This window comes from Ursus americanus, chromosome 30, assembly GCF_024610735.1.
Source record: "Ursus americanus isolate L20-20 chromosome 30, mUrsAme1.1.p, whole genome shotgun sequence".
Lineage (NCBI taxonomy): Eukaryota > Metazoa > Chordata > Mammalia > Carnivora > Ursidae > Ursus > Ursus americanus.
The window spans coordinates 3,605,250-3,738,825 of NC_142156.1; the positions used below are offsets into that span (position 1 = coordinate 3,605,250).

General features: G+C 44.1%; 1 protein-coding gene across 1 annotated transcript; it reads right to left on the reverse strand.

Moving 5' to 3' along the window:
- Nucleotides 1–40,319: 40,319 nt before the first annotated feature.
- Nucleotides 40,320–102,212, reverse strand: PITPNB (phosphatidylinositol transfer protein beta). The gene is made up of 11 exons (XM_045791227.2): nt 102,079–102,212; nt 97,091–97,121; nt 93,916–94,061; nt 82,319–82,410; nt 81,674–81,681; nt 81,091–81,165; nt 79,415–79,498; nt 60,397–60,474; nt 48,956–49,066; nt 47,187–47,309; nt 40,320–42,363 (listed from the first exon to the last, which is right to left on the reverse strand). The coding sequence occupies exons 1-11, from the start codon at nt 102,096–102,098 to the stop codon at nt 42,313–42,315; spliced, it is 819 nt and encodes a 272-aa protein (XP_045647183.1). The 5' UTR covers nt 102,099–102,212; the 3' UTR covers nt 40,320–42,312.
- Between the last annotated feature and the right edge of the window lie 31,364 nt (nt 102,213–133,576).

Here is a 133,576-nt window from a genome sequence, read left to right on the forward strand (position 1 = left end):
CCCTCGGTTCTTCACCGCTGTCTGCCTACTAGTGGCACCCAAGTTAGCCGGCCCTCGGATTTTTCTGGAGGTGGAAGCAGACCGGGAACCCCGAAGTTAGGGTTCTGCTCGAAAGACCCGGGCGCTTGCTCACTCCTCCTCACTGGGGCTCGCACAATTGTTCCCAGTCCGCACACTCTGGGGTTCCCCGTTCTCAGTCGCCGGCTTGCGTCCGCCCAGAGGAGCCATGACCACTCGGCTACTTGTGGGGGAGTGGGGGTGCACATCGGTTGAACGCAGAGCCGCAGCCGCGAGGCAGCTGGGAGCTACGAGAAGACCCGCGCGCAGAGGGCGCACCCACTCGCCCGCCCGCTGGAGCGCCCTACTCTGGACACCCGGGCCAAGGCCCAGGCCCTCTGCGGGAGCGAGGTTGGCCTCCTTAAGAGATCAATTAAACTGAAGAGGCCAAGAAACGGAATTGGGTTGTGATACCAAAATCAATAGGAGTAATTTAATATCTGCCCTGCTCTTTATGAAATATTTATCCCAATAATCTTAGTTAAAATGTTTAGATCTTCCGGATCCCCACTGAGGCTGAAATCTATCTTGCAATTAGAAGTTGGGAGTTAGAGGGGATGGAGGGTAGGGAAGGTGTTTATTCTGTGTGCCTGCGTGTGTATTTTCCTCCCTAAAGTGCGTGTAAGGGAGGAAGGGGGAGAAGGCCTGTAATTTCCCTTGCCATAAAATAGCACGAGGCGATTTTGCTAGCAGACCAGCATTCTTCGGAGAAGGGGAGAAAAAAAAAGAAAAAAAGAACTTTCTTTGAAGAGCCCCTGATATCGCTATTAAATCTAAATAAAATTAAGCATGGTGTATAAAAATGCCTTTTCCCCCCACAAAAGAAAGTGTTTATCACCCAAGTCTGTCTAGCGTTTGCTAAATTGCGCATGAAATCTGAAATGAAATAAACGTTATAATAAAACCAACCCCTGAGCCCTTTTTAAATTTAAAAACCTCAGATGAAGCACTCCACCGTCGCAGGCTGGAGTTAAAAAGTTACCACGTTGTACGCACACCGATTCATTGCTCTCGGGAGTCGCTGCTGGGAAAGCAGACTCTGGGTGTTCCTGAGCCAAAATGCCAGGAAAATGGGCTTCACTTTGGGGGAGGGGAGGCGGGAAACAGGGTCTCTTGAGGGACTCCCGAAGAAAATAACACCCCTCCCAAAAAGAATACAAATGAAAACAGGCAATAAAAACCTGCAACTCTGAAACTCAGAGAGCAGAAGCGAGCTCAGATCCAAGGTCCTTCCTGGGACCTTCCTGTTGTGGATGTCTACGGATATTTTTTCTTTTTGAAATTAAAAATGAAAATTACCCCCACCAAAAATGGGGTCCATAAATAAGCATCGGGAAGAAGTATTTGTACAGGGCGGTGGAGTTTTAAAAGGATTTTTCTGCAGGATCAGGTTGTTGGTCTGTGATTAAATATTGATTTTGTGTAATTAGTTTTCATGTGAACTATCCTCTTGCTGATAGCTTAGAGGTTTCAGAACTAGAAAGAAATGGAATCGGACATGGAAATTATTACTTAGCAAAGTGACAGGGAAGTGAGAGCCGGAAAAGACTGGGGCTTGGCTGATTTAGGCACAAAGAAATAAAGGTACTGGGTAGGCCTCCAGTGACCCACCACCACCACCCAGGGCCCCAAGCCAGAGACGGGGAGACTCTGAAACTCCTGATCAGGAAGGGGACCAGTAGGGGGAATGGTCGCCAGGAGGAGAACCCCGCACGGGCAAAGGCCTACGCAAAGCCCTTGTCTAGAGTCATCCGTGCTGGGAGATGGGTGTCTCCGGAGCCCTATGTGAGGAGCATTATGTCTCATGTGTGTGTCTGGAGGGAATAGGGGAAGTTGGGACCTGTCTGGAGGCCTGGGTGGGCCAGGCCGGTGGGAAGAATGGCCCACAGACCTGCAGTCTGGGGAGACCCTGGTTGGGGTGTGCTCTCGGCTGAAGTATGACTTCACACGGGGGTGGGGGTCCCCTGAACACCTGGGCAGGTTTCCTGTGGAATAATTCTGTGTGCTCCGGGGAAGGGGGGGGTGTGGGAGTATTTTTCTGGGGCTGTTTCCAAGAGTTCAGTCTACAAGGTGTGTGAGTGTCTGAAAGGAGGGTGTGTTTGGGCCTGGCTGGGTTTCTGTTCAGGATGTGTCTGGGTCACCTTTCCTTCACACTACGAATGTTGTGCGGGTGTGTGGCGGGGGGCCTGCATTTGTGTCTTCGCCCGCGGGGCGAGCGGGGCAGCCACGTGTGTTTGTGTACGTGCCTTCACGTGCCTCTGGGTGTCTCGCTGAGTGTCCCTGGGGGAGGCGCTGTCGACCCCCCAGCCCTGTTTCTCTCCGTGGGTCTATGCCTGTGTCTGTCCCCAGGCCTGCGGCAGCCTCACACCTTGTGTGCAGGGGAGGGGGGGGTCTCTGCTCGAGTGCGTCTGTTTCCTCTGTGAGTGGGAGAGTGGGTGCCCGCCTGTGTCCATCTGTGCCCGTGAACACGCGGGCGAGTGTGCCTGCATGGTGTGGGCGCCCCGCGAGTGCCGGGAGGTGCACTCAGCCTACGAGGGCTCGCGGTTTCTTTGGAACAGACACATTGCCCCCTAGCGCTCAGATGATTCAAAGTCCCCACCCGCCGGCACAGAGCCGGGAGCTGCGGGAGCCTCAGGGCCCACCCCCAGGCCGTTCCTTCTCCTTCCTGTTTCCCTTCCTTCAGCCAGGCCCTCGAGGGGGGCTGAAAGTGCTGGCATTCAGAGGGGGCCTCAAGGCTGGAGAAAGGGGACAGCTGGACTGGGGCCCCAGAGCTGAAGAGGGATGCTCCCAGCTGGTAGCAAGCAGGGGGCTGCCTGGAATGGCCCCCGGGGGGCTACCAGAACTCTCCCTCCTGGGGCTGAAAGCCTGGCATATTCGAAACAGCCCAGGAGCTCCAATTTAAAAGGGGGTCCCCAGTGAACCAGTGAACACCCCACTCAACAAAAACACAGAACAACCGACACTGAACACCCTTCACCTAGCAGACACACGGCCCTACACCTGCCCCCCAGGTCCCCAGCACCAAGATAGGCACACTTGCCCACACACCCCACCATAAAGGACATGTCTGAACACCGGCTCCCAGGTGTGGAAGGCTCAGTGCTAATCGCTTTTTATCTGGGGTCCCACTGCAGCCTCATAGGAGCCCCAGGAGGTTGGGGCTCTGAACCCATTTTACAGATGAGGACGTGAAACCTCGCACTGGCCAAGTGCCTTTCCCAGAGTCCAACGGTGGCAGAGCTGGGATTCCAAACCAACCCACCTGCCCCTGAGACCTGGCTCTTCACCACTGCCTGCTCCCCCTGACAGGGATCCCACAGTGCAGGGAGCGCGGAGTGCCAAGAAATGGTGGCTGCCTTCGTCACTACTGCCACCATTATCACTATGAGTATGACTGTGGCTATGACGAGTATTATGAGTCTAAGTGCGTTTCCCTCTCCCACACATGCGAGAGAGCGAGGCGCACATGCGCACGTATGCATACACATACCTATATCCTCAGCCTTTTCTCCCTGAACCCCCTGCCCTTTAGAGCTTGGGAGCTCACAGGAACCACAGCAGCCCTGAGTCTCTATGCAGGCGGGCTCCTAGGGGCCCCCACGGGACTGCTTCCCCTGATGCCAAGCGTAGAGCATCCGCGCCATGGCTCCCTCTCCTGAGTCAGTGGTGGGAAGGGCATGAGTTCTGGCATTACGAAGCCAGAGTCCAATCTTGTCTTCACCGCTTTTGAGCTGTGCAACCTTGTACAAAATACTTTCCTCCTCCTGGCCTCAGTTTCCCCCGTTGCCAAGGGGAATCACAGCCAGTGCATAGGGGGCAAAACGATTGGAGACAATGCTTAAAAAGTGGCCCAGAGCGTGAGAGATAGCCTCTCGTTACTATTATTATCATTATTATTTCTTCTAATCCAGGGAGGTGGAGAGCAAAATAATGATCCCAGAGAAACTGGATTGATTTGACAAATCAGCCTTGCCTCACCAGGCAGTCTTCGAGAAAGAATGATTGTGTTAGGTGGTCACTGCGACCTCCCCGACTTCACACTGTGCTGGTGTGAATGGGTGCACGCCCAGCACCGGTCCAGGGAGGACCCAGGCCTGAAGCCTCCTGGAGGGCCCAGGTATGGCCAGGGCAGCGGACAGGGGCTGGCTAGAGGTTGCAAGGGATGAGACCCTCCAGTAGCCACAGGCTGCCAGTCGCTAAGCAACCGCATCTCCTCCCTCTCTCTAAGCATGATGCCTGATATTTTGGGAGGTCTGTCCTCCATCTGTCCGTTGAGTGCCTAGTATGTGCCGCCGGGCTCAGGCTGGCAACTCAGGAAAAAGGGGACGCTCCGGTCCCAGCTCTCAAGCTGGATCAAAGACGCTGCCTCATATCACATACTGCATTACACACTGTAAGGAGTAAAAAGAACTGCGCTGGGAAGGAGGGCTAATAGAGGGGTCTCCAGAGGTGGGTTTTGAAGGTAGAATAAGAGTTTAACAGCGAGAGCAGGGTCAAGTGGAGAAACCAGGTTAGAGGGCATGGGGAAGGGCTGGGCAGCACTTGTCTAGAGCTGGAGGCGGGAGAGGCAGGTCTATAGCTGAAGAGGTCTGGAGGACCTGGATTGGGAGGACCCACAAGGCAGGTGGGAAAATTTGGACATCGTTCTGGCGAGCCAGGAAAGGATTTTAAGCAAAGCCAAGTGACATTGTCGGAGGCGGGTTTTAAAAGATCCTTGGAGACCTGAGGGTCTCTGGTTTCTTTGCCTCTCAAGGTGGACCCAAAAGCCGTCTTCACTGGTTTCCCTGGAAACAGAGCCTGGGATGGGGGAGAGCCCCGGGCTTTGCATCCAGGCAGGCAGCACAGAGCGAGGTAGGACCGCTGGCTTTCCCATCTCAGGGTCGTTTGCACAGACAAGGGTCCCCTCACCTCAATAACTGCAGATGCTACACCCTGTTGAGTAGAACTTCCCACCGGGCCCCCAGCTAGAGGAGGCCGAGGGACATGGACAAGATGTTCCAAGCCCAGTTCCGCTGCCTGCTGACCACATGACCGTGGGCCAGACCTGGACTGGAGCTCGTTTCCAGCTCTATGTTAATACCAGTTTCTGAGGGTGTCAGGGAGGATGAAGGCATGGGAAAGCACCCAGCCCCTACAGTATCATGTATATCATATTTACATCTTATTTATTACATCCTATAATATATTAAATAGCTACCTAGTGAATTAAGTACTATTATTTTCCCTATTTTGTGCAGGAGGAAACTGAGGCACAGAGAGGCAAAAGGATTTGCCCCAGGTCATCCAGCGCGTGAGAGGCAGAGCAGGACTCACACCAGGCCTGGCTTGACCCTACGATCAGCCCCGCACCTGTCCACAATCTGCTCAGCTTGGGCCCGGGTCTGAGCTACCCCTCCCCACAGGAGGAAGGGGAACTGGCCTCACCAGAAAAACTCCTCCTTCCCTTGCCCCCGGAGACCCCCAGCCTGGCTTGGGGGTCCCCCTGCTTCTCTGCTTCTTCCTGCACATCCCCTGTTCCCAGAGGCCTCTGGGGCCCAACCGTAGCATTTCAATATGAGAGAGCCAGTGAATTTGCCCTCGAGCCACACTTGAAACAAGACCGGGCCACTTCACAGCTCACCTGGCTGCAGAGGGCTCCCTGTACAGGAAAGGACCTCTTGCTACCATAGAACATTCCAGCTTCCCAGAGACCCGGACGCACAGGGGCCCAGTCTGTAACCTGCTTCCAGCATCGAGCCGTCCTTGAACCCGGCCTTCCCTGGAGCACACTCCTCTTTTCAAGAGCCTAGCTCATACCCAGTACCCACATGCTCAGCTGTGACCCCGGGGCGGGGTGGGGAGGGGACCCGAAGTGGGACCACTGCTTGAAAGTATGAATAGTAATGTTCACAAGAGATGCCTCTTTTCTGAGCTCAGAAACTCCCCTAGACTTCATTCCATCTTGAAAAAGATCCTAGGAGGTAGGTAGGTGTCTCCATCATCCCTGGGAACTTGCTGGAGCCCACATGGCTTGTCCATGGCCGGGCCTGGTCTCACGCTCTGGGCTATAGGGTCCTCAAGTTGTTCGGCCAACCCCTCCATCCACGAGGTTTTCTCTTCCCCAGACGGCATCCGGCTCTGAGCTTCTATTTTCCATTCTCTAAGCGGAGTGTGCTGAACTCAGGCCCCAGTCCCAAAATAACTCAAACCAGCTCCATGGGCTGGAACTGAAGGCCCAGCGACTCCATCGCCTGAAAAAGTTCTCGTTCAGCAAAGTAACAGGCACCCCACATGATGCATCACGCCGCACACAATGAGTCAGAAAATGCAAAAGTTCGGCGGGGTTCATAATTATTCAACAAACCTATTTAGCGTGATACATCCCACCCCCCACCCCTTCATTCTCTCCCTGCGGCCACCAGCAGTGCGAGCTCATTACCACCGAGAATGGAGCTGGCAAACCAGCTTCATAAACGGAACCAAACAAGCGTATATGAGGGGGAGACTTTGGACCAGCCAGTCGTTAGCCAAAGCCTTCCCAGTGGCTTTGTCTGTTGTTCCCTCGTCCCTCCCTCCCACCCCACCCCCCACCCCCCGCCACTGGGGAGGCTGCAGTATAGTGGTGTCTCCAGTGAGGCTGGGAGGGGGGCCAAGGCAAGGGGAAGGTCACCCAGACTTGATCCAGCAGCCCCTGAGGCTGAGGACTCGTCTCCCAGGGAGGATTCCGCAAGGACCTGGGGTCCGCAGGCTGGCTCGGTGGGTCAGCGGCCGTGACAGCCGCAGGGGGCTGCCGGCTAGGACCCCCTTAGCTTTCCACTGCAGCGGGAAGGTGCGGCTGGTGTGGCTCCAAGCATCCCTCAGATGCGAGATCTATGGCCAGGTCATTCCTGTCTCTGTGCCTCAGTTTCCTCATCTGTAAAAGCAGATCCCAGCATACCTATGTCAAAGGATGTTTGTGAGGGGGGCACCTGGGTGGCTCGGTCGGTTAAGTGTCTGCCTTTGCTCCTTTGGCTCAGGTCATGATCTCAGGGTCCTGGGGTCAAGTCCTGGAGCCCCGCATCCAGCTCCCAGCTCAGCAGGGAGTCTTCTTCCCCCTCTGCCCCCTCCACCCCCCACCCCCCGCTCATGCACGTACATGCTCTCTCGCTCTCTCTCTCTCAAATAAAGAAATAAAATCTTTTTTAAAAAGGGGGTGTTTGTGCGAATACCATGAAATGATATGGGTTGAGTATCACAGTCTCGAACCCCCCCGCCCAAGAGGTAAGTGGAAGCCAGTGTAGGAAAAGGGGGGGTGGGGGGGCCTGGCAACCCACCATAGCAGGAACACATTCTGTTCTGAGCGCTCACTGTGCCAGCCTCCGTGCTGAGTCCGCTCCTTCGAGTATTTCTAACTCCTAAGGCAACAGTACCCGGGGTTATGCATGCACCCATTTTATAGATGGGAACTTAGAGGAAGGTAAGCCACTTTGGGAAGGAGTGTGGGGAGATTTCCTTCGAAATAAGAGCCTTTGCCTGTGGCCCAAAAGCCCCCCGGGGGGGGGAACAAACAGAACTCCCCGGGGAAGGGTCGGACTCAGGCACCCCACCCCCGCCGCTCAGGCTTGTGGAGTGGCCCCCAGGGCTGGTGGGCTCCGAGGGCCTTTCCCGCTCCGGTGAGGCCACGGAGCCCAGGCAGAGTCAGTAATGTGCTGATTGGAGTCAGATCCTTGGAAACGTTCACAAATTATCACTGTTTGGCCCGTGACAGTTCGAACAGCGTTTCCTCCACGAGTTGTTCTGCGAGGAAGCGGGGGGCCCGGACAGTCCGCAGGTCAGCAGGATTGGCCTCCAGTGCGGCCACTCGCAGTCACTTTACCTCTCGGAGCCTCGGTGTCCCCATCTGTCAAATGGGGAGAATGATTGTCCCTTGGGTCGTCTGCTGGGGAGGGGGGGGACCCAGCACGGTACTTAGCACGTAGTTAACACTCCATAAACGGCCATCCTGCAGCTCCTGCAGGGCGGGCCTGGCTCCCACAGGGCGGCCCCGAGGAGGATTGATGAGGTGCCTGGAGCACACTTTTGCTCCCTCCCAGCCCCTGGCTGGGCCGTTCGAGGCCCCCAGCTTGTATCCAGAGGCCTGGCAAGGCCAAACACAGGGCCAGCTCTGAGGAGGGGCGACGGGCCGGCGTCCCCAGCCCGGGTTCTCTGGGCCAGGCCCCAGCTGTGCGGGACCCACCCTCGCCTGGCTTCCCTCACCCCCCCTCCAGCTGAGGCTGCCTCTGACATTTGCCACCAGGCCACCTGGGGAGTTCTGGGCAGGCTCCCTGCGCCAGCTGCCCCCACCTCTGGCTCGGATGAGCTCATCTGGGTTTGGTAACTTCCAAAGCAGCCAGGAATGTTTGCTCAAATGTTCCAGGCCCAGGGAGCAGAGAGAGCAGAACGGTGCCCTCCGCCCCGCTTGTGCGTGCGGAAAGCAATCCGCTGTAACTCAGACAGGCTGGCTTCCCCAGGCCAAGGAGATGGATGCAGTGTTCTGGAATCTATATCACCCAAAAGGAAAATGCCTCTTAAATCACAGGGATGGGGGGGAGGGGGGGAGCAGGGACTTGATGTCACTCCAAAGGCGGTGCCCTGAGGGAGGGGCCACGTCCAGGCACTGGACCTCCTCCTGTCACCGTTGTCAGGCCTGCTCCCTTGGAGGGATCTCAGGTGCAGGAAGGGAGGTCTGGAGGGGCTCCCCCAACTTGGACCCACACCATGGGGCACATGCACGTGCACGAGTGTGCACACACGCATGCATCCTTAGGTCTGTCAAAATCTCTCCTGGTCCCTTCCCTTTCCTGGTTCTAGCCACCACCCTCCCCACCCGGACGGTACATCCCTCCTCCTGCCCCACTCCCCCCCTACCTACATCCTTACAATGTACAGTGGGTCCCAATGTTTGGGAATAAAGATCCAGTTCCTTGACACAGTGTGCCAGGCCCTAGAGACCCGGCTATGCCCACCCCCATCTCTCCCCAGCCACACCTCACAGGCCCTCATCCATCCTCCACCCAGAACTTCCCAGGTGCAGTGCCCACAGCTGGGGGGCTCTTTCCTGCCCTTGTCCCCCTTCCCCCAGGTGAGGCACAGTCAACCCTCAGCTCAGCTACCACACCCTTAGGGAAGTCGTCCCCAGCCAGTCCTACTTGGAAAGCTGACTTGGGGATGCTCTCCTCACCCCAGGACTGGGTAGTGTCACTTCATTACTATGGACATTCAGCCAGCATTATTAGCCCGTGGGATCCTTTAATGAATCTCTGTCCACCCCACTCAGCAGTGAGTGCCAGGCAGGCAGGGACTCTCCCTGTTTCTGGGTTCCTCTTGTTGCGGGCATCAGGTAGGTGCTTAATCTACATTTAATGAATGAATGAAGACATGGTGCCATCCAGAGAAAGGGGCAAGGTTGGGCATCCAGACCATTTCTAAAACCTATTAGATTAAGCCCAACGGTTAAGGGTCCTTGTAGTTCAGTGTTCCCTGTTCAGTCCCTCCCGGTCTGGGGCCCTCCTCTGGGCTCATTGTTGCTTGCCTCTCTGGGCTCGGTAAACTCCTATTCATCCTGCAAGGTCCCACTTAGTGCTTTTCAAACTGGAGGCTGTGACCGATTAATAGATTAAAAATCCATTTAGGGAGCATGGTGTCTCCGTACAATGGAATATTAGTCAGCCAGAAACAGGAATGAAATTCTGATACATGGTACAACATGGGGGGGACCCTGAAAACATCGTGTTAAGTGAACTAAGCCAGATGGAAAGGAACAAATTGTGTAGGATTCCACCTACATGAAGTGCCTAGAATACGCAGAGTTAGACACAGAAAGTGGGTTGGAGATCACCAGGGGCTGCAGTAGAGGGCAGTGGGAAGTTGTCATTTAATGGGTACAGAGTTTCCCTTTGGGGTGATGAGAAAGTTCTAGAAATGACCCGTGGTGATGGTTGCACAACATGTGAATATACTTAATGTCGCTGAACCCATACATTTGAAAACGGTTAGCACGGTCAATGTACGTGGTGTATATTTATAATAAACAGTAACAAAAGCCTTCAACGATCTGGGTAAGTATCCAAGTAGGAATTACCCAGTGAAACTTGTGTTTCATGTGTGTTTTCCTTAGGGTGTTTGTGTAAAGTATGTCTCTGACTTTGTGTCAAGGTCAAGTAATTTTGGAAAACACTGTCCTCAGGGGTCACGGATGCCCCGAAGCCTGCCCCGACCTGGGGGCGAGTGAGGTGCTCCCCACCCTCTGTTCTCAGGCCCCTTATGGAGACGCTCAGTGCTCAGCAAGCATCCCCTGTGGTCTGACCTCACGTTTATCTGTCAGTCGCCAGAACCGGACCACAAGCTCACGAGGGTCCAGGGCCGTGTCACACTCTCTCTGTGCCCTCAAGATGCCAAGCGGGGTGCTGGCCCGTGACCAAGATAACAGGTGAATCCAACAGTCCCAGATCTGGATTCTCCCAGATTTCAAGTCCCAGCTTTGCCACCAGTATGCTGTGTGAGCTCGGGAAAAGTCATTGCCTCTCTGGGTTTCCATTTCTCATTAATTATAATAACAAAACACTGTAATTTATTGAGCACTGACTATCTGGGAGGTTAAGTGATTTATAAACATCGACTCGTTCAGCAAATGTCTCAGCAACTACCATATGCAGCCTTTAAGAGGAGATTAAAAGGAGAGCAGGACAAGTGGGTCCTGGATCTTTATCTCATCAAATCCTCCTGGCACCCATTGTACAGACAAGAAGACTGAGGCCTGAAAGTTCTGACTCTGACCCTGGCCTCTTTGCTGCATCCCATCACCCTATGCGGGTCCCATGGCAGCAGAGCCCAGGACTCAGGAGGAGTCAAACTCTCATCCCACAGACTTCAGCAGCCCTGCTGTGCACCAGACGAGCTCTGGCTCCGCCCTGGCTGGGGACAGAAACCAGGAACAGTCTGCTGAAGGCCTGGATGAGGGAGGCTCTAGATCCGCAGGAGCAATGAGGAGACGCTGATGGAGAAAGGGAATCAGGGTGGGCCTCCTGGAGAAGGTGACGTCTGAGCAGGGTACAGCAGGAGAAGCAGGGAAGGGCATTCCAGGCCGTGGAAGCAGGGGAGAGCCCCAGAGAGCCCCCAGTTTTCTGTTTGGAGGGCTGGCTGGGAAGGCTGGTCCTCTCTACTTTGTATAAAAGAAGGTCACATGTGCGTTCGTGCGTGTGTGCGTGTGTCCCAGAAGCCCCGGCTGGAGGGGAGGCAAGAAAAGGCAGAGGAGAGGCAAGTGGAGGGACGAGGACAACAGCTTGGGGTCCGGGGGACCCTCTGTTGCTGGAGGAGAGGCAGGAAGGCATAAGCCCTACCTGGCTTCAGGCAACCCAGCCTCTGCATTCAAGACGCCCACTGTCTGAATGAAAAAGCAGGAAAGATCCCTTCCATGCCCATGACCTCTTCCCCCTGAGAGCGCGTTACAGCCCTAACTACACATTGAGACCACTCCCCCCAGGCCAGACGTGGCGTGGCTCCCACGCACCATGCAAACTGGGTTGTAGTGGGCCCTGCTCTTGGGGAAACTGAGGCAATAGAGGGGAAGAGACAAGAGTAGGACTCCTAGGAAAGACAGTTCACTTCAACAGACTTTAAGTGAGCACCTACTATGTGCTGCATACAAGGATTGTGATGATGAGTTAAAACAGAGGTGGTCCCAGCCTTCAAGGGCCGCACAGTCCAGAGGGAGATGGGGTATGAATGCAACAGTGATGGGAACAGCATTGGATTCCAAAGAGATCGGGGTCCCAAAGGCTTTGAAGGGGAAGAAGACAGTAAGAGCCCTGCAGCAATAGACTCTGAATGAACTGCGGCCCACGGAGAACAGATGGGAGCTAACTAGGTGAGAGAGAGAGAGACAAACGGTTGCCCAGGCAGACGGAATGGCACAGGCAAAGGCCCTGAAGGAGGAAGTGCTGCCGGAAGCTCAAGAAATGAGGCAGAGAAACTGGAGGCAGCGACAGGGGCCAGGCTGGCAAGGCTCATTGACCAAAGGAAGCCTTTGAAGAGTAAGGGGCAGTGAAATTCATTTATCCATTCAATTAATCAGCACGCGTTTAACATCTATTGCGTGCCTGTCTTTGCACGGCTCTGTTCTAGGGCCTGGAGAAACCATACTGAGTAAGACTGACGAGGTCCCACCCCTCACAGAGCTGACCCTCTTGAGATCTGATTGGTCATATTTCATAAACCATCCTCTCCCGCCCTCCTTCCTTCCTTTCTTCCTTTCCCTTCCCTTCCTTTCCCTTCCCTTCTCCTAACTTAAGCCATTCCTCCCCAAGAGTCTCAACTCATCTTTAAGCAGCTAAAACGAGACAGGTAGTGACCCCACATCTTAGCGCCCTAGGGCTCCCATAACAAAACCCCACAAACTGGGTGGCTTCAAACAACAGGAATGTACTCTCTCACAGTCCTGGAGGATAGAAGTCCAAAGTCAAGGTCTTGGAGGCCCGCACCCACTCCAAAGGCTCTAGCGGGGGGGAGGGGGGTCCTTCCTTGCCTTTTCCAGCATCTGCAGCCTCCAGCCATGCTTGGGCTTCCCAGGCTTGTGGACACACCCCTCCACTCTCTGCCTCCATCCCCATGTGGCCTCCTCCTGTGTGTCTCTGTATTCAATCTCCCTTTCCTTATAAGGACCCGGGTCCTACTGAATGGAGGGCCCACCCTAACCCGGGAAGGTCCCAACCGCAAGCTCTGGGTGGACCTGAATTTTGGGGGTACACTATTCAACTCAGTACATTCTGGTTCTTCTCAATCAACTAGAATGTTTCCCAGGGACTTTTCCAAGATACACTGGATAAAACCCATGGATAAGAATGTTCCAGATTCATGGGGCGCCTGGGTGGCTCAGTCATTAAGCGTCTGCCTTCGGCTCAGGGCGTGATCCCGGCATTCTGGGATCGAGCCCCACATCAGGCTCCTCCACTGGGAGCCTGCTTCTTCCTCTCCCATTCCCCCTGCTTGTGTTCCCTCTCTCGCTGGCTGTCTCTCTCTGTCAAATTAAAAAAAAAAAAAAAAAAGAATGTTCCAGATTCAGCAGGTGGAACTCAACTAGGCACTAAAATATATTTTATTGGGGAATATCACAAAGCATTCCAATTACAGTCAATCTGAAGTTCATCTCACACATTTCATAGGTTCAACCAATAATTAACAACAAAAATAATTTTTTTTAAAGACGCTAACTGCAGACCAATTAAGTGTGAGCAACGTACACATTTATCTTTCACTGAAGGCAGAGGAAAATCTTGTTCGTGATTCACGTCATTATGGGATACACTCCCCCAAACACTTAATAATAATTATTTCATAAAATAGAGTTGTTTTTTAATTATATTATGATGACAAATATTTTGTAATAATTATGTTATTATAATATTTTATTTTATAATTTCATAATTGTATAAAAAGGTATAATCTATATCTGTTTCTTTGATCAACTTTATGCCAATGATAACGATAACTCAAGCCAGAAAAAAAATAGCTCCTTAGAGTTTTATAGTCACAGAAAGTGAGACAAATACTTAAAAATCAAAATATTTAAAAATTTTTAAATATTTAAATATTTTAAAATTAAATATTTAACTTATTTTAAAATTTAAAAATTAAATAAATATTTAAAATTAAAAATAAAATCTGTGTGTGATAATTTGGCCTGAAGCCGATGAGCAGTGAGTCTGGGTGGTGAGAATAATAGTTCTTTTTTTTTTTTTTAAGATTTATTTATTTTAGAGAGAGAAAGAGAGCACAAGTGGAAGGGGCAGAGGGAGAGGAAGAGAGAATCCTCAAGCGGACTCGGTGCTGAGCCCCTGACGCGGGGCTCAATCTCACGACCCTGAGATCATGACCTGAGCTGAAACCAAGAGTAGGATGCTTTAACCGACTGAGCCACCCAGGCGCCCTGAGAATAAGATTTCTATAGCATGGCGCATGGGCTAAAAGAACCTATTTGAATCCTACTCATGTTTCTGGATCCTTCTCATGCTCTTCCAAGACTTGGCACAGTGAGGAAGACACGGTGTCGAGTCCAGGGGAACCTCCAGGGATCACCCAGCAAGTCAGAAACCACTCCCCACCTGGGCTAGAACCAGCTCTCCTGACTGCCCCCCCCCCCGTGTGGAATTCTTTGGACCCAGGAAATCGGAACTCCCTTCCTGTACCCCCCAAAGGATAGATGTAAGCACAACTCCTTCAACCAAAGACAACGACTTGAGAAGCCCTGACGTTCTCCAGAGTCTAACTGTGCCCTGGAGAACGACCAGGGCACGGAGGCTCTTTCTACACTCCGGTGGAGAACCAGGCTTTGGACCGCGAGAAGGGGCTCTGTGTTTTTGTATGTCTCGTGGCCACCAGGCCTCCACCACACCCCAGGAGAAACGTCAGGCCCCCAGGCACGGACATTTGGGTGTCTCCTGGCAGTTGCAGGGGTGTGTGAAGGCGAGCTAGTGAGGAACACACTGCATGGAAATACGTTTCAGTGACCACAGGCCCTTCAGCTTGGTTTGACGAGCTCCCCCCAGAGCTCTCTGGGGTCTGCGTTGCAAAGACAAGCTCCCAACAGCACCCTACACCCACTCTGACCTTGGGCCATTTGGGAAATCACACAGAGGGCTTGACCCTAGCACTCGGGGAAGGCAATGCAAAACCCCTTTCCAAGGCCACTCTGCAGGGGTATGTGGAAGACAGGCCTGTGCCACCAGAAGGCCACGGGCCAGCTCCCCTGCCCCCAGCAAGCCCGGCGCCCTCCCGGAGCCTCTACTTCTTCATCTGTAAAACGGGGCTGTCAAAATCCCACCTTTACGGAGTTGCTGGGAACGCCACTTTTTTTTTTTTTAATGGCGGTGAAATTCACATCATCGTAAATTAACCATTTTCGAGTAAACAACTCCACAGCCACTAGCACATTCACAATGTTGTGCAACCACCGTTTCTCTCAAGTTCCAAACCTTGTCGTCCCCTCAGAAGGAAATCCCATTCCTGTTAAGCAGTCATGCCCCGTGCCTTCTTCTCCCAGCCTCTGGTAACCACCGGTCCTTGCGTTCTGTCTGTCCGGATTTGCCTCTCCTGGCTATTTCATAGAAATGGAACCATACAACGTGTGACCTCCGTGCCAGGCTTGTTTTCACTTCCAATAATGCCTTCAAGGCTCAGCCACGTCTAAGGTTCATCCACACATCGGCACTTTATTCCTCTTGCGGCTGAATAATATGCCACTATGTGGGTACACCTTTTGTGTGTTCATTCACCCACGGGTGGACACTTGGATTATTTCAGCCTTTGGGTTATTGTGGATGGCGCTGTTGCAAACGTGTGTGTTCATAACGTTGCTTCTTGTTGCAACAGGGAAAAGGCTAGGAACATGGTTGCTCCCTTGAGCTCTGGGTCTACACAGCACGGCAGGAAAGGAGGTATGTGAGTTATAAAGTGGATTATATATATAAAGTGGATTATATGCTGTCCTGCTGGACAGTTCCTCTTTTGGTTCTCCACCTCCTGGCACATAGTAGGAGCTCAATAAATATTAGTTGCGTGAATGAATGAATGAATGAATGAACGAATGAAGCACTGTCTTTGTCTAACTCATTGCTGGATCCCCAGTGCCCGGAATGGTGGGCTTCATGTAAGTATTCAGCATACATTTGCTGAACGAGTGGACCTAAAACCCGATGCCTGGTCCCACAGAGGAGTGCAGGGCTTGTGCTCAGATCCTAGTCCAAATCCCAGCTGTGCCATTCGCATGTCGGGTGACCTTGGCCAAGTCCCTCGACAGGGCCTCCTCTGGAAAGCAGGGGTGGAGCTGGCACCCCTCCTGGGGCTGCTGTGATAGATCCCCAAGGTCGGGCGACTTCAGGGGAGAGGTTGCTGGCCCCTGCGAGGTGAAAGCCCTGCTGGGTCACATGGCCGGTGGCCCTTCCCGCCCCGACAAAAGGCCCAATTTAACCCAGCCACAGCCACCGCCCCTGCGGCTGGAGCACAATACAGCAGGCTTGCGGCCAGCATCTGCCGATCAGATTTCGAGTAATATCTCCGCCAGGCTGCCCAGGCCAGCAGACAAAGGCCTCTTTGTTGCAAATATATTTTTTAAATCCCTAAAGATATTAGCGGTGAAGGGGAGATCACACTGCAAAACGGTTCAGAAATTGGGTGAGGAGCCTGTTTCAAACGTGAGGGTGAGCCCTGAAACGGAATCTGCCTTGTGCCTTTTTTAGGAACAAGATTAGCTCAGGGCAGACTTGGGCCTTGGACCCGGGCTGGGAAGTCTCTAAGGTGAAATAATCCTGACAGCCATCATTATAGCAGTGCCAACTGTGTGATTCACTGAGCCCCCGACAGGTGCCGGCCCGCCCACGCACAGGCCTGCTGAGCCTCAGCCCTTGGGGAGATTCAGGCTGGTAGTACCGTTCCACGGATGGGTAAACTGAGGTGTAGGGACGTGTGGGTCCACGTGACAGAGCCAGGCTTAACCTGGGTCTCTTGGATCTTCTGAACTGTTTCCTATGTACCCTCTCCATCCTGTTGATGGTCACAGACGTGGAATACATGCCCACCTCTGAGCTCTAACTCACCGGTCACCCGAGAGGACATCCGACAGCCACTCAATCCCTTACACACCCTATTCCTTCAAGTTCATACATGAGCACGTCCCCCGGAAACTCTCCGGCCGACTGGCCTCACCTCCTCTGAAGGAACCCCATCGACTCCAGACCATGCCTTCATTGAGTTCCTAATAAATGACAGTGACCGTTCTTCAGGGCTGTGTAGTGCCCCAAAGCACACAGGCACTTCCGTGGCCCTCAGCATGAGGCCGGCACAGTGGGGGAGAACTTGGACTTGAATCAGAAACACCGGCTCCACCTGGATGTTCACAGCTGCGTGACGGAGGGGGCGTTCAAAGTAGATTCACGTTCCTCAAGAAGTGAAACTGTAGGGTTACCAGATGACCCAGCAATTCCACTGCTAGGTATATACCCAAGAAAATTAAAAACAGATGTTTGTTCCAACAAAAACCTAGCCATGAATGTACATAGCAACGTTATTCATAACAGCCGAGAAAGGTGGAAAAAACCCAATGTCCATCAACGGATGAATGCATGAGCAAAATGTCATGAGTTCCTATGACGGAATATTATTCAGCAAAGAAAAAAACAGTGAACGACTGATCTATGCTACGACGCAGAGGATCCTTGAAAACATTATGCCAAGGGAACGAGTCAGACAGGAAAGTCACATATTGTGGCGATTCCATTTCTAGGAAGCATCCAGAATAGGCTGATTCGCGGACACAGAAAGCAGGTTAGTGGTTGCCCGGTGCTCAGAGGAGAGGGGGATGGGGAGTTAGAGCTCATGGATTCAGGGTCTTCTTTTGGGGTGACGAAAACATTTTGGAACTATGTGGTGATGGTGGGTGTACAACCTTGGGAATGTACTAAACGCCGAGGAATGAGACCCTGTATTTACAATGGTTAAAATGGTGAATTGTATGTTATGCAAATTTCACAATAAAAAAATTCATGTAATCGCCCTGTGCCTCAGTTTCCCTGAACTTCACACAGCTATCTTGAGAACACAACAAAAGGAGCTCGACACCCCATGAACAACAGCAGCCACTCTTTATTTTATTTTATTTTATTTTATTTTAGTCTAGTCTATTTTATTTTATTTCATTTCATTTCATTTCATTTCATTTTAGTTCTCAAAACCACTCTCCTGACTCTTTGCCAAGACGCAGAGGTGAAGTGACTCGGCCAAAGTCACACAATGAGGCAGGGGCCGTGGCAGCCCTCTAGCCCAGCTGGGTCTGGACCTCGGCTTATTGAGGTAACTGCACCCTGGTTACCTCCTTGAGAGAAGGGACATCTCCGGAAAAGAGGATGTTCAAATGAAAAGTGGCCACCAACTCCCCACCCTTTGCTGGGTGCACGAGCAAGAGCTTTGCACCTGCCAGCCACCAAATGAGCCCACATGGGGCTCGATCCCACGACCCTGAGATCATGACCTGAGCCAAAACCACGAGTTGGATAATTAACCCACTGAGTCACCCAGGCGTCCCCTCCCGCCCCCCCCTCCAAAATGATCTTTCTAGAATCAAACTGTATCTTGAGACCTTGGGCCCACTCTGGTCATGGCTTCTGACTTTTCTCATGGGACCAGGTCCTATGCATCGAGAGCAGCTGAAAACACTGCCGACGTTTTGTACTGAGAGCTCACTCTGTGCCAACGTCTGTCGGGGTCCAGCAGGAGCTCAGCGTTAGGGGATGTGATGGGGGGCTAATAAAGGGCCCTTCACATGAGCAAGGGCCAGGGATCAGGGCTGTGAGACAGGTGACAGATCTGCACCAAGCACGCCACCCATACGTGCACAGTCCCCAATGGGGACTCGGGACCACTCCTGCTCTCTTAAAACTGGCCAGTGCCCTCTGTCTCAGGCTGGGATCAGCAGCTGGTGTGGACACGGATCCTGATTTGGCCTTTAGCCATGGTAAGCTTTGGGCCAGTCCTTTCCCTTCCCGGGGCCTCAGTCTCTCCCTCTTTACAAAAGGGGAGTTTGGGTGACACCAAAAGCTCTCTCCAGCAGACGTGTCTTTGCAACACTGTCCCCTCTGCCTGAAATCCTCTCGCTGTCCCTCTTCTCCAGTGCATGGCTGCCTCACCCGTCGCAGATCACCTGTACGTCACTTCCTAGAGGAAGCCCCGGTGTTACCTATCGCAGTGGGCACACATCACATACCCTATCTCGGGGCACACATCACATTCCCAGATTGTCTATGTGGTTGGAGGCACTTTGCCTTGGCTGCTGCTGCCCCCCCCCCCCGCCCCCAGCCCCAGCAGCAGCGCGAGGACAGCCTGCAGCTAACGAGCAGGTGGAGACGTCCGCACAGGTCTACGGACCTTCCCCGCTGCCCCAGGTTCTGTGCTGACACAACCAAACCTGCAGTTCAGTTAAATACAGAGTCATGCCCATGACCCCGCAGGTCCACTCCGCGGTAATGCCCCCAAAGAATCGAAAGCCGGGGTTCCAACCAAAACTTGCACAGGAGCACGCCTAGCAGCCAGAAAGAGGAAGCAACCCGGGGTCCAGCAACAGCTGAATGGATCAGCAAAACCTGGTCTCTCCGTACAACGGAGTACTAGCCAGCCTTACGCAGGCGTGGAGTCCAGATGCTCGCGACCGCGCGCATGCGCGCGGACGTCGTCGTGCTCACGGGAAAGAAGCCAGTCACAAGACCACGTATCGCGTGATTCCATTTATGTGAAGTGGTCTAGAACAGGGACACCTACAGACACAGGAAGTAGATCGGGGGTGGCCAGGAGCTGGGGGGAGGTGGGCATGAGGGGTGACTGTGGTAATGGGTACAGGGTTTCCTTTGGGTGTGAGAATAGTCTGAAACTAGGTAGAAGGGATGGTTGCACCACTTTGTAAACGTACTCAATGCCGCCGAATCACTCACTTTATTTTTTTTTAAGGTGTATTGATTCATTTGAGAGAGAGAGTGGGGGGGGCGGAGGCAGAGGGAGAGAGCGGACTCCCTGCTGAGCACGGAGCCGGGACGCAGGGCTCGATCTCAGAACGCTGCGATCACGACCTGACCCGAAATCCAGAGCTGGCGGCTTAACCAGCTGAGCCCCCCCAGGCGCCCCTGAATCATTCACTTAAAAATGGCCCAAATGATCACTTTGCATGTATTTTGCCCCAGTAAAAAAGTATGTGTACGTCACTCCTCTTTCAGGCAAGAGGCAGCATGGGGAACCGAAAAGAGCATCAGGGCGCACGGAGACGAGCTGAGCTCCGCCCCGCATGCTGGGCTCCCTTGGGTGGGTGAGGGAACCTCTCTGAGCATCTCCGTCCTCCTCCACATACCGGGTCTATCGCTCTTGGCCCTGCAGATGCTCACAGAGCTCAGGGGAAGCTCAGGCAGGAGACCCCATTGTTTCAAGAAATTGTATTATGGCCACGAAAGCAAACCGGGGACGGAACCTCGGGCTTCATGCAGACAGGTGACATCCCTTAGGTTGGCCCAGACTTCTTCCTTTTTCCAAAGGGCCCTATTTCACCTTGTTCTCACAAAAGCCTTGGAGAGAAGGCAGGCCAGAGAGGAAGGGTGTTCTCTGAGTGAGACCCGCCAGTGGGTCTGCCCCGTGAGCTGTGGATGCACCCCGGGGAGCCTTCAGGTGCCTGCCTGTGCGGCTAGGGGCCCGCCTGTGTCGCTGGCTGTCTATTGGTAAGTAAGGGCGAGGAGAGCAGCAGGCATACCGGCCTCAGGGCTCCCGTTGGCACAGCGTGTCCATCCTCACCCCCGGCCCTTTGCACGCACGCTGTTCCCCATACTGTCTTCGCTCCCTGTTGCTGCTGTAACAATCTACTATAAACCGAATGGCTTCCAACACCACGCATTTATTACTCTGCAGTTCTGGAGGCTGGGGTCTCTGAGGCTAGAATTAAGATGTTTCTTGCTGGAGGCTATAGGGGAGGTTGTGTTTTCTTGGCTCTTGCGGCTTCTCAAGGCTGCCCCCTGGCCAGGCTCGTGGGCCTTCTTCTCCCATCTTCAAAGCCAGCAACGCAGCATCTCTCCTGTCATTCTTCCACAGTCCCATCTCCCTCTGAACACTCAGGAAAAATGCTCTGTTTTGATGGGCTCCTATGATTACAGAGCCTCTACCCCAGATAAACCAGGGTAACGCCCCATCTCAAGATTCATCACCTTAATCACATCGGCAAAGTGCCTTTTGCCACACAAGGAAACATATTCACAGGCTCTAAGGCTTAGGACTTGGCCTCTTTGGGGGCCATTGTTCTTTCTGTGACGATCCATGCCTCCGACCTTGACCTCTCCCATTCATTCAGTGATCTAACGCCCACATTTTGGGCGTCTGAAATGTCCCAGGCACCGTACTGGGGAACACAGTGGTGGCCAGGACAAACTCATCCTCTGCTATGATGGGCCTCCCAGACTGGCAGGTCTCAATATAGATGATCACCGCCTCTAGGAAGCCCTCCCTGACCATCCAGGGGGCTCCTCCGAGCTCTCCTGGCCCCAGGTGCTAACCCCATCCCAATACTGTCATCTTGTGAAGTCAATGACCCATGTCTTCAACTAGATTTCTGAAGGTCAGGAAGTGTGTCTCATTCACCTCCATATTGCCAGGGACCCCGTCTAGCACAGAGTGGGTGCTCAGGACCCACCAGTGGAATGGGTGAAGCTGGGTCTCATCCCGGTTTTCCTGCTTCCCGGCTGTGTGACCTTGGGCCATCCCTTTTCCTCTCTGAGCCCAATTTTGCCATTTCTAACGTGGGTCTATACAGCAGCACCTGGCTTCAGACATTGTTGCAAAAATTAAACCAGGCAAGGTCCACCCTGCGCGTGGGAGGTGTTCAACAGGCTGGCAGTTTCTTTCTCTCTTTGGCCTGTTCCATGGAGGCAGATTCTGGGCTAAGTGCCCCTTTGGGGTTAACCCCAGGCCTCAGGTTTCTCCATCAAAGAAGTAGATTATAGGGGCATCCCTCACAGCCCCGTCTATATGAGCCGCACGGTGTAGCTAGAGGTGCCGCCCTCCTGAGCATAAGTCCCCCCTTGGAAGCACCAAATGCCGCTTTCAGAAGACAGGTTAGAAGCTTAAAAGCTACGTGTTAGCTGGATATTCAAGAAAGCCCCAGGAAAGATGAAACCATGTCTTTCTGCACACAGTAGGTGCTTCCATCCACGTTCCGTGCTGGTGAGAGTCTGCACGTCGGAGTCAGGTAGAACTGGATTCAAATCACCCCTCCCCCATAACCAATCCACTGACCTTGACCAGTGCACTTGGTTTCTCTCCTAAGCCAAATGGGATAAGAAGGGGACCTGCTCGGAAGGAAGAAGTAGGACGAGGGATAGAAGCGCCTGGCGCGTGGTCTGGTCTGGAAGGGACCAGATCCTTGCGAGAGCAACGATGATCAAAGAAAAACCTCATCACCGCCGTTGAGGCACGAGCCAGGAGACAGGGCCCCTGGAAATTACACAAGGTCAGCCTCTGATTTCCCGTAACTCGGCGACTCCTACTCGCTTCACAACTTTGGAAAATATTCTCTTAGCATTTGCGATTCTTGATCGGGGCCCAACACTGAAATTATTGCAGACTTTTTTTCTTCTTCTTCTTTTTGACAGCTTGAGCAAAAGGAGCTGTTTTTGAATTAGGGGAGAGGAAAAACACACGCGCACGCACGCACGCACACACACACACCCCAACCAAACAGCATCATTTTGCAGGACAGAATGTCCCCTGTGCTCCGGCGCGGGCAGCCCCAGCCCCGGTCCGGCTGGCCTCACATTTTGTGTCACCGTGGGTTATGTAAGCGTGGTTTGGGCCTGCGAGGCTGGATGTGGCCTTGGGTTTTAAAAGGAGGCAGAGGAGTTTGGGTGAGGAGCTGTTTGGCTCAGAATAAATCCAGGAACTCAATGCAGGGGAAGCAAAAAAAATCCTCAGGACGCTAATGGAGGGAATATTCAGAGGTAGAGCTTGGAGCATCAGGAACTCAGAAAATTCAGGCCAGAGTTTGGCCAACGCGGTTTTCTCTGCCCCATCCTCCGTGTGGGTGAGGCTGAGAGGCCAGGGAATGTAGGGTGGGGGTCGTAAGGTCATAATGTGACCCCTTCAGTGGGCCGAAGGGCAATACTCAGACCACACGACTCCAGGAAGGAAAATGCCAATTCTTAATATTTTCAAAAATGGTTTATGCCTTTGTTCACTGAGTTTACAGCCCATCTGTTGGGGCCCCAGATTTAGTGATTCCTACTGGCCGGGGAAGCCAGTAAGCAACATCTTTGATCTGGCACTGGGTGGGGGGGTGAGATAAGAGATATAGAGTACCCAATTCATCTTGATTTGCCTGAGACCTTCCCAGCATTAAAACTGAAAGCCTTACATTCAAGGAAACCCGTCAGTCCGTGGTAGACGGGGAGAGCTGTCACCCTACAAGAGAGAGTAATAACGATGACCATTATAGCCATTATAGACCATCTTCTAAGTGCCCCTTGTCATGCCAAGGCTTTATATAAATATTTTTGTACTTCATTCCCTCCGCCATCTTTTCAGGGAGATTATGCCCATTTTACAGACCAAGCAACTGAGATTCCGTGGAGGAAGTCAAACAGCAAGAGAGTGGAAAATCCTCAGGGGCTTTTACTAAAATCAGAGATTCCCGGGCCCCATCCCTAGAGAATCCAACTCAGTGGTTGAGGGACCTGAGTTTATAACACACCCTCCTACTGCTTCTATGAGCAAGTAATTTCAGTGTGCAAAGCTCTACCCAGCTGCACTGGGAATGGCCTTGGAACTGAACACAGAATGGAGGTTCAATGGAGACAAGCATTCAAGCTGAGGGAACAGCATGAGGCAGGGCATAAAGTTATGGGGACTGATCAGTGTATACCCGAATGTAATGCCCTTGAGGGACAGAGCAGGAAAGGAAGCTGCTGTTGACAGACCCAGGTCTAGAGGGCTTGAACACCAGGCTAAGGAATTTACACTTTATCCTGAAGGCACTGGGGAGCCATGGGAGGGTTTAAACAGTAGTGACAAGGTCAAATTTGAACTTTGGAAAGATGATTCCAGCTCCTATGCAGTAAGTATGCTTGAAGGGGCTGTGACTGGGGTCCACAAAACAGTTAGGAAGAAAGTGAAAGAAACCAAGCTTAAACTGGCTTAGAAATGCATTGACTTATGTAATTGCATTAGCTTCAGGCATGGCTGCATCCAGGTGCTCAGTTAAGAAACTGGCCTCTGTGTCTTGGCTCTGTTGTCTGGCGTCTTTCCAGATAGAGCCTCTCTCTTTGATGATAGGATTGCCCCCAGAAGCTCAAGGCTTGGCTCTGGCTTAGCAACCCCACCAGAAAGAGAATGCTTGGCACACAGTACTTTCAACCTAAGTCCTAGTGCTGCCACTTGCTGGCTCAGATAGACCCATTTCTCAGGCAATCACAGTGGTATTTCATTGGCCAGATCTACACCAAGACCCACACTTGGACTTAGGGAGTGGGATCAGCCCCACTCCAGAGCCACAGTCTGAGATGGGATGGGGGCTGGTTCCCAAAGGAAAATCTGGATTCTCTTTCTAGAAACCTTGATCATGGACCATGAAGGGGAAGGAGCAAAGTAGCCCAGCCTTGGGCTGGAACTGGATTCCACTGGATTACCATCCCCATTTCCCTGAAGTGGAAACATAGAGGTAAAGTGACTGGCAGGAGGTCACAACATAACTCCTTCAGACAACCGCAAAGGCCAACAGTTCGCAATGGGAGCTGTGCACGCTCCCTGGTAACAACGCACAGGCGCCACCCACCGACTCTCAAAAATTTAAGAAGTGACTCTAGAAGCTGCTTTCCCGCGAGCATCATCTCAATATCCACTAACTAAGGGGGGGGAAGCCTCGAGCAACCTCTGCTCTAGAGTCAGGACTGAACAGAGCCTGGAAGCCCCCAGAACACATTGCTTCACGTGGGAGACATGAAGAGGGGCCGCAGCTTGATGGCGCTTAGGTGCCGTGAAGCACGTGAGGCCCCAGGGACTCAGCGCCCAGGCACAGGCGCACACCGACGTGCAGAGACGCCGCTGCACACGGTGCTGCTGGGACAGCCTGGGCCGCTGACTCTGAGGGGGCACCTTGAGCCCCTGAGTGGTGCTGGGTGCCATCCCTGGCCTTCGCTAGCAACTTCTGCCGCCCTCCTGAGAGCTGAAGACAAAACTCTTGCCCCTGGGGCCTTCTTTTCCCCTTGCTGACCATTCCTGTGCCCTCGCTGTCCCCCCACCCTGCACCCCTGTCCTGGCACTCCCTCGTGCAGACCAGGAGGGAGCATGGCCGGAGGAGGCTCCACAACAGACGGGAATGGCCTGCAACATATCCGACTGCCGCAGCCTGACTTGTGCGTGAGTCTTGAGAACAAAGGCCCCCTCTGGGGCCGCACTGCCAGGCGAGCAAAGAGAGCGATGTGTCAGAGCCACCCGGGGTGGCCATCTGCTCCTTAGCATGCAATTAAATCTGACCCAGCAATGATGACTTTGAGGCACTCAATGGCCTCATAACCACAGTGCATCCCAAGGCCCCAGGTTCAGTGGAGAGTTCTAGAGTGTCACCTGCACAGGTAAAAAGGGACCCTTCTTCTAAGGGAAGTAGAAGAAGTAACTTCTGTCTGCAGACAGAGCTGGCTCTGCTAGGCTGTGGACTTACAGTCTCTTCTTTACAATCCTGACCCATGAAGCTATACGTCAGAAGACAAGGGGGGTACATGATGCCAAGAGAATGTGGGGCCACAGAGGGCTTCCCTGAAGGAGTGCCGCACGGGCTAAGAGCTAAAGGTCCGGGGATGTAACAAGGCAAAGAAAGGAGAGAACAGTATTCCAGCCAGTAGAAACTGCATGTGCAAAGGCACTGTGGTAGGACCCAAAAAGACCAGTGTGACGGGAGCATAGGAAGTGTCTGGGGAATAAAATAAATTTGATTAGCTCCTAACACCAATGGTCCCAGCTAGCATTTGCTGTGTGGCTGCTGCACACGGACCCTGAGCTTTCTGTATATAATCTCTTCAAGCCTTTACAATACCTCCATGGTGAGGGTATTCCCCCCACCCCCTGTTTTTCAGATAAGAGGAAATGGAAACACAGATGTTGCAAGTCCCCAAAGCTGGCATTCAGCGCCACCTGCAGACCCAGCCCCTGCAGTGAGGGGTTATTCTGTACTCAGCTCCGTGCGAGGCACTTTACGCACATTATTTCCATGCACCCTTTCAGCAAGCTGTGACACAGAGACCTTTATTACTCCCACTGTACAGATGAGAACAGTGAGGCTCAGACAGGGCATGTGACCTGTCCAAGGTCACAGAGCCGGGAAGCCACAGAGCTGGCAGCCAGACCCAGGTGAGCTTGGCTCCGAGCCCAGGGTAGTTTCCACAGTCTCGGGGCTGCTGCAGCGTCTAAGTGTGTGCCAGGGCCAGCACGGGCCTCACCTTGCAGTCAGCCCTATCCCTACGCACAGTGGCAAGTGACGGATTCACGTGTCATTCCTATTGTTTTTGGTTTTGTTTGCCACCGTCTGCAGCCTCAGCGGATCCTCGGGCTGAGCAGCCCCCAGCAGCAGAGTTGGGAGCTCCCTGCAGCCAGCGGCATCTTGCTGATGGTTATCTCAGGGCCTGGCCCCTCTTGTCCTCCTTGGGGGTCTCCTGGATTGTCACTGGATTCCTTTGACACCCCCATGCTGGCTGGGTTCCCCCCAGAGCAGACCCCGAGGCAAGGATTGGGAGGCAAGCAGCTTGTTTGGCAGGTGACCCAGGAAGTAGAGCTGGGAGTGGGGAAGTGAGAGGAGAGGAGGGCCCATAAGGACACATCAAGGACTGGGATAACACTGTGGGCACCAGGGCGGCATTCCTTTGGGGCCCTCTGGGAGGCTGTGCAGATTACACTAGCGGCGCCCCACCCGAGAGACGAGGGAGCTGAGGTTTGTATCCCCCCACGCCCATCCTGCTCTGACTAAGGCTGCTCCTGGGGTGGGGCTGGGGGGCGTTAACTCTCTGGCGTTTGCAGCCAGCCTGCTCGCTCACCTGGCCGGACAGCACAGCCGTGGTGCTGTGTGCACGTGACCTCCGGGGGTGGGCCGGGACACGACATCGTGCAAGGCATTGGTAACAGGAAGTTTGTTCGCCCACCTAGTCTGGCATGTAGCAAACAGATCTTGGACCTCCACGTGGCTGGCGGTGCTATGCTCTGAACAGAGGGCAGCTTGGAACGGTAGACACAATCAAACACCTACTATGCGGTCAGGCACCAAGCTGAACATTTAAATGTGCTAGCGTTCCAAGTTATATGTGCACATGGAAGCATCGAAAGACCATGGGCTTTGGAAACTAGGGCATATGAATCATCTTGAAACCTCAGTTTTTCCATCCGTAAAATGGGCATGAAATCAGTATTTGTTTCATAGGGTTGTTGAGAGGAGTAAACCGTAAATTTCCTGGAAACAGTGCCTGGCACCGAGTAAGCGTGCCATAAACTGTATGATTCTCCTGGTTTTTTCTTCTTAGCACCATATTTCACCAAATCTAGGACATTATCAGTTGTAAACCGCATCACAATTTTAGAGCTATTAAAATGCAGGGTGGGGAGGGACAGATTTTTTTAGAATTGATGGAACACAGCATTATTCCTGTTTTGCTGATCGGGGCACGGAGGCTCGAGGCAGGGATATAATATGCCTGTTTTCCCCTCCAGGTTCTCTGCTCCTGCCCCAGGACAGGGTCTTTTCCAGGTCATCCTGGTGTCAGGTCTGGGCAGATTTTGCTGTTAATGCCACGTTGCATGAGCAGACTCAACCCTTTTCAAGCCGTGGATTAACTTATTTTACTGCTGTGTCAAAGAGAAGCAGAAGTCTGGAGCAATTACGCTGATTGGGGACCCCACCCACCCAACACTCTCCTCCTGGCCTCTGCCAAGATGACTCAGCCCAAGTTATCCTCCTAATTGTCTCAACCTGTGTGGACTCCCAGCTGGGGCCCTCCTTCCCCCAAACTCACATTACTAGTCTTTGAGGGCTGCAGACAGGAGGAGAGATCCGCTGTCTCTGAAACGGAATGTGGACTTCCAGGCCCTTCCAGCATTCTTATAAACCCAGTTTCCACTTCCCTCTCCCTTCTGCCCACCCTCCTCTGCATACGTGCCTGGGTGTCAGTGGCCTTTATGAGAGTTCCTGCTTGGAACAGAGGACCTCTCCCTGTAGGCATCCCTGTTTCTCCACCCCTGGCCTTGCCTTACGTTTCTTGACCTGCCTAAGAAAGGGGGAGTATTAAATTCGAATCCCCCTTGAAGAGAGGAACAATCTTGCATTGACATTTGGTTCCCACCCAGTAGAGCTAATGGCACAGAGAACCTATTCAAGACACGTGGGTTGAATAAAGAGAAGGGAAAAAAAAAAAAAGAACCGAGGGAAAACTTGAGTCATGGGAAGAGAAAAGACCTCCAAGGCATGGGGAACTACCGCTGATCAGACTCCTGCGACAAGAGCAAGCAGCGAGAACAGCAAAAGCAACAGACAGACCAGGAAGAATAAGCAGGCACGGCAGTGTTCCATGCAAATCAAGGGATCAACGGACTGTCAAGGGGAGAGGGGAGGATGCACTAGGAGGTGGATTTTTATCTGCAGGATTCAGTAATCTTTTTTGGGGGGGGCAAGCACGCTCTTCTAGTATATTGGCTTTATGAATGCAGAAGTCGTATGAATTGAACAGGTATTTAATGAAAACCCACAGAAGAGGCAGATGGCGGCTCGGGGACCCAGGCCTGGACTGTGCCACCGTAGGCTGGGAGACACTGGGAGTCTGACTTACTTCTCTTGGGATATATTTTTTAAGTAATCTCTCTACCCAAGGTGGGGCTCGACTGATTGACTTATCTTTGATTGGCAGGTGCATAGGAATTAACGTATTCCCTCAAGGACACTCAGCCAGGAGAGCTCAGTTTTATCATCAGTCTGGCCAGACCTTCCCCACCAGTCTGTTCCGCTCCTTGCTACCGTGGACATGGGCCACCACGTTTTTCATGTAGCTTCATCCTTCCAGGACACCTGCCACCCCTTTAGGTACATACTTATGTATCTAAGAACAACAAATAACAATGCGTAGGCGGTTTTTAAATGAACGTAAGAGATATCATTTCTGTGGCTTGTTTGCAATTTTCTTTTCTTGTCAGCATTAATTTTCGAGATTCATCCTTGCTGGTACGTGTAGGGGTAGCCCCGTCCTTTCAACTACTGTATAATATTCCAGTGCATGACCATCCCCTATTTTATCGGTCCATTTCCCCATGGATGGAGATGCAAGTTATTTCTAATCCTGCCCTGCTAGACACACGTTCCTTCTTTAGTTATTTCTTCTATAAAAACGAGGTGCTGCAGATGACTTCCAACTTTCTATGCGCTGGCCACCTGCAGTGCAGACCTCACCTCCCCCACCTCCGGAAGTTCGCATCCAGTCGGAAAGACAGGACTTGGAGACTCGTACGCACAGGAAAGGGATTTCACCTCGTGGTTGAATAGGGTGGCAACGTGTTTCCTAATTCTCATCTCTGCCATCGGTCTCTCAACTCTTGCCTTCCCGAAAATGCTTTCCACAGTGCCCGGCACTCCTGGAAGAATGAGCAAGGCCAGTGAGGGGCCTGGCACTGGGGGGAAGGGGTGTGTGCAGCTCCACTGATTCCGTTGGGAGGCTCTGCCGGGTCCATCAATAACAGCCCAGGCTGGGCAGCTTCCTGCCCCAGATTAGCAGGACGCAGCTCACGTCACACAGCGGGAATCCTCTCGCTGTTATTTATGTTGGCTGCAAAATCCAGGAAATCGCCACTGGATATATAGCCCAATGTCTCAGGATTAAGTCCTGTTGGTATGAATCTCATTCCCTAGTATTCCCCTGTGATCCAGACCACGGGGCCTGCCCGATGGTGGATCCAGGTTTGTTGTTACAGGGGAAAAAAGAAACCAGAGCCCACGTCGAGGAAGCTCAGAATCAGATGTACGGCCTGGTGGAAACACTGCCATATGCTTAATTGTGCTCCAATTACACAGAATGCTCCAGAATCGCCGCTCTGGGGTACAGAGATGCTCATGGCCATCATTACATTTGGACAGCCCTGTTCGGTTATATTGTGATCTTTGCAACTACCGTGTGGTTCACCTAAGAGTCGCCAGCCGGGTCTGACATGGGAGAAACGTCAGAGTTGCTCATTTGCACGTGCTTTCTGAGCACCTAGTATGGACCACACCTGGCTCTGGGAATGGACGACAGGGGAAAATTGGCTCTCGTGGAACTTCCAGTCCAGCTGGGCGAGACCAGCAGTACACAGGCACGCCCACGCACACACACGCACACACATCGTGCACGTAGTGAGAAGTGCTGTGAAGGGTAAGGAACTATGACAGATAGGGGGACAGCCTGGGTTTATATGAGGTGGCCTGGGAAGGCCCCCTAGAAGAGGGAACCCTGGAGCATCTGTGTGGGACGAGGGCGGGCGCTGGGAGGGGCTCTGGTGGAAGAGTGTCCTGAGCCACAGGAATGGCCACTGCAAAGTCCCCGAGGCGAGCTGCCTGGAGTGTTGGAGAAACAGCCAGCAGGAGGCCAGCGCGGCTGGAGGGGAGTGAGGGAGAGGAGGCCTAGGAGGGGTTGGGCACAGAGAGGTGGTCCCAGTAGAGATCTATACTTCAGCTGGAGTTACATGGAGGGGCTTTGAGCAGAGGAGGGATGTGACTTGTCAGATACTTAAATGAAGCCCGCTGGCTCCTCTGTGGGAGGGGAAGGGGCCAGTTAGGAAGGTCTTGAGCAACCTACCCGGGAAGAAAGGATGGTAGCTAGACGGGGTGGGGGTCGTTGTGGTGGACACAGTCAGAAAGGTCGGATTCTGGACCTGCTCTGAAGGTGGAACCTACGCGATCACAAGCAGGGAGTGAAAGGCGCACCTGACCCAGTCAGAGAGTGGGGGCGTTGAGCCAGGTCTCCCACTTGGCTGTCCCGCCTTCCTTCCACCGTCTCACGGGGGCCTTAGATGATGTACTCGAACAAGCGTGCTGACGGCCACTAAATCCAGTGGGTTCAAACCGGCGGGTCCAATCCCTTAAGGCGGGCACCCGGCTCCTTTTGCAGTCGCAGACTCTGTTCCTTGCACCTGTTCCTTCTTGCCGACTCGATGATCGCGGGCAGGGTGTGCGACCAGGACCCTGAGCCAAGGGCAGTGTTTTTGCAGACATGCAATGCAAACCCATGCAAATAATCTTTTTTTGCACCACAATCCAGAGGAGCGTCTTTCCATCTTTATCATACAGATGAGGTGGCGAGATCTGATAATTTAGAATAAATTTGCTCAGGTGACGGGGGGGGGGGGAGTTGGGGGGGATCAGGGGATCACCTGGCTGAGCGCTGCCCGTTGAGAAGCGAAGGATCCTGGTGCTGAGATCCTGCCGGGGCCAGACACTGGTTCCCACTCCTTTACCCTTGGCTCGGCTTGTTTTCTGGGCTCCCTACCTGCCCCCCGCCCCCACCAGCCTGGAGACCTCACACTTGAGTCCGTCTTCATGCACAGCTCCGATTATTTGGGGAGCTGCAGACTTTCAACATTTGAAGGCACTAAGGGATGTTGAACTGTGATAATTAGGTACAAGGCATCTCACCTCCCCCCGTTCCTTCTGCCTGCAGAAGCTCCCGGGCCGATTAAGGAAGAGAGAACGATTCCATCTTAGAACAGTCACAGTTCCCGTCCACTCCATTTTAGAATTTCTTAGATCTAATTTCTTACTTGTTCCATCTTGGGGCTCCCAAGGTTTTCGTTCCCTTAAAAAATATCCTAGATCTCATTCCTGCCCTGACTAGAATTTCCTTGATCTAATTTCTAATCGAGTCCATCCCAGAACTTTGGAAAAGTACGTGGGAAACAGGTCTGGGTCACATTCCCTACCATGAATATTTGCTTGTATCTAATTATTCCTCCAGTGTGTTTGGAGCGTCGACTGCGGGCCAGGCACAGAGCTGGGAACTGAGAATTTAAAAGTGAACGGGGCAGAGCCTCTTCTCTCGAGGGTCTCGCGGTCGACGGGGAAGCAAATACTCTATCTAAGTAAACGATGATGGTATTTGGTTCTAAATTGATGCAAAAGCTGTGCCGGGCACATGAGCGAGAGAGCATGGGCTCTGCGGGCACTTGTGGCTTCCGGCTGCGGTTCCGGAGTTCAAGTGTGCACCAGCGTCCCTGCTGGAAACGGATCAAAATGCAGACCCCTAGGCCTGAGCCCTCATGGGTCCTCCTTCTGCAGGTCTGGAGGAGGACCCAGGTAGGGTGACCGACTGTCCCCACTTGCCCAGACCTTGGGGGTTCTCCAGGACGCAGGGCTCCAGTTCTAAATCCAGGGCAGTTCTGAGCAAATTGGAACGGTTGGTCTCCCATGACCCAGGAGTATGTGTTTTTAAAACACTCCCCAAGTGATTCGAACGCGGGCGAGGGAGCTGACAGGAGGCCCCGAGCCCCAGGCTTCCCCGGGGTAGGTGGGGTAACGTGGCCTACCTCTCAAGTCCCGAGCTAGAGTAGGTGGGGAGTTTACAAGGGCAAGGTTGGCTGGCCGGGGCTGGGGTGGGGAGACAGGTCATCAAGGCGGGGAGGGGGCAGTCAAGACTCCTGGGAGTAAAAGTGCCAGTGGGGTCTAAGCACCCCGAATCTGCTGACCTCGATCTCCTTCAGAGCACGCCCAGCGTGGCAGGCCTCATGCGGGGAGACGCAAAGATGCAAATGGATTGATTAGCCCAACTGGGCGGAGACGGCTGAGCTTGTCGATACCGCTGAGCCAAATTTCCCGGCGGCCCCGAGCTGGGCACAGCTGAGCTCCGGCTTCTGTGAGCCGCAGGATATTTGAAGGCAAGGCTCAACCTTGAAGAAGTATTAATGAAAATGTCACAGGCACTGAAGTCAAAGCAGATGCGAAGCCGGCTACACGGGCAGACCTAGCTGATAAGAAACAGCCCAGGAGAGAACAAAACCTCTTGAGATTAGGTCAAGGGCAGACCAAAAAAAAAAAAAAAAAAAAAAAAGACATCCGGGGGTCCCCCGTGGCAAGTCGGGGAAGGCCGTCGCTCCTATGAAACAGGCTGACATTTCTGTGCTGCTGTGTTATAGACTGACATCCCGACAGGGCAGCGTTCGGAGGCCTCCACATCAGCAAATAAATATTACGTCTCCACCTTCAGCTAAGCAGAGCTGTGGCGCGTTCCTATTACTTCATGTGGATCAACCATCTGGAAGTTGAATCAAGCCACGGAGTAAAGAATGGGATCCAATTTTGCATTCACCAAAATAAGCCGTACTAGTCTCAATTTATGGCAGATGGTTATGCGGTCTCAGCGGGCCAAAAAATCTCTCTGCAAAAGAATAAAGTTTATGCCAATTACTGTAATAGGAACCAGCACAACAACCGCGTGGGGTTGACTAAGATCGCAGATATCGCTGTACAGCTCATAAACCGCGGGGGGCCGGGGGAACGATGGGGACCCAGTTAATTCATTAAGATAACGCGCAAGAAATGAGGAGCAGAGTTAGTCATAAAACAGAAATATTTCCTCGCCAAGGATGGGAGGGGATCGAGGTGGAAGGGGTCTTACCGGGATTGCGACCTCAGCCGTGCTGCCGGCGGGGTCAGGGGAATGGTCGGCGGTTAATGGTTAAGAGAGATGGCCTGGCTGCTCCGTGGGAAAAGGCATGGGAGGTGAGGGCTTAAATGTGGGGCTTCTCTGCTCCATTCATTCAGAACAGATCTGCTCGGTGGGCAGGCCCCGAGCCTGCAGTGGTGGCCAGTGCTCCTGGCACCTGCCCTTGGAGCACCCGGGAGGGATGCTGGCCTGGTCAGGTCAGGGGAGGTACCTTCGAGGACCTGCACCCTGGGCTGAGGTCGAAGGATGAACGGGGGAGGGAAAGGGACTGTGGGCCTAGAGGACACGGTGGCCTTTGGTCATGAGATCCTGGATCCTGGAGGCGAGGGGCTAGGACGGAGAGGGTGGCCAGGCCCAACACGCAGGGCCTCTTAGGCACAGTGAGGAGGTTTGCCCCTGTCCTCAAAGCAACGATGGAAGGAGGTGATCAGCCCTCCTTTTGGAGAGCCCCGTGGCTGCGGGGAAACTCCGCCTCTTTTCAGCAGAGGGCAGCTTCTTGACCTGTGTGTGCCCTGGTTTCCTCAAGGATGGGGAAATGTGAGAACTCCCCGCTCCCCGGGGACCGTGGAGGGTGGAAGCGTGACCCGTAGCAGGGGATGCTCAGGTGGAGGAGGGATTCACGGACTCCCCCACGGAACAGCCCTGCCTGAGCAAAGCACCTCAGAGAGCACCTTCCACCCAACTGCACACCGTACCCTGAAACCTTCTGTGCCCTATGAATTGGAGAAAGGATCAGGCAGCTGGGTCGGGGGCACAGCAGGCTACAAAACAAGGGTGCTTGGCTCCCATACTACATTCATTCAGCTTTTGTATTTGTTTTTAAATGAATGCTGCTGGCTTAAAGAATGTGGACATTTGCGGCTGAAAATAAGGTGACCCGCTGTCCCCAGTTTGCCCGGGACTGTCCCGGTCCAGCCTCCCAGGAAACTCCCCGATCCTAGGTGAACTGGGATGGCTGGTCGCCCTCACTGATTAGGAGACCGACTGAGGGGCAAATCCAATCCTGGAGAGAGGTTCACCCATTACTTACACACTTCTTGTCTCAGGGCCACATTCTGTGTTGGTATTAGTACCCCAACCTTCACGGGCAGGACGCAGAGGCTCAGAGGGGCTGGGACTTACTCAATGGCCTGGTGCTTGGCAAGTGGACATGGCAAACTCGGAACGCAGGCGTCAGATGCCAAAAACCCTTTGTCCAGCGTGGCCTCTCGGGAGGAGAGACAGCAGCAGTGACCACTAGTAAAATCCAATGGCAGTGGTCATGGCTGCCAAGCTCCACATTCTCTGGGTACGCTGAGAAGGAAGGGAACAAGGTTCTTTGCAAGCAACAGTCATCCCACTGTTCCTCGCCTAGCCAGACGACTCCTCCCGACTCACACAAAGGCCTGAGCAAACACAGGGGCCAACATTGCATCCTGGTGGCCCAGAGCCAGGGCTGGGCCAGGCTGTCCTCAGTCACCGGTAGAACGCCCCCCGGATCCTGGGGGCCAGGCGGCACACAAACAGCCCTGGGATAGAGAGGACGGACGAGGGGGGTGAATTCCAGGACAAGTGGGAGAAGCCCCTGCCTGAGGCCTGGCGCTCGCATGTGCAGGGAGCCCGCCAGCCGGAATGCAGGCGCTGACCTCAATCGCACAAGTGGAAAATCTGAGCCTGTTGGGTTTGGAAGGGGCTGGGAGGAATCCTGAAATCCCCCCCCAGCCCCCGACGGCTTTCTGGCACGCGCCTACGAAGAGGAGTGAGCTCATGGGCCACCAGATGCAGAAGCAAAAGATCTTATCCCCAGTGATAAAAGGCATTGCCGGGCACTCGCGGCCGGGCAAGTGTTCTTAAGGCCTGGCACGGTACAGAGTTTTAAATAAGATTCTCTTGTAAAGTGAACCACTGAAGCCAGTTCGGGGGGTCGGGGGCGGTGGGGGAGAACTACCCACAATCCTGCCATGTTAACAAAACAACCCTGGTGGCTCCCTTCCAGATGTTCACAGGCCTCGAGATTTCCTGCAGCTGAGGAGTGATTGCGGCTCTGATTTCTCACCTCGACGTTGCAGACAATGTTTGTGTTTCCACACACATTTCAGAATTATCACTAAATCTCTTCCCCCAAGTACTCTGAGGTGACTTACACAGGAGGCACGGAGACAGGAGAACCACAGACCCTCCATTTTCACAGCACCATCACACAAACCAAGTGTGAGGGCTGGGGCAGGGGGGTGACTAGGTTTCTGAGGGGAGGCGACGGAGTTATGCCAGGAAGCCTGCCCAGAGAGGCTGCCTCAGTGGGACATAAAATGCAACATGGGAGCTGCCTGACACCAAAGACGGAGGGGGAAATTCGACACTGTCTAGGAAAAAATGTTTTCTTGGCTCTGGGCTCTGGGCAGAATCAGTCATGGAAGGTTGCTCCTAAGGGATGTTTAAGAACAAAGGGTCCTTGATAGAACTTTTATCATTAGGGCTGCTCCTTCCTTCGACCCTTAGTAATGCCATAGGCATGGACTTCAGCGGTCCTGAAAGACAGGCAGGCGGGATAGGCAGTGGTTAGGAGTGACTCTGGTGTGGCCCCCTGGGTTATAACCCTGGCTCCGTCGCTTGTTGGTGTAAATAAAGTTTTATTGGAACACCACCACATCTGTTCGCTTGTATTACGTATAAGGCTACGTTCATGCTACAAAGGCAGAGCTGAGTAGTTGCCACAGGGTCTACACGGCCCACAAAGCCCAAAATATTTACTACATGGCCCTTTACAGAGGAAGTTTGTGGACCCCGCATCGAAAGAAAGGAGTGAAGGGCTCGCGCGGTGTCTGTGCGTGGCTGTTCTGGGCCTGATTCTAAGCCTCCCTCCAGCCTCACTTGGGAGAAGTCTCTTGTCCTACACGGTGCCTCTCTGGCAATGACATTTTGGAGTGACGGCCACAAAACACTCACAGAACCTCTTGGTTGGCTGAGTTGTTTCAGGGCTTCCCAGGCCATGGGAAAATGGAGTCAGCTCTGAGAGAACATGCCATCAGTATTCCAGGCTGCAGGGAGCCAGCGTGCACCGGGATGCCCAGAGGCGAAGCTTTTGTTTAGCACATACATTAATAAACACTGTAAGCCACTCCTCCGTTCCACCTCGTGAACCTCCCTCAGTCTGGAGTGCAAGGCAATCCTGCTGTCGACTGATTAGCAGGTGGTGTCAGAACATACAAGGGATCCACGAGGCGGAGGCACGTCACGGTGCTTTACTGCTTCTCAGAAATACAAGGAGCAAACAGAGTCGACCCAGGGTTGAGTGTCACTGACTCTGGGAAACGGGGCTGATTTTCTAGGCAAAGGCCTGGCTTTACCGTGCCCCAGGAGGAGTCACGCCGCCAAGCTCGGGTTAACCTGTTAGCAGTGGTATCTAGACAGCCAAATTTCAATCGTGGAAAACATGCAGGGCATCTCAGAGCTTTTCCGTGAGTACACCATTCAGTTGAACAGCCACAGATGGTTATTTTCTGGACAACAAACGACAGACAGTGAAGTTAACACATGCCAGTTGAGAAGTTTCGCTACCAGCATTATCCTCATTGTATTTCAGACACCAACAGCTTTTGTTAGCACATCACAGCTCTACCCTTCAACTTCTGGTTGGTATTGGTCTGCAATCTGATGGCAAACAACAGCAACTGTCTTCCTATGCCGAGCGCTTTCTACGGGCCACATCCACGCTACACACAGCTGACATCAGCTCGGCCCCTTCCGCCCAGGCCTGACCACCCAGCGGCCATGAGGCGGACGAGCATCACTGGCTCCTTACACACAGCAGGAGGCGGCTCGCGCTGGTCCCCGCACTGCTCTTCTGGGCCTCAGGGAGCCATGCAGGTGTTCAAGCAGGGGTGCGGCACGATCAGGGGCGTTCTAGAAAGTCCCCTCTGGCACGGCCTGATTAAGGGTATCCACGCTCTAGACCAGAGCTTGGCAAACTATGGCCTCAGCAGCCATAGCCAGCCCACGACCTGTGTGTGTACATCAAGTTTTATCAGAACAGACACACTCACTTGTTTACATACCGTCCATGGTACGTTTTTGCATCACAAGGGCAGAGTTGAAGAGCTCGGATACAACATATGGCCCAAAAAGCCTAAAATATTTACTGTCTCGCCTTTTATGGAAAGTTGGCAGGCTCCTGCCCTAGATGAGAGGATGGCCTGGACCGGGCCATAGAGAGGAGTGGGATATGGTATCATAGGCATTTGCAGGCACTTTTAAGCCTCAGGTACCAGCTAGGCTTCCTGGCTCAGGCAGTGCAGCCAGCGGTGCAGGTAACTGATGGAAGAAAGACGATCTGGCTTAAGACTTCTTGAGTTGGAAGAGCGTACCAAAGCTCCGGTTAAGATGTCTGGAAAGAGAGGAGGAAATACGAACCTGGAGCTCCCTCCTCTGTCCTCTTACCGTACTTTGTACCGTCAGCTTCCAGAATTACTACATCCTGTCTGCAGCTCGTTGTCAAGCTTTAATTCTCTTAGGGCAGACATTTAGATCTTACTGATTTGGGGGATATAGCCCCCTCCCCTCTGATCCTAGGCCTCAAAAGGGGCCTTGTACAGGGCAGGCAGGTATGCACTGTGGGCGAACAGAGCCGATTCAGAGTCCAAGTTCCCATCAGGGGAAGCGACCAGGGTGTGTGGGGGGCAACAACTGTGGTTCTTGCCCACAAGGAGGTCCCAAGCTAACTTGGGATGCGAAACACACAGACACAGAGGATGACAGCATCGATTAATCTACTGAGGCGGCATGGAGCCACAGGTGCCACGAGAGGGGTGCGGACTGCTGCAGAGACACACCAGGTTAAGGCTGGCTGCGTGCAGCAAGTGGCACTTGGCTTTGTAAACGGGGTAGGAGCTTGACTGCTTGGAGACAAGGCGGTCTTCTCAGTGATCTCCAAGGAAGGGGGTGGGAATTCTCTGGGCTCTCTTTCCCTGTCCTTTGAAAACAGGGCATGCTGAACCCAAGCCATAGAAAAGGCAATGGTGGGCAGTTGATATTTTAAAGGCTCCCCCACGTGACTCTAGGGTGCTGCCAGGGCTGAGCACCTCTGGTTTATGTGCACTGAATTTTTTCAAACTAGTGGCCCTAGCAGGACAGAACAAACCCCCAAGAGATGGGAACCCCTCAGATGCCTGGGGAGAGAGTCATCCAGGGCCGGATTTTAATTGTGATTTAACTCGATGGAGGGGAAATGCATGAGGAAGTCAGGAAGCAGGGGTTCTCCACACAGCTCCCTCCGCCTCCCACCGCCCCCGGGGGAGTGCTGGAGATCTTGAGGGAGTTGGGGAAGCAAACCTAGTTCTGCATCCCTTTTAAACGATAAGCTGGCAACATGGCACTTCCTGAAGGAAAAAAGGGATGGGCATCAAAGCACGAGGTGCGCCCAACTGCCGAGCCTTGCTTCAAATGCCTAGCGTGGCCTTGGATGACATGGCCTCGTGAGAGGCAGCTTTGGGATATCTGCATTTCTACTTTTCCCGATCCAATCTGGTTGAAGAACTGGTTTTGAAGAGACCTGCTGTTGCTTAATATTTCCGAGTCGGAAGACATAACCTCAAGTGACCCTGGCAGGTTCCAAGCTCAGTGGGATCATCGTCAACCTGTCTCCTCACACTCACCCTCCCTCCCAACCCACTCCAAGTCCCAAACTCTGCAACTATCAGAGAGGGCGACTTGAAAAAAATCCCAAGTCTTAAAGCATCGTAACACTCAGTGGCTCTCCGGATGTTGGACTGGAGGGTCTACGAACAGGCAGGACGTTCCCCTTCTAAATGGTCAAGAACAGGGTATTCCACACTGACCCCCTGTCAATGCAGCGGCCGAGAGGAGATGAACAGAACAACTGTTAGTGTCTCTTCCTCAGAGACAAGATGGGAGGAGGGGGCGGGGCTGTGAAACTACACAGCTTAGTTGGAACTGGAAACGGGGGAGAGAGGTGAGCTTTATAAAAGCCAGGTGTTGGGTCCACTGTGATTTCAGATCAACCAGGAGGCAGTCTGGTAAAGGAACGGAACAGGAAGGGAGGGATCACACCGAAGACGGCGCACCATATGCTCGGGACACAATGTCCCCACTGACCCTGAACACTCTGCAGCTGGGTACTCCAGGACTCAAGAGGCCAGAAGGGCTGTGCCTGACCCCAGGTCCCCTGCTGGCAGTGTCCGTACAAGAGCGGCACCCTGGGCTCCTCGGGTCCCCACCGCCCCACCCAGTGGCCTTCGGCCTGAACGTTTGCTTTCGCATCTGTACGTTACGAATGACGTCGAAGCTATTACCCCACTGCACTCTAATTATCTGTGCATGTGTCTGTCCCCCTGCTGGACCATGGGCTGCTTTTATTCATTCTGGTGCCTTCGGTGAGACCCAAGCTTTAGCGCTCAGCACGTGGAATGACAGACTGGCCCCGTGAACTCAAACACGAACACGAACCGAGATAAAACACTAAGAAAATCACCTCAGGAAACGAACAAAGGACCACCTGAAATAGACCATTCTGTATGAATCCATCCGTGTAGCTGGCCACCTCTCCTAATGCTGAGCAGCTCTAGAATATAAGACAGGACCACGAGAAAATAGCTGTGAGGTGTCCCAAAACAAGGAGAGTGGAAACGACGACGTCTCAGGAGAGGTGAAACGTCGCCCCAAACCAAAAAGCCACCATCTTGAAACAATCAGAGGCTGATGACAAAATCCTTACTGAGTGCTTCTAGAAATACTACGGGTTTTCCCCTTGAAACATAATTTTTAAAAACCTCTGAGACTACTAAGAAATAACCCTTCTTTAGTTTTCTGCTTAGCTTTTAAAAGCAGAAAATATTCTAAGAAAGCAAATGTAAGAGGTTAATGTGGCGTAGGCACATTTCGAGAATAAGAGTTCGTAGCGAAAAATTTTTAAAAACCATGTTTTTCCTTTATTTTTCCCAGAGTGGCAGGGCCGCACAACAGAGACTTCTTGAGAAAGCGGCAGAGAAGTGGTCTGCAGTGTGCTGAACTAGACGTGGCACTGGGGAAACAACCACTCAAGCACACAAGTGGCATTTTGTGATCAAATTTATTTTTTGTTTCAATTTCATTTACTTTGTTTTACTGTAATTTACACAAGAGACTGCCAAGTAAACTAGATATTTTACATTCACCACGCATTCCCTCAAATCTCCACAGTTGTTAGGAAAACATTAGGATCCGTGCGCTGGGCATGGATTTCCATGTGCGCCCAAGCTCCCAACGATGCTACAGATGCCAGTGAGAGTTTAGTCCATTAAAAGGAGAGGGCGAGACTCCTGATTTCACAAAATTAGCAATAATCTTCCTTGCACCAACCACTTCGCAGACAATGATTATGCTTTGACAACACCTATCTTACAACAGTGCCCAGAGAGTAAACATCAGTCTTGATCCTGAGTACACGGAGGACGTATGCGACGTGGGTTCGGAGCCAAGGCTACCAGGGCATCGCGCTGTGGCAGTGATCCTGAACACCCTCGTCTGACTCACTGCCACCACCCTGGTGGGGACACAAGGCATGTGGGAGAACGAGGAGCAGGGCAGGCAGGACAGTCAGCACATCAGATTACAAACGTGATAGGACTACAGGGGCTGGCGTGTTGCAGGAGGGACGAGAGGTTAGAGAAGACAGCTTGTGACCGGAAGGCTTCAACAATATCATTCTAGTCAAGATTCCAGGAGTGACAGGAGAAAAACTGGATTCGGACAGAGAAAGGTGATAAAAATCTTACCTAGCTATGGTTCCTTTCTTAAAGAAGAAGGACAAGGTGGCAGCAGCTGCTACCCAGCACGTTCATGATGCTTACTCATGACAGGTTCCAAAGGCGTCCTACTAGACAGCACCTCCCCATGGGGGGCGGAGCACTGGCCCCTCAGCAGGGCCTCCCAGGCAAGGAGACCAGCTTGAGCTGCCTCGGAAAAATTCCGCTATCTCAAAGGCGGTGCCTCCCCTTCAGGGTATATTTCAATAGGAAAAGAGAAAAAAAAAAAAAAAAAAGGAAACAAACAAACAAAAAAAACCGGAAAACCGTCAGGACTATCTGTATTCTAGCGGGTCAGCTGTGAGGAATCTAGATCATTTGCATAGTTTCCAAGCTCTAATTGCAGAAAACAGTCATTTCAGAAACAAGACTCCACAGAAGTGCTCTACTTCCAAGTTTTCCTACACCTACGATGCTATTCATTTCTTCATCAATTTTGTTTGCCTAACAGGAGCCTGAAAATTGTATAGTGTTTATTATAAATCACAAACCGTCATCTCCATTCTTGCTAGGTTTGATGTAGAAAAATATTTGAAATTTAAAATACAAAAATCCAATAAAAACCAGATTTTTTTTTTTTAAGGATTTTTTTCCCTAAGGGCAAACAAGTAAAAATTGGCCGGTAACTATACTCCTTACTAATAGACAGTGTCCAATTTGAATTTAAGATAATAACCATCCAGAAATAAATCGTTATAAATGCATTCAGAGTTTACATTCCAGATTCATTGGAATACCAAAAGATTTTGAATAAATTTTTCTGTGGGAGTCTGTTGCTTATGGGACTAAAATAAAAATTTGTAAGAGACTGATTTAAAAGAACAGAAAAGTAATAAAAGGCTATATATATATATATATGTATATATATATATATATATATTGGTCCACAATTTGACATTTATGAAACATACCAGCTAGTATTACATTGCAGTCAATTTGTCCATTAATGGTATTACTCTGATAATTATTAAAATCTGTTCCAGGTATATATATTGAAAATATTTTCTTTTGCATTCTTGCTGAAGATAGGTACAGTACTTTGGAGAAATGGTACTAATCCTTTTAGTATGTTTGTATGTACATATATACACGAGTGTGTGTATCTCGACCTGTGGCTCTACATGCGTTTTACATACAGCCACAGACCTACACACACACAGACATATATACACACGTGGCTGGGAACCTGTGCATGTGAGTACATCATCACAAGCACACGTCTGGGAAACGTCAACACTGCAAGACACTGGTCAGATTCCTCTTCACTCATCACTGGCTGCACTTGTTCCCCTCACTTGACCTTGATTACGTAACTGGAAAAAAAGCGAAAGACAGGGCAATGTGTTAAAACACAGACACACACAAGAAAGGTTATTGTGTCACATACATTCTCCAGAAAAAGAAAATCCTCAACGTGGCAAAACTTTTGGCAGAAAATGTACCCTAACTACTACATTTAAAAAATTTAATTCTCTTGAAAATTTTGGTCTATGACATAACATTTTGTTTCATCAGGGAGAAAATAAATTGGAAGTGGAGATAAATCGCAGAACATAGAAGAACTTAACAAAAGTAACAATAATTTTAATTTTTTTAAATGAACACTGTATTAAAGACAGGGCTCTGGAGGAATCCTGGCAGAGTTCCTTCGTTGTTATTTGTACAACTACTTGTGTTCACAACTGAATACTTCATTTCTCCCCGTTCAATAATTCGATAATTAAAGAGCAGGGAGCACCAGTAAGGGGGCAGCAAAGAACCACAGCGAGTGAGGAGAGTGTTTTTTGTCTTGTTCTTTTTCTCAGTAAACACTGTGGCTCAACAGTAACGACTGGCGGCAGTGGACTGTCCCTTTGTGTATACTCCTGCTGGTTTTGGTATGTGGGGTAGACTCTGAGGCTCTTTTTTCCCCTCGAGGAAAATCTCTTACCTGAGCATATAAATGTGTGTTTAGGGAAATAAAGCCATAGAAATGTTTTATAGCATAGCGAAAACCGAAGTGTATTTATACATCTTAAAGCTAACTGTAAAAGTAACTGAAGGGTCAACGTGAAGGAAGACACTGAGATGTTCAGAATTCAACTACAATGAATCACGAAGGCTGGCCCTTCTGGTATGGCACAAAGGATCTCTGTTTGGTTTAAAATGCTTTTACGTATGTCCTTACTAACCACGTACGGCCCAATAGAGAAGCAGGTCAATCCACTGGGCATTGGTGACAAATCAGCTGGCTTCTGGAACAACACTACGTGATGAATGAGTACGCCTGGCAGCTGGTTTCTGGCCCTAACACTAAGAACTAACTGGAGATTACTAAATTCAACCTGCTCCACATATAAAACTCTTACAGAGTAATAACTTAAGTGTTCCATGTCAATCTCTAAAATATGTGTGTCTTTAAAATCTAAAAATTAAACCACATTTAATACTTAAGTCTCTGCTCAGCAAGTTAACTACCCATTACCAACAAGGTATTGGTTTTTAAACATTCTTTTTACCCGGGTCTTCACTTACACAGTTTGATATTGTCTCTGACCCTACAGGGGACTCATCTAGACATCAGCAGCCGACGTGCCTCGGACGGAACCCTTCTTACGCATCTAAACGTAAAATGAAATCATGAGCTGCTGGAATCACACTGTAAATTGGGTTAGTAAGCAAAGGCAGAAAGAAGACCCAGGAGAGATGGTGAGTGACCGCCGCCTGTTCCTAAGCACATCCCCACATCCACACTGAGAATGAGGTTCTGAGGCCCCTCTAGTAATGTCGGTCTAAGGAAAATCCTGCAAAAGGCTTTTCTTAGAACAGTACAAAAAATGTGTATCTACTCTTGAATCCAGGAAACAAAAGCCTGCAAACTGATGGTATGAAATTATCAAAGACAGCCAAGGGTAAATGGACTGTTGTTCACTAATACAATGTGAGAAAATACCCTGATGGTCTGATTCACATTTTCATAGTCCCTAGACCAGACAGGGAGACATGAGATGTGGCCACCTCTGCTACTTCTGAGACTACAGTCCCTGAGAGGAGTTCTTCATGGGAAATTTATTTAAGAGAGGGAGGACAAAAGGAAGAACAAGTGAGCATGGGACCAATGTACGAGAAACAACAAAGGACATAAGGATGCATCAGAAAGGACAGGCATTCATAACAGTAGACCACAGACAACTCCAAAAAACTCTATGAGAAAATCAGAAAAGAATGGACAGAAAAAAGAACAGATGTAACAAACACATTTCTAAACCTCAACACTTCTCCCCAACCCCCAGAAGTGCCAATTGTGAACGAACAGGCAGAAAGTTTACCCCTAGTACTACTCTAAGCAGCTGAGCCTAACCCTCTTTAGGATTCCAGGCAGGGGCATTCCTGTCATGCCTAAGCCCTCAAGATGCTGTTCCTTTTCTCCAGAGCCAAAACCCATATGAATGAAATCAAATCTTAAAATATTTGCAAATTAGGAAGAGAATTACAATGTATCACACTCTATCATCAGGTGTCAGGGAAACAGGACCTGAAGAAAAGGGGAAAAGCCCTGGGTGAAGACTTGGACGTGTTAAGCCTCGCGCTGAGGCAGATGCTCTCTGGGTAGGCGCTCTGGCCTGCAGGCACGCTACTGCCCAGGCCAGGCTGAAGATGCTCGCAAACCAGTGTCAAGGCTGCAGGCAGCAGCAACGTGATGCGGAGGAAGCATACCCCAATGACCCAGAGCAAAAGAACTTAAGTGGGATTTTACGTACAATTATCAGCATAGAATGCTGAAATTGCCTTAAAATGTTTTTGAGATATTTAACAAAGAAACTGCCATGTATCCCCAAACCCTGAACAAAAGAGTTCGTGTGGGAATCAGTCAGGCTAAGCCATGTAGGCACAACAACGATGGTATCTTCCAATAAACAGAGCTTCTGTTCTACCTTACAGACTTGCAATGGAGAAGCAAGGAGCTGAGCCTGCAGGCCCACGGCAAGAGATGGAAGTGAGCCGTCCCCACCTCCTCATCAGGGCACTCACTGTGTTTAGACTGGGAATGCTCTGTGTCTTGACACTGAGAACTTGGGAGGGAAATAAGGGCACTCCCCCGAGGGAAGAGGTCCCAGCCAAGTTCTGTTCAAGGGGTCCAGAGGTAGGCAGGGTTCACAGCTCCAACCAGGGAGGGCTCCATCCCTCACCCTCCAACCATGACCTCTTTTCCTCGTGTTATGGACAGTCGTCTCAGCATAAATATCAAAACCAGGGGTGCCTGGGTGGTTCGGTTGGTTAAGCGGCTGCCTTCAGCTCAGGTTATGGTCCCAGGGTCCTGGGATCGAGCCCCACATCAGGCTCCCTGCTCAGAGGGGATCTACTTCTCCCTCTCCCTCTGTGCTCACTCTCTCTTCTCTCTCAAGTAAATAAATAAAATCTTTAAAGAAATCAAAACCAAAAGCAAAACTCCTTACTGAGAGTTCAAACCAAGAAAAATAAGTATGTTTTGTTTTGGCTCAGCATTGGTGAATCCTTCTTGAAGATACCATGTGCTGTGAGCTTAGTGAGAAAGAGTGTCATCACGATGCTTTCTTTCCGGTGTTCAGCTGAGCCTAGCTGTTCAGAGGGGCTGGGGACAGCTGGCAGGTGTCTCTGGAGCGTGGAGCACCTAGAGGGAGCAGAATCAGGCAAGGCAGGGGAGAAGGGACTAAAACTAGGCAGGAGTAGGGGTGCTTCTTAGAGAAGGGCACTAGACTCTTGAGAAAGAGGAGACAGAAGTGGGAGAGGGGCCTGGGGAAAAAAGGTAGTACCCATGACTTACTCTTGCCGGTTTAAATATTAAGGGCCAGCCTAAAACTAAGGCGATGAGGGAGAGCTCTCCCTGCTTGCCATTCTATCACCCCACTTCCAAGATCCAGACCTCAGAGTCATACTATTAGTATGAGAAACAGAGGTCAAAGAGGCTTCTATTGTCTGGCCTAGAAACTGAACTCCAATTTATAAAGTTGTCTCCATGGTAAAACATGTCCCAAATTCCATAAAAACAACTTAAAAACTTTTGGAACAAAATCCATTCATAAGTTGGAGACTGCCGAAAGTTTACTTTCTGTGTAAGATAAGGTTAAAACATTTTATTGCCTTATAAAGAAAATACGTCCTAGTCCTCTCAGAAGGTTTGTATAAAGCTAATTAGAAGCAGATCTGCCGTAATCACCAAAAGTAAGCAATTTTAAACACAGATTCTTTATGATGCTGTGTGCCAGACAAATAGATTTCCTTCTGTGCCAAAGAACCTGATTTGCTGCCATTCTCCTGTGATTAAGTGGGGTTCCTGCCTCACACACACAGGCGTTTGTCAAACACTCCCGCCTGCAGGGCTTCCAAAACTGGGACTGCTGGCGGGACTCTGGATGACTGCATGGAAACCACTAGCCTCTCCCGGACATTCCTTGGGTTCACTTCCCCCCAGGAGGGCCTTACTTTCAACTGAAAAGCAGTGTAGCCCAGAGCAAAAGCAAAACCAGACACTTCTAAGAGGAAGTGGGAAGAATCCATCCCTGGCAGAAAGGAGGCGCTCACACAATGCAAGGCCTACCCTCTCATTCGTGGTGGGCGGGTGGGAGGATAGGCTTTAACTGTGAAAAAAGGCATGCTGAACTCTGGCCCAAGCATCACCTCAATTTCTGCCTAAAGCTTATGAAGAGCTAAGGATTCAGTGCTAGCTGTGGGAAGGAAGGAGGCATTTCTGGAATTTATGACAATATGGCTAGGCTTATTTTTTCTACAGAAGAGGGAAGTAGGACTTACTGTGCTAACATCAGTAACTTACAGTGATAACAAAATGAGCCAAAGGCAACTTGGTCTGATAAAGTGAACCAGGTACCATCAGAGAGAGCTAATGCATGACAAAGAATATAAAACCACTGGGCACCTTACAGGTAACCAACTCTAGATATATAAAGCTCTAGCCTACTTTCACAGAATATGCTCAAGAAAAAGAGAAATCAGAACATATGAGGGATGTTAGTGTCTAAGAAACCCGAATTTGATGAGGTAAGTATTAAAAAATGGCTTTTAATGACACTCTTCTTAATCCTAAGTCTACACTTACTCAGCACGCACACAGTTTTAGAAAGGGTAATGAGAGAATTTCCACAAACAGGGGAAGTCTTACTGTTTCTAGTTCTTTCTGGGTTTCATCCTCCATTCTCCTAATGTCTTCCATTGTCAGATCAATCCACTTGTCAATCCAACAAAAAAGCTGGCGATGAAAGTTTGTAAATATCCTTTTTTCTTGCTTTTAAAACAAAGAAGAAAAATAGTGTAAGACAGCAAAAATCTAAGATTAATAACATATTAACTTTCGATGTCCCAATTAACCCATGCAATCTCCATATACCTGGCTTGAAAAGACCAATTTGTTGATTAGTGGAAATCTAAGTTCGATGATCATTTTGTAAAACAAAAAAAAACAGAAAAATCTCCCTGTGAAATGCGAAACAATCTTTTCTTGCAAAGGTAGCACAATTTATCAGGAACTGAAAAAACTGTGGTGTGCACATTCTGATCCAACATCGACTCCTGCTAGACCTGATCTATTTTTACCTTTTTCTAAATCTCAGTGACCAAAGGTCAACTTGATTTCTTCTACTGTAAGACTATACGCGGCCATTCTTCTCTGCAATTCAAAGCAAAACTGTGAGGTTGAATACAATGTGTACTGAAACCAAAGAATTCTGGTCCTTTGGAATAAGATGTTTATTTAAAAACCAAAAATTATTACATACTCTCTATCAATTTTTATGCTCCCATGTTAACTGTCACTATATACACACACCTATATAACCCCGTATATAATGAGTGGTTTTAATTGCTGCATTATTTAAATTTTACTAAACTTTCCCAAGAAGAGAGAAAAGTCCACTGAACAGTGAGTACTTTAATACTTTTGGACAATTTTCAACTCTAAAATTTTTTCCACGAACAGAAGGGACTTCATCAATTACACGTGTGACGGACTAGATTGTTAATCTATTACTATGATCCAAGAGGAAGGAAGGAAGCCAACATTTACAGAGTGCCTACCGTGGGCCAGCTGTAAGCAGGCCCAAGAGTAATCACAGTTTCCAGCACATTAGGACCCTTTAAAAAAAAATGTCAGAGCAGTTCCAGCTTAACAGCAGAAAAGTTATGGTGGAACAGACACAAGAAGCTGTGGGTTCAGAGGTGTACCAGGGGTTTCTTAATAATGATAACAGAAGAAATAGTCACACTACAGGAAGAGTAGATGCCAAAGAAACTTTTCATATTCCCTATGTGTTTTCAACATGTGTACCTATTTACACAGCTCCAATTCTCCCCTCTTTCGAGATGAAACTGTCCATGTTACGTTCACTTTAATAAAGAAGACATAAAAAACAGGTGATCAGAATTCGGATCCTCAGATTCCGTGGCCCTAGGCTCAGAGTGTAACTATTCTCGGTAAGGACTCTAAAAAAAAAACATCCCACGAGAAAGTGCAAAGCATGTAAGAAAGTGTATGTTGACAGAGAGATGTGTGGAGGGGATGAGTGGGTGGCCAACTGAGCTGGGACAGAGGAACCCCTCAGCAGGGAAGGCCTGGCCTCTCCCTCCAGCCAATGCCAGGACACCAGCCCCCTTGGGGACATGCTGTCTATGGAAAGGGCTCTCTACAGAACAGCTGGACAAACCATCAGGAAAGCACTTGGAACAAAAAGACTCCTAGGCTCTTCCCCCAAGAAAGCCCCTTAAAACCTGCTGGCATGTCTTTGCTGTTTCTAGGGAGAAAAAAAGAAACACAGAGAGGCATTACACAGAGGCACTAATTTTTACCTCGTAAGTGAGAAAAAGCAGTGTTAACAGAAAATACCCCATTAACAGCTACCTAAATTTTCAGTCACTGCATTCTGAACAGCTCTTTACCTTCTGAATGAAGTTTTCTACTTTGCTTTGCAGTCCCCACCACTTGAATTTGATGGTCACCAGCTTATAGGCACACATCTGAGGACAGTCAGGGTTGTTTGCCAGCTCCTTCTAGATGAAGAAAATTGAAAAGGAGAAATCGTGACTTAAATATTGATGTTTTGATGAAAATTGACTGCTGTGTAACAACATCACAGACATACATGAAGAAAAGTACAATCCCATATGTGTTTAATTCGGGTATTTGGAAATTCAAAATCATTTTAGCAAAAGCAGCGGTATTCCCCTGCTGCAAACCCTCCTTCCACAGATGAAGTTACTTCCTGGCTCTGCAGTTTAATAGGTGCATTGTTCAGCCTCAAATTACACTGTTCAGATTCCATATTAAATACCAAATTCTATCCACATCACATCAACAGTGAGCTCGGATACGTCAGGGTTCTCCTAACGCCATTACTGAACTCCCGCCGTGGATGTGCTGAGGCACCATGAAGAACGATCGGGAAGCGTAGTCGTCTTCTAATGCTGGCAAGGGGAGTGGCACTGTTTGTTAACTGAGGTATTTTCCCTGCAAGGGGGATCTGAAAAGGGATGCGGCAAGCGGCAGAAATGATCTCCAATGACCAAGTGTTTCAAGACAGTCCCACGCATCCAGAATTGAGCTTCTACAAATGATCACACCTCAGAGTTTGAATGGCAGCGTCAGGGAATCAAACCAAGAGTTGTTATGGGTAAAAAAAAAAAAAAAAAAAGGGGGGGTGGTGGTGGAATATTAAAAAAAAAAAAGGAGCAAGGGAGAGAGGTGGGGGGGCTATCTGGATTATCTGGATTAAAAGAGACTAAAGAAGTAAAACAGAATGTCTATAGTGTACTTTCAGAAAACAACATTAAAAAGCAATTAGAATTTGGAACTTCAGATTAATGTCAACCTAGGTTCAGCCAAAAATCTTGTAAATATAACGCATTTGTGTAGAGAGAGGGGGAGAGGGAAGGAGGAAAGAGGAGAGGAGAGGGGACAGTGAAGTGCTAACAACTGGTGAATCTAGGGGGAGGTGCTCGTTGTTCTAGTCTTTCCAGGTTTTTTTGTTTTTTGGCTAATTTTGAAATTTTCATTGTAAAAACTGGGCAGGGGATTACAATCTATGTATTACTGCCCATTTCTGTGCAACTGAGTAAGGCTTCTGCCTTGGGAAGGTCAATGCACTAGCATGTTTATTTTGAGGGAAGGGTTAAGGAGGGGGTGAGCCAGAAGCTTTACGTGGGTCTTCCAAGGTGTGTGTGCAGGAGACCGAAACCCTCCCGAGCTGAGCCAGAAGAGTGGCTGGGACAGGCTCACGCCAGTGAAAAAAAGCAGACACGGTCCTGCCTCTGGAGCTCATGGTCTGCATGGAAAGGAGGTACCTATCAAAGAATCGCAGACTGCAGGAGCAGACTGCAGGTATGGTCTGGGGAAAGGGCCATTTGGTAAACTCTCAGCCCCAGGGCTGGTGTACTTACAAGATGAAAGCTACGTCTCAGGTCTCAGGACCCTTTTACGAGGACTCAGTAAACCAGTCTGAGCTCCGTGCATAGCTGGGGGAACTCAAAGGCTTAATACATACTACTGCTTGCTCTCCTTTATCCTTTCACAGAGTAGGAATTACCAGTTTGAGTTTGCAGAACAATCTCCCCAGAACAAGTCATGTGCAACACTACGGGGGCACTTTTTATAAACACTGAATTACTGAGTGAAGAGAAAGCAGTCTTTTTTACAAGGGTTCTTCCCCCTTCTTCACCACTGTTCCTAGCTTCACCCCACACTCGAGACACTGCGATGCCAGCATCGGTCACACTGTGTGTCATTGTCCCTTGTCAGCTGCAACCCATTCACACATCCCACTTTCAGGTTTAGTGTCTGTGGCAAATATTTGTTCCATTCAGCCATATGTACATACATTAAAAAAAAAAACACATGAATTCCTAGGTCATATTCTAAAACCTCAAAATTATTCTCCATTTATGCAATCACAGCACCAGACCACATTTCCCCCCAAATCCTCAATAATGTTCGTTTCAAGTGAATTCTAAAGACAGGATAGATGAAAAAATTCTTTCTTGGTATTATTATTAATATGACTCCACGTTCTATAGAATCCTGCATGATTGATCAACTTTTCTCAGAAAATCTCTTCTGTCGTAACATTTCATCCTATTAATGAGCTGGTACATGGGTTAAATCAGTGAGGAAGCACCATTAGCACTTAAATGAAAACATGATATAAACATCGAACTGTCCTTGTATAGGTGAGTTCTATGTCAACAGAAGAACTTGGTTAGCTGAGCTCTATTCTCCCTCATAAAAGAGCACTCATGTTAAAATTCAGCATGGATGTGTATATATACACCCACACATATATAATCCCATACACTTTATGAACAAGTTTAATTCAGCAAGTATTAAGAGGGTGTCATTTACAACCCCATCCGTGCTAGGTGTTGTAAGCAGACAGACACAAAAGTGGCCAGTAGTAAGGAGAGTAATTACATGTGCATAAATAACGACAAAACCACTATCCTTGCTGCTAATGAGCTCTACCAGAAGGGACACCCTTCTGTTGCTGTTGCTGTGGCCCTGGCCTGAAATATATTTGCAATTCCTCCTCCCCCTCCCTGACCTGGAGGCCCCACGCACTTCAGCTGGGCTCCTATGTGTGGAAGTAGACAGCCAGCCTTCCACAGGACACAGCTAACTTCTGCATGCCCAGCCTCACTGAAATTATCACAAGACTGGTCTTTTGCAGATCATTTTTTGAATAAGCCATGAGCCAGTCTTGAGGTACTCTCTAATCCAATGAGTGTCACTGAAAACCTTCATATGAAACGCCATTTTGGCATATGAAGAATACAGTACTTAAACGCCTGTTAAATAGTAGCGTTAGACTAGGAGTAAGGGGACATGGATTGCAGTTCCCATTATGCAGAGTAACTTCCTATGTAAGGTGGGTAGGATCCTTAACCTCTCTGGGCCTTACTTCTCTGTCAGTAAAAGGAAAGGCTCAACTTTTCATCCTCCACTGATGTGATACTAAAAGCAAGAATGAGTGAACTTAGTTTGTCCAGGGTCGGGGGTGGCCCAGTGCTGCAGGCAGCAAGCACAAGTCCTTGACATCTGATGGCCTGTCTTAAAATTTCCTTTAATTTTGCACTTTATTTTATAATGGGCTTAGTGCAATATCCTCCCATCCATGCACTTGAGCTAAATTTCCTCTATGGCTGAGAACCTCTGATGTACCACTGATTAGCGCTAAGATACCTTCCAGACTGAACATTCCAAGGCCCTATTAATTACAGGCTGCTGATTGCTTTGTTCCGAAACTCCAAATCATTGCACACCTTGTGCTAAACGAAAACCCTGGGTGTTTCCAGCAGAACACCGACTCCTCAAAATTCTCCTACCATTTTATAAAAACAGTGGGATGAAGCATGGTTCTAATTAAAGAGTAAGCTAAATTTAATACAAATATGCCCATACCACACTTGGGCTCTAAGAGCAGAGCATACACACAACTTCAACAATTACCTAAAGTCTGTTTCTCACATTGTTTCTAGTGACTCTGGCAGTCTGTTCGAATCAATTCAGGTAATACTGGTAATTTACAAACTAACACTGAACTATAAAATTTAGTTTAAGTGATGGGACAAAATGAACCTGTTCTCTGAACTATCTTCCCCAGATCTAAAATGTGTATCCAGTCTCACTGGCTTTTGTTTTCCATAAAACTTTTAAGTAATTATTAAAGAAAAGGAAAATTCAGGGAATATGTACCAATTAAAAAGCAAACAAGCAAACGAAAAGCCTGCTGCCTTCATTTCTTGGCCTAATTCTCTACAGTATCAACACCTTACAGCATGAGGCAGAGGTGAATTACAGAAACATAATCTCAAATAACCAGAGGAAAAAGCTGAGAACACAGAAGTTATGTACTTTTTTCTGTAACCATTAATATATATGTGATATTTAAGGTCTCATTCAGTTCTTAAAATGACTCATGCAACTCGCCTCTTAATTTGAGCTGTGTATGGCCTTAAGACTAATGGTTGAATTAAAAAATGGCTTAAAAAGTCTCCACACTTAGGGGCACCTGGTTGGCTCAGTCGGAAGAGCACATGACTCTTGGTCTTGGGGTCCTGAGTTCGAGCCCCATATTGGGTGTAGAGATCACTTAAATAATCGTAAAAAAAAAAAAAGTATCCATACTTAATGGTGAAACCAAAACTTTGGTTGCCGAGAGATTGCCTAGATGTGGTTAAGTAAAAGCGGAAATGATACCTTTGGCACCATCTTCTTGGGGTGGAATCTGAACCCCACATCATTACAGAGCCTTAAAGCTGTTCATTTCCTATGTATACCATACACCCTTTAACCTAGTAATTCCACTTTCAGAAATGTATTCCAGTTCATCAGGTAAGGAAATAACAACACTACAGATTTATTTACAATCACAAAAACCTGGACTTAATGGTGAAGTACTTCATAAGCCCTCCAAACAATGGGCTACTGTGCATATAGCCATTAAAAACCATCTTTTCAAAGAATGCTTAATAATGTGGGGGAAAAAAGGCATAATATGAACAGAATCAGGTATCTATGCATGGGATAAACGCTTATTAATAAAACACATAAATCAGGAAATATAACAAATAGCAATAATTAAATGGTGAGACTATAATTGATTTTTACTTTCTTCTGTGTACCATGCTCTATTTTCAAAACCTAATAAATATATATCATTTTGTAATCAGAAAAAAAACCAATATGCCTCAAAAATACACTACAGAAGTTTTTGCCCTAAGCTGAGTATTTTAGGACAAAGAATTATGTTGCCCTAAATTATCTGGGTACTATTTCAAATCTTCATTCTTCTTTGACTATAAACAATCTAAATGTTTTCCTGCTTCTTTTCTTTTTGATGTTTAATAAATAAAAGCCACACAAAATCAAGCTAAAAGCTAAATTAAGATTTAAATATCTAACTTCAGTCCATACTACATTTTTCCTAATCTTAAACTTCTAAAGTAAAAATGAGGCACACGTGCAGAGCAAAATATTATATACTCTTCAGAGTTACTAGAAATAGTCTTGTGAAAAAAATGTGTAACTTTAAAAATGTGAACAATCTCAATGGGGCAAATATTTGGGACACCATATTCAGAGGAATTGTTCTAGGATCCACAGAACCCAAAGGAGTTCCAGCTTGTCTGCCCAGATCTCAGGAGGCTCACTGGGGCACAGCAAAGCTTCCTCTCTAGCCTTAAACAATACAAATGTTTCCCAACTCTTTCCTCTTCCATCAGGTAAAACAATAACCCAAGGCATATAAAGCCAAAATCCAAATTCAGATCATTCACACATAATTGCAACACAACCCAAACTTAACATTTCCTAACCTAAAGCAAAACAAGATTCACTCTTTCCTAAATCTAGAATACTATTATTTTGCTGATAAATAGCAGTTGTATATAGATTAAAACATGAAAATTTAAAAGAACAATTGAAAATAAAAGATATAGACTGGTTGGTCACCAAAAGACAAGAACAGTCAGAAGTTTTAAATGAAAACCCTGAACTAATCGAAGAACCCCAAATTATGAGTCATCTCTACATAATTTAAATTTCATCTGTAAATCAGCAAGCACAAGCTAGTTGCGAAAACGTTTTCAAAATTGTATTTAGTTAGTGTATTTCACTGAATTCCTTACATTTCATGTTTCTAACCATAAATGAAACCCCCAAACTCAAATTGTGTTTTTAATTTAACGACGCATATTAGGTTACTCTGAGGTATGTGGACTGGGCCTGAGGGAGAGTAATGTATACTGGAGCCACGCAACAGAACTAAACAAAACGCAGCGTGTTTGACTGGAATGGTGAGCAATCAGGCCACGTTCTCCACAAGAACTAGTTTCTTGTATCCGTGACAAATATAAACAAATGTAGAAGACCATTAGAAAAAAAACAAAACAAAACAAACCCAAAGGCATTCTGGAAACTCATTTTCTGAAAATGTGGTCCTCTCATAGTTCTATGCTACATGGCAACTCCACATACACTTTTTCCGACTTAAAATGCGTTGGGATGAAGATGGAATTGCTATGTGCTACAGTTAATCAGAGTTAATACTTTGGAAGGACACAGCCGTTTCTAGTAGGCTCACACCGCCTTCATATTTTAATTTTTCAATTTTAGGCAATCTGAATGCTCAATTTCAGCTGCTGATTTCATAATAAAAGTTTCCAACCCAGATTTCACTAAGAAAGTTAAAAATAAATGCACTGCTGGGGCTGCTGCCAGTACACGCATCAGTAAATATCAACAGAAGATTACAGAATATATGTGAAGTATGTGTACTGAAATTTCAAGCAAAACCCAATTCCTTACTCAGCCATACCATTCCCTCAATTTTGTTTAGATTTTGGTAGCCATTTGGACAGACCTACAGTGGGCATTATATTCTTTCTAAATACACAGCAAGTCCAACATTTGGTTGCGTTTTATTTGGTCTAAAGCAGTTAACTTGAATCCAGCAAATACTTACTAAGCCTCTCCTAGGAGCAGACCTCTGTGCTAGGCGTGCCCCATATTAAGTAGGTCAGACACAGAGCCTATGGCTGAAAACTCAGTGTGTACCAGGAGATAAAGGAGGCGGGGAACGAAGACAGGGTGTGCGCATAAACCACTACCCTGACATGAGACACACAAAGTACCATGAGAAAGGTCACCGACGATGGACTTCAGTAGGGTTCAGAGGCAAAAGACTCCTACTATTTGGGTAATTGGGAAATGTTAAATGGAGTAAGCAAATGTGAAATCAAAGTTCAAAAGATTAAACTAATCACAGGTTAAACTAATTTCATGAAAATAAGCAAAATGAAAATAAGACAGGAAAGCTTCCTTCCTGTGGCAGGATAATCAGTCACATTTCCCATGTCTCCAAACTTAGTATTTTTGTAGCTCACACCCATTTTACTAATCAACCATGACGTGTGCTTCGTGCTTGTGTTCCAATTACTCAAGGAGTGACACTATGTACAAGTGAAACCACAGGTTCACCCTTCAGATAATACTCATGAAGAAAACATCGTCCCTGACAGTGTCAGTAAGAACTCTACAAGGGGCCCATCCTGTCAAATCACCTCTCGAACTCAAGCAAGACACTCCATCTGTCCATGCCTGAATCCTTTGGTGCTGCCTGAGAACAGAGGCATTCAGTATCCAAGGTAAGGTTAGAACTAATCAGGTATCACTCCTGGGGCACTCAGCTTCTTGAAGACATGGAACAGCTTTTTGGTGTCCTCTGTAGGTATTGTTGGGTATTCACACATACCAAGTGTTACTTATTGCTACGGGGCGTTAAAAACCTAGCTTCCAAACCAGATGCTCAACAAACAAACAAAACAGCCATGTTTTAAGGTCCGCTTTATTATCCATAATCCACAATGTGGTCTAACCAGAAACTAATAATGAAACCTCTTTATGCCACCCACTGTAGGTTTTTGAAAGTGAGGTTATAGGGAGGGGACACATTTTAAATGTCTTCACATCCTTCCTGGAACTCACAGCAATGTCTAGATGAAGGGAGGAGAGCACCCTCAAGTCTCTGTCTTTGGGGGACTATCGTGCTCACCAGCCTCTTGAGGACTCTCTGGGCTGTTTTCTTGCCAACCTCTATCTCAAAGAGCTTTCCACAACTGAGCTGTAACTTCTCCCTCACCCCCACTTCCATTCTTCATCCCTAGCCAACAGTACCTTGAGGTATCTTTACTTCAGGCCACTGACAAGCAAGGCTCTCACCTTCTTTCCACAGATGTGAGGCGGGAGGAGAAAGGAGTCTTGGTAGCAGGGCAGGAAACTAATTACCGTCCCTATAACCCACAAAGATGGCTGCCCTCCACTAGCTTGAAGGAACCAGAACAGCCTTTCTGGTAATTCTAAAATGAGTCTAAACCACGATTGAGCAGGTAAACAGCATGACATAATGTTGCGAAAGCTCCAACTGCCAGAGCTTTTACTCCAGAGTGGAATCAGAACATTAACAGGACATGCCTTTATGGTTAGAAAAAGCATATAATACACATATAAAGATAACATAAAAAAATCCCAGTTTCTAGGTCAACATCTTCATTTGACCTGATTCCCTGTACCCCAATGTTCAGACACTAGATGAATATTCTGAGACATGTCAAGCACTCTAAGAGCTAGATACTTTGGCAAAGCCTCCTACAAAGACCTTTACAGGCCTAATTATTAACTCTCTTATATATGTAGACACAGAAGCTTAAGTCTTCATGAGGCGTCTGGGTTAAATGAAGAAAGAAATGAGGCCTTGCCATAGGATAAAAATGACACCATAATCTTCAAAGACGGTGTTTCAATTTGTTAAAATGACAACTCTTCAGACGAGGTAAACTGGAAAGCTAAAGGAATCCACATGTACGTTGTTTTTGATAAACCATTAGAATAGGCAGTCATACCAACGTCATAATACACACAAAGCCCTCAAAACCAAAAGAAACCAAAGCGTCTACACACACACGAGAAATGTGCATGCAGTGCTATAAAGAAATAAACATTTAAATCCGTAAGAAATACACAAATCTACCTTGAAGCAAAAATCTTTATCAGGCTATAAATCACTCTATTAGTATGCACAGAATCACTTAAATATTGAACCCTACATAACAAAATAGAATTCATGTGCTCAGATTCTAAGAATTATCTTTTCAAAGGGCAAATGAGTACATAACTAAGGCCCACATCTCTGGGTCTGTAGTTTTCAAAAAAATTAAAGGTATGTATCATATCACAGGGGGAAAAAAAAGTCTGTACTCTAACCCAATTGGAAAATATGAAAATCATCCCCATGATCCCCTGCTAGCAAAGACTCCCTAGCCTTTATGTGGCCTCTGCTTTACAGCTGACTCAAGCCAAGCACTCATTAAACACACGTAACCACAAGGGGTAAGGACACGTGAGTCAAGATGAGTTTGATAACCCCCAGATACTAGAATGAGGAAAGCCCTGGATACTAGACAGAGACAAGGAATCACTGTGTCACAAATAGGGTAGCTCATGCATACATGTAATCAACCCCAAGATATGATGAGGCTTTTCATTCCCAAAGACCAAAGCTTCCTCTGCACTGAGAATGTGACATTCATTACTTCATTCCGTCCTGGCAACAACCTTCTGAGGCAGTTACAATGTCCCTCCCATTTTAGAGATGTGGAAACCCAGGCCCAGAGCAGGGATTAAGTTACTGAAGTCACAACTTGTGATACATGGGATAAGGGAATGGATTTCACCCACAGACTCCCTGACCATTGGAAATGTACAACTGATAGTAACAGGAATTAACAAATTCTGGCAAATACCACGAATAGAGAGAGCCACATAAGTGCCTTGAAGCAACAGGGCATAAAAGACGCGATGGTGACAGGGGAGTCACGGGCTTCTGAGTCAGAAACTGCTTTGTCTCCACGCATTACACATCTCTGTGCCGAGCACTGAATCAAGCACTATGGAAACGGGAGATGTCCTGCTGTTTCTCCTACAACTATTATCTGTGCTTCTCTGACCAAGTTTCTCATCTATATAATGAAGCAGTTGTACTTACCCCACAGGAAGGTCGTGAAGATTAAACATGACCTTGCATAGTGCCTGGCACCAAAGGAGAAGTTTCTTTTCCCCTCTCCAGTCTGGTGCAGACAAGCAGTAAATACTGCAATAGTTCAGAAGGAACACACCAGTGTGGGATAAGTAAGGAAAAGTTTCAAAGAGATCCCGGAGTTTGCACTTAGTGCTGAATACACTTTTGAATTTGTTCTTGTAAGGGGAGTTTCTCCTGAGGGCAATGGGAAGGAAGACTGAAGGGTGAGGGTGGGATGGCACATGGAAGGTTCTGGAGCAGCTGTGCAGCTACCAAGCAGCTCTGACACAGGAACATTCTGACATGCACTCTGAGGTAAGTGGGACCAGAACAGGATTTCTTCATCCTTTTTGCTCTAATTTCCAGGAATAAAGGAATAAAATAAAGGAATAAAAATCATATTCCAAGTTCCTAAAAGTTGGAAGTTAGTCTCAACCTCAGGCTCGCTCTCTATTCCCTGTAAAAGCATCATTAGTTAGCGTTAGGACTTAATGGAGCAAGATGGCCTTCTAGAAGATAGGGCTGCCTTTGCAGTGGCCACCCACCTACTGCTCCAACATGACACTCTTTTTTGGAAGGCCAGGTTAAATCTCAAAGGGGAAAGACTTCTCTTCTGACTCACTGTGAGTTCTAGTCCACAGTTAGAAATCTGCAAAAGGGTGGGGGAAATTCCTTAAAACCATTAAATGAAATTTAGATCACACATACTGAATCTGTTCCTTAATTCATAAGTGACATACATCACTTTCTGGGAATTAAAGTTAAAAGTCTCTGGTCAGGACCATTCAAATTAGAAGAATCTTGAACTGACCTCTACCCAGAGAATAAATGCGAAATTAAGATAATTATGAATCATTTCTTATAGAACAAAGTCAGACCCATTCTTCATTTTAGCTGATGGACAAGAGAGTCTGCAAAACAGTCCGACACCCACGGAGAACCACTCAATGGGTTATCTGTGGGGCTGTAATAGTAATCCTCTATCTTCAAGCAACAACTAACACCTAGATATCTTTTATCGATGACCCACAGGTGACTGGCTTCAGCATGAAGAGATTGATACCAAGTAAAACATGTTGCTGGAAATCTGCTTTGGGTATGTTTAGGTTTTAGTGTTCCCCAGCTCCTGTCAAATTAACTGTAATAACTTACCATCACCACATTAAGCCTTCTTTAAGGGTCCGTCATTTAGTTTAGTGGATATCTTTAAAATGCATTATATATCCCCAGCAATTTAAATGATTACCTTGACATTGCTTTTCCTACTCCCACGAATAAATTAAGGATGTGTTCTTTATTAGAAAACGACTACTTGCCATCAAAATTATTCTCTGATGTCCTGGTTTCCAGAATGTAACTATTAAAAGGCCAGGAACATGAGCTCAGGTGAAGGCAACTTGTTCAGTTTTTACTAAGACTAAATTTAAACTATAAACTTTCACTTAACATGGATTTTTACACTGCTTCAAGTCTCAAAAGAGAACATTACAATCCCCAAAGACTAAATCACTTGTCTCTTTTAAGAGTTATCAGAATAGCATTATGCCGAAAGTGACAGTCTGGCTGTGTTCTGTTTGTTAATACAGCACAGACTTGCTGGCCAACTGCAACTGGCTGTAAGTCCTTATCACAAATAAAACTATTTTTGTGCCATTTCTATTTTTCACTTAAACGTCACCAGCTCTTCCAGACTCGGGACCTGTCAAGTGGTCTGTTGCCAAGACTCTGCCTGTCAGAAAGGTCAGCATCCAGTACCTTCCAGTTGGGTCCCAAAGGGCCTCTCTTGGTCTTGACTGACTGGAATAATGCTGGGTCTTCATCAGCTTTGTAGTCCTGCAAAGCAAAACAAAGTCAGAGGCAGAGAAGAAACCCAGAGAAAATTCTTTAACCTTGCCAGAACAGCTCTTTGTAGCTACTAAAACACAGGACAAAAACTGATTAGACTTACTGTGCTTTTGCGTAAAAGTAGGAAAATGGTTCATTACAACATTAAGTTTTTGGTTTGGTTCTCTTTGTTTTACACTTTAATGTTAAGGCAGGACAACTACATGATATTTAGTTATAACAGTCTTGATGACCAAACCACTGGTTACTGAACAGCTATCTCCAAGAACAAATCTTCCCACATTTTTTTAATGGTTTCAACATTTTGGTACGTGTACAGTCATATTCGAGAAATACAAGGCACCTATCCCAGCCTTGACAATACCCAGAGGTGATGACCATGAGCGATTACTGCAGCTGGGAACGTAGATTGAACTACTGATCTTGCGACGCCCCCATCTCTTCCATGGCTGGGTCTGTGCCAGACGCCTCAATGACGACACCAGCCTCGCAAACCCTTGTGCAGAGACCCATAAAGTGCAAATCCCTTGGCCTGCTCATGGAAAAGGGACTGCACTCATGGCAGCTCCTCGTTGTCACAGAAGGCGAGGGAAGGGTTTATGACTCCATGATGGGACTACCTCAGTTATATCGTGTCCTAGGGGAATGGCCCTAAGACTTAGGTTTTAAGCAAAGTTGTACAGTGTGTGTCAATTCTATTTCCCTAACATCCTCTTCCGTATAGAATGGAGGAAATGAAAGAAGTAAATCTTTTTAAATCTGTCTGCTTTACAAAAGTTCTTTTGTCACTGCACACATATATACACACAATCCAGCGATAGGAAAAAAACTCCCTGTGAAGATCTGAAGTCCAGATTTAGAAAAATAAATGAGCTTTAATGGGACCAGTGAGCAGAGGCCAGTTGGTGAGTTGAAAATCCTACAAAGGGAGAGCCCCTGCCTTCTCAAGTAGAATTTCTGAGCCAGGGGTCCTTCACGCCATTCATGGAAGGACCACATACTTTGGGGGAAACGCCCAGACAAGTCAAATCTGAAAAATCATTGTTCTAGAGAAAACGGCAAGCACCGAACATACTCTGAAGTGTAAGACAAACTTTCACAAATCAAAGAAAACATGCTGAGAAGCAGCCACTCAAGATTCAACACTTAGGAAGTGCACGTGGCACGTCAATAATTACTGACAAAGTTACAGGTAAATTGTGTGAAGAAGGAAAAATGTGAGGTTCGAGTAGAAAACAAAACTTCCGAAAGGCCCCCCAACAGCGCACCATAATTACTCAACAAGCACACTTAGCTGGCTGCACTGGGTCTCGGCGCTTTAAAATACGCAGTGTGGTGCAGCCACCGGCATGAGGTCGGTCAGCATGACCCGGGGACAACCCAGAAGGAGCTGCCTGCAAGGAGCTGGAGAACTGGAGTTACTCACGTGTCCGGGCACACCAGCAGAAAGCTCAATTACTGTCAACTAACACAAATTCTTAAATTCCAATTTAGAGCCGCATCCTCAAAATGAACAACTTCACTGCTGAGAAAAGAACCAACTGGACAGGGGGGCTCGAGACCTGGGTTCACAGTGCGGAATCAGCCATCCTGTTAACGTAAATAATCATGTAGCGCCATAAAACACTTGCTCTAACTCTGAGGCTTAGAACTGAAACTTAGAGACAAGCTCATTTTTCTCCAAAACCGAAAATATTTAACATTCTAACAAAATGATCACTTTTGACACCATCTCCTTCCATCAAAGTCTATTTATTCTGTAGCCACCACACGTAGAAGGCAGCACCCAAGATGCTGTGAGGTAGTCCGGGGGGTCTGGGGACGTAAGAAGAACCAACACTCACGTGGTGCTAGCTCCTAGGAAGTCACGGTCGGGCTGGGAGAAAGAAAGAGCCGGACAAAGAAAAGATAACGGAATCCCCAGAGAGCACAGGTTAACTGCCAACAGACAATGGAGGGAACTGTACTCAGAATCGAAATCAACCAACACGAGCCAAGGAAATGTATTTTTAAAATGAGTTTTAACATCATGTTTAAAGGTAGAAAAACCTTAATGCTAAGGTGTATGTTAAAAATTTTTATGATTAAATTGTAATTGTCTCTATAATGCCCAGAGGCCTGGCGAGTGTTTAATATTTCATCCCGTTTAAAGGAAAAATACTTTTTTTTTTAAACCATCTCAGGTGTGACCTCACTGTGGATATGCCATTCAAAATTTTCTTTTTAATGCAAAATCTGAGATATTCCGGAGCCTGGCATGCACTGAACAGAAAATATCACATTTCCCAAATCTGAGAGGCTGTCAGTTAGAGGATGCCCCACAACTTTATGTGCCATTAAGCAGGAACACACTCAGCCAATAAAACACGCCACAACTGGAAGACAAACCCTAATTGCGAACGTATTAAAATGTGAGGAAAAGAGGGCAGGGGAACCTCAGAACTGATGAAATGGAGCCTGCAGAACTACCTCACGATTACGGCACCAGCGAGAGTGAAAACGAACAGATGGATCAGGCAGGCTTCATCATCACACTCCTTCAGGCCCTTCCCAACCCCGGCTCCATCCCAGGGTGACCACCTCAGGGCTTCGCAATGCCTATCTGACAGATTAATTAACTAAAGAACAAGGAGCGACGCTTCCAAACTGTACCCTGTACCCAACACACTGCTGCAGTCTACTTCCCAGCCTCCATCATAGTGCCAGTTACTCACTGCGGTATTTTCCTGAACTAAGAACTCACAGAATTATAAAGGAAAACCCAACCCTGAAGACCATCCGAGCTGCCTCTTTCTGCAGCTGAGGAAGCCATAGTCCCAACAAGGAAGTGGTATGGCTCTCTTACCCTACGGCTTCAACTCAAGCCTTCTTAGCCTCCGTCCTCGGCTCACTCTAGGACACCACACAGGAGGTGGCAGAAGAGCGTCCACAACTGCCAGATAAGCAAAACACATTTCAAAACACCAAGAAGCAGCAGCAGCAGCAGAGGTATCAAAGGAGATCTGCCTACAGGCAGGCGTGTGTGCATATAAAATACTATACGCACATACACAGATCTCCAAGGTAAGTCTTCCTGGCTTTTTTTCTCTTGACTAAAAAGCAACAAACATTAAAGGTATTATACACTGAAAACGTAACAGAACCCAATTATTAACAACAGCACCTTAACCCTGATGGATGAGGATAATGCATCTTGTCAGAACCTCAGAATTTTTGTGTTTTTTTTTTTACGTTGGCTTGAATACGTAAATGTTTAATCAGCTGAATTAAGTAGCAAGGTATTAAAAAGCAGGAAGCAGGTGTAGTTTTAACCACCTCAGTTTTGTACCTTTATAACACACATTTAATTTTTTTACAGAATCGCTACAATTTTATTGTTGGGTATCTAGTTTGGTCTTTCTGTATTTGAAAACTGGCCGATTTATATCCGTATCACAATGAACAAATATATTCCTTCATGTATGACAGTTTCAGCATACAGAATGCAACCTCAGCTACCAATTATAGCTGCAAATGAGCAATAGTGTGGAATGAGACAGCCTGCTGGCTTTGTTAGTATTCTGTCTCCTTTGGGATCCCATGGGGAAAGGGGAGGCTCTGATAAAGAGAAGCCCTTGGCTCATGGTTTATTGTGCTTGCCACCAGCTGCAGACTTCTCATCTCATTAGTTCTTTTAGAATACTGTGGGTGAAGACAGCTGTAGCCTACTTGAGTCTTCAGCTCCTGGGTATTCTGAAGGCTGAATTTGCTATGCACTTTCTGTAATCCTTGGGAAAAAAAGAAAGCAAATTCACTAGGCCAAGGAAATGTATTTTTAAAATGAGTTTTAAAATCACGTTTAAAAGTAGAAAAATCTTATTGCTAAGGTGCATTGTGTTTAAAAATTTTTATGATCAAATTTTAATTATCTGTATAATGCCCAGAGGCCTGGCCAGGATAAGGGCTTAGTAAAACCATCATTATCAAGTTAGGTGTAATGTCCCCAGACACTGCTCGCTCTACCAATACTAGTGCCCGAACAACAGAAAAACACAATGGTATTAGCACAAGGTAGATTCGGATTAGTGTTGATACAACTCTATTTAATTGAAAACTCTTATTTAAAAGTAAAAAAAAAAAAAAAAAAAAGGCAAGTCAAAGTCAAGACACCCTTTGGAGAACAAATAAAATATAATATGGTAAATAAATGGCTTACTGAGTCTCCATGCTGGAGCCACAGAATACATTCATTAAATTCTTATAAATAGCTGTTTTCTGTCACTGGAATACAAAAGTTGTGCTACCTCTTGGGTGTACATCTGTTACTCACTACAGCTCTCAATAGAAACTCTCAACAGAAACCAGATTCATTTTGAAGACAAAGAATATTAGTTTTATGAATCTTTTAGCACAGTGGCTGTCCCCCAAAATGCAAGAACAAAATCTGTGCTGAGCCAACCTAAACGTCCTTGAGCCCAGATTTAACTCATGATTATGAATGGGGACGTGAGTAGGAGGTGGGGGACTGGTAGGAGTTTTTTGACAGCTTGTGGAAAAATCGAGATGAGCTCCAGATACCAGAAACTGCTTAAAGAACCATGCATGGGTTACCACAGGTGAGGCTAAGTGTAAGCTGAGAAAAAGAGTGCCCAAACTGCAAGCATTAGCAACTCCTCCACACCTGCTTATAAAAGGGCACCCCCCCCCCCGCAAAAAGAAACAATTCTACAGGGTAAAAATAAAAACTTGAGAGAGATATTAGGATCCTGCAGCCTGCTGTAAAATGCTTTCCTTTAGCACAAGATGATTAATTAGGTGTCTATTCAAATAGCTCAAAGATAATCACGAAGTTTAGAATGCATGGGTACTGCTGCTCAACCTAGCAAAGCTTATTTCCTCTAATCACATCCTAAAAGTAAAGACCAGGATGAGGGGGAAAAGACCAAATTAAATATGAAGATAAGTAACAAACATCATCTATTAGCACTGCCCTTCATTCTTCAGTACATACTGTGGTACTTGGAATACAAGGAGTTCCTGGATCCTATCACCGCTGACCCCAGCACATAACTAATTGGAGCTGACAAAATTCAAGCCAGACTCCAGAGGGGAAGCCCATTAAAAAAAAAATGTTTGCATTAAATTTTGCAATAGCAAGTAAAAGAGGTGTAAAGACAAATAACATTTACGAACTTGTTTAAGAAACTCATTTCAACAGTTATTTTCAAATAAGCAGCTTTCTTTCCTATTTTTAATTACATCTCCCCAAGGACGACTCACCCTTTCAGGTTCCCACAGAGCACCATTAATATAGTATAAGTAAATCTCATTAATTCAGGTCCTACCACCTTGGAATTCATAATAATTCGGACAGGGGCTGGACTGAAGTTTATCTTTGCGTGATCTATGAAAAAAAGATTTGCTACACAAATTAATAGAGTAACAAGATCTCAGGAGGGCTGTTTAAACAGTTCAGAAGTGTTTTAGAGCAATTCAGAAGCATTCATTTGCATATAATTATTATGCTAATTACAAATCATTCTTATCTATTCATTAAAGCAGATTCCCAAAGGACCACTAATTGTCAATAACTTGTTGGCCTAGTTTCTGTTACTGAATGTACCTCAGAGGAACAAAACTGCATTAAAAAATATTCTCTAATTCAGCCCTCTCATTAATCCTTACCGGCTTCCCACCAATGAATCCTAAGAGGAGAATTTCTAAACAACTGCACTGAGAACAGAAATGCAGTCAAACCTAAAGGGCTGAAGAGAACACTTTTTTTGTGATCTTTTTAATCTCACAGAGACCCTGCATGGAGATCTGGGGTGGGGGTGAGGATGGCGTTGAGCATGGGAAGCAGGCAGAGGCTGTCAACACAGCTCTCTGTTAAGAGGTGGCCACAGCCCAGAACAGTCTGGCTAGAGCACAGCGAGGCTGGGGCACAGCGAGGCTGGGGCTCAGTCAGGCTAAATGCCTCTTCCATTTTTTCTCATCTTATCCATATCTTAGTCAGAGGGCCAACACTGTCATGCTTATGAAGGCAGACCCCCAAAGCCTCTGGAAAGTTACAAGTTAACAGAGAAATAGAAATCAGAATTCCAGCCCTGAAAAGAAGTTACAACCAAAAGCCTAATGTGACAGGGGCACCTGGCTGGCTCAGTTGCTAGAGCACCTGACTCTTGATCTAGGGGGTCATGAGTTCGAGCCCCACATTGAGCACGGAGCCTACTTGAAAAAATAAAAATCAAAGTTTAAAAAAAAAAAAAAAAGCATGATGTGACAAATCCATCTCCTACACCCCAACAGGGAAACCAAACAGTTGTGCTTTAGATGAGATGTGGGCAGGTGGGAAAGGGATAGCCCAGGGCTGGTAGGCTACTCCTCAGCCCTGCCCTCAGAGTAGGTGGGCTACCACTGGTTTGGGTAAGCTTGCATTGCATGCACAAATATACAATGTGTTTGTTACTACAACATATTTTTTATTATGTTTATATATTTACTAAAGCATTTTAAAATGAAGATATTTAAAACTTGTGACACCAATAAGCTTTAACACATTAACAAGTCAATTTTGTTAAAGGTGCTTGTTAAACATTACATATTTTAAGATTAAGTTGCAAATGTCTGAAATGTAATATGTTTAAGAAAGTCTTAACACAAATTATATTTATTTCCTTAAATGACAATAGATGATAAACCTATCATATCAAATTCCATAAACTAAAACAAGGGGGAAAGTCCTAATGAATATTCAGGCGAGCCCTTTCCAGCAAAATGTCCATGCTGGTCTATGAGCTGACCTTCAGACACAGCTGCTCCTAAGACACAGGACCCCAGTTAACCCATTAGGACTAATTTAACAAACATTAAGTAGAAAATAATTGCAGAAAAAAATTACGTTTTTTTTTTTAACAGCAAAAGCAAAATCCAATAAACAGCATCATTCTTGCTACTATTTTGGGGGAACTTACTAATGTGCCAGGCACATACATTCTCTCAGCTAACCTTCCCAATGTTGGAACAAAGGTAACACCACCACTTCTGGGGGTGGGGAAATGAAATCCTTCGCCCTTGTGGAGCAGAAAAACCAAGACTCAGATGCTGCTCTCTCAACACCCAGGCCAACCACCATACTTCAACTGCAAATATGATATGATTTACGTTTTATCATTTGATAAGACTCAAGTACCTGAAGGAATCTCTGCTCCCTCTCTGCCTGGAGAACTTTCCCTAAGACAGTAATACTGCTAAAAAAAAAAAAAAAAAAAGCCAGGGTGGGGGAGTGCTTTTATAAGGAATATACTTTACAAACAAGACTTGGAGCCACTTATGCTAATTTCTTTCAGCTGCTCAAAAATGCATTCCCCCCCCCCGAAACTGGAGCAACTCTACTTCACACCTCACCACCTCCACCACCCTCCGTACTTTTTTAAAATATGGAAGAGATAAAAAATAAACATTAATAGGTTCTAGTTGAAAAAGTATTTTGTGCAAAATATTTTAAGATTTATTTATTTGAGAGAGAAAGAGCACACAAGTGCTCTTAAGATTTAACCAAGCATGAAATAAGGTCATCTCAAGGGGGGAGAGGCAGAGGAAGACAGAATCTCAAGCAGACTCCAAGTGCTGAGCGGAGCCCGATGAGATTATGACCTGAGCAGAACCCAAGAGTCAGATGCTTAACCGACTGAGCCACCCAGGGGTCCTTCGTACATGCAGATTTTTAAGAGAAATTTAAAAATCCCTAAGATTTAACTAAGCATGAAATAAGCAATATGTTATTCTCCCACAAGAGGGCACTGCCATCCAACTCTGCCTTCAAACACACTAGCACATACTCAAAATCCATGACTGGATATAAATCTTGTTAAGAGTTCCAAAAGTTGACCATGTAAGGCAGCAGAATGAAGTGGGAAACATTTTTACATTTCTTATTAATAAAAACTATCCTTATGTTTATTTATATCCCCTTTAAGGGGGGGAACCTCTATAACTTACTACAAAAAGGATTTCGACAGCGGCTTGCTTCACAGCATAGAAAAGGTAAGCAAGACGAGCATTTGACAAGTGGAAATTTCGTAAGCAAATGCAAAAATCACTGCTACCTGAAAACCTATATTTGTTTTGTTTTGTTTTTCTTTTCTCCGAATTCAAGGGGCTACTATTACAATTAGGAGCTGGGTCACACGTCTCACCTCTTTCTTATGCACACACTTTAATAAAGAGCTTTTGGAGCTCTTGACATACATTAGAGATATGTTACAAACTTTGAAGATAGAAACGAATGTCTAGGTTCGTTTATGGCAAAAGGAAGAGGTACTCTACTAGATCGAGTGTGTGCTCACACCAAAGAGAACAACTGAAGCAGCGCTGGCAACCACAGGCTCTCCTTGGACTGGCTGGATCTCAGCCACGGACTTCTAATAAACAAAAGCTCTCTTCAGGGCTAAAGAATTAGGTAGCCACTGCACAGCTCTGAGAACCAGAAAGCCCTTCTTAGGAAGTAAGCAGCAATAGCTGGAACGAAAGTAACCTCTAAAACTGTAGAAAAAATGGCAGAAGCATTTTGAAAGCTGTGAGAGATGATGAACCAGTGTTGGCCACTAGAGTTATCATCTATCAAATATTAATTTGGAAGGTCTACTAGGTTGACCCCAAAAATGTCATATATGTGGCTCAAAAGCTGACAAATGTTAACAATTTCACAAAGTCTGACCTAATATTTAGCTTTTTCCAGCCGGATTTCATGCCAATTCTAAAGAAAAAAATTAATCTTAAGATTTAGAAAGCACATTTTATGATTCTTGCATTTCTTTAAAATTATGAAGTTTTTTCTAAAGACAGTACAGTAAAGCATACGTCGCCAAGACTATATACTCAAATGTGTAACATCTGGGCACTGTCTCATGGAATGTCTGATCAAAGGAAAAGAGATGCCCGAATCCTTCCTAGAGCACCAGTAACAAGCATTGCTGAAGGTGTGACCATAACTTGCATGCTTAAATAAATTAAACCAAGTTTCATCAGGCTTCCAAGACTGACATTCAAGAAGTCTCTTTTAAAAAGAGCAATAACTAAAAACAATATACACTCATGGTTTAAAACAATTAAAAAGTGTCAGACTGTTCAAAACTCAAACAAGGGAATGGTGTGTTCAAAGTAAAAATGGCTAAATGCAAAGAAAAGCAGACCTTTATATATTCATTTACAAAGGCAAATGGGATTTCAGAAAATCAGGTGTTGCTTAGCATTATTTCTGCTCTCAACTAAAATGGGGCATTGTTCTGCCTACCAAAACATACCAAACAAATGGTTCATAAACAAAGAACAAATGGGCAATGCTGGTAAGAGCAAACAAAAAGCACAAACTTTAAAAACCAAATCATTTGCTTTGACATCACAATCCTTAAAAAGATTACCAAGGGATTTCTACAAACGGCATCAGTGAGCAGTTTAGAAGAGCCCAACAATTCCATTATTATCTTCTGATGTACAATTAAAATGGGCCAGGGCTCTTCTTTTAGTAAAGTACAAAACTCCAAGTTTCTAGGTTCTAGTCAGCCTTCGAACTCCGACTTTGGCTGCAGCCTGGAGCCCAGCACTGGTTTGTATCCGTTGTGAGGGAAAAGAAAAAGCCCTTTGGTGCAGGGGAACTTAGCACGGCCACGGTACAAGAGCAATCAACTCCAAGTCACTCAGAAACACTTTAAAGTGTTCTCTGATTAAGAACCGTGCACTCCCTTCAGACAGATACAATTATTCCTTTATCTAGAAAAATATTTACCGTACCAGCACAGAGCAAATAGCAAGTTCCAATAGATGTTTGCTCAGTGAACATATGAGAAAACATACGAGCGGTGTTCTCTTAAGTGCCCAGACCAAAAGACATCTTAGGGGCTCCAATCCTTTTATTATTCTATTGCACATATGCAAATTTCAAAATATCCCAGAGTCTAGTGGTTATGGGAGGACGTGACCAAGGCCACTGATGAAACTGCTTTTTCGTGGAACCAGGGAAGATGGAAAGAAGAGCAGGTGATTGTTTTAAATAAATTAAGCATGCTCTTACTTAATACACTGTAAAGGAAGGAACACAACAGGGTGAGATGATGCTCTAGAAAGACAAAAATCAGTCAGCAGCCCTGCTTTTGAGTCCCCAACTTCCTTTTCCAGCGTTTATGTGGTTTAGAGAAGTTACAGCACTTCCCCTGGGCTCAAACTCCTTAACAGTAAAAACAAAGGTTGGGGTGAATGTTTTGGATCCTGGCCTACAACTGAGATTCCTTCCGCTTTTAAAATCTGCGAGGAGTGCCCACTGTGCAATCTTCACCATGTATAGTGTACTAGAGAAATTGCCCAGAGAGCTGGATGGAGCCCAGAGTACCATCCAGACACTGACCACGGAGGGAGCTAAAAATCTGCATTTCTAACAAGCTGTCCCTGGGCAGACCTAGCTTGAAAGGAAAGGGCCTCAAGCATTTTGGCTAGAGTCCTAGCTAAGGCTCTGAGAGGCAAACTTGGGAGTTGTCACAATGCTCCCTAGAGGGCCACAGGAACCCTAAAAAGAACCTCTTCACTTCTAAGCAATGTTCAGAGAACCGGACCTGTGGGCAGATTCAGCCACAACTGGGATTCCCACACGTACAGACCTGCCCTTCTAGACACAGTAGGGATGTTCTCCAAAGGAAAGCAAACAAGGGGGGGTGAGGCCGAGTGGGCTGGACCGAGGGAGGCAATTCCAGGTACTGCGAGGAAGGGTGAGCTTTATCAGCAGCCCACTCCCTCACCTGGGAGTGACTGGGTCACGTGAGGTATCAAGCAAAGAACTGTGACTAGGGAGTGGAGCCACATGGTACTCCAGGAGCTCATGCTGAAAACACTGCTCGGGAGAAGGGTTCTGCCGCCAAGAGATGGCACAGAGGGTGGTCCAGAGGGAAGGACCACAGCTCAGGAAGTCTGGCTCTGCAAGGCACGCATCAGGGCTGGAGGGTGGCTGTAGCACTCAGCGATCACACTGTGGGACACACCCTTCCCATCGCTCCCCAGGGCCGGTATTTGCAAAGGAGAGGGACTGGGAGAAAAGGATGGAGATTTGGGCTAAATATGACTGGGTAACAACAAGAGGGTAACAAGAGGGGTTATAAAGAACAAAAGAAGGAAGAGGTAGGAATGAAATCTGAGCTTTATCTTTAAGAACACAAGCTTACTGGGTCACTCACATTCAAAGGACCCCTTCAAGCTCTTCGGAGAAGTCCCCAGGAAGGACCCAATCAGTCAGAGCACTCTCCTGCACATCTTTTCTGTGACCCCCGAAACGAATGGCAGGAATACCATCTTCAGTGAAACACCAGTACAGCTTCACATCATTAGTATTTCTTTATTACTGATATTTAAAAAACAATTGGATGTGAAACTAACTGTATCACTTGTAGACTTGTAAGCCTTAAGAGCTTCAATTAAACATTATTCCTATGAAAACAAATTCTTGGAAATGATAAAGTCACACAGCACACACTGCAGAGGAAGCATACACTATAGAGGAAGACTGATTCAGTCCTTTCTGGCTACACACAAATACCTAAAAATGTGGTTCCAATTTCTTTCTTTTTTTCAAACCGTGCTCATTTTCTTTCAAATTACTTCCAAAAACGAAAGTCTCTCTCATGTTAATCGTGTGTACACTTCGGCTTACACTTTAAAGAGTCTTCCTCTCCTGGGAAGTGACTTTTGTATACAAATCATGAAAAGCTACTTAGACAAAGTGCTGGAGATGATTAAAAGGGGTCAGATTCACATTTATACCTTAAAAAAAAAAAAAGCAGAAGCAGATGTCAACTGACTCATTTGTGTATATTTTGGAAATGAGTTGAAGATATGCATGTGCATTTCATCAGGACATTTAAAGAATTCTCAACTTTTTTATTGCGGTTCTGTATCAACAATTGAGAAATTTAAAAAATCGATTCTGGTATCTTTTGTATGCTAGATAAAACCTTGACTCATTACAATTTGGTCTAACATAAACACTTTTTAATACGACAGAAAGACACTTGCTCGTTTAGAAATGAATTTTTAGAATTAAGGGCATATCACATATGCTTTATCACCTAGGATTAGTAAAGAAGGAACCATAGTAGCATTTTGTTCATTTAATATCTGAATGATAAAACTTCAATTCCTCCCAATGGTCTTCTCCCCACTCCACCTTTTTTTAAACACAACAAACGAAAGAAATGCAAATTCTTTTTGATTCACCAAACCTTTATTGAAAAGCTCACTTGATGTCATGCATTGAGCATCTTGCTAGGTCCTGTAAACACAGAGATGATGAGGTACAGTATAGTCTGGGCCCCCAAAGGGTACCCAATTTACTGAGGAAAAGAGAAAGGCTTTTCAGGAGCAATTCCTCGGTAAGATCTGAAACGGAGGAGGAGCCAGGAGGGTGTGGGGGCTCAGGGATGTGTTCTGCTGGAACGGCACACCTTCTGAAGGCAGAAGGAGCTTTCCTTCTTAAGGAATATACACCTTAACCTTTCACTACAAGGCCGCTTTCCTCCAAAATAGGAAACCTGTTTTGTATAGTGGCCAAAGGAAATTGAGTGGGGACATTTGCGTGGCAATCTTAGACTCCTCAGCTTGTTTCATTAGGCAATCATGCATCTTCTAGAAAATTACAGAGAATGGTGGCTACAGTAACAGTTCTATACAGACTTTCCAAAGCAACCAACAACAGAAATGAATAACCCATACCTTTAAATATATATATATGATTTCTGAAGCAAATTACTGTGACCCTGGGTCACACTGACAAATTTTTACAATAAATCCTTGTTCCTGGAGTTACTGTGACAAGTCACCCTTCGATTATGTAAATATGTCAAAGCACCCACTTAAATATTTAGTTACTCTGTGGGTCTAATCACATCCGTTCTATGCATGGTGAAGTTCAGTTCACAAGCACGACCAAAACACAGCACGTCTACAACGAGAGTGATATACGAGCTGTCTGAAACAAGCAACCCAGCAGAGAGAGTAAATCCTAAAAAGTAATCAATAGTCACTCTGAATTAAAATGTTTAGGGCTGTATTTGAATTAAATCCACCTGCAGTGACAGAAAACCCCCACCAGGTGGAGTTAAAAGATGCGAGCCTCAGTTCCAAATTCTTGGGTTTCTTCAACTCCCAAACTATTTCACGTTTCTCCTGATTGAGAAGGAGATTTGGCTATTTATCCTCTCAAAATTACTAATTAACTACTTTTTAAAAAAATATTTTACTTATTTATTCGACAGAGATAGAGACAGCCAGCGAGAGAGGGAACACAAGCAGGGGGAGTGGGACAGGAAGAAGCAGGCTCATAGCAGAGGAGCCTGATGTGGGGCTCGATCCCATAACGCCAGGATCACGCCCTGAGCCGAAGGCAGACGCTTAACCGCAGTGCCACTCAGGCGCCCCTACTAATTAACTACTTTTATCTCTTTTAAAGCAAGTAACAGGCAGGAAAGAAATTCAACCATTTAAGAAGTTTTGGGAAAAATGAGCTCATTCAAGAAAAACCAGAGTTCATTAACAACCCAATGAAAATCAATGGGTTCAGTCCGACTGAGACCAAAACCTCTGGGGGTTAAGGTGCCACAGTCTGAACTTTGAGAGATCACCACACCTTCACAAGGTCTCCCTACCAAAAACCACCTTGTTGGTCCAGTCAGAGTTACCAAGCTCTCAATTCTAGCGTTCCTTTAATCCCTGAACAGCAAGTTTTAGGTACTAAAAACTGACCAATGTCATGGCAGACATCCCCTAAGATGACTCCCACGGTGAGTAACACTCCTGTATAAGCTCCTCCCCTGAGCACAGGTGGAACCTGTGACTTGCTTCTCACCAAGACACTATGTATGGCAAAGGGCTGTCACTCCTTTGATTAGGCTGCATTACACAGCCACTAAGTTTGTCATCTGTCATGCAGCAATAGGAAACCAATACACTGAGAAGAGGACATTTCCAGTTCACTGAACACATTTCTGACAGACCTCAACTCTTCCGCCCCGTGCCCCAGACATCCAGCTCCCTCACCACCGTTCAGGAAGGAATCACTCTTCCTACTGTCTCACACATTCTTCTTGACCATCTACACATGAGCAATCAAGTACATGCATACAGATATATTTTCCCCCTTTTACAATATTATAAATGAAAGCATCCTGTAATACTTTTCTTTTCTTTCTCCAACCACATTACCTTGTGAAGGATTCCCAAACTCCCTTTTAATGATTGAACTGAACTCCCATCATACAGGTGACCCATAACATTTTTAGTCCTTGTTGATGGAGACGTTTAGACTCCAGAATGTTTCCAGTCTTACGTTTATATATTTGTCACTTCACACCGAGTAGATCAATTCTTAGAAACAGAATTCTGCTGGGTCAAAGGGCATGTACATTTTTTTAATTCCGCAAAACAGGCTATGCTGATTTACACTCCCATGGGCAATGTATATGAGTGTCTGTTTCCTCACCCCTTGCCAACCCAGGTATTACAAGTTGACATCAAATTAACTTTATACAAATTCTTGACTCAAGAAGGTTAGTTTCATCATATCCTCAGCTTATCAGGTTCACTCTACAAATACCGATGAAGTACTCACTCTGAAAAGGGGATGCATTTCTGAACATGAAGAACAAGACACACCAATGAAATGAGTAAGAGCAGAGGGGTAGATGATTCCAACATGGGCGAAATCTCCCTGGAGGAAATGGAATCTGACCTACAGGACACACAGGCCTCGGACAGAGAGGGAGTCCCAGAAGGCAGGCCAGAACGAACAGCGAGCACAGGAAGACAGCAGCTTGAAAAGCGACAAAGCAGGGCCTTAGCTCTGAAGGCACCAAGAGTCGGTAGAAAGAACACTGGATTGAAGAGTTAGAATTTCCACTTCTGGCACCGGTTAAACAACCTTTAGAGAAAGTAGTTTATCTAGGTTTCAGTTTCCTCACTTGTAAAACAGGGTGGTTAGCCCTGAAATCAAACTTTCTGTAGCTGCAGAACTGCGTTCGAAGTAAATTATATAGTGACGACTAATGTCAGACAGACAGAACCATGCTGGGACAGGGGGACAGAGGGGACTCCTCAGCTCCACGTTCTAGTCGCTCCAGCCTCACAGTCTGAGAAACTGGCAAGCTCCAAGAAATTCTTAGGACTATGCAAAGTGCAGTTCGAAAGCAATGAGAGCAATGAGTAGCTCAGGTCCCCTTCGACTCTAAAAAGGATTCCAACTTTCCCTTCAGTGTTAGATAACGCACCCGGCCCTCTGCTTGCCTACACTGCACTCATTCATGGAGTGCCTACTATATAGAGCTCAGGCACTCTTTCAGGAGCTGGAGAGACAACAGTTAAAAATACAAAGATTCGAAGAGTCCGACTCTTGATTTCAGCTCAGGTCATGATCTCAGAGTCATGAAATCGAGCCCCACATTCAGTCTCCGAGCTCAGCAAGGAATCTGCTTGAGTTTCTCTCTCTCTCTCCCTCTCAGTCTGCCCCTCCCCCTGCTCCTGAGCTCGCTCACGCTCAATCTTACAAATAAATACAACTTAAAAAAAAAAAAAAGAGCAGAATCAAATGAACAAATTAATGCAACAGAAATCCAAACGATCTAGAAAGAAGCAAGGATGGCCAGGTGGTCCAAGTGTTTGCATTAGATGTTAATTCCTAGGATAAACATTAACTACTCAAGGCCAAAAACAGATGGGGTGGAACCTAAAGGGAGTGAGTCAGGGTCAATGTCTGTGCCCAAAGTGTGGGAAGGAGAGGATGAGCAGAAGAAAAGGGCAGATCCAGAGTTCCTGCCCTACTATGTCTCTTCCCCACCTCCGCGCCAGAATGGGCGCTGTCCTACAAACTGCCATCCCCACGCCCCCTCAGCCTTCACCCAACCTCAGGCAGCTCAATGCTCTGTTCTTCATCCCCAGGCTTCAAAACTGCCCAGGGTACCCTCGCCTCCTAGGTTCCCTTTTTTCACCAGTCAGTGTGCATGTCAGGGTTCCGTTTCTACGTCCAAAGGTCTAAGAATCCCTACATGGTTATCGGTTTTACTTTCAGTATTCACAACTGAGAAAATATGTAAATAACTACTGTGACGCAGTTTTTCACAGCAGCACTAGTTACAATAGCCAAAAGGTAGAAACAACCCAAACCTCCCTCCCCAGATGAATTATACACAAAGGGTGGTATATTCATACACTGTACTGTTAGCAGCCATAAAGAGAAATGAAGTAATGACACACACCACAGGGGGGATGAAAGCAGGCTCAAGTACAAGAGGCCAACACCGAAGGTCACCTACTGCTATGATTCCACTTCTACGAATTATCCAGCATAGGTTAAGTCCACGAAAACAGCTTAGTGGTAGCCAAAGGCTGGGGTGAGGGAGGAGTAGACAGTGACGTTAATGGGTACAGGGTGTCCTTTTGGAGTGATGAAATGTTCTGGAACTGGACAGTGGTGATGGTATGAAGGTACTCATACTAAATGCCACTGAACTGTACACTTTAGTGGTTAAAATGGTAAATACTATGTGTATTTCATCACAATAAAATAAAGTACTGGGAATTCCGTCAACTTTAAAATAAGTTTGTATTTTACTAATCTCTACAATGTAACTGGCAAACAGGAGCTGCGAACACTGAAAAACAAAACCACACATACCTACTCATCTACTCCCCAAACAGTGCCTGGTGTGAAGAGAGTTCTCAGAGCTTCTGCACAACCGTGGCCAATCATGACGCCAATAACGGCGAACATTTAGTAAACTAGGCACTGCTCGAAGCGCTCACACTTAACGCTGTGAGATACTTGGCCCTATTTTACACAAGATAAAACAGGCATGGAGAGAGGAAACAACCCATACAAGACAGAATAGCCAGCAGGTGGCAGAATCGCAGAATCTGAATCGAAGTCAATCCAGTTTCAGAATGTATGTTTTTAGTCATGGCTCCACAGACTCAGAATACAGACACTTCTCATTCGGGCCCAATCCCTTCTCTTTCCCCACATATCCATCCCAGACAACGTTCCACACAGGGAAGCATCCGCTTGGCCTCTGCATGTTCAGTGCCTTCCATCCGGAGCACCGATCTTCCAGCCAGCAGCACCTTTTGTCCTCGCCGATCTAGGCTCGGGTGGAAGGAATGAGACCAGAGGCCTCCAGAGCTCTTACACAATCGGCCTTAACTGTTCTATCTACTTGCATTCATGCCTGCAAACACTGACTGAACACTCATTTTAGCCTGAGAACAAGAACAAAGAACTCTTATGACCCCAGCCAAACCAAAGGTGCCTTGTATTCTGCTGAAGAACCACCTGGAATGCAAACCCATGAACCACAAGATTGGATTGTTTTGTCTGGCTGGCACAACTCTTTCAAACACCAACAATATAACCTGAATGCAATATAACCTGCGGCACCCATACTGCTGCTCGGCATTATCTTGTGACCTGCTGGTCCAAGCACGTAGGCTACCCTGACCTAGCCCATTAACTGACTCACTTATTGCTCACTCCCGAGGATTTTTCCTCCTACCATCATTCTTTCATATGCAGTAAACATGGCTGGAAAAGATACAGAGAAATAAAAGGGCAAAACAGACATCTGAATAGTGTTTTTAAAACAGAACATACATTCACTTCTGAGGATTAAAAAAAGTCCTATATAATTTCAAAGGTGGAATTATCCTTAAAACTGAAATAATGTCAAATCACAGCACAACTAAAATTTAAGAAGTTCTATAACAAGCATCCCTCATTAGTGCTCACATTTCTAATCAGGGAGGGGGTCCTAGCAGAACAGGACCCAGCCTAGCAGAGGGTCAAAGCTGGCAGTCTCAAACCCAGTGATTTCAGAGAAAAGGTGGGGGACCTTTGTTTTAGAAGGTTTACCTTTATTTTTTTTTTTTAAAGATTTTATTTATTTATTTGAGAGAGAGTATGAGAGAGAGATCACAAGCAGGAGAGGGGCAGAGGGAAAAGGAGAAGCAGGCTCCCTGCTGAGCAGGGAGTCTGATGCAGGGCTCAATCCCAGGACCCCGGGATCATGACCTGAGCCGAAGTCAGACGTTTAACCGATTGAGCCGCCCAGGTGCCTCTAGAAGGTTTACCTTTAAATTTCAACAGCAAAACCAGACATTTCGTGTTTGGGTTATTTCTGTTCAACCTACAGCATTGCTCATGTTCAGACAATGAGCACTGAAAATGAAATGGAAAGGTCATGAAATAAAAATGCTAACTGAACACAATGGGCTTTACCATGACAGAAGAACTCTTGTTCCACAGCTTCTGCTCTCTACGCTAGCATAAAGAGGGTCAATGATTGTCTTAACACAGAAAAAGTCCACAACTGTGCTCTGCAAAAGGAAGCAGCACTAGCATACTCTAAGAACTGAGTTAATATTTTCAAACTGCAGCAAAGTAATACAATGTTCTTACTTCGGGAGAATACAGGTCTTCACTTCTGGTGGGAGGGTTTATTAAGTCAAAAGCCTAGAGTATGAATATTTACATCTAGTAAAAATCAAGATTAGAAAGCTACAAAACTGTTAAGCTTTCTTATAATCATACTTTAAAAGTATAAGGGACCCACATTATTTATAGAAGCCCAAAGGAGAATTCTTTTATAAAATAATGTTATTAGTCTTTTCCCCCCGCAACGAGAACAAACCTCTATATATCTCAGGTACATGGGGATTTCTCAAAGGGATCATTTGTACAAAGGTGAAATCCACACAAGAAAACAACCCTCTCTCCTACTCTCTGGTCTTTTTGCTGCACAGACCCGTACCCAAACTCCAGGCTCACTGCAGTGTAGAAATCCAGGCCATACGAGAGAGAAAAAGATCATTTTTAGATATAAGAGGCAACAGGTTAAAATGTCATTGAGGAGTATGCAGTACTTACTGCTGGTTCAACTTGACTTCGATCTGCAATATCTATGTGGACAATTTCAACAGTTTTCCACGTGTTCGGATCTAAACCGTGTACCTATAAATGACAGAGAGAAATGAAACACAACAATCTGTAGACTACTCTTACTAGGCAAACTATTATACTTACATACATAATCATTATCTGAGTCTTTTAGACCACATTACAAGGAATAAAAAAAATCCAAATTGCTACTTCATTAAATTAGTGGTCTGAAGTCTTAAGGGATCTAGAAATCTTCTGTTACCCTTGGATCCCTAAAAAATAAGTGTGTGTGGGGGGGAGGTGTGAGGATGCTGCCAAATTAACAGAAGTCTGCCACCACTATTTTCTGGTAGTCCTTAGGGATGAGTTATATAACAAAATGTACCTAACCTATGTTTAACCCAATGATACACGACCAAGTCCTTGTAAACTTTAAGTCCTAGACCAACATAAGGTGACACTGTAATTAGATTTCAAGAAGCTGCACTGTGAGGTTTAAAACCTATCCTGAACTTGATTATCCTAAAGCTTTTCAGTTTTGAAAGGACAGCAATTCCTCCATTCATCATGTTAATTAATCATTTATTTCTAAGACTCCCTCCATGAACCAATTAAGATCTGTTTACAAACTGCCAAAGTTTGTCCATTTGGAAGCTGGAAAAGGCAGATCAGCTCATACACAGACTAAAGCACACCCAATCATCTCATTTAGATTCTAAATTTTAGAATCACTGTGATAAAAACATGAAATGTCAAATGATCAAGAAAAACTCATGTCAAATACTACCAATTATAATTCAAAAGTTCTATTAATTGGCACCAATCACATAACAGTGGAATCTACCACATGAACTTACTCTCCTGTAACAGCGTATGGTGAGGCTGGGACAGTAGTTCTCAAACCAGGGCATGCACCACCACGCACAGCATACCGGGCCCCACCCCTAGGGATTTTAATTTAGTAAATATGGGGTGAGAGCTGAGAATGTGCACTTCTAACAAATTCCCAGATCCTGCTGCTGGTCCAGAGACCACACTTCCGACAGCCACTGGGCCAAGGCCATCGATCAATACCAGATGCCTTCCCAAATTCTCTGACACACCTTATCAAAAGTTAATGATTACACGGAGTCTTAAATGATTTTCTTGAAATTTACTTGAGGAATAAATGTGCTCCCAACTTGTAAAAATCAGAAGCTTATCAACATTCTTGTAAAATATTCAAAGTTGCTCCTCCCTCTTGCCTTTTTGCCACTTCTCTGACATCAACCCAGCAAAGCAGAGTGGTGGTGAAAATTAAAGCAGTCTATTTGGCTTTGTAGAGTAGCTCTGACAAACATACAGAGATGAAAAGATGAAAGAAATCTAAAGTTAATGACTAAAATCGGTTTGTGAATTTTATCTCTGCTCTCCCTGTCCCAGATAAAGACAGAGGATAAAAACAACAACTCTCCACACAGTCCACTCTCGCACCAAGGCAAGGGGGCTGCGAGGGAAAGCCCCGTTTGTTGCTGATTGCTGGCCTGCCTCACTGCAATCGGACATGCCCTGGTGTGTCAAGGTACCGGTCTCCTGTAGGTGGCATCAGTCTGGTGATGAAGGATGGACTACAGTGTTCCCATTTCCAGGGGCTTCTGCACTGAAAGCCCAGAGTTGAAACTTACATTTTCTAATGTTCCCAAGTCTGGTTTGTGCCATGTTTCAATTTTAATGAAGAAATCATCTTTCATATATTCATTCTGCAGAAAACACAACAGCAAAATGACAGTGATCTTTCACCGGTTCTTTGGGGCTTTTGTCTGCAGCCTTCCCCAGCATAAGCATCCGTGCTTTGACTCTATAAGACCGATCCTCAAGTGACAAAGAATCATTAGCTACCTGTTTTTATAGACTTGTCAGGCAAACCAAATGCTGCATGCTTTTAAATAATTTAAACAACTCTACTTGTCATGCAGCATACAGGGCTAATATTAAAGAAGCTCGGAGGTTTGGTGAGCAAATACGGCATTCAAAAGAAGTAGCAGAAGCAAAATAAAGTCAACAGGGAGATTCTGAGACAAGGCTGGAAAAAACCCACTAACACTGGGAACATGTGGTGGAGTGCAGGCTGGTGGAAAGAGCACAGAGGAGAAACCATGCAGTGGTGGGCAGTTTTAATTTAAAAAGTAAGGAATGACTGAAAATAATTACTACGTAAAGCAAAACTTAAAGATGAAGAGTATGTGACACAAAAATAGTTTTACTCACCGTTACAACTGAGGCATAATGGACAGATGGGCAATAAAAGGGGAAAAATTTAAGAATATTAATCAAGGTCAAAACAATCTGTCATATTTAATGTCACGATGATTAAACTACCTGAAAACACAGAGCATTTAATAGTTTATGCCTGCAAAAGTTTCTACACAAGTCACACTACAGTTTACCTTAGATTATGGAGTTAATAATCTAATTTTAAAACAATGGTAGAATAATATCACAAAAGCAATATATCACTTTAAGGCCAACTTAGCAAAGAACAGGAAACTGTTTCAGAAGTCTGCCATACTCCTACCCTACTGTATGGGGTAATATGAGAAAAACACTATTAAAACTACACCAAAGGACACTCTTGAGTGTGGATAACCTTTCAGGTCTCACCCCTGGAGCCAGTGCAGTCAGCAAGGGCCTCAAGGTGGCTCTCATCTGAGAATGAACCAATGCCCCTCACTAAGGTCTAGGGGGAGGAACCCAGAGAAATCTCTCCTCTGCCACAGCACCTGTCGTGACTACCCAAGAACCCACAGAGGACCTTCTTGGGCATCACCCTTCTCAAAGGCATTGGCAGCAAGAGTCCCTCTCCTTATCAGCAGTGGGGACAGGAGTGGAATGACTGCCAGAAACCAGGCTTACTTGTTCTACAGTAGGGGTATGCATTCCAGGCTTTCTCGTGAAACACCAAGGAGCCCTCCGGAGCAATCATCCTGACGAACGCAGGCACTTTGCTGTGAAGAGAGAAACACTGAATACATTTTCGGTAGTGCCATCACTTCTTTGTTGGCATCTACTGGGCTACCTCAAAGAGTACTGTCATCAAAGGTGATTATGTTCTAAGTTTCACCAACTCATGTTCAAGACTGTTAGCAACATGTTGCGTTTTCAAACCCAAAGTAATCAAGTAGAAAATTAATGTAAAAACAACATCATTAAGAACATTTAGCTGTATACAGGATTTCGGGGGGAAAAAAAGAAACACTTTTGTGTCAGGCTTCTGCTCTATTTCCCCGAGGTGAAATCTCAAAGTTAACTGAGGCTATTTAGGCTTCGCATAATACAACACAGAAGTTCTCTCCTGTGGTTAGACCACACTCACTGTTTAACATGAAAGAGTCCCTGGAATATGGGAGTATCTCTGAATAAAAGCCTTCAAATACATTTTACAGAATAAACTTAAAGAAAAGTGACAATGTGAGGAGCCCCAGTGGAAATGTGACCTTAAAACATATCCAAGTATAAAATTTTGTATGGTTGGACCATGAATATCATTTGTTGCCTCAAGTACGGTTAGAGACGGGTTAAGTATATAATATATGAGGAGTCTATGCTAAGGTAATCAACAAAGAGCCCAATAGGTAAGTGGGCAAAAGATATCCACAGACAGGTGACAAACAGAAAACACAACTGGTTAACAAACAAATGGAAAAATCAGGCTTTTCAGTCTTCGAAGAAATGCAAATGGAATGACCACTTCTAATGATTGTTAAGAAAGCAGTTTACATGCACAGGCTTTTCATACAGATCAGATTCAAATCCCAACATCAGCACTTAGAAGCTGTGTGACCCTGGACACATCACTTGGCTCTCTGAACTTCCCCATGAGTTGAACACAGTTCCTACCTACTCTGCAGGGTTATTGGGAGGATTCAATCAGATAATGTCTATAATGTGTTTATCAGCACATTGCATAACACAGTAAGAGCTCAATAAACAGTAGGTACTGCTCTTTAATTATAAGTTGACATGAAGCTGAGTACTTTCACATGCCTTTCTTCACTTACATCCTAAAACAGCACTGCAAGGTACATATTCATTCATTATTCCATACAACCAGCATTTAAGTGGCTAAATAACTACATGTCAAAATTATATACTCCAAGTTGAAGCCCTATATACTTTTTCTATATCAGAACTGCTTCTCTGAGAACTGTCAAACACAACCTAATTTCCTAAGCTAGGACAAAGAACAAACTAAGGAGACTTTGGACCCAGAAAGGACTTCTGCCTCCACACTAAGATGAAGCAGGTAGCCAGAGGCAACCCTAAGAATTCTGGAAGCTAAGCAAGGCGAATGTAAGGAACCCCCACCAGCCAGAGAGCCGTGCAGCTACAGACGAGGTAGGGTGGACAGCCCCTTCGTAGCCTCCAAAGTACACAAGAACGAGTGGATGTTTTGGAGCTTTCACGACTGTGGCAAATTAAACCACCGGGAAAGAAAAGCTGAAGCACTATTACATGTGACATTATAATCGAGATTCCAAGGGCATAAAAAGATTCACCTATGCCTTTACACCCTGAAAAGATAACAATAAAGGAGAACTAATTCTTTGCGCACCCATTCTTTTCAAATCCAGGGAAGATTAATGCAAAGGGGCTTAACCTCACAAAAATAAAGCCAAGATACCTGAAAATACTTTCACATTAAAAGTCAAAGAATATCTGAAGTCCAAATTATTTCTTCCATTGCTCAAGAACTGAAACCAAAATCCCTTTAACTGGGAGAGGTCTCATCAGGGTATAATGTAACACATATGGGTGATTTTTAAAGTACACCTACAGGGGCCCCTGGGTGGCACAGCGGTTAAGCGTCTGCCTTCGGCTCAGGGCGTGATCCCGGCGTTATGGGATCGAGCCCCACATCAGGCTCTTCTGCTATGAGCCTGCTTCTTCCTCTCCCACTCCCCCTGCTTGTGTTCCCTCTCTCGCTGGCTGTCTCTCTCTCTGTCGAATAAATAAATAAAATCTTTAAAAAATAAAATAAAATACACCTACAAGATTACCTATCCATCTGAGAGTATGACAAATCTATCACTGGTTCATGTGGTCAATGTAGAAAAAGGCAGGAAAGGGGTGCGTGTGTGGTTCAGTTGGTTAAATGTTGGACTCTTGGTTTCAGCTTATGTCATGCTCTTTGGGTCATGGGATCCTGGCTCTGCGCTCAGAGGGGAGTCTAATAAAGATTCTTTCCCCTCTCTCTCCCTCCCCCTCCGTCCCTCCTCCACAAGCACATGCGTGCTCTAAATTATATAAACAAATAAATTCTTTAAAAAAAACAAAAAGAGGGATGCCTAGGTGGCTCAGTCGGTTAAGCGTCTGCATGATCCCAGGGTCCTAAGACCCAGTCCCCACATCAGGCTCCTTGCTCAGCAGAGAGCCTGCTTCTCCCTGTGCCTGCTGCCCAACCTCCCCCCAACTTGTGCGCGTGCCTGCTCTCTCTCTCTCTCTCTCTGACAAATAAAACCTTATAACTTTTTTGAAAAGAAAAGGGCAGGAAAAAAACAGCTGCATACTAGCTCAGAGACGTATTTTAATTATCCTATTTATTCCCATAGTGCCCAATAGTCTAAAAACCTTAATCATTTATCAAAAGCTCTAAAATTTGCTGACCCAAACAGAAAATTGGCAGTCAGTCACTAAAGGCCAGCAAGAACCAAATCTACAAGAAAGTTTTTTTTTTTTTTTTTAAGATTTTATTTATTTATTTGATAGAGATAGAGACAGCCAGCGAGAGAGGGAACACAAGCAGGGGGAGTGGGAGAGGAAGAAGCAGGCTCCTAGCGGAGGAGCCTGATGTGGGGCTCGATCCCATAACGCTGGGATCATGCCCTGAGCCGAAGGCAGACGCGTAACCGCTGTGCCACCCAGGCGCCCCTACAAGAAAGTTTTAACGTGTCTTCATTTTGCTCCCAAATGCCTATTTTCTTATTTCCAGGATACTACTGCACTATGTGAATTCCAACAATTGACTTTTTGACTTAGTTAAGAATGACCAAACCTCTGAGCCAGTTATTTCGAATTGACTAATTTTACATTTAACATGAGAACACTAACAAACATCTCTCCTTAGTGAATCTAATTATGGACTAAACATAGAGAAAACGCATACATAGAGTAAATAAAACTAAATTTCAATTCTGCTTTAAAGAAGAGAAATTTTCATCAGTGGCAACTTTAAAATATTCCTAACAAGACAGCTTAAATGTGCCGTTTATATAACTGACAGCATACACATTGGTTTTCTACTTCAGTATCACCTACTTACCAAGTAAATTCTGTTCTGAAAGCTTAGAGTCTCAGAAAAAGAACAAATATTAACTGAATTAACAAAATGGAGGTAGGCCTTCAAAAACAAATGAACAAGGACATTCCTCCTCTTGTTCTCCCAACGATCGTGAAATGTTCTCTCGTGACAAATCGACACTCATGACAGTGCTTAACTCAAGGTAGACACTTCTAGATTTGTCTTTTTAAGAGTCAAGCATATGGGGCGCCTGGGTGGCACAGCAGTTAAGCGTCTGCCTTCAGCTCAGGGCATGATCCCGGCGTTATGGGATGGAGCCCCACATCTGGCTCCTCTGTTGTGAGCCTGCTTCTTCCTCTCCCACTCCCCCTGCTTGTGTTCCCTCTCTCACTAGCTGTCTGTATCTCTGTCAAATAAATAAATAAAATCTTTAAAAAAAAAATTTTTAAGAGTCAAGCATAAAACAATGTCCAAGAGCAGAAAAGGTTCTTTGCCATACACAGTCCTTTTCCCACCTCAACTCTGAATGCATATGAAGAACATTCAACTTCAGGGTAAAATTCAACCAAAATGTTCCATCAATTGTGTTGACAGAGATAATATTAAGATCTAACTTCTGTAACAATGGCTGTGAACCTGTCAAGTGGTAAGACAACTTTGTCACAGTGGTAGAGGAAAACAAAGGGCTTATACGGTTTAAAAGATATGTAATAAATGACCATAATGTACACTGAACTTCTGATCTAGGAGTATTTTTTTAAAAAAATCTATTCCTGAAATACATAACACCTTGGCAAATCACTTCAAACTGCACTTTTCCCATGAAAGTTTTAAATCCACTTGTAAACAAAATGAGCAAACTGTTGAGTTCTATTTTTCCATCCTACAACCTACTAAACATCAAAATGTAGAAAAACATATGGAAGAATCTGAAGATGAGATTAATTTGCCATAAATAATCTTTCATTTTATAATCAAATGAAATATACTTTAAATACACTGGGCACCTCACCCATTCATTCACTCAAGTATTTATTTACTGAGTGTCCACTGTGCCAGGGGCTACGTAAATGACAGTGTGCAAACGGACAATTCCTACTCTGAGCTCACCTTCCAGGGAAAGAAGCAGGAAACAGAGCAGTAAATAACAAAAGGCAGTGAATTACCTCTTCCGAAGTGCAGTGAAGTCAAGGAACAGAGCACTGGACAAGTGAGTACCTGGTTTAAGGGTGCCCAAGAAGGCCTCTCTGAGGAAGTGACAATATAATGGCGATCTGAGGATGAGGAGGGCCAGCCACATGAAGACACAGGCCCCAAAGTCCTAAAATAGCTAAAGACTTGGCCTGCTTGGGTCACTCTGACGCCTGCAGCATGGCTAGACTGTAGTGAAGAAGGAACAGAGGGACGGACACAAGATGAGGATGGTGAGGTGAGCGGGGGGCAGACAGATCACAATGAGGCCCATTTTATAAGCCGAAGAGCTTGGGTTTTATTCTATGTCTGATGAGAAGCTACTGAAGGCTTTAAGAAAGAGAATGACATGACCAGATTTAAGTTTTAAGAACATTCTGACTTTGTCAATTTAGTAGAGTCATGTTAGCAAATGAAAATTAACTGTAGTGGGCAAGAGTGGATGGAAGGAAAAATTAACTCAAAATGGATCAAAGATCTACATGTAAGAGCTTAAAATGTAAAATTCTTTTTTTTTTTTTTTTTTGAGAGAAAGCAAGTGAGCAAGCGCAAGTGGGAGGAAGGGCAAAGGGAGAGGGAGAGAGAGAATCTCAAGTAGACTCTCTGCTAAGCATGGAGCCCAATGCAGGGCTCGATCTCGTGACCCTGAGATCATGACCTCAGCTGAAATAAGAGTCAGATGCTTAACTGACTGAGCCACCCAGGCGCCCCTAAAACTATAAAATTCTTATAAGAAAATGTGGATGTAAATCTTTGGGACCTTGGACTGGACGATGGTTTCTCAGGACACCAGAAGCATAAATGACAAAAGAAAAATAAGTAAACTTGGCTTAATCAAAATCATAAACTTTTTAATGCCTCAAAGGACACTATCAAGAAAGTGAGCAGAAAACGCAGAATGCAAGAAAAACTGCAAATCACGTATCTGACAAGGGGCTAGTATCTAGAATACGTAAAGAACACTTAAAACAAAACAGACAACCCAATTAAAAAACAGTTAAAAGATTTAAATGGATATTTCTCTGAAGATCTACAAATTACCAGTGAACACATGAAAGCACGCTCAACATCATTAATCAGCAAAGATACGCAAATCCAAACCTTGAAATACTACCTCACACCCATTAAAATGGCTATTACAAAAATAAAACAAAACCTGGTAGTAATTAAGTGCCGGCAAGGATATGGAGACACTGGTTCCTACAGGGTTGGGGGAATATAAAATGGTGTGGTCACTTTGGAAACAGTCTGGCAGTTCAGAAAGTGAGGAGTTACCATATGACCCAATAATTCCAACTAGGAGAGTGTGTGTGTTTGTGTTTGTATGTGTGTGTGTGTGCACATCCAAGAGAAATAAAACCATATGTCTACACAGACACTTGCACACAAGTGTTCACAGCAGCATGGTTTGAAAGAGTCAAAAGAACGCGTGGCAAGAGATCAGTGTGGAAGCAACTGGAAGAGTTCAAGAGAAAGAGATAATGGTAACTTGCATTAATGTGGTGGGTATGGAGATGGAAAAAATGGGCAGAATAACAAGAAAAATTTACAAAGTGACTTCAAATCCTGATTTGTGGGAAGAGTAAAATAACCAGACACAAATTGGCTAACTTTCAGGATATATAAAACAAGACTTTAAAGTTCTAGAGAAATAACAAAAAGAGAGAGGGAAAGAAGTGTTTTCCACATAACAAAACAGAATAGCAACGAGAAATGAAACATGCCATAAAAAGGAAACAATGCATTACAGAAGTATTTCTGATATTCTTCTGGAATAGGATCACTTTATTTAGAAAACTCGGAACTGTGCAAAATTGAAGACTTAAGAACTATACACAAAGAAAAAACTTTGCGTTGATGACTGATTTGCAACTCAAGAATGAATTACCATATTGGGCTGATATTTATCAATTTCTTATGTATACTTATTCAAAGATGCTCTCTGATGTGAATCATCAGATATAATCGATCTTTGCATTCTCAGGTGATTTAAACTCATTTTTAAACAGGAACATAACTTTAGTTCCTGGCAAATGACTCTTCTGCTTACAAAATAGAGCTCTTAACTGGAACCACATGAAATTTTAAAATGATTTTCAATTAAACCTCTACTGTTTCAACCTTTGGGGAACAAGACCATTCAGGAGTTGGCCCAGCTTTATGAATTCTCTGTCATTCAGGACTGACTAGAGATGGTGAAGATATAATGCTTATGAGGAATAAAAGAGTAAAGCTGATTTTCCCCAAGAAGGGAGAAAAAACAACAAAAGGACTGGTCAGTGTGTTCCTTCCTACGAAGTCTCAGGAGAGCTGCCAAATTTTCTCTGAAATAACCATCTCAAAGGTTGCAACAGATTTCCTTGCCTTGCTTCAAAATCTTTGCCTGATAAGAGCTGTTCTCTCTCCACCATCCATTATTAAGTATATATTGAACATCATAAAGAAACATACTCAAACTTTTATGGTCAATGGGGTATTAAGACAATATGTACACATGAAATACGTGATCCAGTGTCAAAATGAGTAGATGTGACAAAAAGTGATGAAGTTTATGGAAGAAGAAAAGTAGTCAGGGAATGCCTCTGCACAGGACAGAGCTGAGCTATGCTCAGGAAACTGCGTTTATGGGCAAACCCACATCACAACAAGAAAAGAACCTAAGGAGCTGAACATGGCACTTCTAGAGGACAATGAAGAGTCAGGCTTGCTTAGAGCCAATAGCTTTTATTCTGGACAGTTGTAACAACTGGAAGACATTGATAATCTTGAGTAGTTTATTAAGTTTAACTTTATTCTGGAAGACGACTTGAGACTTTAAAGACTATGAGAACATGGGATACGGTGAAATCCACGGTCTTGGGAGAACTGCTCTGTAAACTCCTTTGGCATTCACTTCAGAAAATGGAAAATATTCTAACCCTCCCACAGGGCTCAGCAGTAGAGCAACGTGATTAAGAGGGCAAGTTCTGGAGTCACAATGACTGCCTGGGTTCATGGCCTATCTCTGCTACAGCAACGACACAGGGGCCAGTTACACCTTTCTGGACCTTCGTTTCCTCACTAGGAGAGGTTGCTATGGGGAATCGCTGAGCTCTCCCCTAGAGCATGTACAGTGACCAGCACAGAGTAAGAATACAGTAAGGACTAGATCCTCTGCTTAGAATTACCGTGGGCAACTACTTACTGTAAATTATCAAAGGATATGGAAAGAATCTCATTATCCTGTAAAATTATTATTTGAGATTCAAGGGGGGAGAAAAGTCAACGGTCACTAAATTATGGGGGTTTTTTAATACCTTGCCAAGACTGTTTCTCAATCTTCTGGTTAAGATGAAGTGTGTGTATCTTAGACCAATAAGTGTTTTGCTGAAATGGGAAAGCATACTGGCCAGAGAATCCAGAGGCGTTGATTCCACTGGGTAAAGTGGATCTCAGAATTCCAAGTATCACAAACGTACAATAAGGTATCGGTGGCCTCAGGCAACAAATTTAGCCAGCCACATCTGCAATTCTATTGCTGCTATACAGTGATAGTGCACACAGTACTAGAAGTTACCCAGTGGAGCACATGCTGAAAAAGGGAACATATATTACCGGACACAAACTTAACTTCCTCAGGGAGAGAGCTCTAAAACTCTCTAGGAACTGTGGGTAGGCCTACAGCATGCTGAACCCGCAGGATGCCCTTGCAGGATACTGACGTCTGACAGGCTGCGCCACCAGCCCTGTGTCGTGATTGCTATCTTTCCTATGGCACAGTGAAGGCCTCAGCACTCACTGTCAAATGATTCTTTGCCCTTCCATAATCTAGTTATGCCGTGGCTATTGGGCCTTCGGCACAACACTGATACCTTGGAGCATGGGGACATCTGATTGCCTTGCCCTGTTACTGTTCTCGCCCCCAGAGTACAGCAACAGTTGGTCCTGGTTTTGTCTTTATTACCGGACAGGTTTTTGGTTGTTCCACACTACTATTAGAGAGGCTACTACCTGCCACACTGCCTGAGATACATCGGTGCCACCCTCTTTCCTTTGTTCCTTTCCTCTCCACGCTCTGTCCCTAGCCGCTATCTTTGTGTGACAAAGCCAGCCTCCCGTGGGCATCAAACAGCCCTGACCATCTAATCAGACCCCCTCCCCTCCCTTCTCATGGGACACCTGTGCTCATCAGGTCCTGAGTGCTTGTTGTCAGGGACTTGGGACTGCCTACTCGTGACCAAAAGAGCATGGGATTAGAGCCCAGAGAATCCAGGTCACAATCACCATTCTGCCACTTACTAGCTGTGTGACTTTGGGTAAACATGCACTTTAGTATCCTCTTAGGTACAATAGGCATATCGCCTATTTTTCAATAGGAGTAATGAGGAGTCAGTAAGTGCAGGACAGGGTAAAACCAAAAGGTACTAGGAATGATTTCAGCTCCTTCTAGGAATGAAGAAGCCAGGAGAGCACAGGGAGGCTGGCCTCCAGAGAGCCACGGTTTTCCTTTATTTAATCTATTAAAAGCCTGAGAGGAATTCTGAACCTCATCCCCAAATAAGCTCTTCAGAACAATTAACATCTCTTGAACGAACCATATTTATACAGCCCTCTTCAATTTAAGAGATTTATTATTTATGGCTGGAATGTCATCTGAATCAGATGTCTCAGAATATTTATTATTTTTCTAATTAAAAATACAGAAGAGTAAAAAAATCTTAAATCACCCATAATCCCACCACCAAGAGAAAAACATTAACATTTTAATTAATCTCTTTCTAGGCCTTTTTCTGATTAGTTTTTTTAAATACATGTAATCTAGTGCATATTTATATTTATGTACATATTTAGCAACTAATCTTTTCCATGTAATGATATATCAAACATTTCCCCAATTTCCAACTCTCAGTTTTCAAATGAAGGGTATTTTGAATCTATTTCATGATTATTCCCATATGGACATCATACACCAACAGGAAGTTTTATATATCGAACTTTCTGGTTAATTTTAGAATCCCCAGAGAAAGTTAAATGTTTACAATAAAAAAAGTTTTATGTGTTGGTAAAATTCAATTAATGAATAAATATAAAATACTAAAAAATAAAACTATACAGAAGCAAATTCAATACTATTAACACAATGTAGATCATACCATCTAGAACGCCACATTTTTCTTCAACTGACACAGTTTTTTAGATATACTTAGGGTGCTAACAAATTAACAGGAACCATGACTAAGACAGTCTCTATGGATAACTGATTGATCAGAATTATTGCCTTCATTTAAACCTGTGTCAGAAACAAAGAAACACTGTGTTCTAGGAGGAAAAAAAACAATAAAATTTAAGATTCTGTAAAGTGATAACCTACTTTATATTCCATGTGTCAGTATAAACCAAGTGGCGGTCTTAAACTGAAAAAACAGGAAACACTGATAATCACAGCTCACCTGCAACTTTAAGGAGCTCTACAAAAACATGGGTGTTACTCATTTCAATATGAAGACAATAAAGGCAAGAAAAGATCAAAGACCTCTGCTACTTTTTAAAAGATTTTATTTATGTATTTGTCAGAGACAAAGAGACAATGGGAGCAGGAGCAGAGGGGGAGGGGCAAAGGGAGAGGGAGAAGCAGACTCCCCTCTGAGCAGGGAGCCCGATGCGGGACTCAGTCCCAGGACACTGGAATCATGACCTGAGCCAAAGGCAGACACTTAACCGACTGAGCCACCCAGGTGTCCTGATTCCTCCTACTCTTAATAAATTAGGGGGACTACTGACAAAGTGGACTCTTAAAAACCATTACTGATCTTTTGCCCTTGGACAAATACTGGTATGCATTTTCTGTTTTAAAATATTTATGCCAGGGGTGCCTGGGTGGCTCAGGTCAAGATGTCAGTGTTGTTGGATTGAGCCCCATGTCAGGCTCCATGCTCAGCAGAGTCTGCTTAAGATTCTCTTTCTCTCTCCACCCCTCTGCCCCCTACTCACTTGCTTTCTCTGAAATAAATAAAATCCTTTTAAAAAAATCTTTACGCCAAAAATAAGAGATTAGACAGCCAAACTCAGGAGAACTTCTATAAACCGAAGGGATAAAAACAATGAATGAAAGATTTCAACAGTCAAGTCACACAAGAAATTCAAATGGTCTAATAGGAAAACACATTCAACTTTACTAATAAAGCATGCAAATTTAAAGAAGAGACTACTTCTGTGTATCAAATTGGCAAAAAAAATAAACGGAGAAAAATATGGAAAATGAACACTACCAAACTCTTCGAGGGTATCTGGCAGAAATATCAAAATTTTAAATAAGCTTGTCCTTGAAGCAAACTCCCACTTTTATACATTTCTCCTAGAAAAATAGTAACCTAACGCATGAAGACATATACAACCATGTTCACAGAAATATTATTCGTAACATGCAAAGAGAAAAATACCTAAAACACCTAAATTGACTTATCATTTAGAGAATGGTTAAATCACCTATGCTTTGTTCATACTAGGAAAGGTCACTCAGCCTTCCAAAGAAGGACATGGATATTAAATAACATGGCAGGGTGTTCACAGCGTGTCACTCCGTGAAAAACAAAGCCAACTGCAGAACCATATGTATGGTAGGATCCCGTCTGCCATTGAAAACAAAAAATGACACAAGTGACAGCTCTCTGTATGTTTATTTTTAAAAATGTATTTGAAAATGTATAGAAAATGATGCAGAAGGAGAAACTGTTTCTACTGTTTCTCCCTGGGGTTATGGATATGTGACGGCAAGAGGCGGGGACTAAGTTTTTATAACCTTCCCTATTGTTCGAATTTTTTTAATAAACAATGATATCACTTTTATAATTTAAAAATAACCAATTAGGGGGAGGTTCCCTCAAAACATTAAAATGCAACATATTGTCAGAGTAAAATTTAAAAAGTACCTCAGCACACGGCCCAGGAAGTTAGGGAGTTATCTGCTCAATAAGTAAGCTGGAGAATTAAGGCATCATCTTCAATAGAATGACTAAGCATCAGATGTGTACAATTAGCTTACCTCTTTAGGTGATAGATTTTGTGTGTATACTGTCCCTTTTCTCCATCCTTCTCATAAGGTTCATTTTTTAAGACTTCAATTCCTTCTCCACCACCAGTTTCATTCTTACTAGCTTCTGCAACAGAGTAAAGCTGCCCAACCTGATACTGGAATTTCAGAGCACAGAATTTCATTAAGCCAGTAGTACCTGCAAAAATTTCCTATGCTAAAATCTTACCATATATGATATAGAAAAGCTTGTCCAAACCATTCAGCACATCTGATCCATATGAAAACATGACTCAAATTAAAAATTAATATGCTTAGGAAGATTAAACACTAGATGATCCTACAGCTTCAAGAAACTATATAATATTTCATGAGATTTCCATGATTTGAGAGAATTGCTAGTTGCAAATAATCTAGGGTGCCTTCATAGGTACTACCCACTTATCAAGAAAACATTATGATGCTTGGCCCAACTTTTTGTATAATATACATTTGTATTTTCCAAAGCATTTTCATATTTATTCTATCCCATCTAATTTCACAAAATTCTGGGGGAAAAAAGGCATAAAGGAATATAATTGTTACTCTGCTAATCAAGAAAGCCAAGCAACCAGAATACCACTGCCAATGATAAAGAGGAGGTATATAAAGCATAATAAAAAAAGGCTGAAAATACAAAGAACCATTACAGTCCAAATTTTAGTATACCTCTGGGGTTTTTTCTCCCCAGGACTTATGCCTGACATACCCAATTTAGCCCTTGTCCACCTCAAGAGAAGCAGTATTGGGTACCCAGGATCAAAACTGTTAATTGTAAAGTTCTCCAGTAAACAGAAACTGTTTTTAAAGTATTAGAAACACACAAGAATTACTATAAAAGGCAAGAAATCGCTGACAGTGGTTTCTATTTCATTTTAAAGTGAACCAGAATTCTCAATGGCCTGAACCAATACCTGTGAGTGGGCTGTATTGTTCTGTGCCAATCTGGAGCTACTAACAGTTACAACAAATAATAAAAAGCAAAGTTCTCATGTTCTAATTTGTTCTAGTGACTCAACCATGGCACTGTCTTCAATCTCTTCAAATTTGGCTAAATTTCTTCCTGCCAGGGGCGCCTGGGTGGCACAGGGGTTAAGCGTCTGCCTTCGGCTCAGGGCGTGATCCCGGTGTTCTGGGATCGAGCCCCACATCAGGCTCCTCCGCTAGGAGCCTGCTTCTTCCTCTCCCACTCCCCCTGCTTGTGTTCCCTCTCTCGCTGGCTGTCTCTATCTCTGTCAAATAAATAAATAAAATCTTAAAAAAAAAAAAAAATTTCTTCCTGCCAGTGAGGATAGCCTGAAGAAACGCTTTTCTTTGTTTTTAAGCATATTTTCGAAGAAAAGCTATCTCTAAAAATGAATCATTCAAAATGAACATTTTATTTGAGACAAAAAATAGGAGTAGTTGTAAACTCAGTAAATATTTATAACTAAAAAGTCCATGGGAATATGACACTATCTTGAAGGTTAATTTAAATACACACTAATTCAATCACTCAATCTGGGTTTAGGAGGCTAGAACCAAACACATTTCTTAAATGCAACAAAAATAATTTCTGTAGGGATTTTAGACTGCAGGGAGGGTGTATTTCTTCTCTGGTTTTTGTGATACAACACCAGGGTTAGTCCAATAATGCTATAATCCTTAAGTCCTTTAAAATGTACTTTTCAACACTGTCATATTTTTAAAGTATGATTAAAATGTCTCTAAGTCAAAAGGTAAATTTAATCTTGGTCAGGAACAGAGTAACAACTTTACAAAGAAACAACTAAACAACAGTATCCAAAAAATGTTATTAATGCGCTGATATTTTGTGGCATGCCACTAGCCTTTCATTCTCATTTTTAAGACTAATTTAAATAGAGACAGAAGACATATTTAGTAAGTCTGAACAGAAGAGTTGAGATTATTTTCAGTGACAACACCAAGACTCAGAAAGATTTCGACAAGTTGATCCAGCTAACTGAAATACAAGAAAAAATTTAACAAAAACAAATGTCAATTTTCACATTCAAGTTCAAACAACCAATTGCCCAAGTAAAGCATAGGGGTGCCTGGTTTGTCTTGAGTGTTTTAATATGGGGAAACCTCAGGCACTACTGAGATATACACAACTATGTTCAAGTCTACTTTAAGCTGTGCCAGACAGTTACTCATTTTTAGTTCCTGCATTGTTTTTTTTTTTTCTTTTCTGTCTTCTGTCAGCTGTCACTTCTTAGGTTATCAGTTTGTTTTGTCCCACTTTCAATTCGCTGCTTCTAATCTACTGTCAGCTCCAGGAAAACCAAATAACTGAGCAAGTGCAAACTGTGTGCAAGTTACAGAATGACCCAGCGGGCTTTGTGGGGCTTGCTACACATATCTCAGTTTCTCTTCTATCCTCCTTCCCGGCTCTACCACAAATACCTACAACTGAAGGACACGCAAGTTCTGAACAGGTAGTATATTTCCGTATTATGAGCAGATCAAGGGAGATAATAATCTCTCAGTTACGTGCTGGTCAGACAACGTCTGGAATACTGTTTTCAGTTAAGAGCAACAACTACAACACAAGCAGCAGTGAGACCAGCTGGTAAGGAAGTCTAGAGGTCATGTTATACGAGGCCAAATGAACATGCTGGGAATATTTAACCCTGTGACCTCATGTAGAGAAGATGGAACAAAAGAACTTGGGGGGAGGAGAGAGAATGGCCAAGAGAAAACCTGAAGGGCTACCATATGCCAGACAGAACAGGCTTATTTTCCACTGCACAAGTGGAAGGAACTGTAAACAACAAACATTATTTGAAAGCAAAGTTTGGCTTAAAGACAAATGTTTAAAATACCCAGCAGAAAAACAGACTTTCTCTAAGCAGCAAGTTACTTAGCCTTAAAGTGCTTATGTTGAGGCTAGAACCTCCTTTCTCTCAGATACTGTAGCCAGAATTCCTAAACTGGGCAAAAGATTAAACTACATTCTTTAGAGCCTTCCAAAACAAGGCAGTGTAACAGAATTCATTTACAATGAATTATCTGTAATACACCACAATTCATTTTGTCACATAAACTGGAATGCAAAGGTAAATACATACAACAAAAATATGACTGTAGATTAACATACTGAAATAAACCATATCAATAAAATAAAACAGAAAAAATCAAGACTCACCTCCTGAACAGAACACGGCAAAACCACACGGCTGAAACGACAAAAGAAAAAAAATATGTCACGTATGAAATATTTGGCTTTAAAACACAGACCTCTACACTTAGAAGAACTTTTGCTTAAATCTAGTGATAGCATAATACAAGGATATCATTGTCTTTGCAATGCCTACGGCTCTAAATAAGAATTTTTAAATTGGGGAAATAAAACTATCATTTGTGGGTCTCAATGATCCCTCCCATTTAGTGTCCTCATTGTACCAAGACCCCAAACACGCAGTTGCAGAGATTCTTGTGAGGAGAAAAGGAACAAGAGAAAACTCACCACTGAAAATTACAGGGTACTGAATATATTATTTTTAGACTGTCTGGTCAGGTTGCCCTCATGAAATTTTTAGTATGGTTTCATTCTCCATCTATATGCTATATATTTTTTTTAAACGATATTTCTCATAGAATATGTCTTGAATCTCAGGAATGAATGCTTCCAAAAACTCTTCCCACTATCCGATTAGTCCTCAGTTTTATTAAGAGAAAAACAAGTGAAAGATGCAACAAGAAAAGACTTTACCAAGGGAAATACTTTGAACCTTAGAAATAGAACCCCTTCCAGGGCAGACGCAATATAAGGTTGACTGGTGTTTGATCTTGTTCAAGAGTTTGTTACTAGACCAACAAAAGGACTGAAATGGAAGCATAATACTCCTGAAGATATAATCCAAAAAAAGAATAGTATGGTAAATTATATCAGAATATTGCACTTTATCACCAGATTTTTATAGGGAAGTACCTTCACTTATCTCCCACAGAAACTCTGAAAATCCCTGAATATCAATTATCTCATGATAATAGCTCATGGCCAAGACAGCAACTTCTTTTTTTGGCCTGGCCTTCTCAGACTTTTCCCTGCTAACCATTAAGGTACCATAGCAATGTTATGTAAACTTTGATTTTAACTCTCTACTATAAGGATAGGGGAAAAAAATACCACAACGGTTACCTTGATTTTCATTTTATAGAAAATTCCCAACAGTTTCTCCTCATTCCAACTTCTCTTCAGCTGCACTATCCACCCACCCCTCTCTCCCTATTCTCCTCAAACATCTATGCCTGAGTCCTCACATCACCTTGATCTCCAACACGTATAAAACATGCCTCCTGTTATTCTCCCCTCCTTCACTATCGGGGGTCACTCATCGCTCTTTGTCTTTCTGATAATGGTCACCTAAAGACAATGAACATTCTCAAACACCATGATATACTAATTCTTATTCTCATCAAAAATAAACTTGTTATACAAAAATCCTTGCATACCTAATCCTTTAAACTGTCTCCTCTGAGTACACACTAATTTGTTCACTGTCTCAATAACAGAAAATAAACTGGGGCCAAGAGGGTTGTAGCAGGGGGAGAGGCAGACTAAGATATAGATTGAAGGGCGCCTGGATGGCTCAGTCGTTAAGCGTCTGCCTTCAGCTCAGGTCATGATCCCAAGGTCCTGGGATAGAGCCCCGCATTAGGCTCCCTGCTCAGCGGGATGCCTGCTTCTCCCTCTCCCACTCCCCCTGCTTGTGTTCCCTCTCTTGCTGTGTCTCCCTCTGCCAAATAAATAAAATCTTAAAAAATATATATATATAGATTGAGAGCATATTCTGGAAGATAGAGACAGAGATATAGGTTGGGAGCATATTTTTAGGGTCCGGAATACAATAATAAGAAATCTATTACATTTATTAGGCAACAAGGAATCCAGGAAGGTTGTTCCAAAAGGGAAGTGACAGGATTATAGCTAATCTAAAGAAGTCATCTGTAGCTGGTTTAAAAACATTGAGAGGCAGGAGTATGGGGAAAAACCATCTTTGGGGAGGCTGGGCAAGGGTTTACAAAGATTTGAACCAAGATGACGGGCTGCAGAGGAAATGGAAGGAACAGAGAGGAAAGAGTTAAACACTTCCCGGAACTTTCACAAAACCAAAGAATCACTGCTGAGTAATTTTAACAACTACTCACTAGTGGGAAGATCCCTATTTTTATATAACAACACTTTCAGCAAAACTTATTTCACAAAATCAAAGTGACTGATTAAGACATTCTGAATGAATGATGAGTCAAACTCTTCAAGATTTGCTTAATGAAAAGTAAAAGGAATAGACAGGCTTTGATTTCCTCTTTTTCTCAAAGCCTCATTCAACTTTTGTAACAATTTGAAAATTTTCAAAATTCTCTGAAAATCCTCAGGAAAATAATTTTCCAAATGCAACTAGCAACTAGTTCTTTAAAACTAGGACTTTACATTAATGGCAACTTCATGTGTTGCTTAAGTGACAACTTAAAAGGAACTCCCCACCCTGAGAAGTCATTTCTAACCTTTTAATATGTCAAAAATAGATGGCATTTTTTTAAAGACAACAAACATTTGCTAAAATATTTTATAGTTTACCAACATCTTCACATAGGAATGACCTATACATTGCTCCTGACCAAAAATAATTTTAGAAAGTTGACTTGCAGGGGCGCCTGGGTGGCACAGCGGTTAAGCGTCTGCCTTTGGCTCAGGGCGTGATCCCGGCGTTATGGGATCGAGCCCCACATCAGGCTCCTCTGCTATGAGCCTGCTTCTTCCTCTCCCACTTCCCCTGCCTGTGTTCCCTCTCTCGCTGGCTGTCTCTATCTCTGTCGAATAAATAAATAAAATCTTAAAAAAAAAAAAAAAAAAAGAAAGTTGACTTGCAAATAGGAAGAATCATTTTTTCATTCAACATTGAGCACTTACAGTGTGGTAGCCTAGATGCTATGCTGGGTACTAGAAACAAAATAAAAACAGCCTCTGCTTTCAGAAAGTCTAAAAGGAGGGGAAAAAAAAAATCTAGGGAGACATACATGAAGAGTGAACATCAAGCAATGTAATCTCTAACACCTTGAAAAAATTACATTTGGGCACATTTCGGCATGTTACCTTGGCGCATTTAAATTTTTATAATGAAAGTAACGGTTTCACAAAAAGCATATTGTGCAAATTCCCAATGGGAACTCCTTTCCATGAGTTAGCTTGATACTCCTCACATAACTGTCAAAAGGATCTACTGAACACTTAATTCACATTTTAGGAAAGAGGAAATAACTCTAATAAAAATGACGAGATCTATGATGTAAGATCAGTTCTGCAACTCACTTGCTATGTGACTTGGGCCAAGTCAATTTCCTTCTGTCTTGTTTCCTCCATTTGTCTTAATATCTGCCACCTACCTACATTACAAAGATGTCAGAGTAATAAATAAAACTTTCATGATACATTGTATAAACGACTTGGAAGAAAAGCTTTATATAAATCCAGAGTTCTATCCTAGAAACAAACTTTATCCAAAAATGTGTCTTTTCTCAGGATCCCTGTCACTGACCACAGTTGCAATTTTTCATTAACTTAACAAGTACTTATTGAGCCACTACTATGCTCCAAGGACTATTTTAAGAGTTGGGAATATGGAAGTGAGCAATAGAGACAAATTCGTGGAGCTTGCATGTAGCAAGAGAATACATGTAGTAAAATAGGAAAAAAAAAAGGGTGACTGTATTGCATGGTAGACGGTGATAATTGCTACTGACAACAATAATGCAGGAAGGCAAATACCAAATGGTGGGGGTTGCAATTACGTCTTCAGAGAGGGACTCCCTAAGAAGGTGATACTTAAGCAAAGACCTGAAGGAGGTAGGTTAGTGATATGAGGAAAGAGCACTTCAGGCAGAGGGAACAGCAAGCAGAAAGGCACTGAACTAAGCTTTTTTTTTTTTCCTGAAGTAATGAAAGAACTATAAGGAAGCTTGAGCTTGAAATGGACATGGGCACGTGCAGGGTAGTAAATGTGATGACAGCAGAACAGAAAATAATGAAAGACCTTGTGGGCTATTGTAAGGACTTTTTTATTCACAGTGAGATAGGGAGTCTTTGGAGGGTTTTAAGCAGAGAAGTGACAGTAGTGACTTTCTAAAGGAAGTTTAAGAACGCTAAAGATAAAGTGTCTTAAGATAACTAAATTAAGCCAAAATCTACGTTTAAGAATTTAAAGTGAGAAAAGCATTCGAAAAACCAAAGAACAGGCCATACTCGAAATCCCTAGTTGCCCACAGGATGCTGACGGTACGACCCAGCTGTGACAGCTCAACAATCACGGCTAAACAGATTTCCTGTGATAGTTACAGTGCCTGCCGGTGGGAAATGCCGTAACCTTTCAACAGAATCACTCCGCGGGTCTAATGCACCTGAAAACCCTTCCATTTGACAGGCCACGTGTTAACAATTCCTCACTTCAACCCCGTGAAGTGGGTGGAACCCAGTGTCACCCCATCTTAAAGATGTGAAAACTGAGACTGAAAACAGAGAGACCGCTCTCCTGATTAAGTCAACTGAGCTGCCCTGGGGAGCGCAGTTTTTCTGAACTCGCAGCTCCTGGCTTGAACTTCAGGGCGCCTACGTCCCACCTCGAGTCTCGACACCGGGGCTGTCTTCACCTCGCAAGCCCATCTTCCGCGGGCTACAGGTAGGCTCCACCCCACAAGACAAATCACTGTCAGACCCACCGCGCCTCCCCACCTCGGGCTCCGACTCGGTCCCCGGCTCAGTCCCCCGCCGCGGGCCTGCGGGTGGGCCCAGGATGGGACTGGAGGTGGGGGGTGGGGAGAAGGCGGGTCCCAGCGGAAACTCCCGGCCTCGCCTTCCCGAGCCACGCGCTCCGACCGGGACCCAGGCGCCTCCGCCCCACGGGAGTGGGCGGCGGTGTTACCACGGCAACGCCAGAGAAGAGGGTCTGGGGGCGCGCAGCGGTGAGGCCTTTAAGTGGGCCGGGGGCGCGGGCCGGGGGGAGGGGGCGCGCGCAGGGAGCGGCCAGCCAGAGGCTCGCTCCTTTCTAGGAATATTCCGCTTCCGCAACTTCTCAATCAGTGAGTCTCCCACCACCGCCATCGCGTAGCCTCGCTCGCGCCCACCGACCCACTCACAATTCCTTAATCAGCACCATCTTCCCGGAACCCCCTCACAGCTGCCGCCGCTACCGCCGCCGCCGCCGCCGCTACCGCCCCTCACGGCGCTTGCGCGGCCCCGCCTCCTTGCTCCCACCACCACCACCCCGAACCACCGCGGCGCCTGCGCGTCCACACCCTTCCGCCGCGACTCGTCGCGTCAGCGCACGCGAGGGGCTAGCTCCGCCCCAGTCCAGCGCCCCACCCTGGGCTCGCGGAGCTTCCACTGCGGCTGCGCGGCTGGCTGAGGAGGGCGGGGGGTGGCGTGCGGCTTCTACTGTTGCTGCTCACGCCAGACGCACGCTCTCTAGTCCTCTTCTTGCGGCTCCTCCCTCCAGTCAAGTTCCGTCCCGGCTAGTGTGGAGCCTACGCTCTTTGGTGAGTTTTCCAATCAGTTCCCTGGAAGTCGTTTCCTAGTGACCAGCGCTAAACTTTTTCCCACCGCTTTTGAGAGGAGGTCCTCTCCTGGAGCTCTCACTCTGAGGTCCACGTGGAAGACTTGTATCGGACTGGGGAGGCCGACGCCACCGCATTCTGCTCCCTGGCGGGCTCCGTCCCATTCCGCGGGGCTGAGACTTAATGATTCGCGGCTCACGTGCATATTCCGGCAGCTTCGTGAGTGCAGCCGTGTGACCGTTGCTTACCTGGCTAGGGCCAGCAGCTGTGGCCACACAAGCGCCCCAGAGCCCGAATCCACCCCAGAATCCAGTGCCTCGACAGGAGGAGCGTCCACCACTGGCGACAGGTCCCCTGTGGGGGCAGGAAGGGGACCTGGGTGGGAGGGCGGTCGCGCAGCCACAGTGAGCGCCCGCGCGACCCTCCCACCCACACCCAGGCTCCAGCCTTCCCGAAAGCCAGAAAGTGGACCTTCGGATGAGTGGTGGCCCCAGGGGGTCACCCGCGTACTCTGTGCCAGGCACAGTTCCAGGCACTGGGGATACATCTGGAAACAGAATCCGCCCGTCCCTGACCTCCCTTGGGAACAAATCAGTAAGAGAGGATTTGGTTTAGCGGTAAGAGCTATTCCATGAATGAACGAAACAGGGCCATGGAGGAGGAAGAGTCATCAAGGGAAGGACTCTCAGGAGGCTGTGGTTGAGCCTCCGGTGATGAATAGCCCAGCCTGTGAAGATGGTGGGGGAGGCAGTCCAGTTGGAGGGAGATAGCCCCTGAGGCTGGAATAAGCTTGGAGTATTTGAGGGGCAGGTGGAGGTTAGGTATGGCTAGAACATCTTAAATGAGGGGGGAAGATAAGCAGGGACTAAGTAGGTCACTAGGCCATAGCAAAGAACTTGAATTGTGTTCTGAGAACCATGGGAAGCTGTTAGGTTATTAGAAAAATAAAACATTTAAAATGTTTGATATAAATCTGTGTGGTGTATCTGGTACTAGAAGACACCCAGTGGAATTAGGGCTGCCTCAAAAGTAATAGAAATGAAATATTTACCAAAAAGCTAGATATTTCCTCCTAAGGCAGTATCTGGGGATCATTTCTGTGATGTGTGAAGCACTTTGCTAGTTATTATGATGGCGACGATTCAAGGAAACGTGTCCTTTCCAGGAGGTTAGAAGTTGGGAGTAGCTTCCATTGATTGGGCACCTATCATATGCCAGGTACTGTGCTAGGTAATGGAGATCCTTTATTATCTCATTTCATCCTGAGGGCAAGGCAATGAGATAGGTATTTCAGCATGCTTTAGAAAGGAAAGAAAATGAGGTTCAGAGAGCCAAATTAAGTGCAAAAGTCACTTAGCCAGCTTGTTTACAGAACCAGGTTTCAATCTGGGTTTTAAAAACTTCCAAGTCTGGTCTTTCCACTACACTGAGTTTTTTTTAGAAAAAAAAAAAAATGAACAGGAAGTTGGGGCATGCAGACAGTCTTTATGATAATTGCTCTCAGTTATGGGAAGAAGAAGCTTATGGTCAAAACTTAGAAGTTACTTAGCAGTGAGAATAGAAAACGTACAAAGTTGAGTAGTATGCCTCTGTGTGTGTGTGTGTGTGTGTGTGTGTGAGATATTTTTTAAGGTCCAGTAGGTAATAATAATTGTCAGACTTGTAAGTAGTCATTTTATGTCATGATGTCTCCCAGAATGTTATGCAGGCTGAAAATACAGCTTTAAAAACTTCGTGGATGAATTTGTGGTTGACATGCTTTATCAATCATTAAGAAAAATTACGATGTTGTATAACTTTTCTTGAAGTCTTCCCACAAGTGTTAATTCCATGGTCTGTATAGCACAGTTACTGCTCATAGTTAGCACTCAAATATTTGTAAAATAAAGAGACAGTGTGTTAGATGGAGCATAACTCTGAACCAGTATAGAGTATGGATGATGTTTCCGTTTGCCGTCCAAAGATTCATATTAAAACATTCAGGGGCGCCTGGGTGGCTCAATCAGTTAAGAGACTTGATTTCGCTCAGGTCATGATCTCAGGGTTGTGAGCTGAGCGTGGAGTCGGCTTGGGATTCTCCTTCTCCCTCTCTTCTCCCCTCTTGTGTCCTCTCTCTCTCAAAAAAAAAAAAAAGTATAAAACATTCAATATAAACTACAAGGATAAATTAAGAAAGTAACTGGTTTAGAAGTATTTATTGAGGGGAAAAATATACTAATTCAAAATTAGGTTGGTAGAAAACGTGAAATCTAGATACTGTGCTTTCTATCTGCCTAGGAGATAAAAGTGGCAGAATGAGGGAATATTGAAGAGGACTACAGAGCAGCAAAGACATGAACCATTACCCCAAAATGAGAAAGGAGGACAGAGAAAAATACCATTACAAATAAAAAATAAACAGATTGTGTGGCATATTCTTTTTTTTTTTTTTTTAAGATTTTATTTATTTGACAGAGAGAGACAGCCAGCGAGAGAGGGAACACAAGCAGGGGGAGTGGGAGAGGAAGAAGCAGGCTTATAGCGGAAGAGCCTGATGTGGGGCTCGATCCCAGAACGCTGGGATCACGCCCTGAGCCAAAGGCAGACGCTTAACGACTGTGCCACCCACGCGCCACATGTGTGGCATATTCTTATTTAAAAACTAAAGATGTTAGATTTTTTTTTTTGCAAATATGGACATAATATGGGATATAACTTATTAGTAATTGTTTCTGGATATAGAAAAAAATCCAACATCTTTTAAGCCTAATGTCTCTTGTTCTTCTAACTTTCAGCCCTCAACAAAGGTAACATTACACACAAGATATACAATTGACTTTAATTCTACACACCCCATATAATCACCAGTCTTGTTTGTATCATTCTGGAGCAAAGAGCTTGTTACAGTAAGAATAATGGTAGATTTATTGAGGCAGATCCAGAGATTTTTGACCATGAGCGATGTTTGGAATACTTATGCACTAGCTGATAAAGTACAACTCTGGTCAAAGAAATTCAGTCTTTCAGATATTATAATTCAATTTCTCCCCTTTTTCTTTTTTTCCTAAAGCAGATGTTCTTTTTTTTTTTTTAATGTTTTTGTATTATATTATGTTAGTCACCATACAGTACATCCCCGGGTTCCGATGTAAAGTTTGATGATTCATTAGTTGTGTATAACACCCAGTGCACCATGCAATAGTGCCCTCCTTACTACCCATCACTGGTCTATCCCATTCCCCCACCCCCTCCCGTCTGAGGCCCTCAGTTTGTTTCTCAAAGTCTATAGTCTCTCATGCTTCATTCCCCCTTCTGATTACCCCCCTTCTTTATCCCTTTCTTCCCCTACCGATCTTCCTAGTTTTTATGTTCCATAGATGAGAGAAATCATATGATAATTGTCTTTCTCTGCTTGACTTATTTCACTTAGCATTATCTCCTCCAGTGCCGTCCATGTTGCAGCAAATGTTGAGAACTCGTTCTTTCTGATAGCTGAGTAATATTCCATTGTATATATGGACCACAACTTCTTTTTTTTTTTTTTTAAAGATTTTATTTATTTATTTGACAGAGACAGCCAGCGAGAGAGGGAACACAAGCAGGGGGAGTGGGAGAGGAAGAAGCAGGCTCATAACGGAGGAGCCTGATGTGGGACTCGATCCCAGAACGCTGGGATCACGCCCTGAGCTGAAGGTAGATGCTTAACCGCTGTGCCACCCAGGCGCCCCTGGACCACAACTTCTTAATCCAGTCATCTGTTGAAGGGCATCTCGGTTCCTTCCACGCTTTGGCTATTGTGGACAATGCTGCTATGAACATTGGGGTGCATATGGCCCTTCTCTTCACTACGTCTGTATCTTTGGGGTAAATACCCAGTAGTGCAATGGCTGGGTCATAGGGTAGCTCAATTTTTAACTTTTTAAGGGACCTCCACACTTTTTTCCAGAGTGGCTGTACCAACTTGCATTCCCACCAACATTGTAGGAGGGATCCCCTTTCTCCACATACTCTCCAACAATTGTTGTTTCTTGCCTTGTCTGTTTTTGCCATTCTAACTGGCATAAGGTGGTATCTCAGTGTGGTTTTGATTTGAATTTTCCTGATGGCTAATGATTTTGAACATTTTTTCATGTGTCTGTTAGCCATTTGTATGTCTTCATTGGAAAAGTGTTCATATCTTCTGCCCATTTTTTTATTTGTTTTGTTTCTCGTGTATTGAGTTTGAGAAGTTCTTTGTAGATCTTGGATACCAGTCTTTTATCTGTAGTGTCATTTGCAAATATATTCTCCCATTCCGTGGTCTGCCTCTTAGTTTTTTTGACTGTTTCCTTGGCTGTGCAGAAGCTTTTTATCTTGATGAAGTCCCACAAGTTCATTTTATCTTTTGTTTCTTTTGCCTTTGGAGATGTGTCATGAAAAAGGTTGCTTTGGCTGATGTCGTATAGGTTGCTGCCTATGTTCTTCTCTAGGATTTTGATGGATTCCTGTCTCACATTGAGGTCTTTCGTCCATTTGGAGTTTATTTTTTGTATATGGTGTGAGAGAGTGGTCAAGTTTCATTCTTTTGCATGTAGCTGTCCAGTTTTCCCAGCACCATTTATTGAAGAGACTGTCTTTTTTTCCACCGGATGTTTTTTCCTGCTTTATCAAAGATTAGTTGCCCAAAGAGCCGGGGGTCCATTTCTGGGTTCTCTATTCTGTTCCACTGGTCTATGTGTCTGTTTTTGTGCCAGTACCATGCTGTCTTTGTGATCACAGCTTTGTAGTACAGCTCGAAATCTGGCATTGTGATGCCCCCAGCTTTGTTTTTCCTGTTCAACAGTATCTTGGAGATTCAGGGCCTTTTCTGGTTCTATACAAATTTAAGGACTATTTGTTCCAGTTCTTTGAAAAATGTCCTCGGTATTTTGATCGGGATAGCATTGAAAGTGCAGATTGCTCTGGGTAGCATGGACATTTTAACTATGTTAATTCCATGAGCATGGAATATTTTTCCATCTTTTTGTGTCTTCCTCAATATCTTTCAAGAGTGATTTATAGTTTCTAGAATATAGATCCTTTACGTCTCTGGTTAAGTTAATTCCAAGGTAACGTACGGTTTTTGGTGCTATTGTAAATGGAATGGATTCCCTAATTTCTCTTTCTTCAGTCTCATTATTCGTGTATAGAAATGCAACTGATGGGGTGCCTGGGTGGCTCAGTCGTTAGGCGTCTGCCTTTGGCTCAGGGCGTGATCCCTGCGTTATGGGATCGAGCCCCACATCAGGCTCCTCTGCTGGGAGCCTACTTCTTCCTCTCCCACTCCCCCTGCTTGTGTTCCCTCTCTCGCTGGCTGTCTCTCTCTCTGTCGAATAAATAAAATAAAATCTTAAAAAAAAAAAAAGAAATGCAACTGATTTCTGAGCATTGATTTTGTATCCCGCCACATTACTGAATTGCTCTATAACTTCTAATAGTTTGGGAGTGGCTTCTTTTGGGTTTTCCATATAGAGTATCATGTCATCTGCGAAGAGAGACAGTTTGACTTCTTCTTTGCCGATTTGGATACCTTTTATCCCTTTTTGTTGTCTGATTGCTATTGCAACGACTTCTAGTACTATGTTGAGTAATAATGGGGAGAGTGGGCATCCTTGTCATGTTCCTGATCTTAAGGGAAGGGCTTCCAACTTTTCCCCATTGAGAATAATATTTGCTGTAGGCTTTTCATAGATGGCTTTTATGAGATTGAGGAATGTACCCTCTATTCCTACACTCTGAAGGGTTTTAATCAGGAAAGGATGCTGTATTTTGTCAAATGCTTTTTCTGCATCAATTAAGAGGATCATATGGTTCCTGAGTCTTTTCTTGTTGATATGATGTATCACGCTGATCGATTTGCGAATGTTGAACCATGCTTGCATCCCAGGTATGAATCCCACTTGGTCATGGTGGATAATTCTTTTAATGTACTGTTGGATTCTATTAGCCAGGATCTTGTTGAGGATTTTGGCGTCCATATTCATTAGGGAAATCGGTCTGTAATTCTCCTTTTTGATGGGGTCTTTGCCTGGTTTGGGGATCAAAGTAATATTGGCCTCATAGAATGAGTTTGGTAGCTTTCCTCTGTTTCTATTTTTTGAAATAGCTTAAGGAGAATAGGTATTATTTCTTCTTTGAATGTTTGGTAGAATTCCCCAGGAAAACCGTCCGGGCCTGGAGTTTTGTTATTTGGAAGGTTGTTTATCACTGACTCAATCTCTTCATAATTAATTGGCCTGTTTAAAGAATCAATTTCTTCCTGTTTCAGTCTTGGTAGTTTATAGGTTTCCAGGAAGGCCTCCATCTCTTCCAGATTGCTTAATTTATTGGCATAAAGCTGTTAATAAAAGTTTCTAATAATCCTTCCAATTTTATTGGTGTTGGTCGTGACCTCTCCTTTTTCATTCATAATTTTATTAATTTGGGTCCTTTCTCTATTCTTTTGGTTAAGTCTTGGCAGCGGTTTGTCAATTTTATTGATTCTCTCAAAGAACCAGCTACTAGTCCTATTGATCTGCTCTACTGTACTTCTGGTTTCTAATTCATTGATTTCTGCTCTAATCTTGGTCAGCTGCTTCCTCGTGAGTGGATTAGGCCTGTCCCTCTGTTGCTGTTCCAGCTTCTTGAGGTGAGAATATAAAAACTGCATTTTAGATCTTTCTGTTCTTTTGAGATGGCTATGTATTTCCCCCTTAGGACTGCCTTTGCAGTATCCCATAGGTTTTGGACCATTGTGTTTTCATTCTCGTTGGTCTCCATAAATTGTTTAAATTGTATTTTGATTTCCTGGTTTATTGAGTCATTCCTGAGCAGGATGGTTCTTAGTCTCCAAGTGTTTGAGTTTCTTCCAAATTTTTCCTTGTGGTTGAGTTCCAATTTCAGAGCGTTGTGGTCTGAGAATATGCAGGGAATAATTTCAGTCTTTTGGTATCGGTTGAGACCTGTTTTGTGTCCCAGAACATGGTCTATTCTTGAGAATGTTCCATGGGCATTAGAATAGAATGAGTATTCTTTGGTTCTGGGGTGTAGTGTTCTATATATATCTATGAGGTCCAACTCGTCGAGTATGGCATTCAAAGCTCTTGTTTCTATGTTGGTTTTCTGCTCCAGTGCTCTGTCTATTGATGATAGTGGACTGTTGAGGTCCTCTACTATTAACGTATTATTATCTATATGTCTCTTTATTCTGGTTAAGAGTTGGCTTGTGTATCTTGCTGCTCCCCTGGTGGGGGCATAAATATTTATAATTGTCATATCCACTTGTTGGATACATCCTTTAAGAATAATATAGTGCCCTTCTGTGTCTCTAACTGTAGTCTTTAGTTTAAAATCCAATCTCTCTGATATGAGAATTGCTACCCCAGCTTTCTTTTGAGGTCCATTGGCGTGAAAGATGGTATTCCATCCCTTTACTTTCAGTCTGAATGTATTTTTAAGTTCTAAACGAGTCTCTCATAGACAGCAAATGGATGGGTCATGTCTTTTTATCCAATCTGCAACCCTGTGGCGCTTTATGGGAGCATTTAGGCCATTTACATTGAGACTGATTATTGAGAGATATGATTTTAATGATGCCATGTTGCCAGTAAAGTCTTTGTTTCTATAGATTGTGACTTTCTGTTCTGTATCACTCTTGGGGCCTTTTTACTTTTATAGAACCCCCCTTAATATCTCCTGTAGGGCTGGTTTCGTGGTTACAAAATTGGTCAATGACTGGCGATTCTGGAAGGTCTTTATTTCTCCATCCATTCTGAATGACAGCCTTGCTGGATAGAGGATCCTTGGCTGCATGTTTTTCTCTGAAAGAGCTTTAAAAATGCCCCCCCAACCCTTTCTCTCATTCCAGGTCTGTGTAGACAGGTCTGACGTAATTCTGATACCTTTGCCTTGGTACGTGAGAAATTTCTTTGCCCTGGCCGCTTTCAATACTGTATCCTTGGATCTAATATTTGCGAAATGCACTATGATGTGACGTGGCGTAGGTTTGTCGTGGTTGAGCTTGGGAGGGGTCCTCTCTGCCTCTTGGACATGAATGTTTGTTTCCCTTGCTAGATTAGGGAAGTTTTCAGCTACAATTTGTTCAAATATCTCTTCTAGACCTCTGTTTTTCTCCACCCCCTCGGGGATGCCGATGATTCTGATATTGGATCATTTCATTGAGTCAGTAATCTCCCGTAACCTACATTCCTGTGCGTGGATTTTTTTGAGTCCAGATTCTATCTTAGTTTTTTCTTCTACTAACCCATCCTCCAATTCTCCGATTCGTTCTTCTGCCTCATTTACCCTGGCCGTCAGAGCCTCTAGTTTTGACTGCATTTGGCTCATAGAATTTTTAATTTCCTAAAGCAGATGTTCTTAACCAAAGGCTTTTTGGTGGGTGTTAGGGAATTTGTGAACCACTGAAATTGTATAGTTTTATGTCTTTTTCCGGGGGAGTGGTCTATAGCTTACATTTGCCTTATTTAGTCTGCATTTTGCCATCCTATTTTTACCTTCTTCCCATTCTAGAATTATCTTGGTTGAGACTAGTTCTATGAAAACTAGAAATATTTCCAAGAATGCTTTAATTTTGTCAAACTTTAGGGCTTTCATCATAATATTGTGCCACTGTTGGGGACATAGGATTTGGGCTTTGCTATAGAAAACCCTTGGCCTGAATCCAGGCTCTGCCACTTGCTGGCTATGTACCTTGAGTAAATTATTTAATCTCTGAGACACTATCTCTACAAAGGAATACCTATAACATAGATTTGTTGTGAGGAATAAAAGGTATGAAGTGTGTAAAGAACCTCTTTACTACCTGATACATAATAGTTGTTCGATGAATGGGAATCATTTAAAAGCATATAGCTTTCAGAGAGCAAACAGTAAATTAATATATAATTAAGTTCCTTCCATCCATCTCCCTTCATCCCTAGAGGTAGCTACTATCATTAATCACTGTCCATCCTAATATATGAATGAGTGTTATGTGTGCATATATTCATATATTTCCATAAATGACTATATTAACTTACCCTTTCACCTGCAGAGCATAACACAGATTTCTGTTCCGTATCATCACCAACATTGGGTATTGTCAGAATTTTTCATTTTTGCCGCTTTTACTGGTTTTAGAATGCTATCCCACGTATTCGCTTGGTGTTTCCCGCGGTGTGAGGATCTCCATGCTTCCTGTCCATGTTCTTATTTGTTCATTTTCCTATTGGTTTTGTTTTCCTCTTTTTGATTTATAGAAGAATATATACATAGCCATCTTGGATTTGAATTCTGTTTTGATTATATGCACTTTATATACATATTTTCTATCTGTGGATTGTTTTATCACTTCATTTGTGGCAGGGTTTCTCAATCTCTACAGTATTGACATTTTGGGTCGGAGTATACTTTGTTGTGGAGACTGTTCTGTGCCTTGTAGGATGTTTAGCAGCATCCCTGGCCTCTAGCCACTCGATGCCAGTAGCACCTCTCCAGTCATGGCAATCAAAAATTTCTCCACACAGCGCCCATGTCCCCTGGGGGGCAAAATTGCCCCTGGTTGAAAACCAGTGGTTTATAGTGACTCTGTTGTGCAGTAATTTATCTTTAAGAAAATTTTAATCCGCTAACATTTTTTTGAATATATGTTATATTCCAGTCCCTATGTGTTTCACATGACTTAACCCTAACCTATTTACTCATCACAGCACATGTAAAATAGGTACTATTACTATCCCTATTTTATAAAGGAGAAATCTTGTTTGTCTTATAATGTGCAGAAAATGTTAACCAACTATACTAAGCTATAATTTACATACAGTAAAATGCACCATTTTAAATATACAGTTTTAAGGGTTATGTCAAATACTTTGATATTACAGCGATCAAGGTGCAAGGTGTTTCCTCGTGTCCCTTTCCTGTCAGTCACCCCACACTCCCAGCCCCAGGCATGCATGGAACTGCTTTCAATAACTATAAATTAGACTTGTTTTTTTTTAGAGTATCATATCATTGAATCATATAGTGTGTCCTTTTTTGTATCTGGCTTATTTCAGCATAATGTTTTTGAGATTCTTTAGTGTTGTTGCATGTAGTTAACTCCTTTGCACAACCGAGTGAGACTCCTCTGTATAGATCTATCAGATTTTTTTTAAACATTTTATTTTTATGAGAGAGAGAGAGACCGCACAAGCAGGGGGGAGGGGCACAGGGAAAGGGAGAAGCTGACTCCCCACTGAGCCCGGAGCCCGATGAGGTGCTCAGTCCCAGGACCTGATATATCAGATTTTGTTTATCCATTTATTTGTTGATGGACTTGTGAGTTCTTCCCTGTGTTTGGCCATTATAAATAAAGTTGCTATGCATATTTGGGCAGAAGTCTTTCTGTAGGGGCGCCGGGGTGGCTCAGTTGGTTAGGCATCTGCCTTTAGCTCAGGTCATGATCCCAGAGTCCCGGAACTGAATCCCGCATCAGGCTTCCTGCTCAGCAGGGAGTTTGCTTCTCCCTCTGCCCTTTACCCCGTGTGTGCTTTCTCTTGCTCTCTCTCTCTTTCTCAAATAAAAAAAATCTTAAAAAAAAAAAAAAAGCTTTTCTGTAGATATGCTTTCATTTCTCTGGGGAAAATTTTCTTGGATTGTAAGGGAAGTATGTGTTTAACTGTAGGAGAAATTGCCAAATTGATTTGCAAAGTGGTTGTGCTATTTGACGTTCCCAGCAGCAATGTAGGAGTCTAGTTCTTCTGCATCCCTGATAACACATTGTAGCCATTCTGATGGATGGATATGTTGTGGTATGAATTTGTGTTCCCCTGAAGACTAATGACAGTGAGCACTTTTTCATGTGCTTCGTGATCATTCATATATCTTCTTTTGTGAAGTGTCTGTTCAAATCTGTGCCTATTTTTAGGGGCACCTGGGTGGTTCAGTTGGTTAAGCACAGGTTGGCCCTCCACCCACTTGTGTGTGCTTTCTCTCCCTCTCTCTCTCGCAAATAAATAAATAAAATCTTTAAAAAAAACTTCTGCCTATTTAAAAAAATTTTTTTTATTATTGAGTCATGACAGTTCTTTATATATTCCAGATATGAATCCTTTCTCAGATGTAGATGTTGCAAATATTTTGTCCCAGTCAGCTGCTTGCCTTTTCTTTTTTTTTTTTAATATTTTATTTATTTATTTGACAGAGAGACAGCCAGCGAGAGAGGGAACACAAGCAGGGGGAGTGGGAGAGGAAGAAGCAGGCTCCTAGCAGAGGAGCCTGATGTGGGGCTCGATCCCATAACGCTGGGATCACGCCCTGAGCCAAAGGCAGATGCTTAACGACTGAGCCACTCAGGCGCCCCAGCTGCTTGCCTTTTCGTTTTTTTGTTGGTATATTTTAAACAACAGATATTTTAAAGCCTGAGGAAGTCTAGGTTATCAAGTTTTTTTATGATTCATACTTTTTGTGACCTGCTGAAGAAATCTTTGCCTACCCTACCCGAAAGTCCCAAAGACTTTATGTTACTACATTTTCTTCCAGAAGTTTTAAAGTTTTACGTTTTACATTTAGGTCTACAATCCATTTCAAGTAAGTTTTTTTCTTATTTTTTTATTGTAAGATACACATAACATAAAATGTATTATCTTAACCACTTTTAAGTGTACAGTTCATAATACTAAATACATTCATAATGTCATGTGTCCATCTCCTTAGCTCTTTTCGTCCTGTAAAACGAACTTAAATTCCCATTAAACAATAACTCCGTTCTCCCCTCTCCCTAGCCCCTGGCAACCATCAGTCCACTTTCTGTCTCTATGATTTTGACCACTGTAAGTATCATATAAATGAATCATTCAGTATTTGTCCTTTTGTGACTGGTTTATTTCACTTAGCATTATGTCCTCCGGGTTCGTATTGCAGCATGCATCAGAATTTCCTTTCTGGGGCGCCTGGGTGGCACAGCGGTTAAGCGTCTGCCTTCGGCTCAGGGCGTGATCCCAGCGTTATGGGATCGAGCCCCACATCAGGCTCCTCCGCTATGAGCCTGCTTCTTCCTCTCCCACTCCCCCTGCTTGTGTTCCCTCTCTCGCTGGCTGTCTCTATCTCTGTCAAATAAATAAATAAAATCTTTAAAAAAAAAAAAAAGAATTTCCTTTCTAAGGCTGAATAATATTCCTTGTATGTATATATAGACTATATTTTGCTTATTTATCTTCCTGTTGATGGACACTTGGGTTGCTTTCACCTTTTGGCTCTTGTGAATAATGCTACTATGAGCATGAGTGTACAGATATCTCTCAGAGACCCTGTTTTCAGTTCTTTTGGGTTATACATTCAGAAGTGAAATTGCTAAGTCATATGGTAATTCTATTTTTAATTTTTTGAGGAACCACTGTACTGTTTTTCATAGCTGCTATACTATTCTGTGTTCCCGCCAATAGTGCATAAGGATTCCAGTTTCTTCACATCCTCTCCAGCTCTTGTTATTTTCAGATTTTTTGATAGCACCTCATACCCGTTATGATGGCTACTATCTTATTGTAATTTTGATTGACATTTCCCTAATGATCAGTGATGTTGAGCATCTTCCATGTGCTTATTGGCCATTTGAATATCTTTTGAGAAATGTCTACTCAGGTCCTTCATTTTCAAATTGGTTTGTTGTTGTTGTTACTGTTGAATTTTAAGAGTTCTCTGTATATTCTGGATATTCCTTATCAGGAGATTTGCGAATATTTTCTCCCAATCTATGGGCTTTTTTTACTTTATTGATACTGTCTTGTGATGCAAAATTTTTTTAATTTTCACAATGTCCAGTTAATCTGTTTTTTCTTTTATTACCTGTCATAGCTAAGAGATCATTGCTAAATCCAAGGTCATGCTTTTGCCCTGTTTTCTTCGAAGAGTTTTTAAGTTTTAACTCTTACATTTAGGTATTTGATCCACTTTGAGTTAATTGTTGTGTGTGGTGTTAGGTGGGGTCCAACTTCATTCCTTTGCATGTGGACATCCAGTTTTCCCAGCAACATTTGTTGTAAAGACTGCCCTTTTCTCATTGAATGGTTGTGTACCGTTGTCAAAAATCATTTGATTGTATATGCAAGGGTTTATTTCTGGGCTCTCTTCTATTCATCTGTATGTCTGCCTTTGTGCCAGTACTACACTGTTTTGATTACTGTAGTGTTGCAATAAGTTTTGAAATTAGGAAGTGTGAGTCTTCCAGCTTTGTTCTTTTTCAAGATAGTTTTGGCTCTTTGGGATCCCTCTGTATGAATTTTAGGATAGGTTTTTCTATTTCTGTAGTATCTTGATGGAGATTGTATTGATTGTGTAGGTCACCTTGGGTTGCTTCATTTTTTTTATATGTACATGCTGATTCCATTGTACAGTGCACTGTAATTTCCTAACTGGTCTCTTATCAGTAGCCGCTTAAGTTGTATCCAGTAGTTTGCTATTACAAGAGTCCTGCAGTAAATAGCCTTCTACGTTTCATATGAGTAGAACAGTAACCATAAGGTAAATTCCTGAAACTGGAATTATTAACTCAATGGTATGTGCATTTGTAATTTTTACAGATTTTGCCTAAAAGTTCTCTGTGAGGACTGTACCAATTTATGCTCCCACCAGCAACGTATAGGAGAGTACCCATTTCCCCAAACTATTTGAACATATTTTCAAACATTTTTTTAAAACTTGTAAAATGCACAGATACAAAAATTTTACATAAAACAAATTAATTACCATTAATTATAGAGAAAACAACACTGGTTATCTCTGCCAGATCAAGAAAAAGAACATCGCCTGTCTCTTCATAAGTTCTCCATGTACCTATTCCAGCTACAACTCCCTCTTCCCTTCTTGATTTTTATAGGAATCCCTTCTTTGTCTTTTATAGTTTTGATTGCCTTAGTATTTCCCAAACTCTATTTGTTAATATTTGCTTCCTTTAATCTACATGTAGTCCTGTCCTGTCCTCCCCCCCCCCCCCCATGCAATTTGCTCAGGAAATCGGGTTTGATCTGTAGACTTTTCCACACTGGATTTTATTGCTGTCAGATCTATAGGCTTGACCATATTCAGTTGCAATATTTTTGGCAAACTTAACTTCATAGGTGGTAGTGTGTTCTTTCATCAGAAGAACATGTATATTTTATCTTTTTGTAGTGATAGTAGCCATTACCATTATTGCTAAATGCTTAGATCCATTAATTTATTAGGGATTGCAAAGCAGTGATTTTTCTTTTAATTCAATCATTTCTTGATGTGTTGGCTGGAATGCTTCTATAAAGAGAAACTGGCCATCTAGTGGCACAATTTATATAGGAAAGGCAGATAAACCTTTGATTTTTGTCTCTTTTTTAAAACCAGTTTTCAAAATGAGAATTTGTTTTCTGTCATCCTCAAAAGTAATCAATTACTATTTTTTTAGTGTAGATTTAAACAAATTTGAAGTACTGCTTTCTATACTATTTGTATTGTCCACACTGTCTGATCTGTGGCCATTTGAGCCTCTTCAAGTTGTCTCTGAGTCCTTTTGAGTGTTCCTGATAGTCTTTGATAATTTCCTTTGTATCTAGTATGACAGGATCTAGCATGAAAAGACTGATCTTGGGGCACCTGGGTGGCTCAGTGGGTTAAGCGTCTGCCTTTGGCTTAGGTCATGATCCCAGGGTCCTGGGATCAAGTCCCACATCGGGCTCCCTGTTTGGTGCAGAGTCCGCTTCTCCCTCTCCCTGCTGGTCCCCCTGCTTGTGCGCGCTCTCTCTGTCAAATAAATAAATAGATCTTTAAAAAAAAAAAAAAATCTGCCTTCAGCTCAGGTCATGATCTTGGGGTCCTGGGATTGAGCCCCAGTCGGGCTTCAGGCTCAGCACGGAGTCTGCTTCTCCCTCTGCCTCTCCCCCCTGCTCGTGTGCATGCTCTCTCTGTCTCTCTCTCTCTCTCAAATGAATAAATCAAATCTTAAAAAAAAAAAAGAAGACAAGACTGATCTTATACATTTTCTGCTGCCCCAGACTGGAACATATCATTTCACCAAGAAACTTTGGTTTCTTTTAGTGGCAAATAGTATTTCCAGAGCAGAATCCTGTGGTAGGTAAGTCATGGCTAATGGGTTGGTAATTGTGTTTTTTTGACCTTTTTGGTAACTAGACCTGAAGGGCTTTGTACATTTAAATATGTAGATCATGTGTAAATATATAAATCATATAAATATAGCATGAACACTTAATATAATCGTATTATGTAAATAAAATGTGTACATCTTCTAAATATTTAACATTGTTATGAATAGGAATTATGTATAAGTGATAGAATTTTCAAGCATACAAATTATAAGTTATGTAAATATAAAAATAGCTCTTTGAAGACAAAGTACAGTATGAATTTATACTAATTCATATGAATTCAAATCCAGGACTTTAGAGTTTTTACTTAACCTCTTTTATATCTTTATCTCCTCAATACTGAAAATCCTGGTTCCTGCTGAAGAACTTCTGTTTCTCATTCCCATCCTGCTTATAGTTCTACCAAAATCTCTTAGTTTTCAGTTTTATTACTTTTTATGATTTTTGAAGGAATCAGAACTTTTGTTACTAAATTAAGTGTATATTTCAGGTATACAACTTTAAAAACAATCAAATTTTAAAAGCTTTAAAGGGCCTTGGAAATACCTGCTTCGGGTTTTCCCAATTTAGAAGAGTGGTACCACTTAGAATCACCTGGGAATCTTAGTGAGCTAGAATGAAGGTGGGGAGACCAGTTATAATGTTTTACATATGTTCATTTTCTTTTTTATTCTTCCACCCAGGAGACACTTGCTGAGGCCCTTATGTATACTAGATGCTGCTGGTTCTTATATTTTTTTAAGATTTTATCTATTTATTTGACAGAGAGACAGCCAGTGAGAGAGGGAACACAAGCAGGGGGAGTGGGAGAGGAAGAAGCAGGCTCCCAGCAGCGAAGGGAGCCTGATGCAGGGCTCGATCCCAGGACCCTGGGATCATGCCCTGAGCCGAAGGCAGATGCTTAATGACTGAGCCACCCAGGTGCCCCTACTGCTGATACATATTGACATAGGTAGACATCCATGAAAAAGGATTCGGATCACTCCATTTTTTTGAATGAAATACTCATTATTATTATTATTGAAATGGATGTTGAATTTTCCCTATTTCATGTTTTATAGCAGAATGTGGCTTAAGATAACTAGTGGTAGTATGAGATTCAGGTAGTACTTCACAAGACGGGCAAATGATACTTAATATTGTAGCTGGAGAAGTTTTTATTTTTTTCTGCAGAATTATGCCAGGTTGAATAACCTCCAAAATCTTGTGAATATTTCATTGAGGCTGGTTGTGTAACTAGATCCCAGTGAGGCAGCTAACATTACTGTGCTCAAAGACCTATAATTTTTGTTGTATGCAAACATCTTTTATTTTTTTTTGAGAGAGAGAGTGAGCGAACATGGGAGAAGGAGAGAATCCCAAGCAGGCTCCAAGCTCAGCAGCATGGAGCCTGAGGTCGGCTCCATCTCACTACCCTGAGACCATGACCTGGGTTGACACCAAGAGTTGGATACTTAACCAACTGAGCCACCCAGGCGCCCCTGCAAACATCTTTTAAAGACTAGCTGATGATGATGCATGTATGTGCACTTGTGCTAGCTTTCCCTCTGGACCATTTCTGTTAATGCCAGCATGTTATAATGGAAGGAAACAATGGCTTTGGAGCCAAGAAAACTGGCTGCAACATTTACAGTATCTGAGTCCTATTTGTAAAATAGTAACATAGTAATATGTAATTTGTTACATCAGATCAAAACTACTCAAAGACTTGATTTCCACGCATTCTATTAGCCTCCAAATCTGAAGAGAGATTCTTTTTTTAATTTTTAATTTTTTTAAAGATTTTATTTTATTTTAGAGTATGTGTGGTCGTTGGGTGGAGAGGTGGGGGGAGGGGCAGAGGGAGAAAGAATCTTAAACAGGCTCCATACCCAGTGCAGAGCTCCACGTGGGTCTTAGTCTTACAACCCTGAGATCATGACCTGAGGCGAAATCAAGAGTCAGATGCTTAACTGACTGAGGCAGCCTGGCATCCCTGAAGAGATGCTCTTGATTACTCCCATTTCCTCTATCTTCTAACTAGGATTTCCTTTAAGTTTTTTTCCATATTGTTTTCTTTTCCATTTACATAGATACTATCTAATCCATTTCACCTTAATCTCATGATTGAACTGTTATAGTATGTATTGCATAGTGTAGACAAGTCTTTGTTTTACTCTTAAGAATTTCTTGTAAAATACTTCTGACGTGAAGAATACAGAATAATATAATGAATATCTTTGTGCCTACCAGCTAATGAGAAATCATTGCCAGTAAATTGAAGCCCTTGTGTATACCTGTATGATTGCATCTCCCTCTTATGTCTTGCCTTCTACCCAAAGAATCACCATCCTGAATTACTGTAGATTAAGCTACTAGTATATTATTTCAAAAATAATACACTTCTCTATCTAGAGATGATGAAGGTATTCTAAAAGTTTTAAAGTTTCACATTTTATATTTGGGTCGTTAATCTCCCTGGATTTATTTTTTGTGTATGGTGTGAGGTATAGGGATCCAATGTTTTTTCCCTCACATGGATAACAATCTTGCCATAGTTTATTTGTGATAGTTCTGTAAAATGTGTGACTAATCTTGAAAAATCTGTTTTTTCCAGTATTTGGACTGTTAAGCCAAATTTATTCTTTGTGTTCAAATTTTCATTTCCTTTGTGGTGTGTGTCTGTGTGTGTGTTTGATACAATTACTGAAAGAGATGTGTTAAAATTTCCCAGTATAGTGGTTGATTTATTTTTTTTTCTCTCCTGGTAGTTCTTTCCATTTTTTTCCATATATTTTTGAGGCTATACAATTAGGTACATAAAAAGCAGAACTTTCACATCTTTCACGTGAATTGATGCTCTTATTACGTGAATTGATTGCTCTTAATACCCCGGTAGCAATGCTTTTACCTTGTTTCTGATACTCGTAGAGCTATATGGAGTTGCTTTGGGTTAGTATTGTCCTGGGATATCTTTCTCTGTGTCTTTTTAAACTTGTTCATTATTACAAAAGCAGTTTTGTAATATCCAGGTTGGAAGAGTGTAATGAATTCTCATGTGTTCATCACCCACCTTCAACAATGGTCAATTTGGCATTCTTGTTTCATCCACTCTCCCTCCCCAGGTTACTTCTTTTGGGGGATGTTTTAAAGCAAATCCAAGATACCATGTAATTTTTCCTACAAGTGTTAGTTTTCCATTCCCTGACTTTCAACCTTCTGTTGTAAGTGTGGCTCTTGTTAATAGCTTATAGCCAGATTTTTTGTTTAGCCTTCATTTTCTGATTTTAAAAACATTCTGATACTCTTTTACATGGTGACATTTCATTTTCATTTTCATTTCATTCTCAGAATGCAGGTCTTTTACCTCCTTGGTTAAATTTATTGCTGGGTATTTTAATCTTTTTGATAAATTGTAAATGGTACTGTTTTCTTGGTTGCTCTTTCTGATAGTTCACTATTAGTGGATAGAAACATAACGGCTTTTTTGTATATTGATTGTATATCCTGCAACTTTACTGTATTCGTTCTAACGGCTTTTTGGTGGAATCTTTTGGGTTTTCTATATATGTCCTGTCCTCTGTACATAGTGCCAGTTTTACTACTTCCTTACCAATTTGGATGTCTTTAATTCTTGTCTGATTGCAGTGGTCCAGGACTACCAGTACTATGTTGAATTAAAGTGATTGACTCTTGAATAAAGAGTGGGCACCCCTGTTCCTCATCTTCGAGGAAAAGCTTTCAGCTTTTTACAGTCAAGTCTGATGTTAGCTGTGGGCTTGTCATGTATAGCTTTTATTATGTTGAGGTATGTTTCTTCTATGCTCACCTTGAGAGTTTTTATCATAAGTGAATGTTAAATTTTGTCAAATGCTCTTTTTTGCATCTATTGAGGTGATCATACGATTTTTATTCTTCATTCTATTAATGTTGTGTATCATGTTGATAGATTTGTGAATATTGAACCATTCTTGCATCCCTGGAATAAATGCCACTTGGATCACGGTGTATGATCCTTTCAATGTATTGTTTGATTCCTTTAGTACTTTGCATCTATCTATATTTATCAGGGATCTTAGCCTGTAATTTTCTTTTTTTTTTTGTAGTTTCTTTGTCTCATTTTGGTATCAGGGTAATGCTGGCCCTGTAGAATGAATTTGGAAATGTTCCTTCCTCTTCAACTTTTTGGAATAGTTTGAGAAGAATAGGTATAAACTGTTTATTTTATTTGTTTATTTATGTGGTATAGACTCTTTAAATGCTGGGTGGAATTCACCTGAAGCCGTATAATCCTGGACTTTTGTCTGTTGGGAGTTTTTTGATTATCAGTTCAATTTTATTGGTAGTCATCAGTCTGTTCAGATTTCCTGTTTCTTCCTGATTCAGTCATAGATTACCCGTTTCAAGGAATTTATCCATTTCTTCTAGGCTATCCAATTAGTTGGCATATAATTATTCATAGTAATCTTTTATAATCTTCTGTATTTTTGTGGTGTCAGTTATAACTTTTCTTTCATTTTTTTGTCTGGGTTCTTTGTGGGGGGGGAGGGGCAGAATCGGGCCAGAGATTTAACAAATTTGTTTATCTTTTTAAAGAAGCAGTCCTTAGTTTGATTTTTTTTTTTCTTATTTGTCTCAGGGTATTTCTTCATTTCCTCCTTGATTTCTTTATTGAGCCATTGGTCGTTTAGTAGCATGGTGTTTAGCCTCCACATATTTGTGTTTTTTCATGTTTTTTCTTGAAATTGATTTCTAGTTTCACACTGTTGTGGTTAGAAAAGATGATTAATATGAAGTAGGTCTTTTTAAACGTAGCCTTTTTTTTTGTGGTCTAACATGTGATCTGTCCTGGAGAATGTTCCATGTACAATTGAAAAGAATGTGTATTCTGCTGTTTGGGAGTGGATTATTCTGTGTGTATCCATAAAATTGATCTGGTCTAACATGTTGTTTAAGGCCATTCTTTCCTTATTGACTTTCTGTTTGGATGATCTATCCATTGATGTAAGTGGGATGTTGAAGTCCCCTACTATTGTATTACTGTCAAGTTTTTGGTGTGTTTTTTTTTTTTTTTTTAATAAGTGTTAATACTTGCTTTATGTATTCAGGTGCTCCTGTTTTGGTACATAGATGTGGTTATTATATCCTCTTACTGGATTTATCTTTTTATCATTATGTAATGCCCTTTTTTTTTTGTTACAATCTTTGTATTAAAGTCTATTTAGTCTGATATAAGTACTGCTACTGCAGCTTTCTTTTCATTTCCGTTTGCATGGAATATCTTTTTCGATCTCTTCACGCAGTTTGTATGTGTCTTTAGGTCTGAAGTGAGGCTCTGCAGGGAGCGTATAGATGAATCTTGGTTTTTTATCCATTTGCTTACCCTGTGTCTTTTGATTGGAGCATTTAGTCCTCTCACATTTAAAGTGATTTTTGATAGGTATGTACTTACTGACATTTTGTTGTTTTCTGGTTCTTTCTGTAGCTCACCTTTGTTTCTTTCATCTCTTGCTCTCTTTCTTTGTGATTTGGTGACTTTAGTGTTACGTTTGGATTCCTTTCTTTTTTTTTTTTTTTTTTTTTTTTAAAGATTTTATTTATTTATTTGACAGAGACAGAGACAGCCAGCGAGAGAGGGAACACAAGCAGGGGGAGTGGGAGAGGAAGAAGCAGGCTCATAGCGGAGGAGCCTGATGTGGGGCTCGATCCCACAATGCCAGATCACGCCCTGAGCCGAAGGCAGACGCTTAACCGCTGTGCCACCCAGGCGCCCCACGTTTGGATTCCTTTCTATGTGTGTGTGTGTGTGTGTGTGTGTGTGTGTGTGTAAGTGTTGTCGGTTTTTGGTTTGTGGTTACCGTAAGGCTCGTCTCTAACACCCTCGGTATAGAGCAGTCTGTTTTTTGATGGTTGCTTAAGTTCAGTTACATTCTAAAAGTTCTACATTTTTAACCACCCATTTTATGTTTTTGACATATTTTACATCTTTTTATTTGTGTATACATTAATTATTATAGTTGTTTTTACTACTTTGGTTTTTAATTTTCATACTAGCCCTGTAAGTGGTTGATCCAGTACTGTTACTATATGTTTGCTTTTACCGGTGAGATTTTTTTCTTTCACAGTTTTCTTACTTCATGTTATGGCTTTTCTGCTTAAAGAAGTCCCTGTAACATTTCACATAAGGCCGTTTAGAGGTGATGAACTCCTTTAACTTTTCTTCATCTAGGAAACTCTTTCTCTCTCCTTCAGTTCTGAAAGATCACCTTGCTGGGTGGATTATTCTTGGTTTTAGTTTTTTTTCCTTTCAGTACATTGAATGTATCCTGCCACTCCTTTCTGGCCTGCATAGTATCTGCTGAAAAGTCATCTGAGAGTCTTATGGGTGTGCCCCTGTGTGTAACTAATTGCTTTTAAGATTCTCTCCCTTTAATTTTTGACATTTTAATTTTTGTGTGTTTCAGCGTGGGCCTCTTTACATTTATCTTGTTTGGGGCTCTCTTTGTTTCCTGGACCTGGTATCTGTTTCCTTCCCGAGTTTAGGGAAGTTTTCAGCTTTTTTTCAAGTAAGTTTTCTGTCTTTTTTTCTCTCACTCTTCTGTGAAAAGTTAATCATGTGAATTTTAGTACACTTGATGTCCCTTAAACTATCCCTAGTTTTTAAAATTCTTTTTTCTTTACGCTGTTCAGCTTGATTTTCACTATCCTATGTTCCAGACTGCTGATCTGTTCTTCCTTATCATCTAATCTGCATTCGATTTTCTCTGTGTTTATTTCAGTTATTGTATTCTTTAGTTCTGATTGGTTCTTTTCCATATTTTCTTTTTCTTGAAATTCTCACTGTATTCATCCAATCTTCTCCTGAGTTTGGTAAGCATCTTTACAACTGTTGCTTTGAACTCCTTATCAGGTGGGTAGTTTATCTCTGTTCAGGTATTTTCTTGGGTGTTTTTTTTTTTAATCTTTTTTGTTTGTTTACTTGGAACATCTTCCTTTGTCTCCTTATCTGTCTGACTCTGTGTGTGATTCTGTCTGTTAATGACATCAGTTACATCTCCAGGTTTTGAAGCAGTGGCCCTATAGAGAACATGTCCTCGGGGCCCAAAAGGATAATTCCCTCTTGTCACCAGAATCAGGTGCTCCGGGGGTGGCCCTTGTGCGCTGTGTGCACCTTCCTGTCAGCTGGTCTGGGACTGTCGCAGGCATGCTAGTGGGCAAGACTGGTGCCCCAGCCTGCTGGCTGCAATGCCCAGCAGCAGTGGCTGCATACACACTGGGGGGTTGGGCTGGCTCTTGGCACAGCTGGCTGAGAGGCCCAGACTCAGCTGCTCCAGGTGTGCTGGTGTGCAGGGCTAGCCCCTCGTGTGGCTGGCAAGGCCCAGCCACAACTACTGCAGGTGTGCTGCTGGGCGAGAACCACTTTGGGGGTGCAGGAGTCCCAGCCAAAGCTCCCTGCTGTGTCCAGTATGGTGGGAGCCACATTGGAGAGATACCTGCTAGGGTGGGTGGGTTGTGTGGACAGGTCCAGAGGTGAACACCAGGGCAGGAAAGCAGTTCTAGCAAGGTAGATGGAGAGTGTCAGAAATGGCTCTCACCAGGGCGCCTGGGTGGCTCATTCAGTTGAACATCTGCCTTCAGCTCAGGTCATGATCTCTGGGGCCTGGAATCAAGCCTTGTGCTCCCTGGTCAGCAGGGAGTCTGCTTCTCCCTCTCCTTCTGCCCTAGCCCCCCAACTCATTCTCTCTCTCAAATAAATTTTTAAAAAATCTTTTTAAAAAGAATGGCTTTTTAGGGGCACCTGGGTGGCTCAGATGGCTAAGTGTCTGCCTTTGGCTGAGGTCATGATCCCAGGGAGCCTGCTTCTCCCTCCCCTTCTACTGCTCCCCCTGCTTGTGCTCTCTTGAGAGCTCTGTCAAATAAATAAATAAATAAATCTTAAAAAAAAAAAAAAAAAAAGGCTTTCACCAGCACTTCTGTTTCCAGAGAGGCTTCCTACAGATCTCTGTACTATCTGCACATGCCCTAAACTTACTAAATCTTCACATATGACTTATGTGCTTTACAAATTGTTGGCTCTGTGCTAAGTCTAGGACCTAGTGAATTTGTGCAGGACCCTTTAAGAGCAGAGTTTTAGTTTCCTGTAGCCCTCCAGCACTCCCACAGTTAAGACCCACTGATTTTTAAAGCCAGAAGTTATAGGGGCTTGTCTTCCCAGTACAGTTCCCAAGGACAGGGGTCCCCAATCTGGGGCTTGAACTCTTCATCACTCATCAGGGAAGACTTTTGTATCTGTGGTATCCCTCTTACTGTGGGTTATTGCACCCGGGGTGTCAGTTCTGAGTAGACCATGTTCTGCCCCTCCTACCTGTTTCAATGTGTCATTTACTTTGTATCTCTAGCTATGGGAGAGCTGTTCTACTAGTTGTAGTCTTAGTGTGCCTGTCGGAGGAGGGGAGCTCAGGATTCTCCTACTCTTCCATCTCCATCCTCTCCCCACCTTTATTGTTTCTGGTAAGAAATCAGACATTTTGAATCGTTCATTCCTCCCTTACGTGTAATGTAGTATTTTCCTCTGGAAAACTTTCAGGAGTTTTCTATTTAATTTTGGTTTCCATCATTTCGATTGTGGCTGTGCCTATGCATATTCTTCTTTGTATTTATCTTTCTTGGAGTTTTCTGAATTTCCTACAGGTTAATGTCTCTTACCCTATTGAGTGAGTTTTGGGCCATTATTCATTCATTCAGATTTTTTTCTGTCTTTAGGAATCCAGTTTTACCTTTTCATTTTGTCCCAAGTCCCCAAAGCGCCATTCATTTTTTAAAATATTTTTTTCTCTGTAAATATTGTCTAGTTTCTATTGATATCTGTTCTTATATCCTTCTGTTTTCTCAAACTGATACTAACCCATCCAGGGAATTTTTTTTATGTTAGATATTATAACTTCAAATCTGAAATGTCCATTTATTCCTTTTATATAGTGTCTTCTTCTCTGCTGACTTTTTAAATTTATTCATCCCTTACAAGTGTTTTCTCCTTGTGTCCTTGAACATAATGTAATAGCTACTTTAAATTCCTTGTTTGTAAATTGCAACATGTGCGGTCCTGTCGGGGTCAGCCTCCATTGAATCTCTCTAAGTATGACTTTTATTTTCCTGTTTCTGATTATGTGAAGTACTTTTGGATTTTATCCTCGACATTGTGAATGATGCAGTATAAAGACTTTGGATTCTGTTATATTCCTCCTAAAAGTATTGAGTTTTGTTTTTTTTTTTAATCAGTCCATTAGGTTGGCTGAACTGGAACTGGAAACTCATCTCCTCCACAGTGGGGAGCAGCTCAAAATTTTGTTTGGTTCTTTTAACCTTAGTTGGGCTACTTAGAGTCTGCTGTTCATGTGTGTGCTTCGGGGGTTAGCCAGAGATTTGGGCAGTGTTTATGACACAACTTGGGGATGCTTCTCTCTTGTTCTCTCCTTTGTAGCATTTTCTTTCTCACCAGCTGCTGCATTTACCCTGAAATCTTTCCTCTTGAATAAGACTATGGTTGTTTTTTTTTTTAAATCTGCATCTTTGCCTCTTGACATGGCATGGATTGGGACCTGCCCAGAGTAGAAAATGCAAAACCTACCCCAGTGCTCAACACTGTGCTATAGAATTTCCCTTCTTTTGATTGCTCTCTAGTGCTTTTAGGTAATTTGTAAAAATAAATTTTGTCCGAGTTTATAATTGTTATATGTGGAACTGTTATTCCTGTAGGTGTTACTTGGCCATGATTAGAAGCAAAATCTCTGGGCTCTTTTTAAAGAGCTTTAGTTTTGCAGACATTTAAGGAGAGCAGTTTCACATCCACTCTCATGAGTCCCTATTTTAAGACCTGAATTACATGATAGGCAGCAGTATTAGCCGCGACTTTACCATAAGCTTTGGCTGTGAGATTTGGCAGTAGTAATTGGACCAGGAACCCTTTATTAGTATTAGATCAAGTTGAGTTATTTCTCTGAACTGTATGTCGTAAGGATGCTGCAACATTATAGGGCCAGTAGTTTCAACAGGTCTTAAGTTTCATATTCATGTAGAGTCCAGGGAAGGAAGAGTCCATTCCCTGTGGTCAGTAAATGTTAAATCATTATGAGAAACCGCTTTAATCTTGTAAATGATTCAAAATACTATATAATTTAGAGCAGTGATGGATTTGGGTGTGCCCAAGGAAAAGAAAATTGCCTACAATATGAGGAAGTTTCAGATACATAACCATCTGTGACTTGATGGAGGGGGGTGTAACATAAAGATGTATGATGCCATTTGTAAAACTAATTTCTCTTTCCATTTAATCTCTTGTTGCCTAAGAAAATGCAGCTAGTAATTAAGATACCATTTTGGTCTTGCTTGTAAGTGCAGTTGCCTTCATTAAATTTCACACTTGTGAAAAGGAGCTATTAAGAGACAGCCTAAGGTAACACTTTTGAATAGCTAACTTTGTTAAAAATACGTTTTCCAAATTTCTTGCAATAAAATGTAATTGCATTTTCTGTTTTCACTCGTGTAGAATCTTCTCACATATTATCTATTAGAGATAAGACTTGGTGCTGGAGGGAATATTCAGCTAAACTGGAGTACAGTGACTTCTGAGTTCTCCTTTCCTTGCCATTTATAATAAATAAAGTTCTCTAGTTTCTCTAATTTTTCTTACAGTTCACTTCTCATAAGGTTAAGCAGTAGAGAGAGAGCGATTCCAGAATACATAGTATTTTTAAGTGTCAAGTTTTTAAAACATTTGTTATTAAATTAAACTGGTTAGGAAGCAGTCAGTCAATAATCACCGAGCCTGCATTGCAACCCGAGAGTACCCCTGATGGCATACCTACAACGTGAAAAACAGAGTGGGGAAGAAAACAATAAGCGAAAACACCATACAATTTTTTTACCGTTCATCATAATACCAAATCATAGCCAATGAAACATGTTCTACTTTATAAAAATGAATACATAGTAAAATTACTGCTGTTGTGTACATCAAGAGTGAACTTCTTATGTGACATGCTTTTACTATTTAATGTGTTGTGATTTTTTCCATTGGAATTAAGTCCTCGTTTCTGTGGCTGGTTGATGGTCAGTCTAAAATAATAGATGAAAATGTTTTTGCATTAAATGTTAGCATAACATCTAAATGTTCTGTATTAGCTTAAGACAGACCTTAATTCAAATACTTTTATTAGTATCTCTGTCATACAGGAGAAACACTAATTGCTTCTTTCTCTCCACTAATTGAAGTCCATTTCATGTTTTTAAAAAGTGACAGTATTAACATGCTTGCTCTAAAGTTCTTTCCCCACACAGGTGATAATATAAGCATTCTTCTCTATATTTGTATTAATTTTAATCTCAAAAGACCATCTTAAAGAAAAGATGGCTAGTTTTCTTTTAGGTTTATTTTGTCTTTAGCTGCTTCTGATTATTAATAGAATGTGCAGTTGTTATGGATGATTTTGTGATGTAAATGCTTTTCTGCAGAGAACAAGATGAAGACTAAATTTGCTGACTTCAAAGGTAAAATGCTTTTGAATTCAACACTTTTAATCTAATCAGAGTGCTCTAAGTTAAATAGTTCAGAGTATGTTTTCTTCAAATTAATGCACAAAAATCTATAACCTCATATATACAGTGACCACCTAGACCAATGGAAGAGAAATTCTCATTTTCAAAGACAATAAAGTACTTAGGAATGAAGTTAATGACATGTTTGAAAGTTACATGAAGACAACTTTATGACATTCTTGAAATACACAAACGTGGACTTGAACAAATGGAAAGATATTATGTGTTCTTAAAAAGGATGTTTCAGTATTACAAAGATGTCAGCTTCTCTCCATGTTAAAAAATAAGCGCAATCCTGGTAAAAATACCAACAAATTTTTCCCCCCAAGGAAACAGATTATTTATAAAATGTGTATGGAAAAATAAATAAGCAAAAATAGTGAGGAAATCCCTGAAAAAGAAAGGTAATGAGTGGACTGTGGGTTAGCCCTACCAAATATTGAAACTTACCATAAAACCTTTACCCAATTCAAAAAGAGATGTGGTAACATTACAGACATATTGACGGGACAGAAGAGAAACTCCAAAAATGGACCCATAAGCATAGAGATTTGGTATATGGATGTTGGCATCTCACATCAAATCAAAGATGGTCTTTTTAATAAGTAGTGTTGAGATCAGGGGATTGCAATTTGAGAAGAAAGTAGTGGATCTAAACCTCACACTGCACACAAGAGTGAGTTCAAATAGGTCAGAGATATAATGTGAAAAATGAAACCATACAAGAGCTGGAAGAAAAAAACGGATGACTTTCCTTTATAACCTGGTAGTGTCAAAAGCCTTTCTAACTCTGGCTCAGTCTAGCTATTAAAGAAAAGATTGATAATTGTGACTCTGTAAAATTAAAGAGCACTTGTATATCAAAAATACTATAAAGTCAACAGCAAATTGGGAAATAATATTTGCAACCTGTGTTACAGAGGCTAATCTCATTAAACCACAAAGAGCTCTCAAAATATGAGATCAGAAACCCAGTAAAAGACTGGGCAGAAACTTGAACATCCAGCTCACAGGGAAGAGATTTGAACGTATTTAAAGATGCTTGGCCCCACTCACAGTAGCTGAAATTCGCATCCACACCACAATCTGATACAATAGAATAGTCCCCGGGAATAAACAGGAACAAGCTGTTGATACCGCTATTACGCTGAGTGGGAGAGGCCTGACCCAAAGGCCACATACTGTGCTTCTGTTTCCGTGACACTCTGGAAAAGGCAAAAATTTAGGAAATCAGATCCGTGGTTGTCAGAGACTTGGGGTGGTGGGATGGGACAGAGGGAAATATTTGGGGTGATGAAAATGCTCTACAGGTTGGTTATGTTGCTGGTTACGTGAACATGTCTCTCAAAACCCATCCGACTGTACACCAAAAATGGTGAATGTTATTGTATGTCAATTCTCCCTCAAAAAACCTTGAATTTTAAAAACCGTCAAAACCACACTATGATGGCATTTCTTTCTTATTAGGTTAGCAAAAAATCTAAAAATTTTATAGGACCGTTGGAGATGCTGTGGAGAAACAGGCACTCTCACACGTAGCTGGTGGTAGTGCAGAACGGCACAACCCTTACGTAGGGGAATTTGGTACTATCTCAAAAAATTACATAATACGTTTATTTTATCCACTGACCTAGAAGTTCTATTAACAGCCTCAGAATATATTCCATTGAGTCCATAAGTTATTATGTAACTGGTCCCCTTCTGGTGGACATTAAGATTTTTAACCTTCTGTTGCTATTACAAACAGGGCTGCAAGGCAAAACCATTTCATGTGTGTGGCGTATATCAGTAAGGAAAATTCCGAGAAATAGAATTGCTGGGTAAAATGAAAGGTACATGTTTAGTTTTGAAGAATAGTGGTAGCAAATTGCCACCAGTACAGATTGTACCAATTTACACTCTTAGCCCTATTGCACAAGGAGAACTATTCCTCCTCAGCCTTGCCAACAAAATGTGTTATCAAGTGTCTAGATTTTTACCAAAATTATCTTATTTTAATTTTATCCTTTGGTTAGTTTTCTATTAAGTTGCTGGTCTCCTGTATTAGAGAGATTAGCCCTTTGCAATGTGTTATAAATATTTTTCCGACTTTGTCCATTGTGTTTTGAGTTTGCTTTTGGTGATTTTTTTTTTCCTGTATAGAAGTCTTTTTTTTTTTCTTAAGATTTTGTTTATTTATTTGATGGAGAGACAGCGAGAGAGGGAACACAAGCAGGGGGAGTGGGAGAGGAAGAAGCAGGCTCCCATCAGAGGAGTCTGATGCGGGGCTCGATCCCAGAACGCTAGGATCACGCCCTGAGCCTAAGGCAGACGCTTAACGACTGAGCCACCCAGGCGCCCCAGAAGTCTTTTGTTTTTATGAGGTTAAATATCTTTCATGGTTTATGGATTTTGATTCTAACTAGTTAAAAAGGCCTTTCCCAGTCTAAAGTTATTATAGAACTTTGCTGTGTTTTTTTCTAGTGTCTATCAAAGTATTTTTCCATTTTTTACATTTAACTCTGATTTCATATGGAATCCTGGTGTATAGTTTTTTTAAATAGTGAGTTATCCTAATACTGTTTATTGAGTGGCCTATTTCCACCCTAGTGATTTGCAGTGCTACCTTTACTATATATTAACTTTCCATATATTGGAGTCCAAATTCCATTCTTTCAGTTTTGTTTCATTTATCCGCCTATTAGGTGTTAGAACCACACCTTCTTAATTGAGGCTTTTACTGTTTGGTATGGCTAGTGCTCCGTTTCTTCATTCTTTCTTTCTTTCCTTCCTCATCAGAGTCTTTCTAGATATTTTTACCTTTTTAGTTTCCAAATGAACTTTTGAGTTGTCCCATCGAGTTGAACAATGACAAAACCCTCCAAGATAGTGCTCAGTACTAATCAGAAACTTATTTTTTAAATTAAAATTGTCTTAAATGTATAAATTAGCCACAAGAGAATTTCTGTTTGCTTCCTAAGTAAGCACATAGCATATGTCACACTTTGAATACTAGAATTTTCAGCTTTACATTTGAAGGATTAAAATACTTGTAGTAAAATAGCAATAGCTATAATACAGTTACTACTAATAGCATCTCACAGTGTCTGTGGAAGCATTCTCAATTATATTCACTAAAGTGCATTTAGTATTATGTCCCTTTTTGTGTATAACTATTTACTTCTCTGACTAGTCTCCCAAATGTTCTAATGAAGCAAAGTTTCTTGTCATAAGCACTCTTAAGTATTAGCTTGATATTATGATACAACTCTTAACCTCCTCTTCCTTTTGTCTCCCTCTATCCCTTATCACTTGTTTAGATCAAATTGCACCATTAAAACACAAATATGTTATGGGTATTTTGAAAACCCAAAAGAATCAACTCAAAAAGCAGTAACACAGACAATTATAAGCAAATTTTTTTTTAATTCCTAGTTATTCTATACACCAGAACAGTTTAGAAAATATCATACAAGAAAAGACCCCATTTACAATAGCAACAGAACTATAAAAACCTAGGAAAAATAAATTTAACAAGAAACATATAAACATTTGAAGAAAGTTACAAAATTTTAATAAAGGAAATGAGAAACATTTGAATAAATGGAGAAACAAATTGGAAAACAGTATTATAACACTTTCCTAAGATAATATTTGTACATAATGCAATTCCAATACAAATCACAATGGGATTATTTGGAAGTTTAAGAGTTTATTTTAAGAAAAAACAAGGTATTTTTAGTTTAATAAGTTTATTTTAAAATTCATCAAGAAGAGGGGCACCTGGGTGACTCAGTGGGTTAAGCAAACCAACTCTTGATTTCAGCTCAGGTCATGATCTCAGGGTCTTGAGTTCGAGCCCCATGTTAGCTCTGCAGTGGGTGTGGAACCTGGTTGAGAGTGTCTGTCTGTCTGTCTCTCTCTCTCTTTCTCTTGGGAAAAGAAAAAAGTTCATTAAGAAAAGAAGAGCCTGGAAGACTTTGAAGAAGAGGTGTGCAAAAGACTTTCCCTGTAAGATATTAGAGCGTACTATAAAGCTGCAGTACATAAAGCAGTGTGGATCTCTGGCAGGAGCATTGGATTATAAGAGAAGCTGCCACTAAAATACCAGAAGCATATGTAGGTTCTTCCCCACCATTTTTTTAAAAAGATTTTATTTATTTATTCATTAGAGACTGAGAGGCAGAGGAAGAGGCAGAGGGAGAAGCAGGCTCTCCCCAGAGCAGGGAGCCCAATGCGGGACTCGATCCCAGGACCCAAGGATTACAACCTGAGCCGAAGGCAGACGCTTAACCAACTGAGCCAGCCAGGTGCCCCTCCCCACCATTTTATTATGAAAATTTTTGAACATGCAGAAAAGTTGAAGGAATTTTTTTTTTTTAAGATTTTATTTGACAGAGATAGAGACAGCCAGCGAGAGAGGGAACACAAGCAGGGGGAGTGGG

Coding starts and splice junctions, on each gene's coding strand:
- PITPNB (XM_045791227.2), bottom strand. CDS start 102,098: ATGGTGCTGATTAAGGAATT. Junction 94,062..97,090: donor TGCCGTGTTCTGTTCAGGAG/GTGAGTCTTGAT, acceptor CTGAAATTCCAG/TATCAGGTTGGGCAGCTTTA. Junction 49,067..60,396: donor CTTTGGGACCCAACTGGAAG/GTACTGGATGCT, acceptor TTCTTCATCTAG/AAGGAGCTGGCAAACAACCC.